The sequence below is a fragment of the Bidens hawaiensis genome, unplaced genomic scaffold, assembly GCF_021521415.1.
Source record: "Bidens hawaiensis isolate Kalapana, Puna unplaced genomic scaffold, B.hawaiensis_p1.1 tig00001236_1, whole genome shotgun sequence".
Taxonomy (NCBI): Eukaryota; Viridiplantae; Streptophyta; class Magnoliopsida; order Asterales; family Asteraceae; genus Bidens; species Bidens hawaiensis.
In genome coordinates this window covers 3,653,940-3,798,118 of record NW_027491070.1, presented here as the reverse complement: position 1 = coordinate 3,798,118, position 144,179 = coordinate 3,653,940, and the positions used below count along the sequence as shown (strand labels likewise).

Below are 144,179 nucleotides of genomic sequence, written 5' to 3'. Positions count from 1 at the left end.
GTATATTTAAAACCTAATCCATTCATATATTTTACATCAAGTATTATATAACACAAACAAAAATATTGTCGGTCAAAGTTAAACAAAAAAAACTTGAAAAATCAAACCATGACACTTATAATGGGACAGGGTGAGTAGTTAATAAAGAACATATTTTATGAAAAAAGTCGTTCTTTGTTACATATATATTTTATTGAAAATTCAAGAAATCCTACTTTGTTTGTGATCACTTAATTGTTAGTAATTGTTTTGCTCTTGCATATGTACTAGCTAGCTTGTTGCAACTTGCTAGTCCTTTTTATACAATATATTCCGTATTATTAATTTAAAATTGATACTTTTAAAATAAAAGAATAGCTATTTAATTTGAATTTAATAAAGGGAAAACAAAACCAAACAGTTGGTATAGCCGTCGCGTAGAGCTTTTGCTTTAGCGGTCAATGTTCTCAAACCAAACATCTTTCCGCTTATCATATCTACCTTATAAATCCTCTCTTCCTCTCTCTCTCTCTCTCTCTATATATATTATATATAATATAATATACATATAGATTAGATTATTAGAAACCCATATATTGCACACATAAAACAAATATAATGCTATAAAGTAATAAAAATGTTTAGATCAGTGTTTCATTAGATCCAGGACCCGTTGAGGGGATTGGATCAGTGTTGTGTTTCTTCAATGTTGTCATTAAAAAATTGGTGTGTTAAACGAGTTGAATAAACACATGTACAAATAGTTATCCGTAGTTATTTGCAGATTAAAAAAAGATTGTTAAATTGAGAGAGACCGGAAAATACAAGTTAAGTGAGTCTAGAACGGTGACAAGTGTCCCAAATTATTTTTATTTATTTGAACAAAGATACACTTACACATACACATACATATACATATACATTCATGTATATGTATATATATACATGTACACACAAGCAATTACGAAGAAGAGTGTTGAGTTCATATATGCTTAAAATAGGATAGAGTTAAAAGGTGGTGTTACATGTGTTTGTATATACATACACACACATATATACACAGTGTGTGTGAGAGAGAGCACTTTTCCTTTATCTCTCTGGACTTCAGTTAAAGTTTGAAGGAATTCTGGTGTTTTTTATGGTTTTCATACTCTCTCTCTCCTTCAATTAGTATATTTGTTACTAAGGATATTTTCACTATACAAGAATAAATCTCATTCAAGTACTCATCATGTGCTTTCTTTCTTCTTCATTCATCAAAAATTAAAAAAACACTTGTTGATTATATTCTTCATGTCTTTCCTTGAAATATTCTTGTGTTAATTAAATTTCTTGGTCCAGATCTTCATCAAAGTAACTGAGAGTTGATGATCATGATGATTACGGTTACTTATCGAGTATTCGATAACTAATAAATCCGATTGGTCAAAGAATAAGAACAAGAATCATGAATATAAGTAGCTCTAATCTCATTGATGCAAAGCTTGAAGAACATCAGTTATGTGGATCCAAACACTGTCCCGGATGCGGTCATAGACTCGAAGGAAAACCGGTACGCTTCATCGTACGAATCATTCTATTCTTATACGAGTTTGAAACATATTTTAGAATCAATTCAAAAGAATATATATAATATAAACTCATGCTAATTCTTGAATTTGTCTTTTTGTTAATTAACACCAAAAAAATCTATTTTCTTGATTATTTTTGGAACCTTTATTATACTAATAACATCTAGAGATTAATTCATTCATAGCAGGATTGGATGGGTCTACCAGCAGGAGTGAAATTTGATCCAACGGACCAAGAATTGATTGAACATCTTGAAGCCAAAGTCGAAGACAAGAAGTTTAAATCTCACCCGTTGATTGATGAATTCATCCCTACAATTGAAGGTGAAGATGGGATCTGTTATACTCATCCTGAAAAGCTTCCAGGTGATCAATTACTCTTTGTTGATATTAAATATTCTGGCTTCTCGTGCCACCAATATTCAAAAAATTATCTGGCCGTTGTTTTGTGTCGGTTATGTGCATGATTGCGAGAGCGGTCATGTTGTCATTTTTCAACAAAGTCTGGTTGGTATTTTGTATATATAGAAACAAGAACACAAACAAGAAAATATAACTTGTTTGTCACATAATTCAAGAGTTAGGTTTTACTATGAATGCACAATACTGTTTCTTGTCTAACAAAAAGTAAGATAATGGTGTTTTTCAAAGTTAGGGTTTCTTGTTTAATTTGTTACACCTATAAACCTACTTTTTATTTTCGAGTTTATTGAAAGGTAATGAGTTTCTTTTGATAATTGTATTTGTTACTTAAATACCAAAAAAGGAGTATGGAAATATGCCATACTACAATCTAGACAACTCTAGTGATTTTAATAGAAATATGCTCTTTTTATGTTGTATTTTAACAACTAATTAAAATGACTGAATCATTGTTAAATGACAAGTATGATGATTAAAAACCTATACAAACACACATGAAATCATTGAATTTTTTTATCTTAATAATGTTTTAGGAGTTACGAGAGACGGATTAAGTCGACACTTCTTTCATCGGCCATCAAAAGCTTACACCACGGGTACTAGAAAAAGAAGAAAGATCCAAACCGAATGTGATTTACAAGGTGGTGAGACGCGTTGGCACAAAACGGGCAAAACAAGACCGGTTATGGTTAATGGAAAGCAAAAAGGATGCAAGAAAATCTTGGTACTCTACACAAACTTCGGTAAAAACCGAAAACCTGAGAAGACTAATTGGGTAATGCATCAATACCACCTTGGGCAACATGAGGAGGAACGCGAGGGCGAGCTTGTGGTGTCAAAGATATTTTATCAGACTCAACCTCGTCAATGCAATTGGTCAGAAAGAGCTAGTAATAATGTGTTATCGAATATGATACCTATTGAGGGTTTAAATAATAATGAAATGAGCAGAAGAGAGAGCAGGAGCGGAAGTGGGAGTTGTTCTTCTAAGGAGATTAACATAACTACCACTACTGCTCATGCTCATAATAACATGGATGAACTCTCAGCGGTTAGTGTTGGTGCAGTCATGTCAAGTTACAATCCCATGGATCATATGCAACATCTAAAGGGTGTTGATCATTTTAGTTTTGCCCCATTTCGGAAAAGCTTTGACGAGGTACGTTTTGTTTGATTTGTTAGCCGTCATGGTATATCAAATTAAAAGTTCTATTTCCATCACTAATTATTTTCTTTGGAAAATCTTTAGTTCCATATAACCAAAATCATTCATGTAAAAATAATTTATACCAAAGTACTTTACTTTATATAATTTAGTAAATCCTGTTATGTATCAAATCAACAAGAAGACATTATGTAAGTATATCACTTGTTACTTTCTTTTCATGTTCTTTTTATTTTCATGTACTCATGATACAACAAAATTCCAATAAACATTATTTTTATGTATTACTTCAATAATTACAAGATAGCATGATAGAACTATAATGTCCATGAGCAAAACTAAAAAGCCTCGTCCTTGATATTAATAAGAAGTACTTTTTTTAAGTTTAATCCATCATATTTTCACTAAAGAGATAATATTTCCTCTAATTATTTTAGCTTATACAGAATTTGGCTTAATTATGGACATAAAATGATGTCCAGAGTTTTTAATATTAGTTAAGTGCAAGATTAAGTGATGACCTCAGAATGGATTGAAGGTTGCTTTTCTCATATGCTTTACTTGTGTTGTAAGCAAATCCAATATTTATTGATTATTATAAGTTTATAACCCCGTTGTACTTTGTGCATTAATTATTTTAATTATTGTACTTCCTAGAAACAAACCAAACACATTAGTCAAGTGTTATAAAGCTGTTTGAAGCAGGTGGGTACAACTGGAGTAGAAGCTTCAACCGGAAGGGATATGTTGGGAGGTGTCACGTGCGATGAGCCGCAGCATCACGTGACACAACACAATCCACATCAGCACCTGATGACAGCGGCTGCTTTCCAAGTCAGCAGGCCAAGTCATCCTATGTCCACTCTCATCTCGCCACCTCCGCTGCCACATCATATGCTTGATGAGGACTCGTTTCATGTCTCGAGAATCATGGACAACTTTCAGGTGATTTAGAATATTTCCGCTTCTGAACAAATAGGTATCACTAACGGATATTCACCAATGGATTGCTGATGAAGTAACCGCCGGTGATACTTGTTTGTTTTATGGTGTTATGTCAATCGAGTATTTATTTTTATCGGTAAAACCGTTAGTTTAAAAGACTAAAACTAGTGTTGCATGCAAGTCATAAGGTTGCTAGCTAGCCACATGAGTTGCAAACAACTAAAATATATGAACCCGGTCGGGTAGTTTTGTTGTAAGCAAAGAAAAGAACAATGTTATATAATATATTGTATTAGTAAAGAAAAGATATAAAATATTACTAATCTAATCCGATATATGCAACATTGGTGTTATAAAAATGGATTAAAAAGTTTGATAAGTTAGTGGAAAATCTTTTTATAACATTAATCAGTAATTTGTTCTATATGTTTAATAAGTTTGATATACATCTACTAATCAATTTATTGATCTATTGCTAAATAGTACGTTGATTTGTTTCATAATATTATTATTGTCATTGTCATGACTTTTATTTATTTTCCCCCTATTTTTTATTATAAAAACATAAGATTTATCAATTACCTAACATCATCTCTTCATACTACGTTAAAATTCAAATTGTTCAAATATAAAAACTATCTATTCATATTTAAATTTTCCTATAATTTTCACTTATAAAGTATACAGGTTTTAAGCTAGTAATCTATAATAACAATAAAGTTTCTTTCTTTTAATTAAATAAAAAAAATTAAAAAATAATTACAATGTAAAAGTAATAATGTGTTTGCATGCATGATTTCTAATAACAGCAGCAACATCATCATCATAAAATGGAAGGAGGGAGATCAACATCAGGATTGGAGGAACTGATAATGGGGTGCACTCCTTCATCATCAACTGATATTAAAGAAGTTAGTTTTTCACCACCTTTTTGACTCTGAATTTTATGTAATTATATCGATTTAATATTATATTAAAAAATGAATATATACTAGTTAAAACTTATATATATGCATAAATATAAACTATAATATTGTTTTTATTAAATAAAAGACAGGGATCAAGCATTTAATCTGTTCCTTTTCACTTTTCTCTTTTCATGGTTCTTAATATTCCTATTTCTTTTTACCTATTATATATTTAAAATTTACATATATTTATAATATTTTGTCTAAAAATAAGATACGTTTAAGAAAAAAAGAAGGATATATTCTTCTTGTTAGTTTGTTATTCCCCTTCCCTTTATAACCTTTGCTCTTTCTTCCTTTTGGTAACGTGTCTGATTATTGTGCATGTTCTTTATATATATTGTTTGTTTCTTACTATAGGAAATTAATGTCGATTGATATTTGCATCTTTGTTACTCGTGGGACCCACTAAGTCATTGAAATATCTTTCATTGATAGTAGAACCAAAAATGAAGGATTAACTAAATTGGTTAATTCTAGAAAAATGAATATGAATTTGGTCCATTCTTGGTGAACCAACACATGGTTCTAATGTTTTATTTTATTTTTTTTGTTGAAGAACAATATTGTTGAAAATAGTTTTAATTACATTAAAGAGGCAGGTAAGCGGGCAACAAGCTACGCCGACATCCCCTTTTGAATGGCAAAACCGATCCTACTGAAAACAAAGTTATCGTTCCTCGGCGTCGATGAGTTACTGTGCATGACCCGCTGAACTCTTTTTAGAAACGCAACAGCATCGGGGGCAAGAGACCCAAATGTGTCAAAAGCAAAAGGAATGAAGGCGTGTTGATTCTCCACACACGCCTTCTCGTGCTTAGCAATTTTTCATGCTTCTGCCTTTAGCACGGCATGCCTAGCAACAAACCTGGTGTCCCTAAGCCCGACAAGAGGGGACACCCTAGTAAGGTCCACACAAGCATGCTTCCCCCCGCCCATCCAAACACAAGAATGTCCGCTGGTCGGAGAGTAGACCTTCCTTCACGTGGATCCGACAAGAAATTCACAGGAGCCTCTTTTCTTGCCGAGATTCCCGCCCGTTTTAACACATCACAAAGGACATCTCTGACCAAATCATGTCTATATTTGAAACCAAGGAGTTCTTTGCAATGAATCGCGTGTTCACCAAAATTATCTAAACAAACCTTACGGCAGACCGGGCATGGCTCATCAACTAGGAACAGTGGGATCATTAAACGATATTTAAGAATGGCTCGGTACTCCACTGCTGACATGTGCTGGCCTAACCTTTCGATTGGGGTGACAGTCAAAAAGTCTTGAGCATGAGGAGCCTGAAGACATTCTAATACCGCTCTTTGACGAGAGGACATGCCAAACTTTTCTCCCAAACTTTGGACGGTTTTACTATAAAGGGCACTCGTCAAAGCATTTTGGGCTTTAGGGGGGCGGTGTCCTTATTAGCGAACCTGCCAAGATCAAAATCGGGAATAGAGTTGTGCAAATAATCCATCGCACACCCAAAATCGGAATCCAACCCATCACCACCACAATCACGCAAAATGTGGTCCTGTAACTTCCAAGATTGTGCTCTCGAGGCGACGAAAGCATAGGTGGAAACATCCTCAGCTGAATATAACCCTAAACCACCGAAATGGATAGGGAGAGAGGCTAGTCTCCATTGAAAATCCCCAAAAAAAGGACCCCCACATACCACAATATCCTCAATCGCCGCTCGAAGCCCTTTGTCAAAAACAGAGACAGCTTCCTTAACAAACATAGGCTGACATGTTCGGAGTCCAAACAACAATTTAGCCACCCCCATACATGAGCGAAGCAAGAGAAGCTCACATTGAGGGTCACGCAGATGAGTAAGACATCTCATTAGTTCCACGGCTCTTGAAGCTCTGGTAATGGCCAAACTACTGATAAACCCAGCATCCCGGCTAACCGCACCTCCAAGGAGTTTTACCCCTAACTCCGGTCTCCCAATCCCTATAGGAAATAAACCTACTTTTGCCTTTACCCCATTGCACGACGGCCAATATACTTCTGTCTTTTTAATATTAAGCTCAAGCCCTAAACTTGGCCCCTTAGATCTAATTATATCCAAGGCTTTAGCCACTTCAATGGTGTCTCCTATAATCGTGCCATCATCTAAGTACCATGCATGGAAAAGTAACTTGCAACCATCTCGTACTTGATGAATGAGGGGGTGTAAAGCTAAAGCAAAGAGAATGGGTCCTAAAGGATCGCCTTGTTGAACCCCAGTAGTTGACTGGATACAATCATTCCCTACATATAGCCTTGCCGGTTGCCCGTAAAGAAAATTAACCCACAGGGAAATAGATGGGCATCTGGCACGAACTTCCTGCAGGAGGGTGGTCCTATCCACCAGGTTGAAGGCATTAGAAAAATCTACTGTAAGCAAAGCCAACGACCCATCCGAGTGGAACATATTAAGAAATCTATTTGCGCTATGAAGCACCGCCTCCGCTCCACTCAGGACCCCCACCCCGAATTGAAAATCACCAAGGTATTTTGCCATCTCTTTCCCAACACTCCTCATAGCCACTTTGGATACAAGTCTTCTCCAAATCGCGCCAACGGCAATAGGCCTAACCCCATTGTCGGGCTTAAGTAGTGGCGTTAGAGGGGCCGAGGCCACAAACTCCGCCAAAGTAACAAGGCATCTCCCCCCTAACCACAAGTTAATCACCTCAGTGATAACCTTAAGCAACCCCACGGCAATCGCGGATCCTTCCCCACATAGGGCATCCAAAATATGTTGGGCCCTAAGCCCATCTCTACCACATGAAGTCCCTTTAGGAAACGATTTAATACACCCTAGGACACTTTCAACGTCCACAACCAAAGGGGCCACCGAGAGTAAGGCATCAGGCAAGGCGGACGGGGGCAAGACGGGATGCTTATCAAGCAACGCTTTCATAGTAGCGTCACCAAGAGGAGCAACACCCGAAGAGCACAAGACTTTAACTGCGGCCGTGAAGTGCCCATCGGCAACTTTCCGAATACATTGCTTAGCATTGAGGCCCTCCCTCGAATGATCACCCCCGAAGGAGCCCTCATCGGCTCTGGAGCCCATATCCATCGGTTGGTTAAAGAGCGATTGGATAAGATCAAAACATCCGCTTCCATCACCCCAACTTGCTAGGGCCTGCCGAATAGAATGACATTGTAAGGATTTCCTATTCCCCGACCTACGCTCCTGTCGGTTGGAAGGCTTGACAACTTGTAATGTGCAACGGGGTAATATCAAAAGTTTAACCCACGCTTCAATGGACTCTGGCCTAGACACCACCTTGCACAATGAAGCAGATAAGGCATGGGCAAATGCCATGCGACAGCTAGAAGGGACGCTTTTAACTGTCTTTACCGGAAGTGCGAAAATACGGTCAAGGAGGGTCGCGTCCAAAACTATCCTACCCAAAGGAGCTACATCTATCGCAAGTTGTGGCTTAGGGATCCCGACAATGAAGTCTTCCACCCCTCCCGTATCACCTTTGAACTTGATAACTTTGTCTACATGGTGACAATGCCGATTGAGGGCCTGTAAAGACATGCACTCACCGCACAACCATAGTTTGGCAACCTTTAGAGCATCTACCAACGCAACAAAAAGCTCACAATCCCCGGATACCGCATCCCGCATAGTGCATTTTTTGTCATCCGAATATAGGTGTAACCGCTTTATATGTGCCCTTAACCTTTGGATCCCCTTGGACCCAACCAATCCATCCGGGCAGCAATGGAATCCTCTAAACGGGCACGGCTAATAGCCAGTGCTCACCTCCCCCGATGGGGCTCCGTTGACAATCTGAGCCCTAGTCATAACCCCACAAGACGAAAGGCCAACAAACAAACTCGAGCTGAGTTTGGAAGTAAAAACCCGAACTAAGAGGCGAAAGGAGAGCAACCCACAGTTGCTCTCCCCTCCGTAAACCTAAAAAAACCGATTAACTCATTGAGACATTTTATCGAACACCTGGTGTTCTAATGTGTATATTATGGACGAATTTACTATATTATCCTTTTATTTAGAAAATGCAAATAACATAAATATAGTCTAAGCTAAATTTTAAAGTTTACTTAAATTATTAGATTTGTTTTGGGTCAAAAACTTGAATTTAATTGATATTAACAAATCCCTAACTGTTTTTTTTCACGGGTCTCTTGCATATATGTATTGATAAATTAATAAAACTCTTAATTAAATGTTTCATAGATATGTTAGCTTATAAAAACAATTAAACATAACCAAGATTCTTTATTTTTTGTTTAAATCATTTAACTAAAATGACATTTACAAAAAAGTTGATACGACTGAAAAAAATGTTGAAACTTGAGTGGTGTATAGTTAGAAAAAAATATGAATGATTCTCCTAGAAAAAAAATAAAGTTTGATTATTAATGTTTCATGTTTTACACACCTCATGTGTGTGTGTGTTTATATATTTTTCTCCAATTACAACGTACATATAATACTTTATTATTTCATCTTTTAGAGGAGGATAAAAAAACATGGCAAAAATAAGATCTAAATCATGGATGTTGGCATCCAACATATTCTTTTCCCTCTTTTTGAACAAGAAAAAAGTACGAAAGTACAAAGAAACTCAACCTTATACTCACACATGTCCCAAAGTAAATATTCTAAGAGACCTCTTTTTATTCTTTATTAAATTTTAAATAACCATAAAAATTTTTATATTTGGGCATATTGCGTTATAATTGTAGTGTATAAGTGTTTAATACGAACTCGTCATCTCATACAAACTTTCAATAACTTGAGTGATGGTACGAGCAATGCTTGATATATAAAGTGTGAGAACAAAACTAACGTGGCATTATGCCTTACGATATCGGTTCAAATGATGTCGTTTTCTTGTAGCTATAGCTTAAGTTTCATAATATAGCGTATGATATTTTAGTACAATAGGGCATAATTGTGCTTCTAAAACTTATCAAATAAAATGGTACCCTGCCAACCCTTTGGAGGAAAGTTTATTTGTATGATGTGGATAGATGATCTAAAGTTTCAAAATTCGGTTGCAACCAACTGATAATTTTGAATTAAAAGGCAAATTAAAGCTCTAAAAATGATGTAAGATGACCCAAAAACTTTTGTGATGAATGGCATCCTAGGACAAAGAGAAACACACGACCCTATGTGATTGAAGGCTAAAAGCACCATGAGATTTAGGTGTAACCTCCATATATATGACCAACTTTTTCTTTCTTTCTTTTAAAAATAGAAAGAAAACAAAGGTAACCCTTCTTGATTTAAGACATAGGAATACTATTTTATAATAAGATGGAGTTTCTAGTGTTTAGCAAAAAGTGATTAAGATTATGAGCTTTTTTATTATTTAATATCCAAATTATTAACAAGATATAAAAAGCTGTTAAAAGGGTAAAGAGATAATTTGTTTGATTGTAATTTAATAGTTATTTCCTCGATAATTATACTTTCTTCCCAGACCGTCATACTCGTATTCCCAGTGGTTAATTAAGGGTGTCTATACGCACGCACAATCGCACACCACTTTTTAGTAGTGTCATCGATCTGTATGCATACCTTTGGTCGTTTGTCACAAAAGTTGTTTTAAATTTTAATGCACATTAATTTAGTTTTTGGGCATTACAATTAAACCGTGCTATATCCATGTAGTTTCCATTTAAATGGCCATTGTAGCCATGAATCTATATTTTTTTTCTTGTTGAGATCTTTAACCCTAGAATCTAACTTGGATTTTGTTTTCTTGTTGTGATGAAAATGTAGGAGTCATCAATCACAAACCACCAAGAGGCAGATTGGTTGAAGTACTCCACCTTCTGGCCTGAACCTGACAGTCAAGATCATCATTGAAATCAGTAAATAAGAAAAGTAAAAAAAAAAAAAAGACAGCATCACTATCATGGTCATCATGATCACCACCCTACTTGAAGCTTAGTTCTTTTTCACCAACAAACAGACCCCATTTTCTCAAGTCTTTTTCTTTTTTTACTTTTGCATCTTTACCCTTGGCCTTAGATACATATACAGATCAAGCTTAAAACTTAACTAACTGTACAACAAAACCCATCCTGGTAAAGAAAAAAGAAGCATCCAAAAAGAAGAAAAAAGAATTCAATAAAAGGTTGCAACCAAGATAGATGAGATGAGCAAACCAAAAGAAAAAAGAAAAAAAGAACCTTCTTTACTGCATGAAAATCATCACCACCATGATTACATTTTATAATCTTATGGATTTTTTTTTATATTTTCTAGAATTATTTGTTTCTTTCTATTTAATTTCTTGTATTGTTTTTGTATACATAGATATACAAATAGAAGTTGTGAATAATACTATCTATTGGTTTTGCTTTTCGCTAGCTTGTTATTTTTTGATTGAATAGTTAATACTTCTTCCTTTGAGCGCTTAATTTGATTGTATTCTATTAAGAACATCATCAGTGTTATTCAATATATTAATGCCTAAATGCATGTCACATCAATCATCTAATAAAAAATACATCTATAACGTATAAACCATTTCTTACACGCATTGCATTGGGTTTTGTCTTAATTGAAAGCCCTAACAACACTAAACATCTACAAACGGACATATGAGTTTCATATCAAATTTTAAAGTTGTAAAGTCAGGAAGGTTCCTTAGGCACTGTTGTGGGTGCTCTAAATCAAGTGCAAATTAGTATTTACTCTACTTAATCCTCACAATCTTAAAACCAGACAAAATACTCTTTCTTCCCTAATCCCCTCACTCGTATAAGCATGTTTCAGGGTGTTCTTCCACAAAGAACACTATATTAATGACTATTCATATGTGTTTGTGAATGCGGTTAAATCTTCCATTTTTGGTGTTGATGAACAACGTTAATTAGGAATGAAGGTATGATTTATGAATGTTCATTTCAGATCACCAGCTCCACCTAAAGAAATTGTGAACTAAACTTGTTAGGTTGATACATAAATAGATCCCATTTTGATAGAAAAATAAGTCTAGATTCTCATGTGTGTGAGATCCATGAACCTCAATTTGGTTGCTTGAAATGTTTAAATCGTTTAGAAAATAATCATAGATACAGCCCTCCAAGTAAAATTCAGGATTTTACTATAATCATTTGACTAGTTAGATTATGAGTGGCTTTAGCAAAAGAATATAGTTTTTTTGTATAAAATATACAACTTATTCTTACAAAAACATAGTTTTTTTTTTTTTGGTCCATTTCACCGCTTGACCCGATAAAACAAAAATTGCAGTTTTTCTAATGAAACACAATATTATTGTTAAAATAGATTTTTACTGTTTCTCATGAGATTAAAAAGGATATTTATGAGTTATGACTACAAATAACACTCTTAATGGATCTTTGGAGCCCAATAGACCGAGTAGGCCTGAATCACACTCAAGTTTAACACCTAACATTTCTCTTAATAATGATGGGCTGAATGATAACATTGGGCCAATCACAGTGGATTCTAATCCAGTTGAAAATGAACATAAATGCTACCCTTATTATCGGTGCATTTGTTCTCAACATGTTCATTATGTGGGTGGTAAGCATTTCGAAGTTTCCACAATAATCAACTGCACTAAGACCATTTAAAAAAATGTGAAGAAGTGGTTCACGAGGCATTTTAAGGTGAGGATTCACGTGCTTCCTCAAGAAATATGAAACATTTAACCCGTAATAACTGAGTAGCGAGAGATCAATGATAATAAAAATCTCATTAGGTTAAGAAACTTAAAAGAGAATTCAATTTTTTTATATTACTTTACAGGAGAGTCAACCATCTTATCTTATACATTCAATTTTTTCCACTTGTGGATAACAACACATATGTACCATCAATGGTTAGTAAAATAATGTATATACGACTCTTATATAACCTTAAGACTTTCATACCAAACGCATTGTATAATTATAACCTACTCATTAGGAAGTAGGAACCTTCTTTTCCAAATGGTACACTTTTATAAACACACAAACAAGAACACCAAACAGACCTCCTCCACAAGTCGGAGGAGAGCCGCCAACCAGGGGCGGACCCACATAGTGTGGATCGGGGTCCCGGGACACCAATGTTTTTTAAAAATTTATTAGAAGCGGTATATTAAATTTTTTGAGGACCCCATAAGATTTAATACTTGGAACCCATACTATTAATGTTGATGTGGTCTGGTGAAAAGTCCCTTGTTTTATCTTTGAAAGGTCATGGGTTCAAGTCTTACAAAGCTCAGTTTTTGGTTTTTTGTGTTAATTTTTAGTGTTAATCAATCATTTGATTGCTAATGTTGCAATGATAACTTTGAAAACATTCAAACACCTCTAAAATACATATCATTGTTTTCAACTTTATGCATGGTTTTCTTTAGAAACATTCAAACACTTTAAAATATCAGTTTTATTTTTCACTAGTTTAAGTTAATGGTTTTCAACACATGCTTATGAAAGGGTGGATCTAGGTTCTATTTCAAAAATGTTTAAGAAAGGGAAAACAAAGTGTTTATGTGTCAACCCGACCCATTTTGACCCGTTCAGGTAGTGATGATTGAAAAGAAAGTTTTATTATGATATTGTTTTTTATTATGTTCTTCGCCTCGACCCGACCTGAACAACGACCGACCCGAAAAATTTGAACACCGAAAATATGGGACCCCATTGGCAAAAAATCCTGGGTCCGCCACTGCCGCCAACAAAACAACACGAAACCTACATGAAGCTAAAACTACACCAATTCAACCATCCAATCTTTTTATATTTGGATCTATGTTTATACCAAAGAAAGCCTAACAATTATATATATCCGATAATATCTTCAATCTTCACCTCTTTTCCTTCGAAGATTCTATCATTTCTCGTTTTCCACATTCTCCAACACGCAATAATAATTATCTCATGAAACAACTCCTTCTCCCGGTCTTCAAGCCCCGGGCTTTTATGCCACTTCAAAATATCACGAAACGAAAAACCAAAAATGGGAGTTACCTTACACCGGCTATAGATACTATCCCAAACCACACCACCAACCAAACCACAATAGGTACTTGATCCAATTTTCTTGTAATTTGTTATATTTTGAAAACGACTTTATTAATATTTTATTGTCTATTCTTGTAATTTTGGCTCTTAACTTTTGATTAGATTCATTAATTCAATATGTTAAGTTTTCATATAAATGGTATGGGAATTAAGAAAATTCAATATTAATTCTTGATGTTGTACTTGAGTGAGTGAGTATGTATGTATCAGGGCATAGGTATGGTGGACTAGTGGAGTGGACTTCCCTTTTGCTTTACGTTTACATCACTGCATGTAATAGAAAGAAGATAAAACAAAGAAAGAAAGAAAAAAAACATTTGTTATAATTTTCAATTTCTTGAATAATTAAAGAAACTTCTATGTTACTAGATAATTAGCTGGTGTTCCAATATTATGAATATTTTTCTAAATGTCTTAACATTCTTTTGAATAAAGTGGAAGTAATGGATCATATACTAATCATAGTTTTTTCTCTCTCTCTTTAAGAACGACGACTTTCTTTGTGTGTTATGTCATCACACTCTTCAATTTTGAAGAGTCCAGTTCTTCAACTCTGGTTAGACTATGTTGTCTTAACCGGACACACGATGGCTTCAGAGTTTGACATGAGTGTTCTCCGAGAAACCATATCGTTGGCTGCCACTTGACAATCGTTGTGCCACCACAACAACGAAACTCTCTGGCGTAACACGTATACAGTGGGACTAAAACCTGGGTGACTCTGGATTTGAACTGACAACCTCACGACGCATAGCAATCATAGTTAGTTCTTAGTTATTATCTTTTTTAAAATCAACATTACTATATGAGTTAGGAGGTAACTTTGAAGAAAAAAAATCATTAAAAATAGCCCGATTTCATGAATTGTTCATAAAACTGAAAAACAATAATCATTAAAATGTAACTAGGGTTTATATATATTTCATTAAGTCACTTATTTGTAACGTTTAAAAATAGTATTTTCATAATGGTTTTAGAAGAACATAAAAGAAACTAAACTCAGTACATCTGAAAATCGTAATTAGTACTCAATTTTTATGCTTACCATTTTTTTTTCCATACTTAGAGGGGAGGGGGCACTCATATTATTTCATTTATACCTTTAAGTACCCACAAACCATAAAACAACTGGAAACACATACCCATAAGTAACCTAAAACTTTTTTTGTTTAAATTTAAAAATAAATAAACAATTAAATGTAATTAAAATTAAAATTTCATTGAAATATTAATGGGTGTTTAATTTTTCAAAAACCTCCAACGGGTTTGCCATGTGGTAAACCTTTGCCACAAATTGTAATTTGGCAAACTACCCACATAGTTAGGGGTGGGTTTGCCATGTGGTGAATAACTCATAAACCTTACCCACACTAGTGCCTTTCCCCTCTTATATTTTGGTTTTCATAAAATTTTCTTCAATCTTATACTTTTTTAACACTATTTGGAACTAATGAACCATCCCTAATGCCCATGTGAGCCTTCTCGAGACAAAATGTTAACAGTCCACACTAAAACTTGTGATAAATATTAATCAAATTTAATACATGTCAAGGTCAATCGTACATTATGATACTCATGGACACGATCACACGAATTTGACTTAAATAAAAACGCAACACATACATTGAATAATTATAAGGTACAAGGTAGGTGGTAAAATGACCCGTCCCTTTTAACATTGTATCAGTAACGTTCTTATGCTTTAATAATTAAATCATCAACTTTAATAATAGAATAATAATAATAACGTTCTTATGATTGCTTTAAGGGTACAAGATTTTGAATTCACGTCCATCCGGTTAGAACCGAAGAAAAATGTTATCATGTCATTCTTTTAAACATATAAAACGTTTGATACGTTTCATACAAAGTAACCAAACACGATAAAGCGTGTCTTAACAACCAACACATGAATCGATAAAAACACTACTTTTTAATGCAACAATAATTTTATGGTTAGTTAAAAAAATCTATATGGAAAAAAAGAAGATTAAAAAACATGTCATTAATCCACCACTTGTGACCTACCGGTAGGAGACACACTTTCTCTGATAGAGACTCAAGTTCGATCCTCACTTGTGTCATTTTTATGGGTTATGGCAATGGAAGATTTGAGGTAGGCCTTTTACAAGGTTGTCGGTACGAATCCCGAGCCTACCCAGGTTTTCGTCACATCGTGTGTTACGCCAAGGAGTTTTGCTCTTGTGGCGCCACAACAACTGTCAAATGGCAGCCGACACTCCGACAGTATAGTTTAATGGGGGAACGTCCAAGCCAAAAACTCTGAAGTCAGCGTTGGCCCGGTTAAGACAAAATAGCCTAGCTAGAACGAGGCAACAGAGCTATACAAATTTAAGGAGTGCGGTAGCCTAAATAAAACAAAGTCGCCGTTAAAGATAAACAAAGATCATAAAACAATTATTGTTTGTTAGAAATGGTCCTAACCTAAGACCAGTTTGGGCCTGAAGAGTTCGTTATCTTAGACCCCAGGTCCCAGGACCAAGGTTTAAAAGGGACCAGGCCTGGTTGGTTAGCTGGGACTTTTGCGACCCCGTTGAAACCAATTAATGTGCGTCTAGTCTAGTTAGATGGATTATTATATAACTTTATATTGTTGTCCAGATTATTTCATTTTCACAAATTTCAGTGGCTTTTAAACTTACGAACAAAAATTAAATCAAATATTATTGGTTTCATTTTCTGTATATCACTAATTTTATTTGAATATCTTATAATTATATAACATGAATTGAAAAATATACCATATACGTGTATAAACAACACAAGAGTAATTAGTTTATGATTAGTTGATAATTCACATACATAAATAACATAAATATTATATAACATTAATAGAACTTTATTAACATACTAGCTTTTGAACCCGTGTATTACACGGGATTTTTCAAATGATAAAAATATACGGTTCGTTATTTGAAATACAACAAAAGTTAACCGTGTAAAAGAAATGAAATATATAGTAAAAACAATAATAAGTTTACAATCTTAAATTTACAAATTTGAGAAAATCTCTTTATACACAACATTTATAGTTTTATCATAAGTATTCTTTTCATTATCCAATATCACAAATTTAAGACCACATTTGCAATAACGCAACATATAGTTGTCTATAGGAAAAAAATATGACACCATAGGTACAAACCAACCCGGGAAAGAGATTGTCATCGGCTCTTGTTACTCGTCATAACAAAGCATACATAAAGCAAAATTTGTCTTCTATAAAATTTTGATTGGAAACTTTTTATCAAACAGAGTCAAAGTAACTCTGTGTATAGCATGACCTTTGCCATTGTCATTGCCTAATACCTACCTCTATATCCCGATTACCAAAAGACTTACTATAAACCTTATTCCGTTACATTATCCATTCTTCTTATCAATATTTAGTAGTAACATAACCGGGACACCAACCTTCGATATATGTTATTTTCAACTTGGCTAAGATGATATGTTAGCCAAGTAAACTATCCAAGTCAATGAAATATAATACAGTTAACCATTTTAAATATTGAAAAAAAAATCAGATTATATAATGTTATTTATTTTGTAAAATTGCTTTGGTTCGGAGCTTCAACACTATATAATTGTATTATATTATTTATAAAAATAAAAAGGTACAAATTCAGAAATTATATTTATTTTTTTGAATTGAATATGTGATCAATTATTAATTAAACCTTTTAAACAGAATGATAGGTTGTCAAATAAAGTGGATAATAACCCGGTTATAACTCATGGATATCAAACCATTTGACCCATAATCTATTTATAGTATGGATTAAGGAGAAGAGAGAATAGAAATTAGGAAAATGTAGTTAAGACACATCATCCTCATTATTTTTGTTTATTAGTATAGTAAGAAGTAAGATAAGATAAGATACATAAATGAATCACTCGAGTGAGGTTCTTTAAGATAAATTGGAAAAACTGTATTTTGTCGTAATCAAATTTATCAAGTGTACGTATATAATCCAAGTTAGTCGAACTTTTTTAAACATCTAAAGTTAATTATTCATTTTTATTATGTGTTCTATGCTTGTAAATTTTATGTATGTTAGTTTTCTATAAAAAAAAATAAGTGAACCGTTTATAACAAGTATGAATCCTGCTTACAATCTACTTAATTTTTAAATACCTTGAAATATGAAGAGTGAAAAAATGAAAATAATCGTCAAATAATAACCAACAAGTTTCATAATTAACCAATTTTAGTCAAGCTACATAACGTTTTATCATTATATAATTTTTTGGAACGACTAACTCATACATACATAACCTCTAAACATGTTCTTAAATATGTACTTAAATCTACATGGATGTTCATCGTGGAATTAGAACGCTCAACTTAAATGTAACACTTTTACTATACACCTTAATATCGTTGCGCTACAAACTCTTTAGTAATTAAACACTAGATAATAATAATAATAATAATAATCAAAGTTTATACATATTTCATTTAATTTATTTTTATAAAAGTATTCATAAAGTTTAAACAATTAATAAAAATAGAACATGAGGGATTAAAAAAAACAAATTTAACTGAATTTAGAAAGCTTCATTAGTATTATTGTATTAGTTATTCTTTAATTGGAATGGATTGTTTAAATCACTTTTCAACCGTAAACAGTCATTTACAAAAGGTAAGTAAGACGGTTTACATATCTACTATATTTACATAGAAATCTACTTAATCTAGAAAAATCATTTCCTTAATTAATGGTGTATGGTACTACACGTTTTGTTATTAAAAAGATATTAACTTTTCTTAATTTGCTAATCATTCTAGACTTCCAGGATTAGCCATATAATTAACCAAACAAAACAATCCTTCCTAAAAAGTCAATAATAATACTCGTAAAAGTCAATTGTACTTGTTATTATAATACAACAATATATACAAAATCCAACAAGAATAATGCAGCAGGAATCACACACACATACAATACATACAAATTCATTAAATTCAAGACCCACCTCCATCTTCTCCACACACACACAAACACATATATCTGTAAATACAAACAACTTTACTCCAACAACAACAACAAACAAATGGACCAAAACCACTTGATGTTTTTACTTTCCTTAACCTTTATAACTTTCATCTCGTCCAACGTTGTCAATGCTGCTTCATTCTCTGTCGGCGGCGGTGTCGGGTTCGGTGTCGGCGTCGGCGTAGGTGGCGGCGGTGGTGTTAGCTACAACCCAAATCCACCATATTCTTCAAATCTCAAAAATGCCTATATTGCCCTTCAAGCTTGGAAGTCAAACATTAAGTCCGACCCGCATGGGTTACTTAACTCATGGGTCGGGTCAAATGTGTGTGCTTACAAAGGTGTGTTTTGTGCAGATCCGGGTGATGAAACGGGTGATCCGGACCCGGATCCGACTGAACCGGTGGTTGCAGGTATAGATCTTAACCATGGGAACCTCGAGGGTATTTTGGTAAAAGAACTGTCTTTACTCACAGACTTATCACTTCTACATCTCAACAGTAATAGATTCACAGGCAGTATCCCAAACACGTTAAAAGACCTTTTTGCCCTCACTGAACTTGACCTTAGTAATAATCAGTTTACTGGATCATTTCCATTAGTAACCCTTCAAATCCCAAATCTTTTGTATTTAGACCTTAGGTTTAATTCATTTACAGGACCAATCCCTCAAGATTTGTTTAATAAAAATTTAGATGCAATTTTCTTGAATAATAATTTCTTTTCCGGTGAGATTCCGCAAAATTTAGCGAATTCGCCGGCTTCGGTTATTAATTTGGCGAATAATAAGCTTACGGGTAACCTCCCGGTTAGTTTAGGGTACTCGAGCCCGAAACTGAAGGAGATTTTGTTTATGAACAATCAGTTAACCGGGTGTATACCGCAAGGGATTGGGATGTGGTCGGATGTACAAGTGTTTGACGCGAGTTTTAACTCGTTGATGGGTCATTTGCCCGATACGATATCGTGTTTGGAGGATATTGAGGTGTTGAATGTCGCGCATAATAAGTTATCGGGTGAGTTACCCGATTTGGTTTGCGAGTTGCGAAGTTTGTTGAAGTTGAGTGTCGCGTATAATTTTATATCCGGGTTTAGTCCACAATGTGCTAAGTTGTATGGTAAAAATGTCGGGTTTGATATCGCGTTGAATTGTATACCCGGGTTGGCAATGCAACGACCCGAACCCGATTGTGACACGGTTCCGGGTGGTGGGTTGAGTTGTCTTAGAATTCCATCTATTAGGCCTCTTGCTTGTGGGACATTGCTACAATCTTTAAGTGTAAATTCATCAGACCCTTGAGTTATAGGTTGTTCAAGTAATCTTGATTGTTTAGATGATTTGGACGAAAAATACCCTTGGAAATGTTGAGGAGTAGAGGTTTTGTTGAGGGTAGTATGGGAAAAATTGTTACTTATTATGTAATTATTGTTTGTAGTTGTATGGATATTGGATAACACATGTTTTAAGAAAGATTTAGTGATTTGGTACAGTATTTAACCAGCATTATTTATGGAGGTTAACTATTTATTTATTTATTATAGCAAGTGTTCTAGTTTTATATTACATTTTTTATTTTGGTCACAAAGTTAAATAAATGACATATTAACATCAGCAATTCAGCATATCCATTATCCAGGTTAGATCATTGTCTACATATGTTTTATCTTCAAATGTCACAATTTAGCATGATGTAAACAGTAGAAAAAGCATGTGAGACCTGTTTGGTGGTATTCATAATTTGTTTATCTGCTTTTGACTTCATTAGTAGAACCAACAAGCATGTGAGACCTGTTTGGTGGTATTCATAATTTGTTTATCTGCTTTTGACTTCATTAGTAGAACCAACATTAGAGTCGAGCACACACTCGTTGACTCAATACTAACATTGTCGATCTATGTAAGTCTAGATTAGACAATAACAATTGCCAACGCCAACTAAGTTTGGTAACCTAGGTGGGTATAGCTGGCAGGATTGGTGACAGGTCAAATGATATGTGTCGTAACGTAGTTCAGGTCAATATGAGTTAAGGATAAAATGGTCCGTTTAAAAAAGTATCAATTTGCTGAGGTCAAAATAAGTTCTGACTAAAACGGAGTCACGTCAAAATGAGTCGTTTTGAAAATTTTAATTTTTGAAGAAAATATATATACATGATAAAATTAGTTTTAACTTAATAAAAATTATTGTGGTTAGTGGTGAGCGGTGACATCAAGGGTAGTTGTGCGACGATTATGTGGTGGTCTCGGGGTAGTGATGGTGGTGGAGGCGGTTATAATGTAGGCATGTCATATATTGATAGCATGAACAACAACAAAGGAGAGGCGGTAGTGGCAGTGGCGAAGCTTGGCCATAGTCACAGCAATGACCGAATTCGAGTCGGGTTATACAATATGAAATCTTAATATTTAATTTTGCTTTATTCGTTCAAAGTTCAAACGATTGTTCTTATAATAAAAAAAAACTAGATAATTTTGGTAAACTAGGCGTGTTGGTGACAGGCCAAACAACCTGTGTTGTGATGGTATCGGGTCAATATGAGGTTTAAGAAATATGAGTTAGGGTTAAAATGATTCGTTTAAAAAAAACTATTAATTTGGTTCAGGTCACTATAAGTTTTGACTAAAATGGAGTCACGTCAAAGTGAGTTGTTTTGAAAAAAAAAATATATCAAAATTGGTTTAACTTCTTAATAGTTTTATTGTACTTAGTGGTGACAGTGGGGGCAGTTATGTGACATTTGAGGCAATGATTATGCAGTGGTCTCGGTGTAGCGATGGTGGGTGGAGGCGGTGATGATGCGGGCATGTCATTGATAGCATGAACAACAACAATGGAGAAGCGGTAGGTTCTTAGGTGGCGATGGTTGTGCCACATGAGAGCGAGTAGATAGTCTAGAGAAAGTGATAAAACAATGGCCAGGGATGGTGCTAAACTGATTTGGATCCTTTTCAAGTTAAAAAGCCGATCTTTTTGACACATTTTCTAATTTTGGTTAATCCAAGGTCCCAAACTGGCATGTTGTCTTGTTTGAAATGATTTAAATAAACCCGCATACAAATTTTTTTTTTTGTGTCCAAATCAGTCATTACTTAACAAATGGGTTATGATTAGTTGATTACCTTCTATACCAACATATACCGGAAATCAAGGATGAAAATCCATTATAGCAAATTAGCAAGTTACCTTCAACTTAAACTCGACTCTAAAGCTTATGTGAACCCGCTAGCTTGATCCAAATCAGTCGAGCTAAATTAACAACTACGGACGACTAGACGAGTTGTTACCAAACAATTTACGAATGAATTTCGAGACACGAAACAATCATCCTGACACTAGTCACCACATATGCATATTATGTAAAACAATGTTTGGCAACTAGAGACAAACCAATGTTACATTCATGTGAGAAATATAAACAATGGATTATACTGACTTTTAGAGTATGTTTGTTGATAATTCAAAGTCACATGCTAGTTTGTTATGAGACAAATACTGACCTTTCAATAGAAGCTGTCAATAACTATTTCATAATTCAGAGTATTTAGAAATTTGAAGAGTGTCGATCACCAAAGTCACATGTCACATGTCATTGTGTCAATTTCACAATTTCTCACTTCTATAGTTCTATCTATTTAATAGGCTTGACCAATTAACTTTATTAGACCCCAGTCCCCACCCCTTCACGGTACATTTCTCTAATCATCGTGTCGAATCAAATTAACTAAAAACACGTATGAAAATATTAATTCATGGTAAGCAAACAAATACGGTACTATCAAAACCAGTAGCACAAAAAAAATCGTGTGTCCGTAGTTATTAAGAAGTCATCGTTTTTTTGCGGCCATACCTATTTTCAAGGCGAGACTGAATAAATACGCTTGTAGTTCCTAGGTGGGTGTTTAGGCATTGTCTAGTTCCTCTATCTAGGAAGAGAAGCAAAAAAAAAAGGAAACAATCTTCAATATCAATTATAACTAATCCTTATTTCAGCATTTTAAGGATCGAGGTTGAACAATTAAACTTATTCCACCAAACATCGAAGCCAGGAAATAGGGATGAAGCATCAAGGTTGTGCGGTTGCAGAAAAGACTCGCAAAGGGATGCGAAATCCAGGCGAGGCCTCTGCGCACGGAGTGTGGCTAACACATTTAATAACTACTATTTTCGATTATGTAACATTTTTTATTATGCAACATGTTCGATTATGTAACATTTTCGATTATGCAACATTTTCGATTATGTTACATTTTCGATTGTGTAACATTTTCAAAAATGTAACGTTTTCGATTATGTTACATATTCAATTATGTAACGTTTTCGATTATGTTACATAATCGATTATGTAAACTTTTTTATTATGTTACATTTTTAATTATGTAACGTTTTCAATTATGTTACGTATTCGATTATATTACGTATTCGATTATGTAACATCTTCGATTAAGTAACATAATCGAAAACGTTACATAATCGATTATGTTACATTTTCGATTATGTAATGTTTCCGATTATGTTACATAATCGATTATTACATTTTCGATAATGCTACATAATCGATTATGTTACATTTTACATTATGTTACATTTTCGATTATGTTACATAATCGATTATGTTACATAATCGATTATGTTACATTTTCGATTATGTTACATTTTCGATTATGTTACATTTTCGATTATGTTACATTTTCGATTATGTTACATAATCGATTAGGTTACATTTCCGATTATGTTACATTTTCGATTATGTTACATTTTCAATTCTGATAAAATTTCGATTATGTTACATTTTCGATTATGTTACATTTTACATTATGTTACATAACCGATTATGTTATATTTTCGATTATGTTACATAATCGATTATGTTACATAATTGATTATGTTATATTTTCGATTATGTTACATTTTCGATTATGTTACATAAACGATTATGTTACATTTTCGATTATGTTACATAATGGATTATGGTACATTTTCGATTGAAAATATTACATAATCGATTATGTTTCATTTTCGATTATGTTACATAATCGATTATGTTACACATTTTCGATTAAGTTACATAATCGATTATGTTACATTTTACATAATCGATTATGTTACATTTTACATTATGTTACATTTTCGATTATGTTACATTTTCGATAATGTTACATTTTCGATTATGTTACATAATCGATTATGTTACATTTTCGATCATGTTACATTATTGATCATGTTACATAATCGATTATGTTACATTTTTCGATTATGTTACATAATCGATTATTTTACATAATCGATTATGTTACATTTTCGATTATGTTACATAATCGATTATGTAACATTTTACATTATTTTACATAATCGATTATGTTACATTTTACATTATGTTACATTTTTGATAATGTTACATAATCGATTATGTTACATTTTCGATTATGTTACATAATCGATTATGTAACATAATTGATTATGTAACATCTTCGATTATGTAACATAATCGAAAACGTTACATAATCAATTATGTTACATTTTTTATTATATTACATTTTCGATTATGTTATATTTTCGATTATGTTACATTATTGATCATGTTACATAATCGATTATGTTACATTTTTGATTATGTTGAATAATCGATTATGATACATTTTCAATTATGTTACATAATCGATTATGTTACATTTTTGATTATGTTACATAAACGATTATGTTACATTTTCGATTATGTTACATAATCGGTTATGTTACATTTTCGATTATATTACATTTCCGATTATGTTACATTTTCGATTATGTTACATTTTCGATTATGTTACATAATTGATTATGTTACGTTTTCGATTATGCTACATATTCGATTATGTTACATTTTACATTATGTTACATAATCGATTATGTTACATTTTCGATTATGTTACATTTTTGATTATGTTGCATTTTCGATTATGTTACATAATCGATTATGTTACATTTTACATTATGTTACATAATCGATTATGTTACATTTTCGATTATGTTATATAATCGACTATGTTACATTTTCGATTATGTTACATAATCGATTATGTCACATTTTCTATTATGTTATATTGATCATGTTACATAATCGATTATGTTACATTTTCGATTATGTTGCATAATCGATTATGATACATTTTCGATTATGTTACATAATCGATTATGTTACATTTTCGATTATGTTACATAAACGATTATGTTACATTTTCGATTATGTTACAATTTCGATTGAAAATATTACATAATTGATTATGTTTCATTTTCGATTATGTTACACATTTTACATTATTTACATAATCGATTATGTTACAATTACATTATGTTACATTTTCGATTATGTTACATTATTGATCATGTTAAATAATTGATTATGTTACATTTTTCGATTATGTAACATAATCAATTATTTTACATAATCGATTGTGTTACATTTTCGATTATGTTACATAATCGATTATTTTAAACATTTTCGATTATGTTACATAATCGATTATATTACATTTTACATTATTTTACATAATCGATTATGTTACATTTTACATTATGTTACATTTTCGATTATGTTACATAATCGATTATGTTACATAATCGATTATGTTACATTTTCATTTTTGTTACATAATCGATTATGTAACATTTTCGATTATGTTACATTATTGATTATGTTACATAATCGATTATGTTACATTTTCGATTATGTTACATAATCGATTATGTTACATAATCGATTATGTTTCATTTTCGATTAAGTTACATTTCCGATTATGTTACATTTTCGATTATGTTACATAATCGATTATATCACATAATCGATTATGTTACATTTTCGATTATGTTACATTTTACGTTTTGTTATATAATCGATTATGTTACATTTTCTATTATTTTACATTTTACATTATGTTACATAATCGATTATGTTACATTTTCGATTATGTTACATAACCGATTATGTTACATTTTCGATTATGTTACATAACCGATTATGTTACATTTTCGATTATGTTACATAACCGATTATGTTACATTTTCGATTATGTTACATTATCGATTATGTTACATTTTCGATTATGTTACATTATTGATCATGTTACATTTTCGATTATGTTACATTATCGATCATGTTACATAATCGATTATGTTACATCATAATCGATTATGTTACATAATCAATTATGTTACATTTTCGATTATGTTGCATAATCGATTATGATACATTTTCGATTATGTTATATAATCGATTATGTTACATAATCGATTATGTTACATTTTCGATTATGTTACATTTTTTATTATGTTACATAATCGATTATGTTACATTTTCTATTATGTTACATTATCGATTATGTTACATTTTCGATTATGTTACATAATCGATTATTTTACATTTTACATTATGTTACATAATCGATTGTGTTACATTTTCTATTATGCTACATTTTCGATTATCTTACACAATCAATTATGTTACATAATCAATTATGTTACACTTTCGATTATGTTACATAATCGATTATGTTACATTTTCGATTATGTTACATAACCGATTATGTTACATTTTCGATTATGTTACATTTTCGATTATGTTGCATTTTCGATTATGTTACATAATCGATTATGTTACATAATCGATTATTTTACATTTTACATTATGTTACATAATCGATTATGTTACATTTTCTACTATGCTACATTTTCGATTATGTTACATAATCGATTATGTTACATTTTTTATTATATTACATAATCGATTTTGTTACATTTTCTATTATGTTACATAATCGATTATGTTACATTTTCGATTATGTAACATAATCGATTATTTTACATTTTACATTATGTTACATAATCGATTATGTTACATTTTCTATTATGCTACATTTTCGATTATGTTACATTTTCGATTATCTTACACAATCGATTATGTTACATAATCAATTATGTTATATTTTCGATTATGTTACATAATCGATTATGTTACATGATGGTGATGATAATGGTGTTGATGATGATGATGATGTTGATGATGATGATAATAATGAAAATGATGATGATGATGATATTGGAGATGGTGATGATGATACTAATGGTGATGGTGATGATGAGGATGATGATGATTATGTTACATTTTCGATTATTTTACATTTTACATTAGGTTACATTTTTGATTATGTTACATTTTCGATTATGTTACATAATCGATTATGTTACATTTAACATTATGTTACATTTTCAATTTTGTTACATAATCGATTATGTTACATTTTCGGTTATGTTACATAATCGATTATGTTACATAATCGATTATGTTACATTTTCGATTATGTTACATTTTCGATTATGTTACATAATCTGATTATGTTACATTTTCGATTATGTTACATTTTAGATTATGTCACATAATCGATTATGTTACATTTTCGATTATGTTACATAATCGATTATGTTACATTTTCGATTATGTAACATAATCGATGATGTTACATTTTCGATTATGTTACATAATCAACCATGTCACATTTTCTATTATGTTACATTATTGATCATGTTACATAATCGATTATATTATATTTTCGATTATGTTGCATAATCGATTATGTTACATAATCGATTATGTTACATTTTAAATTATGTTACATAAACGATTATGTTACATAATCGATTATGTTTCATTTTCGATTATGTTACATAATGGATTATGTTACATTTTCGATTATGTTACATAATCAGTTATTTTACATTTTACAATATGTTACATAATCGATTATGTTACATTTTTTGTTATGCTACATTTTCGATTAAGTTAAATTTTCGATTATTTTACATAATCGATTATGTTACACTTTCGATTATGTTACATAATCGATTATGTTACATTTGCGATTATGTTAAATTTGCGATTATATTACATAATCGATTAAGTTACATAATCGATTACGTTACATAATTGATAACTTTACATTTTCGATTATGTTATATAATCGATTAAGTTACATTTTCTATTATGTTACATTATTGATTATGTTACATAATCAATTATGTTACATTTTCGATTAGTTACATAATCGATTATGTTACATTTTCGATTATGTTACATTTACGATCATGTTACACAATCATTTATGTTATATTTTCGATTATGTTACATTTTCGATTATGTTACATAATTGATTATGTTACATTTTCGATTATGTAACATTTTCGATTATGTTACATAATCGATTATGTTACATTTTCAATTATGTTACATAATCTGATTTTGTTACATTTTCGATTATGTTAAATTTTCGATTATGTTACATAATCGATTATGTTACATTTCCGATTATGTTACATAATCGATTATGTTACATTTTCGATTATGTTACATTTTTGATTATACATAATCGATTATGTTACATTTTCGATTATGTTACATTATCGATTATGTTACATTTTCGATTATGTTGCATAATCGATTATGTTACATTTTCGATTATGTTACATAATCGATTATGTTACATTTTCGATTATGTTACATAAACGATTATGTTACATTTTTTATTATATTACATAATCGATTATGTTACATGTTCTATTATGTTACATAATTGATTATGTTACATTTTCGATTATGTTACATAATCGATTATTTTACATTTTACATTATGTTACATAATCGATTATGTTACATTTTCTATTATGCTACATGTTCGATTTTGTTACATTTTCGATTATCTTACACAATTGATTATGTTACATAATCAATTATGTTATATTTTCGATTATTTTACATTTTCAATTATGTTACTTTTCGATTATGTTACATAATCGATTATGTTACATTTTCGATTTTGTTACATTTTACATTATGTTACATAATCGATTATGTTACATTTTCGATTATGTTACATTTTACATTATGTTACATAATCGATTATGTTACATTTTCGATTATGTTATAGAATCGATTATGTTACATTTTCGATTATGTTAGACAATCGATTATGTTACATAATCGGAAATGTAACATAATCGATAATGTAACATAATCGAAAATGTAAATTATGTTACCATCATCATCATCATCATCATCACCATCACCATCACCAAGATCATCACCATCACCATCATCATCATCATCATCATCGTCATTATCACCATCATCACCTCCATCACCACCTTCACCTCCACCATCATCAATATCACCATCATCATCATTATCATCACCACCACCACCACCACCATCACCATCATCACCATCATTGTCATCATCATCACCATCATCATCACCATCACCATCCCCATCACCACCACCACCATCATCATCATCACCACCACCGCCACCATCATCATCATCATAATCAACATCAACATCATGATCATCAACATCATCATCGTCACTATCACCAACATTACCATCATTATCATCATCACCACCATCATCATCATCACCGTCACCATCACTAGCATCAACATCATCATCATCATCATCATCATCCTCATCATCACCATCACCATCACCATTAGTATCATCATCACCATCTCCATCATCATTATCATCATCATCATTTTCATTATTATCATCATCATCAACATCATCATCATCATCACCATCATTGTCATCATCATCACCATCACCATCCCCATCACCACCACCACCATCATCATCATCACCACCACCGCCACCATCATCATCATCATCATCATAATCAACATCAACATCAACATCACGATCATCAACATCACGATCATCAACATCATCATCGTCACCATCACCAACATCACCATCATCATCGTCATCATCATCACCACCATCATCATCATCACCGTCACCATCATCATCATCATCCTCATCATTGTAACACCCCGACCAAAGGCGGATTATACATCGGGGCGCCACATATTGCTTCATTACTCGCGACACTATTGGTGTCAATATTTATTAATACACATTTTATCGCGCACGCGCAGCGGGGAAAATAAAGAACATAAATCAAACATAAATCAATATATTATAAATTATAACATTCAAACAACATTAACTTGTCTTGATACATTTTAATTCTAGGTCCAAAAGTAAAAACGTCCTACGTGTCCACAAGCTCCAAAACAGCTACTGCAAACCTGAACATGTGTTAAAATAAACGTCAAACACTTGCGTGTTGGTGAGAAATCAAGTTTAATAGATAATCATAGATAATCACAGTAAATCTGCGCGCAGCACGTGTATGTCTAGAGTTTAACAAGGGTGTAATCAGATTGTGATCAAGCCTAAGATAGTTCATAGATCATAGTTCAATCCATGCTCCCAATTGAGCATAAAAACGAGAAAACATCTGTGCAAGTGTAAACAAAGAAAACCGTAAACGATAGGTCTCCCGTGTTCAACTAATGGTACCAACGGAACTGCGGAATAGGCCGAACAAAGCGGTTAATGATACACACATACAAATAAACAGCCAAGTAAACGTCCTCAACACATGGGATACTGCGCGACTAAAGCTCATAAACAAGTTTAAGACTCTAAGTTTGTATGAACACATGAACATCCCAAAACATTAAAAGCAAAAAGGGATTAGGTACGAGATTACTCACATGATAAACGATGCGGTGATAGATAAAGCAAGAACCAACTTTAAACAAGCACAAGTTAACCTATAAATAAGATTATTGTTTTAATGATTTGTTTTAAGTCTTGATTATAAGTTAGCATAATTAATAAGTAAATTATAATATATATTACCGGAAAAGCAGGAAGAACAAGGAGGAAGACGGAGGCAGAGAGGAAGACGGCAGAGAGAGCAAGGAGCAAGAGAACAGGAGAGATTAAGTGTTTTGTGTGTGATGTGTTATGAAATATTATTATTTATAGAGAAACCCTAGGAGACATAATCCCTAGAAAAGGGGAAAAGATCTCAAAAAGCAAAAGATATCAAAAAGCATAAGAATCCAAAAGCAAAAGATATCAAAAGATATGGCAGCTGCAGGGGGCAAGATAAAGCTGACAGGGAACAGTAACAGGCATGGGCGGTTCAGATAAAGGTACTGGTCAAGCATGGCAAAAGCAGATCTCAAAAGATAATGTCAGTCACTTTTTCTACCAACCAATGGGGGTTGGTACGCATGCTGCGCCGAAAGTAACTATTCAGACATTAGATAGGTTAGGTCAACAGCACAGAAGATAAGACAACACAAAAGCAAACGGCTAGATTTAAACAGAAGATACAAGGGTTAAGCGCGGGAAGGCTGAGTGCGCGAGCGCGAAGGCTGGCACAACAATCCTTAGCGCACTGCGGGAAGAATCACAAATCCTTAGCGTGCTGCGTGAAGAACAAGAATTCTAAGCGCATCGCGGGAAGAACATACATTCTTAGCGCATTGCGGGAAGAACATGCATTCTTAGTGCGCTGCGAGAAGAGTTCTCTTCACGCATCGCAGGAACAAGATGTCTTCACGCAGGCTTCCATGTAAGGAGTCTGGCGCGTGGAGCTGCAGACATCCTTAGGCGGGAAGAACCAAAGGACAAGCAAAGAGGAGGGAAACAAAGCGTAAGGGCGGGACGGCGACAAGAGGGAAAAGAAGGCGGAAAGAGAAAAGGAAGAGGGACGGGACGGCGGAAAGAAAGAGAGAGAGAGGCGGGAAGGAAAATATATATTATTATTAAAAGTAAAATATAAGTATAAATATTAAATAATAAAAGAGAGATCGGGTCAGAGAAACGGGTACCTGGGTCGGGTCGGATCGGGCAGATGTCACAGTCTCCCCTACTTTAAGAAATTTCGTCCCGAAATTTATCTCGAAGTAGGTTGCGCAGAGAACAGGTGCGGGTACTTGATCTTCATTTGATCTTCCCTTTCCCATGTAAACTTGGCTCCGCGCTTGGACTCCCAGCGAACTTTCACGATAGGGATACGACTGCGCTTGGTTTGCTTAACCTCGCGATCCATAATCTCAACAGGCTTCTCAATGAAATGCATGGATTCATCAACTTGAACTTCATCAAGTGGAATGTGAAGGTTCTCGTCAGCTAAACACTTCTTGAGATTGGAAACATGGAACGTTGGATGCACATTACTGAGCGCGAGCGGCAGGTCAAGTCTGTAGGCAACTTTTCCCACACGCGCGAGAATCTTGAATGGACCAACATATCGAGGAGCAAGCTTACCCTTCTTCCCAAAGCGGACAACACCTTTCCAAGGCGACACTTTGAGGAGAACAAGATCACCAACTTGAAATTCGAGAGGCTTTCGCCTACGATCTGCGTAACTCTTCTGTCGGCTTCTGGCAGTCAGCAAATGATCACGGATCTTGGCGATTTTATCGGTTGTCTCTTGAACAAGTTCGGGTCCTGTGATTTGAGTTTCACCCACTTCGCTCCAACAAATTGGGGAGCGGCATTTACGACCGTAAAGTGCTTCAAATGGGGCCATACCGATACTGGAATGATAGCTGTTGTTATAAGAAAACTCGATCAAAGGCAAGTGTGAATCCCAATTACCTCCAAAATCAAGAACACAAGATCGGAGCATATCCTCAAGAGTTTGAATAGTTCGCTCAGACTGACCGTCAGTCTGAGGATGATATGCCGTACTCATGTCCAAGCGAGTTCCTAGCGCAGATTGGAGAGATTTCCAAAAGCGAGATATAAAACGGCCATCGCGATCGGATATGATGCTCAAAGGAGTACCATGGCGGCAGACGATTTCCTTGACATAAAGCTGCGCGAGATGCTCAACACGGTAGTTTTCACGAATGGGCAGAAAGTGAGCAGATTTAGTCAATCGATCCACTATTACCCAAATGCTATCATGTTTGCTTGCTGTCAAAGGTAACTTGGTAATAAAGTCCATCGCTATACCTTCCCATTTCCACGTAGGAATTTCTGGTTGTTCGAGCAAACCAGATGGGCGTTGGTGTTCAGCTTTTACTTTAGAACAAGTCAGACATCTAGCTACGAACACAGCAATATCCTTTTTCATACCGGGCCACCAATAAGTTATGCGCAAATCCTTGTACATCTTATCAGCGCCAGGGTGAATAGAATATCGGGATTTGTGCGCTTCACTCAGGATATCAGCGCGAAGATCCTCATCACAAGGGATCCAGATGCGATTGAGATAGCAGAGAATTCCACTCAGATTAGGGACAAAGAGTGCTTCCGCGCCACACGCTAACTCGGCGCGAAGGTTACCATTACTGATGGATGCGCGCTGCGCGTCACGAATACGCGATTCAAGGTTGCTTTGAATCGGCGCGAAGTGAAGCTGGGTGCGCGGCAAGATACAGTTAAGTTGGCAGGGTTTTCGGCTGAGCGCATCGGCTACCACATTAGCCTTACCAGGATGATACCGGATCTCACAATCGTAATCGCTGATGAGTTCGTTCCATCGGCGTTGCCTCATGTTAAGTTCCTTTTGATCAAAGATATGCTGAAGGCTTTTATGGTCAGTGTAGAGGATACACTTAGTACCATAAAGGTAGTGTCTCCAGATCTTCAAGGCAAAAACAACTGCACCAAGCTCGAGGTCGTGAGTTGTATAATTCTTTTCATGAACCTTAAGTTGCCTTGATGCGTAAGCGATAACCTTGCCTCGTTGCATAAGAACACAACCGAGACCTTGGTTGGATGCATCGCAATACACGACAAAATCATCATTACCCTCAGGTAGCGCAAGAACATGAGCTTCACACAACAAACGCTTGAGCGTTAGAAAGGCTTCTTCTTGCTTCGAGCCCCAAATATACGGTTTACCTTTGTGCGTCAGAGCTGTTAAAGGCAAAGCGATCTTTGAGAAGTTCGAAATGAAACGCCGGTAATAACCAGCTAAGCCCAGAAAGGAACGGATCTCAGAAGGAGAGGATGGCGTAATCCAGTTCTTGATTGCTTCAATCTTGGATGGGTCGACATGAATACCCATCTTGTTTACAACATGACCAAGAAACTGTACTTCATCAGACCAAAATTCACACTTGGAAAGCTTAGCATAGAGTTGCTCGGCTCTAAGCTTTTGCAATACCAATCGGAGATGTTGCTCATGCTCGGCCTTGGTCTTAGAATACACCAGAACATCATCGATAAACACGATCACGAATTTATCCAAGAAAGGCCTACACACCCGATTCATAAGATCCATGAAAACGGCGGGTGCGTTGGTTAAACCGAAGGACATGACCAAGAATTCAAAATGGCCATAACGAGTACGAAAAGCAGTCTTCGGAACATCTTCATCGCGGATACGCAACTGGTGATAACCAGAACGGAGATCGATCTTCGAGAAACAGGAGGCACCTTGGAGTTGATCAAAGAGGTCGTCAATACGCGGTAAGGGATACCGGTTTTTAATGGTGAGTTTGTTCAACTCGCGGTAATCAATACACATGCGAAACGATCCATCTTTCTTTTTAACGAACAACACCGGAGCACCCCAGGGCGAAGAGCTAGGGCGAATGAATCCTTTAGCAGTCAACTCTTGAAGTTGGCTGGCCAATTCTTGCATCTCAGCGGGTGCAAGACGGTAAGGAGATTTAGCTACGGGGGAAGCACCAGGGACAAGATCAACACGAAACTCGACTTCACGAGCGGGAGGGATACCAGGAAGATCATCAGGAAAAACTTCAGGAAAATCACGCACAACAGGGATATCGCGAAGCTTCTTTCCTTCATCGGGTTTAACCACATGGGCTAGAAATGCAATACACTTCTTCCGCATGAGTCTTTGGGCTTCGGCGCAAGACATAAGTTTAAGACCACTGGAGGGTTTTTCGCCGTAGATATGAAGATCACCATTTCCTCGAGGTATGCGAATCAATTTCTTGGCGCAAATAACTTCGGCGCGATTCTTCGAGAGCCAGTCCATACCAATGATAACATCAAAGCTTCCAAGAGGCATAGGGATGAGGTCGATCAGAAAATCGTTTTCGTTAAGGTTAAGCGTACAATCTTTAATCACCGAGTTTATTAAAACAGTTTCGCCATTAGCCAATTCAACTGAAAAATCTTCTTTTAAGTTATCGCGCGGTCGCGCAAGCTTCCGCTCAAAGGCGCGAGAGATAAAACTTCTATCGGCGCCAGTATCAAAAAGCATAGATGCATAAAATCCATTAAGCAAAAATGTACCATTAACTACGTCGTTATTCGCTTGCGCTTGGTGCGCGGTTATGTTAAAAGCTCGGCCACGCGTCACTTGGTTCGAAATTTGGTTCACCGGATTCGCTTGAGTAATCTGAACTTGTAGCCTTGGGCACGCGTTCCGGAAATGACTTGGATCACCGCAGTTAAAGCACGATCTGGGTCGTGGGTTTTGGTAAGTTGGCTGTGGGTTCTGCGGGTAGGCTGGTGGTGTTGGCGCAATCGGATTGGAGGGAGGGGTTCTACAGTACTCAACGGAGTGACCTACGCGGCCACATCGGTTACATTGTCGACACGGGACTTGAGGTGGGTGATGAAGTCTACAGGTTGGGCAAAAGGGTTGGTTTCCTGTGTAAGGTTTCTTAGTTGGCGGGGCAGGAAGTGCTGGATTGGTTAAGGCATAGTTGTGGACTACAGGAGGTGCTGGGTAGGTTGACAGTGGGTTAGGCGCGTAAACTGGAGGTTGATAAATGGGTTGTTGGGTAATGGGCGGGTTGGTAAGCGCATAGGCTTGTCTGCGCCTACGTTTCTGGTTATGGTTTGAGGGTTCTGGTTTGGTTTCTGTTGGTTCAGGGACAGTCTTGGTGGGTTTGGTCTTCTCAGTTCCCCGCAGGAACAGGGTTCCTGCTCTGACATGGTTGTCGCTGAGCACAGCGGCCAATTCGATGGCGTCAGAGAGGGTTACTGGGTTTCTGGCCCATACAGAATCTTGAATTTCCATGGGGAGACCCCCAAGGAATTTCTCGATGGCTCGGCGGGAAGGGGTAACAAGGTGAGGGACCAGTAAGCTTAGCTCGTGGAAGCGCGTCGCGTACTCGCGCGCTTCACCGCTGTATTGCTTCAAGTTCCAGAATTCTTCCTCCAGGCGCTTAACTTCGTTGGGAGGGCAGAATTCTCGCGTAAGAATTTCCTTGAATTCCTCCCATGTCATGCTAGAAGCAGCCTCTGCGCCACGCGCATGAGCTACTCCATTCCACCATGTAAGCGCTCTGGATTCCAGGACACTGGAAGCATATAGGGTTCGTCTTTCCGAGGGGCATTGGGTATGGAGGAAAGCGTTTTCAATCTTTTCGAGCCATTGGAGCATCACGGTGGCTCCTTCAAGACCTGTGAACTTCGGAGGGTTACCCGCATTAAAGGACTTAATGTTATAACTGGAGGTATTAGCATTGTTTTGGCTCAAAGCTTGGGCTATTGCGGCGGCCATTTCCTGGGAACGTTGCTGTCTACGTATGCGCGAGGCTTCTCTTCTCTGAAATCGGCGAGATAGCGGAGGCATTCTATAAAAGTTTTAATTTTAGTTAATATCTTGGTTTTTATCGCAAAGTTTTAATCTTATAAAGCTTGGTTTCGCAGAGTTAGATACTATCAAAAGTTAAAGTAAAATAAATGATCCTAAATGCAGACTTAATAAAGGTAACAAATTCGAATCAAGAACCGACAATTCACGTATCACCGTGACTTTCCGAGTTCTCAATTTAAAATAGCTAGTAAACGAGTATTGGAGATTGACGATTCATGTATCACCATGACTTTCCAATCTTCAATATAAAATATACAAGAAAATGAGTATTGGAGGTTGACAATTCATGTATCACCATGACTTTTCAAGTCTCCAACCTCAGAACATAATCGTAAATGGAAATTGAAAATCAACTATTCATGTATCACCATGACTTTTCGGATCTTCAAATCCCAACAAACGAATATGTAAGTAAAATCAACAAAAATCGAAATTCAACAAAAATCGAAATATCGCGAAATAGAACATAAAATCATATACTGCGCAAGTGCGAGCATATTCATAAATAACGAGTAATTAACAATAAGCGCGCAAACATGAGATTTCTCTCATGCGCGAGAAGGGACTCTTAGGTATTCTAGGCCGTTACGTCTAACCACCTATCCTAAGTCAACGAGCTCTGATACCAATCTGTAACACCCCGACCAAAGGCGGATTATACATCGGGGCGCCACATATTGCTTCATTACTCGCGACACTATTGGTGTCAATATTTATTAATACACATTTTATCGCGCACGCGCAGCGGGGAAAATAAAGAACATAAATCAAACATAAATCAATATATTATAAATTATAACATTCAAACAACATTAACTTGTCTTGATACATTTTAATTCTAGGTCCAAAAGTAAAAACGTCCTACGTGTCCACAAGCTCCAAAACAGCTACTGCAAACCTGAACATGTGTTAAAATAAACGTCAAACACTTGCGTGTTGGTGAGAAATCAAGTTTAATAGATAATCATAGATAATCACAGTAAATCTGCGCGCAGCACGTGTATGTCTAGAGTTTAACAAGGGTGTAATCAGATTGTGATCAAGCCTAAGATAGTTCATAGATCATAGTTCAATCCATGCTCCCAATTGAGCATAAAAACGAGAAAACATCTGTGCAAGTGTAAACAAAGAAAACCGTAAACGATAGGTCTCCCGTGTTCAACTAATGGTACCAACGGAACTGCGGAATAGGCCGAACAAAGCGGTTAATGATACACACATACAAATAAACAGCCAAGTAAACGTCCTCAACACATGGGATACTGCGCGACTAAAGCTCATAAACAAGTTTAAGACTCTAAGTTTGTATGAACACATGAACATCCCAAAACATTAAAAGCAAAAAGGGATTAGGTACGAGATTACTCACATGATAAACGATGCGGTGAAAGATAAAGCAAGAACCAACTTTAAACAAGCACAAGTTAACCTATAAATAAGATTATTGTTTTAATGATTTGTTTTAAGTCTTGATTATAAGTTAGCATAATTAATAAGTAAATTATAATATATATTACCGGAAAAGCAGGAAGAACAAGGAGGAAGACGGAGGCAGAGAGGAAGACGGCAGAGAGAGCAAGGAGCAAGAGAACAGGAGAGATTAAGTGTTTTGTGTGTGATGTGTTATGAAATATTATTATTTATAGAGAAACCCTAGGAGACATAATCCCTAGAAAAGGGGAAAAGATCTCAAAAAGCAAAAGATATCAAAAAGCATAAGAATCCAAAAGCAAAAGATATCAAAAGATATGGCAGCTGCAGGGGGCAAGATAAAGCTGACAGGGAACAGTAACAGGCATGGGCGGTTCAGATAAAGGTACTGGTCAAGCATGGCAAAAGCAGATCTCAAAAGATAATGTCAGTCACTTTTTCTACCAACCAATGGGGGTTGGTACGCATGCTGCGCCGAAAGTAACTATTCAGACATTAGATAGGTTAGGTCAACAGCACAGAAGATAAGACAACACAAAAGCAAATGGCTAGATTTAAACAGAAGATACAAGGGTTAAGCGCGGGAAGGCTGAGTGCGCGAGCGCGAAGGCTGGCACAACAATCCTTAGCGCACTGCGGGAAGAATCACAAATCCTTAGCGTGCTGCGTGAAGAACAAGAATTCTAAGCGCATCGCGGGAAGAACATACATTCTTAGCGCATTGCGGGAAGAACATGCATTCTTAGCGCGCTGCGAGAAGAGTTCTCTTCACGCATCGCAGGAACAAGATGTCTTCACGCAGGCTTCCATGTAAGGAGTCTGGCGCGTGGAGCTGCAGACATCCTTAGGCGGGAAGAACCAAAGGACAAGCAAAGAGGAGGGAAACAAAGCGTAAGGGCGGGACGGCGACAAGAGGGAAAAGAAGGCGGAAAGAGAAAAGGAAGAGGGACGGGACGGCGGAAAGAAAGAGAGAGAGAGGCGGGAAGGAAAATATATATTATTATTAAAAGTAAAATATAAGTATAAATATTAAATAATAAAAGAGAGATCGGGTCAGAGAAACGGGTACCTGGGTCGGGTCGGATCGGGCAGATGTCACAATCATCACCATCACCATCACCATTAGTATCATCATCACCATCTCCATCATCATCATCATAATCATTTTCATTATTATCATCATCATCAACATCATCATCATCATCAACACCATCATCATCATCATCATCACCATCATCATCATCATTGCCATCTTCACATCACCATCATCATCATCATCATCATCATCACCACCACCACCACCACCATCATCATCATTATCACCATCACCATCACCAACATCACCGTCAACATCAACACCACCACCACCACCGCCACCGCCACCATCACCACCATCATCATCATCTCCATCACCATCATCATCATCATCACCATCACGATCACATCATCATTATCAACATCATCATAATCACCATCACCACCACCACCATCATCATTTTCATCACCACCACTATCATCAACATCATCATCATCACCATCACCATCATCATCGTCATCATCACTAACATCAGCATCATCATCATCATCATCATCACCATCACCATCATCATCGTCATCATCACTAACATCAGCATCATCATCATCACCATCACCATCACCATCATCATCATCATCATCATCATCATCATCCTCATCATCATCATCATCACCACCATCATCATCACCGTCACCATTATCAAATCCATCATCATAATCATCATCACCATCATCTCCATCACTATCATCATCACCATCACCATCACCATCACCTCCATCATCACCACCACTATCACCATCATCATCACCATCACTATCACCATCATCATCATCATCACCACCATCACCATCATCAACATCACCATCATCACCATCACCATCATAAACATCATCATCACCATCACCATCACCACCACCACCACCACCCTCACCATTATCATCATCATTACCATCACCATCATCATCATCATCACCACCATCACCATCACCATAACCATCATCATCACCATCACCATCACCATCACCATCAACACTATCTCCGCCATCATCATCATCACCATCATCACCATCACCATCACCATTATCATCATTAGCACCACCACCACCACCACCACCACCACCATCATCATCATCATCATCATCACCACCACCATCATCACCATCACCATCACCATCGATTATGTTACATTTTAGATTATGTAACATTTTCGATTATGTTATAAAATCGAATATGTTACATAATCGATTATGTTACATAATCGATTATGTTACGCTTTTTATTATGTTACGTTTTCGATTATGTTACGTGTTCGATTTTGTTACATAATCGATTATGTTCGTTTATCGGTTCATGAACTGTTTGCTGAAAGTTTAGTTCGTTTACGACCCAATTTGATATCATATTTTTTATGTTTTATGTAGGGCTGTCATTTTTAACCACAACCTGAAACACGACTCATATAACTATTCACGAACATGATCGGTTATGTAATATAATCGAAAATGTAACATAATCGATTATAATCGAGTATGTAACATAATAGAAAATGTAACATGATCGATTATGTAACATAACCGAAAATGTAACATAATCGATTATGTAACATAATCGAAAATGTAACATAATCGAAAATGTAACATGATTTATTATGTAACATAATAAAAAATTTAACATTATCGATTATGTAACATAACCGAAAATGTAAGATAATTGATTATGTAACATAATCGAAAAAGTAACATGATCGATTATGTAACATAACCGAAAATGTAACAAAATCGATTATGTAACATAATCGAAAATGTAACATAATTGATTATGTAACATAATCGGTTTTCGACTAACTATTCATGACTCATACAACTCAAATAATAACTAAGTAAACCCACTTCAAATTAAATTGTTTAAACCCAAAAAAATGTTCTTTTACTTTAGGCCCAAAAAAAATTTCGTGTTTGACCATTTTTTGTTGTTGTCATTTTGGAGCCGGCCCTGATTATTGAATCATATGTTTTTGGATTATTTTTGAGTTGAAGTTGTACTTTTATAGAATTATAGTCAAACCAGTTGAACCGTCCAGTACAATCGGTTGCACCATATATAAGCCCAACCTAGTTAGGCGAAAACCTATTTTTAAAAAGTAACAGATTTTATCGTATTTAGAAATTAGTTGTATCGGATATTGAAGTGGTGAATTTTTACTATAAATAAAATTAGAAATAATATTTCTAATAGTACCAAGATTACATTTGATTTATTTAATTATGTGTGTATGAATATACAAAGATTGTATTTAACGAAGTTTGTCGGTGAAATATTTGACATGAAGTTATTGACTACATTAAAGGAAACCAACTTTACAGAACAAGACGTGAATGAAGGTTGTTGTATAATAAGTTAAAACGGACCACTGGCTAAGAAGTTAAAACTCTAAGTGTAACTTTATGTATTCCATATATAAAGATTTTGTTTATATTTACGGTGTTATTTTGTCTCTATCATCAATAAACATGTGTATGAATATGAAAACTCTTTAGTGGGCCGTATTCTACACCAAAATTCAATCTAAACATGATAAGTTTAACTCTGTTTCACTTACTCGAGCAATGACACACATTTTTAATAAGCGAGTTATATGGCCCATGCTTATATCAATCAATCAAGCCCCGTATATCCCACCGCATAGCACGCTATCGGTAGGGTCAGGGGAGGGTGGGATGAAGGCAAGTCTTTCCTCTATCCTTGAGAATAGAGAGGCTGCTTCCAGAGAGACCCCCAGCTCATAAAGCTACATACATGTTATCAGAGTAAACATACATCTACAAGCAAAGACACTTAGAAATACATAGATAGCAAACTACCAAGAAAGCAAGGAATCTGTAAACCACTAAGAATAGGGCATACGAAACAAAAAGCAGCATCAAACAAAATATATTCATAAACAACAAGGAGCAAGGCTAGCCCACTAGACCCTAAATAGAAAGCTAAGCTAACTCCGTACCTTCACTTAGAAGTCGCTAACCTTAATCCTACGTCTCCACGAATCTCTATCCCGGACCATGTCCTCAGAGAGGTGCAACTCTGTCAAGTCATGTCTAATTCTCTCATCCTAAGTCAATTTAGGCCTGCCTCTACTCCTCTTTCCTTCCACAATGAAGGCTTCCACTACTCTAACTGGCGCTGTTGTCGGTCTCCTCTTCACATGCCCAAACCATCTCAATCTCCCTTCCTTTATTTTCTCTGATATGCTAACTACTCCTAACCTTTCCCTGAAGACCTCATTTCTAATCCTATCTAATCTAGTGTGTCCGCACATCCACCTCAACATCCTCATCTCTGTCACCTCCATCCTGCGCTCCTGTGTCTTCTTGATGGCCCAACAGTCTGTTCCATACAACATTGCAGGTCTAACTGCGACTCTATAAAATTTCCCCTTTAATTTCCCCATGCTTAACATGGTTAAATATAATTAGTTCAATAGCGGTGCAAACTATTTGAGCTGAGCTTGAGCCTTACACTACTAGAGCTTGGCTAGTTATGTTTTTCTGAAGTTCGAGCTCGGCTAGATTTGAGCCTATATTTTAGGGAACAAGCGTGGCTCGTATACATAAATTGAAGCTCGACTTGGCTCGAGCTAATTTGGCCAAAATCTTAGATGAGCCTAAGCACAGCTCGAGCTCGTGTGTGATCCTTTAAACTAGTCAATGTTCGACTCGAGCTCGATAATTAAACGAGCTCGGCTCAAGATAATTTGACCAAAACCTTAGGACGAGAAGCAAGGCTCAAGCTCAGACTCGATACTAAACGAGCTTTGTTTGAGGTTCGGCTTGAGCTCGATAAGGTTCGGCTCATTTCAAGTTTTTTATCAATCCGATCTCGAGTAGCCCGCGAGCGGCTCGGCTCGTTTGCATCTCTAAGCGTAAATGAGACACCAAAACACTTTTTAACACCATTAAATATAAGCAATTCAATAAAACAGATGACATGACATGTTTAACACAAGTCAATAAACATGATCTATAATAAACGATAAAACATAATTAATCCAAAAGTTATGAAATATGTAATTAAGTATTTATTAAATATGTAATGCATGCCATTTTGCTGAAGGGTCTTAAACATGGCTTGTCGACCCGACGAGGGTGTTCATTGTTTCAGTTTATTTGGTCGATGTCAGAATCAAATCAAATTAAACCGAATTATTGCAAAAACCAACATTAAATTTTGTTTAGTATAGGTTTTCGACCTAATAAACCAAATGATATTTTTGGTATTCTCTTTGTTTTAGAAAAATACCATTATTTTATTTTATTACTAAATTTGGTTAGCCTAATCAAGATTGGATTAGAGCGGAAATTAAATGGCTGAGTGACAAAACTTAAACATTCATTATTCGATTTATTAATACTTTATTTGGTTTGATCAGAACTCAAATTTCTGAAACCATCCTTTTCGGTTTCGGCCAAAATTCGTATGTAATTCGATTAAGTTGTAAATGATTTTGGTTTAACCGGTTTGAGACCGCATAATGAACACCCCTTATATACGCTTTTAATCATATAATTAACGTGTCGATTCAAAGAAACGATACTCAATATTAGCCGATATACAATCAAGTGACACCAATTATATACGAGCCATAAGTATCGAGTAATTACATAAAATCATCTATCTACATTGTTTAATAATAATAATAATAATAATAATAATAATAATAATAATAATATTGTTTTGTGTTATAATTACGAATGGAAGTCCATAATTACAGGTGACTGAATGGAGCCAAACATTTGGCAATAGCGAGAAGCCCGCTAATGATCAACATCATCTTGTCTCTTCAAATTAACCCATCAAATACAATTTTTTTTAACACTTGCAATATTTATCTAAACACAAATTTGTGTCAAAATGTCGTGGCAAACTTACGTGGACGAACATTTGATGTGTGACATTGAAGGTACTGGTCAACATCTCGCATCCGCCGCTATCTTTGGTACCGATGGCACCGTCTGGGCTAAGAGCGCTTCTTTCCCTCAGGTTAGTTCGTTAAGCTTTTAGCGGACAAACCAATGATTCACTAACGCCTAATGGAACGAAATTTATTGTTCGTGAATGGTTCATGGACACAAATAAACTAGCACAAACAATGCCAAGTTTTTTTTAGCATTTATATTCATAATCTAATGATACATATAAATTAATCACACATTAGTACAAAAGAGGCTATAAGATGCGGTCATTTTCGCTAAAAGATGCGGCCTATGACCGCACCAAATAGTATCGAACCTTTTGGTATATATAACCGCACCTTTTGCTTATTTGTTATAAAGAGGTGGGTTTGGGGACCGCACCTTTTGCCTCCATGCATACAAGAGCATCTTTTTGCCTGCATATATATTTATTTATTTTAAATTTTAGAAAACTAAATATATATTAAAATAAATCAAACCTAATAAATTCCATAAAACACAATGAAAAATATATAAAAGTATTCTAATATATAAAAAGGTTTCATTGTTTACAAATATACGTGTTTAAAATTAAACTATATGTGATAACTTCCCGAACCAACATCTTCATTCTTGCAATCCGAACCGACGTCCTCATTCTTGCAACCCGAACTAACAACTTAATTCTTGCAACCCAAACTGACAGCTTAATTCTTGCAACCATATATGTAGAAACCACCTAACAAAACATAATGTTGCATTAATAAAATGAAGCTAAAAATTATATGCAAGTGTGTCCGACAAGAAAATGTAGTGTTCATTGTTGTTATTAATATAAACGAACGGCTCCCAAACGTAAATGAATTAAACTTATGTTCACTTGGGTTGTATATAGTTAAGGCACTATATTATCTATTGAACAAATCAATGCACAATTACCAACACCATTAACCAAATTAAACATAACAAGTAAAGAGAACATGTGATATTAATGTGTTTAAATATGGACTCTGGTATGCAATTGCTAAGTTGAAAGTCCAATCTAATTAGGGGTAATATTTCAAACTCACCAATCTATTTGCAGAACCGTGCCAAGCTGTGAATTGTGTTAGTCAACAACTCTGCAATAAGAAGGATGTCGAAACAACAATAAGAGAGAAATAATCATAAGCTTAGTAAATAATTGAATCAAAATCAACCTAAACTACTATCAAAGAGTAATTAGTCATAATAAAATTGAACAAAATGGTAAAATATCATACCGATGCAGTTGTGCGAGTGTAATCCTTTCTTATGTTGTCTTATTTTTACCCAACTGCAGTCACCATTGATAAAGTAAACCTAACTGTAGAAAAATATGAACAAAAACCATCGATGTTATTAAGGTTATTATGAAAAGTATGCAAAGGATTTTAATTTAAAATTCTAAAAAGATGCTCAAGACACTGCATTTATTTTTGATGTTTTAGGCCAAATTTGGAGGATTTTAAGAATCTTAAAATTCTTAAGATTGTGGGGTTGGACCGCACCTTTCATTCGCATCTTTTGCTCACTTTTGTACTAGTGACATAACAATAATAATACTTATATAGAGTTTTGTTATATAGTTAACAATTTTGTTTAAATCTATATGATGAGATTAGAAAAGAATTGAATATTATATAAAAAAATTAATGAACAAACATAAACAAACAAATTTTAGCGAATATAAATGGGCGTTAGCGAACGTCTTGTTTAATGCTCATGAACACAATTGAGCGGATACAGCCTTTTTTCGTGTTCTTTCATTTAGAAAATCGAACGAAATTTCTTGTTCATGTTTATTCATTTATTAAACAAGCAAACATAAATGAACTTCTCGCCAAACAGTTTGCCGAAGGCTCGTTCGTTTACAACCCTAGTTGTATTCAATTAAGATTGTGGGCGCAACCTAGTTTGGTTGAGAAAACTGGCGCAATTTGTAAATGAGCCGAGCCTAAGTCAATGTAAGCTTCTCGTTTGTTTGACTCGTTACATTTAATCCAAAGTTTTAAATGTATAAATTATCCCAAATTTTAATATACTTACATTATGTTACGTTATATATATTAAATTTTGTTTCTATACATCTATAAAAGTTACAAGCCAAACTCGAGCTAAGAATCTCAGCTATATAAGCGAGTCTAGCTAGCTTGACTCGGTTTGTAAACGAGTCGAAGTCAAGCCAAACCTGGCTTGGCTCGATCCTTTACAACCCTATAAGCAATGTTTTTATAATGGGACGTTGATGGTTTAACCGATTTGAAAAACCAAATGATATGTATAATATAAAAGTTTAAAATAAAACATAAATCAATTTGAAATGTTAATATACATTCCTCAACTGGACCGGTTGTATAAGCAGTTCCCTTTCGACCAGTCTAATCAACTGGTCCGGTCCAATCTTAAGAACACGGGGTGTAAGAGAGTTTTTAGACCACATAGTCTGATAGTTACTATGGCTATCTTTATATTGCACATCAACTTCACATGCTATATACTTGCTTTCATGTATTATGTTGTGCAGTTTAAACCTGACGAGATTAATGCTATCATCAAAGAATTCGATGAACCAGGTACTCTTGCCCCTACTGGTCTATTCCTAGCGGGTGCAAAGTACATGGTGATTCAAGGTGAGCCTGGAGCTGTCATTCGTGGAAAAAAGGTAACATAAACATGATTTACAAAATATCAAAAAGAGCTATCTTGATGCCATAACCTTGATACAAAAAACAAGTCCATCATTTCATCATTTTAGCCTGAAATATGATAGCTTTCGAAGTTTTCTTTGGTAATCGTGAGAACTCTTTAGTGCAAAACTCACCGGACCCTATCAATACTCTGCTAACCAGTGAGATAGTCTTGTTTGTGTTTGGCCACTTAACTTTTTGTATCTTGTTTCTCTTTTGTACATAAAACAGTTGCCAAACTTGTTGCTCAATTAATGGGACATTTTGGTGGCGGCAATATGGACATGTGTGGTTAGATATCGGGACTAGATAGATTAGGGTTGTAAAAGTTTTTTCGGGGATGGATTTGATCGTGTTGACCTAAAAATCTAAAATACCTTTTGTCCAAAATTCTTAACTTTTCATAATAAATAATGTCTTAGACGTGATTACAAAAAATGTATTATTTGAGTAAGAACGTATATATATATATATTTTTTGTTAAAATAAATTAGGAAGCTTTATGAGTTAAGAATACCAGTTTTGCGAGGACATGCTAAATCAATCTTTTGTGTTATAACCAATTTGACTCTAGACTCTAGGGACCCATTGTCATCTCTAGCATTAGTTATATGCTCATTTCAGAGACCAAAAGGGTGATGGGTGAGTTAATAGCTGGGACAATATGAGTAATTTCTCAAAAGTTGGGATGAAATGTGAAATTTTGGCTTATCACAAAACCATCCATGTAATTTACTCTTATGCTTATCTTTATAGATGCTTAAATATGGACAAAATAACTATTTAAATTCACAGGGAGCTGGAGGAATCTGCATCAAGAAAACCGGTCAATCCATGTTGTTTGGCATCTATGAAGAGCCGGTGGCTCCTGGTCAATGCAACAAGGTCGTGGAAGGGTTGGGTGATTATCTTGTGGATCAAGGCATGTAATCCACAATATTATCATCACTGGAAGTACTTCTTATTTATAAGGGTACACATTTTGAATATAAATACGATTTAGGTTTTTACATTTTGGTGTGCTTTAGTCTTGAAAATGTGAACAAATACCGTTTTATCTATTGTTTCATTCGGAGATATGATCTTCGAGTCCTTGTTACATATAAGTTTATGTGTATCGTTATTAACGAATCTATAAGTTCAATAAGTTGGTCTATGTTTATGATCCCATTGTGTTTCATAATTTCATATATTTGTAGATTGCTTGAAATGGAATTTCTTTATTTATGTTCATTAGTTTGGTTACTTCTTCACAAACATTTATACAATTATAGCTTAAAAGTAACTAAACAAGTTGGCACAACAGAAAGAAAGAAAGAGATTGCAAAAAGAAAAAGGTGAAATATATGATGGTCCATCCACTATATCAATGGCTTTTGAAGAACACATGGCAATGGTAGCAAATGTGTCCATTTAATCTTTATAGCTTTTACATTATAGGTCTAGTGTTAAAGGATATAAATAATTGAGTTGTTAACTACAATAGTTCTAATATCACTAACGTAACGTAGGCGACTTGCAAAAACTACAAACTTTCACAAACGTTTCTAGTCACATATCATATCAGTAGTCCATCTTTTACAAAAGTCCTTTTATTTTCCACATAATCACACCACAAGTTACATTTAATTAGTGTAATCAAATTTTAAAGTTGCACAATTTGAATATTACAGAACTTGACAAAAACATCATTAAGTTTGCAAACTTTTAAACTTTGTAAAGTTTATAAAGGTTTACAATTTTTATAAGTTTATGATTTTCTTTTCATTTTATAAAATCTTATAAAATAAACATAATTCGTTCTAACCAAGTCTACACTAAACAATAAATGCAGGTATTATGCAAACAATAAAATAGGTTAACATAACTTACAAATTAACAACCTAATAATCATTGGTACAAACTAAAATAATAATAATCATTTTGCTATAAACCGTTGTACATTATGACCTTGATTTATCTTAGTTTGTCTGTTAAAATGTATTTTCTAAAAACATTGTGTCCGTTAGACTTCATTCTTCCTCATCAAATTATTTGTAAGAAGATTTTGTGGAGTAAATTTTGTTGAATGAATGAAATGAGCAATTGCGAGAACTCTGAAAACAAATTATTATAGTTTTTGTTTAGTCTTTTGTTGATAACACATAAAACAACTACTAAATAACTAAGTAAAAGAGTAAGCATAATACGAGAGTTCGTTTCAATTCATTCAATGCATATTACACACACTACACATATATAACCAATACCTATATATCATAAAGATATGATCATGTTAATAAGTTAAAAGATCTAATGTGTAATTACATGTGGCCTCTCATACCATTAATACCATCAGATAAGAGGTCACCCACATGGTACTATTTCTGGTAAGGGTGTGCATGGGTCGGTTTGGGGCGGTTTTAGATCAAACCCATAACCATAACTAATATGTCGGTTAATAGATAATCATAACCATAATCGATCCGTTATGGCGGATTCGGTTAATCGGTTTTGAAGGTTATAGAGAGTCGGTTATGGTTCGGTTAACCGTGACCAAACTAATGTATAATTGAGCCTAAAACTTTGGTACTAAAAAAATAAAAATGACATGACATAGTTCAACAAATTATATAATTCTTAATATTAATAATATATATTCAAATAAACAATTAATGGTTTAACTCTTTAGTAAAATTAAATCATATAGTATAAAAATGAGAGCGTTATTAGTTTATTACCTTATTTATTTTTCAATAAATTATCAACAGTGTGTCTAATCATACTCCATAAAGTTGAGAATCTTGCAAATGGGGCGGTTCGGTTTTGACGGGTTTGAAATTATCTTTAACCATAACCAACCCGTATTTGGCCGTTTTTAAAAATTCATTAAACCGACCCGCTGGTTATGTCGGTTATCGGTTAAAATTGGTTCGGTTATGTCAGTTATGGTTCGGTTAATGGTTATGGCGGTTAATTTGCACACCCCTAATTTCCGGTTAAGCATATTTCATTTTGAAGCTCTTCTCTTATGCACTATCATTAAGTCCTAAAAAGTCTCAGTGAAATTTGAGTCTCAGAATTCCTTAAGGCACAATATCTCCCTTGTGGCCGAAACTATACACAACCATGTGACGTTTGCCTAAGATGTTACATAATGAGTGTGTAATATTAACATGCAAAATAAGTATCCATCGATAATACTTTCACATCCATGTTAGCTACTTATTTATTTATAGACAAAATCTTGAAAATACTCATGAACATAAATTGTTGAATTCATATTGTTGCTTTATGCATATGTAAACCTAATTTGATGTCTTTTCATTTTATAAATTCTTAAAAAATAAACATAACTCGTTCTAACCAAGTCTACACTAAACAATAAATGCATGTATTATGCGAACAACAAAATAGGTTAACATAACATAAAATTAACAACCAATAAAATAATTAGTCTTTTGACATTGTTGGTACAAATTACAATCATAATAATCATTTTGCTATAAACCGTTGTACATTATGACCTTGATTTATCTTAGTTTGTTTGTTAAAATGTATTTTCTAAAAACATTCTATCCGTTAGACATCATTCTTCCTCATCAAATTATTTGTAAGAAGATTTTGTTGAATGAATGAAATGAGCAATTGTGAGAACTCGGATAGTTCAAACTTCATGAAAACATACTATTAGAGTTTTTGTTTAGTCTTTTGTTGATAACACAAAAAGCAACTACTAATTAACTAAGTAAAAGCGTAAGCATAATATGAGAGTTCATTTCAATTCATTCAGTGTATATTACACACATTACACATATATAACCAATACTTAAATGTACTATATCATAAAGATATGGTCATGTTTATAAGTTAAAGATCTAATGGTACTACTTCTGGTTAAGCATATTTCACTTTGGAGTTCTTCTCTTATGCACTGTCATTAAGTCCTAAAAGTGTCAGTGAAATTTGAGTCTAGGAATTCCTTAAGGCACAATATCTCCCTCTGTGGCCGAAACTATACATAATCATATGACGTTTACCTAAGATGTTACATACTGAGTGTGTAATATTAACATGCAAAATAAGTATCCAATGATAATACTTTCACATCCATGTTAGCTACTTATTTATTTATAGACAAAATCTTGAAAATAGTCGTGAATAGAAATTGTTAATTCATATTGTTGCTTTATGCATATGTACCCCTAATTTGATGTCTTTCTTTAAAAGAAACCCCCACCCCCACCATGGAGTGGTGAGCATTTGCAAAACAATGATGAGGAAAGGTATCATCCAATTCATAATATGTGGTGACATTTTTTTCGTCAACTATGTATGGGCAGAAAGCCTTTCATTATAAAAGAAATTAAATGAAACATATATATTTTTTTAAAAACTAAAAAGATATATATTATGGTTTTAATATTATCAATTTTTTTTATTTATCATGCTGATAAAAAAAATTTGCGGGGAATATTTTTGGTGTTGATTATGCCAGTCAAATAACTCAAATCCATCCTTTACAAAGTAACGGGACCTTAAATCCCCACTCTTGATTTATTGAAAAAAGAAAGAATGGTCAATTACAATCAACACAAAGTATATGTTATCATCAGTTTTTATCCACTGTATTACGGGGTTGTTTTATATTATTTGTTCTAATATTTATTTATTTTTTGAGTTTATATTTTTTTATTGTATGAAAGTTAATAATATACTTATGGTTTGGTGATAAATTGTTTCACAAATAAATGATATATTATAATTCGATTTAAAAGCTATATGATTTTGATGAGACCCAAACCCGTTTATTTATTTTACTATAAAATTGGCTTTTTAATTATAAATAATATTTATGAAAGTTAATAATATACTTATGGTTTGATGAGACCCAAGAATCGTTTATTTTTTTTACTGTAAAATTGGTTTTTTAATTTAAATTATATATATATATATTAAAATAAATAAGATACTAATTTTTAGTATATCCTATTTTATAGGATTTTTACATCAATAATTTGGTGAGGATAATTTTTTATTTAATGAGATGTTATAACCCGTTTAAGGAATATCTGGGTTTGGTAAGACCCATACCCATGAATTCGGGTCAAATGCATTAGAAGTCTCCATTTAAAAATCAAGCAAATCTGATGATTCCAAAAAAATGGGGAGCGACCACATCGCGACACATAAGATTTTTATGTTTTCATTTATATATTATATAGACAGTGACTCGTTTATATATAAAAAAGAATTTTACATATTATTGAATATTTTTCTCTAAAGATATTTCTATCAAGATATAACTTATAAAAGCTACAATTTAATAAAAAAAAGTCAATATGTAATATGTAATGTAACTTTAATAAAATTAGAACACTTGTCTTGACCAACAGTTATAAGTTATAACTTATAACAACTAAAATATATCGAGTTTTGGTATGAAAGATGCTCGATATTGATTTATACGAATTTTTAGCAAAAAGGCAAGAGCAGGTGTTTGATGTAGCCATTGAGATTTTTGGACAATATACAACTTACAAGTGAATTGAAAAGGGTGATAAAAATCATTTATTGAGCATTTGTCATTTATTTATGTTTACCAAAACTATGGATCAAATCTTTTAAGTTTTGGACTTTCACTCGTTGTGCTCTAAATGAAAATCTCCTTTTATTGTTCTCAATTACATTTAACTCCATTTGAATTCTCAGTTAGCATATGATCAATCAACATATTATATTATTTTAGAAACTATTTCTTTCATTTAAGTATTTATAGAAGGCAATAATCATGAAATTTAAAAGCACGTAAATTTCACCATATGGGTGTACCAAGAACATTTTAATTGATACATTAATCCAATTTAATAACCTTTTAAAGAGTAAATATGTGAATTTACAAATAAACATGTGTACTTTAGAGCTGAGGGTCTCTCTGAAAGCCACCTTTTTATCCCTTTGGATAGAGGTACAGTATGCCTACCTCCCACCCTCCCCAGACCCTACTTATAGCTTTGCTGTTGATGAGACTTCACTGGGTATGATTGATTGATTGATACAAATAAAATTTTCTAAACAATAATCACACTTTTCAAAACACAAAAAAATTTAGACTTCGAGTTTGATTCGTAAGTTGTTCTTTCAAACTCGACCTTGACTTGTTTTTATTTATTAAATTATATATAAATACTTTTAATTATTTTTATATCTTGAAAAAACATTAATGAGCCTAAGCTCAACTCGATCTCGTCTAGTACCTTAAACTCGTCAAAGCTTGGATCGATCTCTCAGCTATGCAGTGTGAAATTAATACATAGAAGTCCAAATTATGGCAGTGCACGGTTCGGTTCGGTTCGGTTTTTAGGCAAAACCAAAACCGAAGTCATCGGTTTTTGAATATACAAACCGTCCGGTTTTGGGTTTTTCAGTTATTTTTGATTTTGGTTTGGTTTTAGTCGGTTTATTTCAATTATGTGTAGACATTGCAAAAAATTTAAAAAATGAAGATGATAATTTTAAGTTCTAAGAGTGTATTGGAGTACCACATATATATTGGACACAAAACAAAATTAGACGCATGTTAAATGGAACTATACGAATACAAAGTTGTTAGAGTAATAAAGTTTAAAATTTAACAAAGCTCTAAACCAAAAAAACACTAAAAAGTTTAGTTCTAATCTTTATTCATCATCTTGTTCATCTTCAAAGTTTAATCCCAGTCTTCATAATCTTCATCACCATTAATCGGTTCGGTTTTTTTAAAAATGGAAAACCGAACCAAAACTGAAAATTCGGTTTTTCAAAAAAATAAATATATTAACCCTCGGTTAATGCTTCGGTTTGATATTTTCGGTTAATTCGGTTTTCTGCTCACTCCTAATCCAAATGATATTAAACAAAAAAAAACACAAAGCATATTAAGGGTCGACAAACTTAAAAAAGCTTGGTGTACAAGGCGTGAGCTTGAAGACGCTAGGGACAATTGTGACAATGTACATGGGGGCCATGACTACTACCAACTAGGACTAGCTAGCGAATAATTGAGACACCAACACGTCATACTGTTTGTTGTCTTCGTGGTTTCCACGCTATATATAATAATGATAATAATATTCACCCTCTCCTCTTTCAATTCATTCTCCAACTCAAAGCACACACGCAGAAACTAATTAATTAATTAATATTTGGAAGTAGAAGAAGAAGAAGATGTCGTGGCAAGCTTATGTTGATGACCACTTGCTGTGTGAGATCGAAGGCAATCATCTCTCTGCCGCCGCTATTATCGGTCACGACGGCACTGTTTGGGCACAGTCACCCACCTTCCCTCAGGTTCACTGGTTTTAATAATTTCATTTTTGTTTGTTTTGTATTTGTATTTGTTTAGATCTGACTTGAATCGGCGAATTGATTCGATTGATGTTAGTTGATTTGTTAGGGTGAAATTGTTCTTATGCTGCTGCATGCACTTGATTTTGATCTGGTGTTAGGGTTTAAGGATGCTGAGGTTTTGATTATTTTGAGTTTTGGTCTAATTTTTTTGGAATTATTTTGGTGGTAAATAGCGGCAACTAGGGAGATGTATGAAATGATGAATTCGAATCGGGCTCGAAGAATTTGAAATTCGATTTGAACTGAATTCAAAATCCACCGTTCGAATTTGGTTCGGTTTTATTTTAGCAATCGAATACGAATTTATGATTTCGATCTCAAGTATTGTATTTTATTATTTATTTTTGTTATATATAAATTATATACACAAATGTTTATTAAAAATATTTTAGAAGCTTTTTAAGTTCCAAATACTAGAAATTTAATGTTATTATGGTTTTTAAGTCATAATATTTTTGTCAATTTTTATGAATATATAATCGGATATGTTACCACTTTCAGTATTTAGAATGGTCTATTTTTTATAAACTTTTTTTTTTATTTTTTTGCAATAGCTTTTGAAATTAGAAGTAAACAATATTTTGGCTGAATTTGACTTGAATTAAAATTACAAACTCGAATTGAATTTTAAATTCTGATCCAACTTTAAATTTGAATAATTCGATTCGTTGAACACCCCTAAATGAGACGTTCATCAACGAAGCCCCTCCACCTCATCGCCACGTAGGAAACAGGGCTTCGAAGGCCTTCTCCATAACACCCCACTGTGGTTTAAAGCCTCCTTACCATGTTATATGCATGTGTGTGTATGTGTATGTGTTTGTGAGAGAGGGAGAGAGAGAAAAACACATGCCCCCCCTCCCATACCCCCGTTTTCACCATACCGCCCAACCCCTATACCGTCCCTCGGCGGTGTTTGCCGCCCATACCGCCCCTATGTCGCCCACAGCGGAAAGTTATATTAGGGAATTGATTACAACTCTACTTTGGGTTCTGTCTTGAAGTGCATTCTGAATAATGTGTCAGTTCACTCTTTCCGAATGCTTTTGAAGGTGGACTTTAATAAATGATTGCTAAATTAGTGAAATTGAAGTATGACTTTCATTACAATATGATCTATAACATATAGTAGATACTATTCAGTTTATATTCTCAATTTGTCTAGTCTGTGGATGGATTAAGCTACTTATTGTTTATAATGAAAAAAGAAACCTGTTGGATAAATTATCTTAACATTTTATTGAAGAAAGTTTAAAGGAAAGTTTTGTGTTATTGCTTCTTGACAATAGAAAATAACATTGATCTTTATTGGCTAACACTTCAGGTCAAGCCAGAGGAAATAACTGCTATCATGAATGATTTCAATGAACCTGGCTCACTTGCACCAACTGGTTTATACCTTGGGGGGACCAAGTACATGGTTATTCAAGGCGAGGCAGGGGCTGTGATTCGAGGGAAGAAGGTAACGAGTTCACATTTTTGTTGATTGGCTAACTTATAATATTATAAAGTACAAACAAGATGGTTTTAGGAGGTGTTTAGATGTTTTTCAATTATGTATACAAACAAAAAAACATTTTTATCAGTGTAGTAAGATTTTTTTTCTAATAATTGTAAATCAAATATTTAATATATTAAGTGAAAGATTTTATTGAGGCTCTGCTTCTGTTAACACATGGATCAATAGGCTTAGTTATTATTATGTACGGAAGTACTTGATATAACAAGGGTATATAAGTAATTTGCGGGACCCTTTGATAATCAATTTTCTTGCTGCTTATATCAAATTGATTTTTTGACTCATCAAATAATTAGATAATCATAAGCTCAAGTAGGATCATAAGTTTGAAATAGCAATTATAATAGATATGTTGTTTTAAGTTTGACATTTGCTTATATATTTTTAATCAATGATTTACTGGTTATGTACAGGGACCAGGAGGTGTTACTATTAAAAAGACAACAATGTCCTTGATCATTGGTATCTATGATGAACCAATGGCTCCTGGCCAATGCAACATGATTGTTGAAAGGCTTGGTGACTATCTCCTCGAACAGGGTTTCTAATTTACTCTTGTATGTAACCGTCCCTTTCAGTTATTTTTTTCCGTTTCATATTGACAATTGACAAAGATGGTAGTTTTGGCCTGTTAAGTTGTGTCCCTTTTGATCTGGGTCATAATGTGTCAAATTAAAATAGCTTAAACTAAAACGAGCGAGAATTGCCTAAAATTTGTTTTTAACGCAAACAACCTCTAGGATAAAAAACCATATTTCAACACACTAAATGGTTACAAGGTTTTTAATTTGCTTTTTTTACATCTTTGTCCCTTTCAATATCTTTTTTCTTTTATTTTTCTATCGATAAAAGTTCAAGTTTGCCCCATTTATTTATGAAAAGGGTTAATAGGGGCTTTATGTTGTCTTTGATACATATAAACTCTTAAATTATTGTTTTTACAGAAATTGCATTCTAATTAATTTATTGCAATTATATAGCTTTTTCTAAACTCAACCTAACTTAGAGTACATCTCTATATACTTGGGGGTGTTTGGGTTTGCTTATTAAACTTTGCATTTAAGTGAATATCTGTTTCAAAACACAATAAGTAGATAACAATCTCAAAAAGCAGTCCAATTCCCAAACCCCTTTTATTTGTTGGGTTTAGATTATATACAAATTAACTTAATGTGCTAACTGTACGAATCAAGTAGTGTAATATATGTTACGGAATAACACGTTAATTTAATTTGTACGTTAACTTAACCTTTATTTGTTATCATGATTAACTGAAAAGTGGGAATGATTTGCAGGCAAGTAATACTGTACTAGATATTAAAGCTGCTGGAGTTGTAATCCAAGTGGTTGATGCTTGATGAACAATATTTGAATTGGTCAAACTTGCCCATGTATTCATGACCAAGTGTGATGGAAGTGGGATACATGTTTAGTTACTTTTTGTGTTGTCTATGGAGTGGTATTTTAATTAATATTTTCAATGTTTTGGGTTATCTCATATTAATATAACACCTTTGCTTGTGTAACCTTTTTGTTTCATGTTTTGGTTTCCATATGGTCAAATTACAACAATTGGGTTGGTACCTCTCCTCTAAACGAGTACCGAGGGGAAGGTTAGATGATCCGTCATGTCGGTAACTTCTTGGTGTCCCATCTTTTATTATTATTGGTTGCAAATAAGGGTGTAAATGAGACGAGTCTAATAACTAAGTTTAGTTGAGCTCGATAACTAAGCTTGAACTCGGACTTGAGCTCGTTTATACTAGCCTTTGTTTGAGCTTTCAATGAGCTAATTACAAGTAGTTCATACAAGTAACTTGGCTTGTTTGTACTCTTGCAAACATTTAGGTGGAAACTTATATTATCTTCGTGTCTAGTTGACATGCTAAACAAATCAAATCATTGCGATGGACCATTATATGAAGCTATTGGATCATTTCTTGTTTATCTCTTTTGTTCATGTTAATAAGTCTACAACGTTTTTATCATTCAAAAAAAACATGAAACTCATTATCCTTTTATTAAAATATAAATTCAACATAGAAATAAAAGTATTTTCACCTTAATAAGAGTATTGTCAATGTGCACCGGAACCCAAGGTCTGAATGATGTGATGTATGTATGGCTGTACAAGAGAAGACTTGCGTTGTGGAGCAAAAGTCCTTGAGCTTGGTTTGGGGCTGTAGACTATGAGCGCAAGGAAGGGTGGACCACCACTCTCACAAACAAATAGATAGATATACACTATATATACAACTTCAATATGTTTTAAATTGGATTTGCGGAGATTTAGGACATGGTTGAAATCTGACATGCAATGTTGAGCTGGAGGCTTGTAGAAGATTCTAACACAATCATAAATATAGTTTTTTCTATTTGCTATACCCTTTTTCCTTTTCCCTATTTCTTGAAATGAAGATGGCACTAGATGTAAACAAATTAATAATTATTTGATTTTTCAAGTAATGTATCATTGTTGAACCGAATCAAAACAATCAAAACCATCAGTGACGAAGCTTGGATGAAAATGCCACAACTCAACACGTATTAAACTTATATAAATAGGGGGTCTAGCTCAAAATTTTCAGACAAAAACAGGTAAACTTACACCATGTTTAAAAATTTCCATACAAAAACATATAAATTTACACCACCAAACAAAGAACGTGATGGATCCGACAATACAAACTTCGCCCTTGGAAACCATATAACCAAACCGAATAACCGTCCTCCACCAATCAGCTAAGAAACTTCAATAACCAAGCATGTCAATTCCAGTCAAAGCTCAAAACCGAACCAAACCGAATCGTGTTCACAAAAGTCAAAATGCAACGGCTCAAGTAGCTACGAGTACTACAACTGTATAGCACATATGAGTTTTGGCGGTCCGTTTTATTCAAACTTTGTTTATATTATTATTATTATTATTATTACACGCTCCAATCTCCATTCTCTCACCGTTTCACAAACACTGTGCTAACAAAACCCTAACGAATCAATCTGCAACGATGAAAGGCATGAAGCCATTGAAGCAGCTCAAGCTAGCCGTACCTGCTCAAAAAGCCCCAATTACCAGCTTCTTGTACGTTCACACACAATCTTTTTTTTTTAAATAGTTTTCGTTAATCTCTAATTAGTGAGCTTCGTATCTAAATTATGTTAATATTGTTACGTATCTGTTATCAAGTAGTTTATTATTATAAGATCTGGATTATTTGTAGCTAGGGGTGAGCAAGATAAGGGTCGGACCCTTGAAACCCGGTTACCCGACTCTTAAAACCCTTAATTAGACCCGAATAAATAATATGGGTCGGGTAAAGGGTATTTAAATTTCACCTTAAAGGGTAAAAGGGTTTCAAGGGTCCGACCCTTGTTCAAACCCTCGACCCATTTACTAGATAGATATACATCAGATTCACGATTAATCTGAAGTTGATGAGAGGTTTGTATTTCATATATGATTCATCAGAAATTTTCCAACTACTAAGAAAAATAAAATTAAAGGGCCATACTACTGAATGAAAACATATATATGGAAATCACTGAATTGTCCTCTACATGTAATTTGTGAATGTAAATATTGTTTACATCAGTTCAAATGGTTGATAAACTTTCGAAGTTAGAGTTTACTATGTTATTAAATGAAAGTATAACTGTTTTAGGATTCATATATTAAAGTCATATATGATATATGTAACTAATAAATGCAAAAAAGAAGATGTAATTAATGTCTTAAATGTTAAAGGGTTGGACCCTTGAAACCCTTATTTATACCCGACCCTTTTATTGTTTAGAGGGTAGGGTCTCGGGTCCACATTTCTTCATAAAAGGGTAAAGGGTCCGGGTAGGGTATTAGGTAAAAGGGTAGGGTCTTACCCTTTGAATCAGTCACCATAGACTGCAAATTAGGGCAAAATTTAATGTAGCTCTAATTGAAGAAATTTTGCCCTAATTTGCAGTCTATGGTGACTGATTATTCGATTTAATCTTATAGATGGTTATGTTGTTGGTTTAGTTCGTAATTGTGCGGTTTGGATTATGTGAATTTGAGCTTATTTTGTGTGAATGTAGTTATGTGAAACCCTAATTGAAGAGATTTTGCTCTAATTTACAGTATGTGGTATCTCATTTATTGGTTTAACCTTATAGACGGCTGTGTTGGCGATTTGATTCGTAATTGTGCTGTTCGGATAATGTGAAATTGTTATTGGTGTGAATTTGAGCTTATTTTGTGTGAATGTAGTTATTTGAACCCCTAATTGAAGAGATTTTGCCTAATATACAGTCTCTGGTATCGCTTATTGCGATTTAACCTAATAGACTGTTTAGTTTATGATCGTGCGGTTTGGATCATATGAAGTTGTTATTGGTGTGAATTTGAGCTTATTTTGTGTGAATGTGGTTATGTCAAACTTTAACTTTAATTGAAGAGATTTTGCTCTAATTCACAGTCTCTGCCTCTCTGGTATCTCGATTATTGATTTAACTTAAGTGACAATTATGTTGTCGGTTGAGTTCCCAAATGTGCTGTTCAGATCATGTGAAATTATTAATTTGTTATTGGTGTGAATTTGAGCTTATTTGTAGAATTTTTTTAGTTCAATACATCTGTATATCGGTTCGGATATCGGATATTCGGTTTGGAATCAGTAATTCGGATTTGAAAATGTCTTTATCCGTAACCGAAATCTGAACCAATGTCTAATTGAACTGAATATATATCGTTTCGTGTCGGTTAAAACCAGAAAAATAACCGAATTTTTGTAGTATATGAAGATTATTGTGGATTTGCAGGACAGCAAGTGGAACATTTCATGATGGTGATTTGCTTTTAAATCTGAAAGGATTAAGACTCGCATCGGAGGATAAGGAGAATAGTGTAGGTTTCCTTCAGTTCTTATAGAGGATTGAAAATTTTGGTGTGATCTGCTAGTAAACCAGATCACATATTTTATTTGTGAATTTTGATCTGCTTCAATTTGTATTTTGAATATGGCTTATTTGTGTTTGCTACTTGATCAGCCATCTGATTCCAAGGACATTGATCTGCAATTTTCTTTGGAAGATCTTGAGACCATTAAAGTTATTGGAAAAGGAAGTGGAGGTGTTGTTCAACTGGTCAGACATAAATGGATTGGGAGATTGTTTGCTTTGAAGGTCAGGATAAATCTGAACTACTAAATATCAGTCTATCACTAGTTTTAAGTGCCATATTATCTAACTTTGAAAAAGCACACCAAAACATTCCCTATTTCACAAACAACCACAACACACCAATTACTAGGATAAAGAATATGCAATAAAGTAACTTGGTCAGTTTGACGGTAACGTTAATGTTTGACATATTAACTCTTTCCGAGTATAATGAACCACATTACTTCTTTCACACTTGTATGTTTAATGTTATTGACTTAGTTTGACTAATAGGATGTAAATGCATCTATATACTCAACATATATATTTCTGATGTAATTACAAAAATGAGGTGAAATTTAAAAGAGAGAAGAATATAAGCAACACATGTACACAAGGTAACACATTGTTTAGGTGATATGATAAGGAGAGGAAGGTAGATAAATCTTAAATAATGAAAGTTAGAAGCTCATCAAAAGCAAATTATCAATCATATAATTGTCTGCTCCTGTTTTTTTATATAACACTAGTACAGTACATTGTTTTACAAAAAAAACGTATTCTTATTTTATAACTTGTATGCTATTGTGAATAATGATTCTTGGCATTTAATATCAATATCAAGTATCAACTATTCTATACTTGACATTCAACTGATGTCAATATATAAGTTTTCAGTGTAACAATGAATATACAGTAAAAAACTCATAATCATATTGATTGTGATCACAGGTAATCCAGATGAATATACAAGAGGAAATCCGTAAGCAAATTGTGCAAGAACTAAAAATAAATCAAGCTTCTCAATGCCCTAATATTGTTGTTTGTTACCATTCTTTCTACCACAACGGAGCAATCTCTCTGGTTTTTGAATATATGGACCGCGGATCTTTGGCAGACGTGATTAGACAACTCACAACAATTCTTGAACCATATCTTGCAGTTGTCTGCAAACAGGTTTGTCCATTATATACAACATGTTTATTGGTTTCTTCTCTCACTTAAAAGAGATTGGTATATGATCATCATAACCATAGGTGCAAAGTATGCCATAGCTAATAATAATGTTTATCACAGGTATTGCAAGGTCTTGTGTATTTGCACCATGACAGACATGTAATTCACAGGGACATAAAGCCATCTAACTTGCTTGTAAACCAAAAGGGGGAAATAAAGATTACAGATTTTGGTGTAAGTGCAATGCTTGCAAGCTCTATGGGTCAACGAGATACATTTGTTGGAACATATAATTATATGTCGGTAAGTAGACACATTTTTTTGTTGTTTTTCTTTTGAAGTGCTAGATAAAGCTGTTTAAATACTGCTTCTAAATCCTGTTATGATAATATAAGAACAATCAAGAATATTATCAATGGGGCTTGATCTTTTTTCTTGTCACTTTTTAAGCCTGAAAGAATCAGTGGAAAGACTTATGATTATAAAAGTGATATATGGAGTTTGGGCCTGGTGATTCTTGAGTGTGCTATTGGACGATTTCCGTTTATACAATCTGAAGATCAACAAAGTTGGCCAACTTTTTATGAGCTCTTAGATGCGATTGTCTCAAAGCCACCACCAACTGCACCACCAGATCAATTTTCACCTGAATTCTGCTCATTTGTGTCTGCATGGTAAGTTTAAACACCATTCTACAGATTATGATTTTGTTATTAAAACAACATTCTTAGCTGGCCAATTAATACCGAAGAACTGATTGGTTGGATACGGTGCAAACTTGTTTGCACTGGGTTTTACGCATTCTTTGAATTTTGTAAATAGTTTATGGTGTGCATGATCACACTATTTTCTAAAATTATTATATTTTTATTTGGGGTAAATTATTTTGGAGGCAGTGAATATTTGGTTACCCAAATTATTTGGTTTGTTGTCGATATGCATGTTCTTACAATCTTATGTGTGTGTATACATGTAGCATACAAAAAGATCCTAAAGACAGGGCATCGGCTCTAGATCTTCTGGTTCGTACTATAATCACTTATTACAACTTTTTGTTACTGACGTTTTATTTTTCTTTTTACAACTAACCCAAGTTCTTACTTTTGATCGTATTTGTAGAGTCATCCGTTCATCAAGAAATTCGAGGACAAAGATATTGATCTTAGAATTCTGGTAAGTTGCTTGGAACCCCCTATAAATTATTCTAAATGAATAATTTTGTAATGATATTCGTATTATTATGCGTCCCCTATATATGTATTTTTAGCCTTTTCTTGTTCTATAAAGTACACACTTGTAGTATTTCACTTTAGTTACACCTATGTGTGCAAAATTTTCGAATGACAATTTTACGTGTTTGATTTCCATGCTTATTTTATTTGTTTACTTTGTTGTGAACATTTGTTAATTATGAAGTGTTTATTTCAAATCCGAAAAAAACTCAAACACGTACGCCTAACACTAACTATCTATGTCGTCAACTTCGTTGATAACCAAGCCACCATGTTTTTTTCTAGAATTTATAGCATAAAATTGTCATTTTACATATATATACTAAAGTTAATGAGAAGGATAGTTGATGAAACATGTTGATGTAACATTAGTGTAATCAACTCCATACGTTACTTTATTGAAGTTGAAACTTGAAAGCATCCAATGGACCTATTTATTTAACGAACATTAATCATCGTTGAAAAACGCTGACTAGGCAGCCACAAGGATGGATCCGTGACCACTATAAAATATTAATTATTTTTAATAAGTTGTTTAATCATCCATTTCTAATGTGTGGTTCCAATTGGTTCCTATGTAATTAAATTATAATATGTAATAAGTCTGCCTATTGGCATCAACATTGTTTCTTATTTTCACTTTTGTATTGTTTATTAACTACAGTGGTTAAAACAAAATTAAATTATAAACTCACAAAGAAATTCAATATTAAGAGCATACGGGGCTAAGAGCTTTCATAGACGACAATAATTAAAAGAAATCCAATATTAAAGAAGAAACATGAATAATTATAATCTTGAATTATCGAAAATAAAGTGAAATACATAAAATGTATTATTGTAAATGCATACACAAGTAACACAATCGTCAATTTACATATGTCGTGACTAGGCATGTTCAAAACGGTTTGGGACTAGGAACCGGAACCGGTTCCTAACCGGTTCCTATATTCAAAACCCTCAATTAAACCGGTTCCAGGCTCGAACCGGTTAGATAACTGAACCGGTTCTCCCACCCTCGGACCCCTAACCTATCTAACCGGTTCTTACCGGTTCCTAAACCGGTTCCTGTACCGTAACCGGTTCCAACCGGTTACAGTGTAAAAATTTTTTTTTTTTTTCGTTTTTCGTTTGCGATTTGGATTCTAAACTACGATTTGTATTTGTATAACATGAAAAATAAAAAAAACAATTAACATAAAAATAAACAATTAACTGATGAAGAAAAAACAACTACTGAAGATGTTTGCCACTGAAGACAACTACTGAAGGTTGCCACTGAAGACAACTACTGAAGGTTGCCACTAATGACAACTACTGAAGGTTGCCACTGATGAGGAATACTCATCAGTGGGAACATTCATCAGTTGCAGAGTTTGTTGTCACTGATGCAAAATATGAATCAGTGACACATTAGTTGCAGAGTTTCATCAGTTGGAACATCATCAGTTAAATATGTAACCATTGTACAATGTAAACTTGTTCATTGGATTTGCAATACAAGTGCATTTAGTTTTTTTTTTCGTTTTTCGTTTGCGATTTGGATTCTAAACTACGATTCGTATTTGTATAGCATGAAAAATAAACAAAACAATTAATATAAAATTCATTTTATTTACTTTAAGAAGTTCAAAAAAAAGGCTACATGTTTTAAAATCTTCAAAAACAAATTAACAAAACATTAAACTTATAAATATAAAGTTGTGACATATAATTTCTAGAAAAGCCTTCTTGTTCGTCGTAATTATTGAGCGGCGACTTCTTCCTCGGAATTACTTGTAGAAATGCCTTCTTGTTCGTCGTGCACTCGAACATCAAGTGGTGTTTCATCTTCGAGAGTGGTTACGTGTTGAATACGATCGATTGAGTCCAAGTGATCCTTTAAGCAAATGCACATCTCCACCGACTCCGAATTTAGTCTTGTTCTTCTCACCGATATTACCCTGCCACTAAGAGAAAAAGCGGATTCCGAAGCTACCGTAGAAGCTTGGACGGTTAGTAAATCAAGGGCCATGGTGGCAAGAATCGGAAACTCGGTTTCCTTTACCTTCCACCAAGCCAAAACATCAAAAGTGCCATATTCCTCTTCGGATAAACCGGTAGAGTAATCATTTACACTATACCTTCCTAGTTCGCTTGAAGGGGTGTTACCCCTTTGTTTTTTAGCCGTTACGTTGCGAACGGTGTTCATAAGGCAATCATGGGATCTCGTACTCTAGTAGCACTTGAACTTGATGAAGACCCCCCGGCATAGGCATGTGTATGTTTGACCCATATTTATTTAAATAAAAGTCATACATAAATTTAAAATTCAAGTTAAAATCATTTTTGCCTCTGTTGAAAAGTTTGGGTCAACTTCATGCATATCTAAGGCTGAAAAAATTTCGTCTATCACACATTCAACCCCCGTAACATTTAACATTGGGTTTAAAGCGGTGGCGCAAGTAAAAACCGGTGGCAATTCAAGAAAGTATTTTTTTAATTTAAACTTCATTGGTAATATGATGTTTGAAAACATTGGACTTTTATTTTCAAATTCTTTAAGATTGTTAACGATTAAAAATAACTCCGAAAGAACCAAGGGACTTGTCGGATAATACGTTCCCGATAGTTTCGTAGTTGATGTTTTAAAAACTTCAAGAAAAGTCGATAAGTCATTGATAATTTCCCATTTCTCATTTGAAAAGGGGATTGCCAAATCATTCTCGGCAAGACTAGAATGAAACATTTGTAAAGTTTCTCTTTGTTTCAAAGCACTTTGAAACATTATGCAAGTGGAATTTCATCGATGAGATACATCCCAATTAGCTCCCAAAGCTTTTCTTCCCGTATCTTTACAAAATTTTCTATATTCCATTTGTCTTTTTTTACTTTTCTTAAAAACTTCATGTATCATTAGTCTAAAATCGTTTATAACCGATGTAACCTCATCCGAAGCAAGTCCGTCTTGCACGATTAAATTAATGATATGTGCAACACACCTTGAGTGAAAAAATACACCATTGCAAATCGGCGTATATTTTAATTTTAATTTATCAACCGCCGATGTATTATTCGACGCGTTATCAAATGCCATTAAAAATATTTTATTTTCTAGTTTATAAGTTTTTATAACATAATCTAAAATTTCAAACAAATTATCTCCCATATGTGGATACTCAAAGAGTTCGAAAGCAATGGTGCGTTTCATCATTTCCCACGATGACGGGTCTACCCAACGAGCGGTGACACAAAGATAAGATTCGGGTAGACCATGTGGAGCCGACCAAACATCACTAGTTAAGTTTATTCCCGTATTTATATTTTCAAAATATGCAATTAGTACCTCTTTGGCCTTCTTCCACAATTTTAAACAATAACGTTTAAGAGTATGACGACTTACGTGAGTGTATTGTGGTTGAAGCGTATCTCGAATCATGGCGGTTAAGCGAGGGTTGTCGAAGTGGCTAAACGGCAAAGCTTCTTGAATCACAAACTTCGCCATACGATCTTGAACTCGATCAATTTGGTATGTAAATATTCCGCCTTCACTATCCATTTGCGTTTGTTGCGAATCGACGTTCTTTTTCAACGCCTTGCAATACGGTTTTTCGATGTGTTTCTTCAAATTTGAATTCGAAAGTGGGTTTAAATAAATCCCACAAAACTTGCACCGAGCCTTCAATGAATGGTCACTCAATTCAACCAAATCCCAATTGCACCAAATCTCTTGATTACGATTATGAGGTACAATACGAACGAAACTTGGTTCGGCGTTGGAACCTTGACCAACCGATGATTGTGAGGTAGCCATAACAACAAATATGAATATAGAAGAAGAGAAAACAAGAGATTAGAGAACTCAAAACGTTGTAATAGCGTTTTTTTGTATTTTTTTGCGTTCGGGTTTGCGTTTTGAGTGTTGTGATGAACCCATGACACCAAATACCTATTTATACTAGTAGTGGGGTGCTTGGGGGAGCCAAAAAACGGCTATTTTTGACCCCAACGGTCAAAAAACGGCCAAAAAACGATTTCCAACGGCTATATTCGATCCAACGGCTAGAACCGGTTAGGAACCGGTTCCGGATGGTTCGGTTCCAGAACCGGTTCCGGTTCCTACCCGCCCCCACTCAGAAATGCAAGAACCGGTCACGGATTATCGGTTGAATCAGATAGGGTCCGGTTCCTACAAAAAACGGGTAGGAACCGGTTCGGGTCCGGTTCGGGTCCACCGGTTCGGTTCCAGGAACCGGTTTTGTTGATCATCACTAGTCGTGACTATACCATATAGGTAAATCATCCTTAGTTATTTATTATACTATCTAAATGAAGAAATGTAAAACAGATGAAAAATGTGTATGTGTATGTGTATGTGTATGTGTATGTGTATGTGTATGTGTATGTGTATGTGTATGTGTATGTGTATGTGTATGTGTATGTGTATGTGTATGTGTACGTGTATACATATATAAAATATTATCTATAGTAATTTGTGATTTTGTGTCCTTGCTTGGGAACAATGTTGTTGAGATGAATGATATTGAGATCCAAAACTAGAATGTTTGATGACTCGGATATGGATGTATTCAAAGAATTACATGGACCTTATCCTTCCCAACACCACACACACCAACCCACACACAATAATATGTACATGTATATATATATCCACGTCCCCAATAACCTTTACAAGATCATAACACCTACGTCACCAAACATACATTAACTCATTTCTTCTTGATCATCATATAACAAATCCATGGCTATGTTTCATGTTAAAACTGTTGTTACCGATGAATATGACTCGGATTTTGTCGAAGAATCATCGGTTGATTCTTTAGATACATTGTGTTCCTCTGATATGATCGATGATGCCACGTCATCTATGTGTTCCTCGTCTTCTTCGATGTCCAGTCCGTTGTATGAGTTATCTGAACTCATGGCTCAGCTTCCTCTCAAGTAAGATATTGTTTGATAATGGTAGTGTTTTCATAATAGCCTAATAGGACTTGATTGGTCGGTTGGACCGGGAACCGGATACATAATTGGTCTAGTTGTGTGTTTGAACTGCTTTCATTTAAACCACCCGGACTAGATATAAAAGAAAAAAAATACTTCCTTTTAAAATATCATATTTTTTTTTATCTATATACTACTTCATACTAGGTATTTTATTTGTTTTAAGGTTTCAAACTTTTATTAATATTGTAATCCATACAAAAAATAAGGTATTGTTAGATCTTACTTTAAGTTAATTATATATCGCATAATTCGGTATTCAAATCCGATTCTACCAGTGAACCAGTAAGACAGCCGGTTCGACGACCGGTCCGGTTATGAAAACAATGGTTAAAGGTTTTAGTAATGCAATTTGTATAAAATATTAAAATGCACAAGTTGTAATAAGTTACTTGTTACTTATGTAGGAGGGGTTTGTCAAACTTCTATCAAGGAAAGTCAGAGTCATTTGGATCACTTGCAAATTTGAACAACATTCAAGATCTTGCAAAGAAGAGTCATAGATCAAGAAGGTCAAAGTGCAAAAGTCAAAATCGAACATTAAGTCCCAAGAGCACAATAGTCAAAAGCAAGAAGAGTTGTTCATCTTCTCTAGCTAAGAGTAGTTTAGTTTCTTCCCTTGGAGAAATGAGTTCAATCTTGGAAACAATTGTTGCGCAAAAGCGGTTTTAATCGAGTTTACATTTGCTTACATCAAATTCCGTTTTCACTTTTGTACTTAATCTTAAATTTATATATGTTTAAAATGTCTATTAGTTTAAGTAACACATATTAATATTACCAGTTAAGTCAACCAAATATGAAGAATGTACAAGTTGTAAAGTCTAAAACTCCACCAATTTAAAAGAAAAAAAACAATAGTTCACTTGATAATTCTGCTTCAATATTGATTGCCCAAAAGTACATTTGCACACCTTGCACTGTAAGAGAATTTGTACTCCGGTAAGGAGACCCTGTCGAACCAGCAGTAAACAGGTGGCCGATTGCTTTGATGCGATTAAAAAATGGCACTTTCCATCAAAGTCCAAAAAACAACACGAAATAAAATTTAGGGGGTGTTTGGGATTACTTATTTTAAGCAACTTATCACTTATATGTTTGGAATTTTGAGTTATTGTGAGAGGATAAGTTAATAAGTTACAGAGTTGTAACTTATTAACTTATTAAAAAAGTTACAATGAGGTAAAATAAGGAATCCCAAACACCCCGTTAATATTATGTTTTTTTTTTCGTCTCAATAAGAGTCGTTTTTGGTATGTTACAGTATTTTTTCATTACTGGTACCGAAGGGGTAACACACAACCTTATGTTTGTAACTTTTATTTGTTTAGACATGATTTTGTCCACATATCTAATTCCCCTGTGCACCAAATTCTCGCCACAACACGCGGGGGGATCCCCCTAGTTTTTATAAATTAAACATTATGTGCAGCCGTGCTGGGAACACAGGATAAGACCTAATGGGCAGGCTCTACTTAAACACGAGGCCGATCATAATGTCTAATCCAACTCACGTCATACACATCATAGTTCATATCACTTCATACTATTATGTTGTACTTGAGCATGTTAATTATCAATGTTTCGAAACTAGAACCGTTCTTGTGGCATTGTTTTGTAGGCTAACTAGTCCGAATGGTTAGATCGATCTTAAAACATAGACGATGTTAATAGATAAATAATACCAATAAATGTTGATTTCGTCATTGTAAAGTTGGGCTTCGGGCCTACCACATAGCGCATCCTTTTACAAGCAAAAACAAGTCAGCCCATTATTTTTTGACTTAGAGTTGGTATACCAAAATTTTGAGTTTTAACCAGCCCATATTTTTTAAGAATTGGACTTCGTTATATAAAATGAAATTAAACCAATTAGATTTATAGGGTGAGGTTACTGTAAAATAATTGCTTAACGTACGATAGGTACGTGACACGCTTAAAGGCAAAAAACAAAAACTCTCAAAGGCAAAAATACTAAAACGCTCAGCCAAAAACCTAAGACTATTCCCATTGGCAATCTCATAATGAGATTGGTGTGTCCAAAGTTAAAATAGAAATTGAAAAAAGAAAATAATGCAATCTAGATTGGCAATCTAGGTTGGTGGAGCAAACCTAGATTGCAATCCAAACTACCCCCCGATAACTTAATTATTTAATTAACTTTTAATATTCTAACTAAAAAAATAATTAAATAAACGATATTTCTTAAAAAAAATTATGAACATTCCGATACAAATTTTATTAAAAACGGACTTCGTTAAAAAAATATTTTTTTTAAGTTGGGATGGGTTGTGAATGTGTATAAAAGATTGGGATGAGTTAAATTATGTAGATTGGAGAGAGAGAAATTAATTTTATAATGTAAGATTGAGATTGCCAGTGGGAGTAGTCTAAAACGCTCAAAAACGGTTTTCTTGAAGAAAAGTAAAAAAAATTGATCGATCAACGATCCAAAACTGGTTATTTAGGTGAACCAGTGATTAATTGGATATGTATTGACGATTTCGAGATTTTGTGATGTGATTTCGAGATCTTGGATATGTATTCTTGTACCTAATGTACTTTAAGCAATTATTGTATTCTATTTTTTCTCTAAATTTATAATTGTAACTTATTAACTTATCAAAAGAATATGAAATTTAAAGAAATCGAAATATCTCATAATTAATTCAAATTTGTAATGCATGTTGGTTCAAAACAAACACAAAGAAAGTGAAATCTATCATCGCGGCCACACCCACCCGTTAATATTTATTTTTCTTAAACATACATATATTATAAAATTATAAATTTATGTATATGTTTTTTGAACAACAAATATTTCCAACTAAAATCACCTAACCTTGCACTTACAAATATTTAAACTCGTATCTTCACTTTTGGAGGGGTAAACAACAAGCACCATACCATTAAAATTATATATCTGTGATTCTTCTTAAAAACAAAGACCCTTAAGATAAGAAAATACTTAAATCAAATTTAACAACCCATTAACATTTGTTTAATGAAAGAACCGAAAGGGTGCATAATATTAAATTCGTTGATTAACAAATGATTAGAAATGCATGAATATATAACACAATTATCCGGTTGTTTTAATTTATAATAGATTGGTGATCTACAATTGCCACCTTTATTCTGGTTTTGGCCTCATTTGCACTTCAAGACGAGTGTGTTTGGTGATATAATTTGTTATTTCTCAATTTTTATAAAGTATGTTTTTAGAATCTTTGCATTTAAAGTTTTCCAGAAAATACCGAGTCATCTATCAAGTGCCTTCTTTTGTCATATGTTGCACTATAAGATCAATGCACCAAACAAATTGATTAAAAAAACGTTTAATACATAATTAATTTTAAGTGCATATATACAACAAAATGTAATAATCATTCATATATAATGTTGATCAGTTATAGTGAAATAGAGAAAAATAGATGATATGATTACACAATTGTCTTATGTATTATTTTTGTAACTATATATACATGTTTTTTATGTGGTTTCTATAGTTCGTTTCTTAAAATTGGTTTTGTATTAGATCATGTACTAGTATGTATAGTTACGTCGTTATATTTTATTTATATAAAATCAAAGTTATAGCATATTGTTAGATTTCGTGTTCTTAATTTCATATATATATATATATATATATATATATATATATATATATATATATATATATTATACTTAGTTAAGGGTTGTGATTATTGATGTGTACTTTTATAACACGGTGTTAAGTTTGATGAGTTACAACTAAATAAAAGATACAATCAGAATTGATTTATATATTATTCACAACCTTGATATATATAAGGACACAGTTTGACATAGTCTATGATACGTATATAATAATAAGGGTGTGCACAGTGTATTGACATAACTCCCCAATTTGCTCATGGTCTGAAGAGGAGCTAGATTGCGTCGCAATCTGATGTACGTAATCTTATCCTAAACTTTGTATGGGAGGCTATTTCCCACGGCTTGAACCCTGACCTCAAGGTTACAAAGAAGCAACCATACCAGTTGTTTTAAGGCTCACCCTCATGATATGTGTAGAATCATAACTGAAATACAATTGATTTACAAGATATATATCATAAATATATTCCCGTGCGGTCGAAGGCATCTTGAGGAACATGAAGAACCTGATGTTGACCATGACCCATGTTTTTCCGAATAAGTATAAAATGTATATCAATTTCAATATGTTTGGTTCGTTAAAGTTATTGTCAGTCAGATAAATAACATTAACACAGTAACAATAACAAAGATATGAATGATTTAAGATCATGTGTAATGTACATGAACGACATGAGTTGTTTCCTTACCTAAACCGTAGATGAAGCTCTTAATCAGAATAGATCTGTGCGAACTAATTGTAAATCATATGTGAACAATGATGATGCATAAGTAATTACTTTACATATTAGTCGTTCACTATTTTTTCCTAAAATAATATATATTGGTTTCAAAAAAACTTTGTTCTATATATAGAATCATAGAAATTACAGATTAAATTTAGTAAAAACTATTTCTAGCCTCTAATTTCAAATAACACCAAATTTGAATACAAAGGCGCACCTGTACATCTTAATTAATGAGTTGTGAGGAATAATTTTCTTTACTAAATGTTTAGTTATATATACTAGGACTATCCCATATATGTATATACAAATAACATAAAAACATGCACATTTAATTACGGATTTAAGATAGAAAAAGACAAACTTTAAAGTGCAATCAGTTAATGAACGTGTCACTTGTTTTATGATTTATGCTTTGGAAATTTCTTCTTGTTTTGTTTGGTCATCACATGTGAAGGTTTGTTCATATGATTCCAAAGAGAGATTGTCTTTTGTGTGTTGGAATGTGATTTAAGAGGTAAATGATACAAGTCTTTTAGAAAAGAAAAGATTGATGCAATACATCGTTTTTATAGATGTCTTAATATTCTAATATTTACACAAATTTGAACTCATATATCAAACTACTAAATCGGTTGTAATTTGCATATGCACACACTCATAAAATTTGGCAACATTTAACTAGATTCGCACTTGTGACAAATAGCTTATGAAAACAAATTAGAATGAGACGATGAACCTCACATGTTGGCTTGATGTTGATGTTTCGCTCGTGTACAATGATACATGCTACCACATAAAGAGTTACCAACCAGACAACTACGGCTGATAACTACAATTCAATTTCATCAATCTATCGTTTTTCTGAATATAAAATAAGTCGGTTGCCGCAAAAGTACACAACAGTTATATATATGTTACAAATACACTCTATCAAGTACACAACAATTATATATATGTTACAGATACACTCTATCATAATACATACGAGAAAACAAAAAATAATTTTACATAAGTTTTTAAATTAAGTTATTACAACGTTTAAATTAACGAAAATACCATTTTAAACATGTTGACTTTTAACACCCCCACCCCTTCCTCGGGTTAATATTTTTTTTCAAAAAAATAAGAAACACCATATAAAAACGAATATTTAATTCTCTTTAATTTAAGTATGATATTTTCATATAATATTATTTATATGAAAAGTGTCTATGTTCTCTGTCGCATCGCACGGACACCCAACCTCTGACGGTATCATGCTAACATAACATATCAAATCCATCATGTTTTATTTTTATAATATCATAAAATTATATACCCAAGGATTACACAAAGTTCCTAATATAGATGTTACTTAAAAACTTATAATAAAAATAATTGCCTTTTCTTTTAGTGATATATGATCACATGATTTTGAAAGAATATATTCTTCAAGAACACAAAAAGGGGGAGTTCACGTGCAGTAGCATGAAGGAAGTTAATAGGGAAAAAGTGCATAATGAATATGTGTACTAGTGGCCTCAAATTCACCCCTGTGATTGCATAAATGTCAGTGGTAGTAACACCCGTGATTCTGCATTCTCTTCTCTTAACTTTAATCACCCATTAGCAACTTATTAAAACAATTTAACATTACAAAATTAGAAAAATCATGATTAAATTTGGCTTTTTCAGTGCACGTATATTTATTAATTAATACATAAAGTTATATTTATGATCATGTTTCTGATTTCCTATATGTTACACATATAAAGACACACTCCGGGTATACATATATGTAATGAATTATCATATAAGAAAACCTTTTCATATGAAAATGAGTAAAACGTGTTTAATCATTATTTGCACCAAATTCATGGTTATAAAGGGTTTCACTAGGCTTTATTAATCTCAAATATATTATGTAAATCCATATTTTCATGCTCTTTAGCTTTTATATAGGTCTAGCAATACTATTTTTTTTAAAGCAAGGTTTGGTGGCGAAAGTGTGTCCACTTCATATAATTTGTTGGTATAATAAGTTTTGATACTCATGTAATTGTAATAGCAGTGTGTCTACCTCAATACAATCATGTGTCTACATCCCAGGCTTTAATTCATTGTGATAATAAGTTTTTATATATACACATGTATAAAAATTATGTGTCTAATTCATTAACACAATGCACTCGCCTTCCATGTTTGATTCTTTTTCGTGGTGACTTTTAGTGTACATTTATAAAACAAGGTGTTTAAACTTTTACATTTTACAGTGATGCGTCCACTTTTATTTTATTTGTAATTGTAACAAGTTTTGATGTACATGTATATAAGGATGTTTAACTCATTTTAATAGTGCACCGACTTTCTGGAGTTGATTCATTATTGTAATTGGTATCGATACACATTTGTGTACCGGTGCTCCTAACCCATTCTAATCTGTGTGTATATATATATATAGATTTATAATTTTGACGACATGCTTATACCTTTTTGGGATTATAATATTACATCCATAGTTCAATAAATACACACATAAACCCTCACCACAAACCCAAACCAAATTCCATTTGTATTGTACCCCTAACACATTCTTCTCTACTCTCTTTGTTTATTCCACTTGCATTTTCATTTCATGGCCAAATTTTTACACATTTGCTCTCTTTTCATTCTTTTACTTGTTCTTGATGCCACCACACAAACACTTTGTCATACCAAAGGCTTGAAACCAAAAAGAAACACATGGAAGCAATTAGGTGTAAATTTGACACAAACCCAATATTCAGAACAACAATTCATGAAATGGGTCAATTTTGTTGGAACTTTAAAGCATTCCCTATTTTCCACTGCCAAGAACAAGCTCTTTCCATCTTATACACTCACCGTTGACCGGAATCCAGCTACCGGAGACTTTACTAGCATTCAACAAGCTATTGATTCTCTACCCTTTGTGAATCTTGTTAGAGTTGTCATTAAAGTCCATGCAGGAGTTTACAAGTAAGTTTGTTTATTTATTTATTTGTTTTCATGATGTTTTTGTTTAATTTAGGTTTGTGAGACTTGTGATCAGAATTCAAAGAAGCTAGATAGGATAACCTTAACATTGTGTGGTTGAATGCTTATTTTTCTTGGACAATTTTGATCAAGAATTTAATGAGTTTTTTTTAACCTTAATATCTACTGAAACCTTGATTAGTTACAAAATTTTTATTAATAAATATATGGCAAGAGTTTCATTAATAGCATTATAAAGATTTGATGAATATTGAGCAACACACAAACATGAAAGATGGTATTTTTTTTTCTTTTTTTTTTTATCATGGGAATTTTGTAATTCATGCAGAAGTTCTATGAAGAATGAAGACAAAATAACATTATTATATACAAATAAAAAGGTTTTAAATCTTTATTTTAAATCCGTATATAATTTTACCACACACACTTTTAGATCACGACAGGCATATATTGTTAACACGTACTTTTTTACTTGGATTATGCAACTTTTTTTTTATCATCATTCATCTTCCAGATTTTGAATAATTTAAATGATTGATGAAAATTATAATGTGTCACGTGTATATATTTTACTAAATATGCTTTAGTTAAGTAATTAGCAATATAATATATTATGTAAATATGTAAAACTAACACTCCCACTTCTTATACCGAACATTTAGATTACTTTATGTAACTTAGAAGTAAAGTTTATATATGTCGTTATTCTAGAAGAAAATATTTGCTATAAACTCGAGACGAGACGAAAAGAGAGATGTGATCTTTACGACACCATTTTACCTTTTACTTTTACTTACAATAGTTTATACAAATATATACCTTAATCGCTACATATCAAATTAATCATTAGAACTTTTAAGACCCAAAAAAAGTTGTCATTCACTTTTATTATGTTTAAAAGTTTTTATTGAACATGTGGTATTTTTCTTAAGAAAAAAAAAAGATTAATTTCTCTGACTTTCAATATACTTTTTACAATTAGAAAAACTTATTCTTCGGTCTCTAAACCAACTTATATATTTTGTACTTTTGTAAGAGAATATTTGCATACCTAGAAACCGGTTACAAAACATTTAGTCAAACATTCTTCATGTACTTTTTCTTATATTTTAAATATATTTAAGATGTAAAGTTTTTGGGTTATCTTTAAACAAATAATATATTAACTTTAGTTAATATTTAATTATTATATATTTAATTAACTTTTTGTTCGTATATAGGGAAAAGGTAAATATACCTCCATTGAAGTCTTTCATAACCATAGAAGGTGCAGGTGCTGATAAAACAATTGTGCAATGGGGTGACACGGCTCAAACCGTTGGTGCCAAAGGTCAACCCATTGGTACATATGGGTCAGCCACTTTTGCAGTCAATTCACCCTATTTTATTGCCAAAAATATCACATTTCAGGTAAAAAAAATATGTGCATGCATTGAAAACTTGTACATCATACTATACTAACTAATAAAGATGACTAGTTTAATGTACAAGTATGTGATGCATGCAGAACACGACACCGGTGCCAGCACCAGGGGCCGTAGGGAAGCAGGCGGTGGCGTTTAGGATATCAGCAGACACTGCAGCATTTGTCGGGTGTCGATTTTTGGGCGCACAAGACACGCTTTATGATCAATTGGGTAGGCATTATTACAAGGAGTGTTACATTGAAGGGTCAGTTGACTTCATTTTTGGCAACGGTCTCTCTCTTTTTGAGGTTTGTTTTATATTTATCCGTCTTTTTTAAATATTAACTTATAAAATGTACACAATGCATTGCCAAAAAAAACACGTTAAAATAATCCCAACGCCCCAGAAAGAAAATGTTCATTTCACACTTACATTACAACATTTTAGGCTTACATGTGCTTATAAGTTATAAGTTACTCATAAGCCCGAGTCAAATAACTCTTAAGCGCGAGTCAAATTCAGGTTTAACTTGTTTATTATTTATTAATTATCTTATTTATATACATACATAACTATTATTTTTATACTTATACTTATATTTATAATATAAGTTATATAGCATGATTTATATTACTTTTGTCTTAGAGTTTGTGAGTTAACACTTCTCCAATGTATTAAGATGGCAAAACATTTTAGAAGTCTTAATGCACAATACTTCTTGATTTGGTTTAAAGCTGAAATTATTGGTTTTCACTTTTGAGTGTTTAGCTAATTAAAGTCATTGTCAACTAGATAAATTATTGTTAAGAGAACTCTTTATTTCTATAAATGAAAAATTACCCAACCATCCCTTGCTTTAAGGAACTGATGACTATGATTTTTCATGTCCCAAAAATTGTACAAGAATATATCTCCCCTTTTTAAATAGTACACTGTCGAACCCGAACAATACTGATATAATTGATACTATTTTTTCATAAATTCGGTATCAATTTTTCTTACTGGTATGGTACCGATACCCTAAAATACCGAATTTTTGTAACGAGTAATGACAACACTTAATATGTAATCATATATATTTGTTATATTAAATAAAAATCACTATAGCTATATAAATAAAAATTTTGGCTAGCCCGGTGGATACCGATACCTTTATAACGAGTTGATTTCAACTGGTTCAGGGGTGTCAAGTGCATGCAATAGCACCAGTAATAGGTGCATTAACCGCACAAGGACGAAGTAGTCTATTGGAGGACACAGGGTTCTCTTTCTTAAGATGTAAGGTCACGGGGTCCGGTGCATTGTACCTCGGATGAGCGTGGGGCCCGTTTTCTCGGGTAGTGTTTGCTTACACATACATGGATAATATTAATATCCCTAAAGGATGGTACAATTGGGGTGACCCTAATCGTGAAATGTAAGTTTCCATCTCTAACCATTAATATTATTTTGTTATAAAAAGCAGTGTTTTAAAAACCGGTTGAATCGGTAATATCGAGTTCCACATATCAGACTGGTATTTTGAGCTTGTATTTCTAGGTGGTTTGCTAGAAAATCGAACCAACGGAGTTTTTTTCCCCCCTAAAATACCGGTTTAAACCGGCAAACTAGTTTTAAGCCAAAGATTTTTGATATTTTGCGGCCCATATATTTTAGAAATTACTTTAAACCTAGTGATTAACATCGAAACAAATAAACTTTTGGATTATTTTTTGAAAATCAAGTGCTTTTGCATTGTTTTTGGATTAAGAACTAACTTTTAGATTATACTTTATTATGAAATCATATACTTTTGAGTTTAAGTTGCAGTTATATAAAATTACAAGGTAAACAATTCAACTTGGTGGTACTATTTTTTAGTCAAATCCAATACGAATAAAAAATTTGTTTTTAAAACATTGATAAAAAGTGATAATTGGAATGCACCCTATAAGGTTAGACCAGTTATAGTGGTTGCTTTTTTATCAGAGTTTGTGGTTGTGTGTGTGTGTATTGGGTTGGGTGGTGATTGCGTGATGGAAGGGGCGGTGAGTGTGTTTGTTTGTTTGCTTGCTTTTTTTGTGTATGCGTTCTATGTGGTGGCCGAAAGTCCAAACGGTGGCTTTTGTATTTTTTTGTCTTGTTTTTTTTTAATATTTTTTTTATAGGTTGTGATTTAGGTATGTGGCACTACTGAAATAAATATGTAAAGGGTGTTTGCTAGAGGTTATAGACTTATAGGCCACAACTAGGGTTGGTGTAACATGTCTCATATGATATGACATGATAAGATACGGTTATGTGTGATGCTAGACATGAACACGACATAATAACCAAGTAATGGTGTCATTTTTTCCAAACACGGACCTAAACCTGTTTAAAAACATGTTACATGACACGACCTGTTTAGGGACATGATAAATAACACAGAATCCTTAACATATGTGAATTAAAAATCCAAGATTGAGGCGTAAGATAGTAAGGCATATGCGATATATTTTATGTATATAAAAATCAAAATGAAAACAGGTTTAAATAGGTCATTAACAGGTGTTAGCTTGCTTGGGCACAAATTTAACAGGTGTGTTAAATGCGTCGACATGTTTAAGACATGGCATAAGTTAAGCTCAAACCCATACTTGTTTAACTGCGTGTCATTTTGTGTTGTGTTAACAGGTTTGTGTTATAATTTGTCAGCCCTAGTTATAGCTCATATAAAACTTTTTTTATTGTCTATATATTTTTCATTTAAATATGATTTTTAAAAACTAATAACTTTATGATAACAATAACTGCAGGACTGTGTATTATGGGCAATACAAATGTAGTGGGCCAGGGGCAACATTTGCAGGAAGAGTGTCATGGTCAAGAGAACTTACTGATGAGGAAGCTAAGCCTTTTCTTTCACTTAGCTTCATTGATGGTTCTGAATGGATCAAGCTATAACAGTTTTATCATCATTGCCGAAAAATTTAGATGTGTATATTTAGCCAATAATAACATCAAATCTACCAATACTTATGTGGATTATGATGTTAGATCTTCTAGCTTCTAACATATCTAAAGTTCATCCAAAAGGGTTTGGATGATGCGCATACCCTCCAACGTTGGATTTATGACCAGTTGAGGGAGGACTACGGAGATAGAGCGTGTGAGCGAGTGCGTTGATATGTATAGGTTATTTGGAGTGCTGTTTTTGTTTGGAAATTGAAACATGACATATTATGATCATGTGTTGTTATATTGTAATCAATTGTTTTTTTGAAAAAAATATGACTTGTTTGTGAAGAAAAATGTGTTTCTTGAACATAGTAAGTTGAATCAAACTATCATTTGATGGAAATTTGATTGATTCTACATTTGATAGCAATAAACCTATGAACTTGTGGTATGAAGATATTGGTTATAATTGACATATGAAAACATGAACTTAAGAACTTCAATTCCAATTTATATCATTCCCTCTAATTATATGCTAAGCCCCTTTAGATCATAGTCCTAATTCCTAAATTTATACAGGAAATCATAAGCTAAATTTGGTTATAGTTGACATGAAAACATGAGCTTATGATTGATAATAACTGATGAAAGCTTGAAAGTTCAAAATCTTTAGCCACTTGTTGCTAGGGTGTGCATGGGCATGTTTTATGCCAAAAACATAACCGAGATGCCAAGTAATAGATAATTATAACCGTAACCGATTGGTTGTGTCGGTTTCGGTTAATATAAGTGGGTCGGTTATGGGTTGTTAACTGTGAATTTGGGTTTAGCTAGAAATAGCTCAAAACAATATAAGTAGACATCATTTAGGTCTGAAATTTTGGGCTCGAAATTTTTTTATCATGTAATAAATTTTAATACACATTTGTATATATTAGTATATATGTTACATAGCATTAAAAGAGTACACATAAATTATAATATTAAAAAATGCATATTATTGGTTCGGTTTAAGCAGGTATGGAAACCTTGTTAACCATAACAACTCACTATTGTCCGTTTTCAAAAAATCATTAAACCGACCCATGGTTTGTGGTACAATTTGGTTGTATTAGTTCGGTTTCATTGCTTAATTTGGCTATGGGACTAGTTATTTCGGTTTTCTGGACACCCCTACTTGTTGCTATGTTTTAACCCGACCATTCTTATTCTAACCTTTTTTATATTATTGTAACAAAATGATTAATGGCCTAAGTCCAAACATAAGCCCAAAACAGGGAGCCTGTGTTAAAGAACCTACTGGGCCAGTGGGCCCAACTAACAATGCCGAAGATTCATTTCATCGTCCAAAATTTTATTCCTTATTTGGTTATAAAATATTAAAAAAATTACCATAAATGCATCAAATTTGATCGATTCTTTCGATGAAATTAATTATTAAACTCATAGAATTGTAAACAACTACCATAAATGCATCAAAATTTATGTATATTTTATTTTTGAACGACACCTACTTCATTTCCATGAAATGCTCCCTAAAATCACCAAACTTGCACTTGTCTCAAATACCATCAAATTTGTACGCCGTGGGATTCGAACCTTTATTTATATGAATAACCCCAAATACCACCAAACTTGCAAATTGTCTCAAATACCATCAAAAATGCACATTAATAGCATCCACAACACTCTTGTTTGGTTCTAGGTGGCAACACACGACACATAGCCATCCACTCTCACAACCACATTGTATATGTGTAAAGTTTTAATATTTTTAATAAGGTTTGGTTCTATAAAAGAAAGTGATCGTTTATTGAGAAACGTTTGAAATCTGATGTGGCGATTTGTAGACGTCTAGCGTTATGGATGCTCTTAAGGATTTAAACCCATTAACCTTTTGGTCTGGGGAATACGTCATTACTACCAGGATATCCTCATATGGACTTATGTATGTTTAATCAATGTTTATTTCATCTTATAGTTTTATATAGATAACAATTTAGAATTTGTAAAAACTGTATTGATTTGAATTGTGTGTGGAATAATAAATTTACCAATTTGTGGTTGTATAGATGGCGACTAGAATCCTAGATAAGATGGAATTGATGGAGATGATGGTTTGCTCGGTGACAACATATTATGGATCGATTTGTCTATAAATTAAAGAAAAGAGTGTTATTTTCATAATAAATATTATACCTACTTCAGAACAATATAAAATGAGACATTATTTTCATATTATTCTAACGAAAAATGTAAACATAGAATGTTACCTAATTTAGAAAACAAAGCATCGAACGTTATCCTAAAAGCAACTAACCCTATTTTTATCTATGTATATATATCTTGTTAGTCACTTTTGTCAAGCATTGTCAAGCAATTTACTCTTTTGGATGTTTTTAATTATTCGGGGTGTTTGGACTTCAGATATTAAACCATTGCTTTTGAATTTCAAGAATTATCTTTTGATTTGATGTGTAGTAGTAACATTTCAACCACCTTCACATGTTGTCACGCCATTTGTCCAAACTACAAGATGTGAGCATGGGTAGATATCTATGTAAAAAACACAAATGTGGTGAGAATTGGGTAATTATGTGGAACTGAGATAACACTATGTGATATGGTGTTTGCCTGTCATAAAAGTGACTAGTGATGCATGTTAAAATCTTTGTCAATACAAGATTAGATGGATTTTAGGTATAAAAGAAAATTGCAGATAAAAAAACAATGAATAATATTCAAGAATCTTTAAGTTCCTAAAATTGTTTTCTATTGTTTATTTGTAGACGTGTTTACGGATTTCACTATTTAATTCCCGGGATTTATTGTAGCAAGCTAGTTGGGATTGGCCAAACATATTTACATTCATTTTAAATTTAACATATTTCGTAGCATGGCCGGCTCCGATATTGAAAAAAAAATTTGGGCCGAAGGCGAAAAATATTTTAGGCCTAAAGTAAATAAGAGTATTTTGTTGGGTTTAAACAATTTAATTTTAAATTGGCTTCCTTAGTTATAATTTGGATTGTTTAAAAAACTAATGTATAAATATAGGCTAAAACATGTTTCAAATGATGCTAGAAAACACAACCTTTTGGTTGGGAGTCATACCACTTTGCCACTAGTCCAATATGTTGTTTTGTAATTGTTAAAACATTAAGTATAGATATAGTTTTTCATCAAAATACATATAATTTTTTTTAAAAAAAATCCGGGCCTAGCGGGTAGTCGGGCCTATGCCCGTCGACTACCCTGTCATATGCCACAGCCGGCCTTGTTTCGCAGATAAATCATAAATTGAAATATATAAACAATAAATTTCTTTTTTTAAAGCGTGATTGCATGTTTTATTTTGTATTTTGTTTAAATATCTTCTTAATATTTGTCAAGATATTAAAAAGATTTTATCTAACAAATCAAACTATATTTATCCATTATTATTACTATAATTATTAAAAGTATACTATTATAGTTATTTTTATTTAACACAAATCTCTGCTTATTAGTCATTTGTAAACTTCTATTCCTATTAAAAAAAAGACATAGTAAATAAAAGAATTTTAAATCTAATAGTATCCTCACGCTTTTTGTTAATAGTATAAACGCAAGTGATTACACAACTACAACCTTCAACTTCAATGTCAACACCATCTCATTAATTGTAACTCGCACTCTTCATATCTCTTCATGTATCTCGATTTTCAATTTCGCTGAAGCCAATAAAATAATTACTAACGTGTTAACTTTTCTACCATAGGTTCAACACGTTATATATTTGTCGTTCCATGTGATCATCTACAATGCATCTTTTCTTATTGACACGATATACAAGATTCAGAAGAATGCAAGGTATTAAATTCATTTTAAACCGTGATTTTTTTATTTTTATTATTGTTATCAATGGTTAGTCAATTGTTTTTGTTAAGTTTTCCCATTTGATTTTGGATAAAATTAAGATATTTTAACATCGAATTTATATCCATAAAATCACAAAACCTTAATGAAGAAAGAACCTTAACTTTCGGAAAACGAAAAAGATAAAAACTCAATTTATAATAATAATAATAATAATAATAATAATAATAATATTTAACTTAAACTGTCCTATAAAAACACATCCTGTTCACTTCCTTTGAGTTGTGTACTTTCATCCTCTATAATATCACTGTCTCTGTTACCTTAAATAAATCTTCATCAACTTCAAATTAATAATTAACTCAAAACAGATCCGTGTGGCTTTAACTTTTAATATTAATAATAATAATATTACAATTATGGGTAAGGTAGCAGTGGCTGCGACAGTGGTGTTTGCCGCCGCCGTGTCAGCGGCGGTTGTGGTGGCGGTGCGTCGCCGGATGCGGAGGTCCGGCAAGTGGGCAAAAGCAGTGGATATATTAAAGGAGTTTGAAGACAAGTGTGGAACTCCGGTGTCTAAACTCCGGCAAGTTGCCGATGCTATGATGGTTGAGATGCATGCCGGACTTGCCTCCGACGGTGGTAGCAAACTCAAGATGTTAATTAGCTACGTTGACAACCTTCCCACTGGGTATATATATAATAATATTATTATCATTATTATTATTTATACATAATTTATATTGTTTTTTTTCTATTTATAGGTTTTGATTGTTGTTGGTTATTGAATATTCGTTAGTTGATATGAACTGGTTTTAATTTATTTTTTTATATATATAATTTGAAAATATTGATTTATATTATTTTTTCTATTTATAGATTTTGATTATTGTTGATGATTGAATATTCATTAGGTACTCTGAACTGGTTTTAATTTATTTTTTGTATATAATTTGAAAATATTGATTTTATGTTATAAAAACCAGTGTTGTAAAAATCCGGACGGTAATTGGATTTTAAAGACTAGTGATTAATGGGTGAAAGTTATCTGATAAATGGAATGTCGGGACTGTGTGTAAACATTTCCTGAGTTGGGATTATTATTATTATTATTATTGATTATTATTATTATTATTATTGATTATTGAATACTCATCAGTTAATCTGAACTAGTTTTAATTTATTTTTTATATATAATTTTAATTGGAAATCGGAGGGTAATTGGATTTTAAAGAATAGTGAATAATAGGTCAAAATCTTTGAAGCATTTGAAAAAGGGTAATTGGATTTTAATAGTTACAACTTTCACTTAGTGGTCGGGATTAATCCCAACTCATGAAATGTTTACAAACAGTCCCAACTTTGAACATATTTCCATTGTTGGAGGAGAATTCGTTCAAAGTTGGGACTGTCTGTAACATTTCCTGAGTAGGGATTAATCCTGGCCAATAGGTGAAAGTTTGTACTATTAAAATCCATTGATCCTTTGAAAAGTTACATATAAAATTCCAATCTGATTAATCGTTAGTCAGTACACTAATGCTAAACTAGTGCCTGGTGAGTTTTACAACACTATATAAAATACCAAGATTTTGGTATTGCATTCAGTTCAGTTTCATTAGATATTTTTTTGACAAGAATTAATGTTAAGTTTGACTAATTTCCTTTGACTTTGAATTTTGGCTTAATGTTTGTAAGACGAAACTTTGTTAATGTATTAGTATGTATGGGAGAATGTTTTAGAAGTGTTAATGTGCATATACTTCTTGATTCAGATTAAAGCCGAAATTATTAGTTTAGAGTGTTTAGGTAAACTCTTTATCAATTAGATAAGTGTAGCCGTAAAAGACCTCTTTATTTCTGATAAGTTTTAAAATTACCTAACCATAGTTTGCTTTAAGGAAATCATGCCCCAATAATAATTTCTAAAAAGCAAGATTATACCAGTTTTTAGTTTATAAAGGGCTATGCAATGCATATTGTTAGTTCTGGACTTACTTTATATGATTCTAATGGTTGATTGCAAATAGTTGTGTAAAGGGTTGGTATTTATTGAGTGGTTCTTCTTGACTTGTTTTTTATGCAATTTTTTAATGTTTAAAAAAGCTGTTTTTTTAAAGAATAAATGAATAACCTCACACTTGTATTACTAATTTTGTTCTTGATAATATCCCCTTTGTTTGTTGTTCAATTAGGAAAACCGAAAAGTAATGGAGAGCATTTTGTGTTGATATATGAGTCATTTAAATATATTTTATGGGAAATGTATCTTATTTACATACTTCTCCAAATATGATTATTTTTCCATAAATGTGTTAAGTAATATTATATAATCATGATCATTTGTCCAAGAAATGTAATGACTCAGTTTTTTCTTTTTATAGGGACGAAACGGGAATTTTCTATGCTCTTGATCTTGGTGGTACCAATTTCCGTGTTCTTCGTGTTAAATTGGGTGGAGTTGATAATGTTAAAAAAGAATTTCAAGAAGTTTCAATCCCTCCGAATCTCATGATCGGGAAATGTGAAGTGAGTACTCACACGCATACACACATATGTTTTTGTATATGCATATATATGTTTCCATTAACAAACAAGTATAAAAGATTTAGTGTGAATTAAATGGATTTTTTTTTTTTTGGTTCATTAGGATCTATTTGATTTTATTGCTGGAGAACTTGCAAAATTTGTCGCTACGGAAGGCGAAGATATGCATGTTCCAGCTGGCACGCAACGGGAGTTAGGGTTTACCTTTTCATTTCCTGTCAAGCAATCATCAATTGCAGGAGGGACTCTTGTTAGATGGACTAAAGGCTTCAATATTGAAGATGCAGTAAGTGTTGAATACTTATGTTCTATAGTATAAACCACAGAAAAATGAAACCGAAACAGAGAAAATTTTCTGAAAATGGCAAAAGTGATACAATTTTGCAAATCAAAGATAGTGTTAAAGTATGTTTCTTGTCGTTGTGACCATTAGAGAATACATATGATATTGCTTTTGTTCGCATGATTAGTAAAGGGTATAATTGACATATTACAGAATATCTTTTTCTCAAACTAAAAAGTTAGACATTTTGCTAAAGAGGGATATTTTTTGTAATGATGCATATATATATACTCGTTGCCAATGACAATGGTACTGTTTTTTTTACCACAATATTTATAAGGTGATAAGGGAATCATATACATTTTATGCACACAGAATCTTTTGGTAAATTGGAAAGTGAGAATTTTGTTAATGAAGATATATTTTTGTGTGACAATTTTCTTAAGGGCATATATATACAGGATTTATAAGGGTATAATAGTCATTTTACAATACTTAAAAGTTAAAACAATGGTTTCTGTTTGTGCAGTTTTATTAATTTGTTTTTGTAACAGGTTGGGCAGGATATTGTAGAAGAGTTGTCTAAAGCAATGGAAAGGGTTGGCCTTGATATGCGCGTTTCGGCTTTGGTAATGTTTGTTCTTAAATTTAATTTATAAAATGACCAAAATGCTTAATATTTATAATTTCTTGAAATACAGGTCAATGATACAGTTGGAACCTTAGCAGGAGGACGATATAGTGATCCCGATGTAATTGCTGCTGTAATATTAGGTACCGGAACTAATGCAGCATATGTTGAACGCGCAAATGCAATACCTAAATGGCAAGGTCTACTTCCTAAATCAGGGGAAATGGTTAGTAGTATTCTTTTTCTTGATACAAAGAAGTCCATGGACTCGTGAGCGATTTCAGCAGAAGTCTGTAGTTATTTGGACAAAGTTTTCCTACCCAACTTGTACAAAGTGTTCTTGCCTATTTTGTCGGTTAAAGTTAATTTATTTAATATGGATGCATAACAAACTATTTATGTTTTAAGGTTATAAACATGGAATGGGGTAACTTTCGGTCATCACATCTTCCTTTGACCGAGTATGATGAAAATCTTGATAATGATAGTTTGAATCCGGGAGAGCAGGTAAAGATTTTCGACCTTTTAATTTTTTTTGGTTATTTATTGCTTATATTTTATGGGCTCCGCTTGAAATCGAATGGAAATGCATGCATGCATGCTTAGGGTAATTTGTTTAGTTCGTAGCATCACTTACAATTGCGGACCGGTTAATAACTATATGTTTGGTTCAATGAGACATTCGAATTATAAAATGTATGTGTGCTTGTAAAATCAATACATAATTAATTGTAATTTTTTAAACAGATATATGAGAAGATGATTTCCGGAATGTATTTAGGAGAAGTCGTGAGACGAGTGTTGTTAAAGATGGCCGAAGAAGCAGAGTATTTTGGTGATACCGTGCCATCCAAACTTGAAAAGCCCTTCATATTAAGGTACAATGTTATCTTGCATAATCATAAGGTACAATTATCTACACTTGTAATTTTTTTCAATATTGTTTGATATGTATTTAGGACGCCTGATATGTCTGCAATGCATCATGATTCGACTCCCGACCTCAAAGTGGTTGCAACCAAGTTAAAAGACATACTCGAGGTACAAACATATTGTTGTTCTTTGACCTCTAGTTTTACAATTTGCCCGTTAATGATGTATACGGTCTGATTTTAGATATCCAACACTTCACTAAAAATGAGAAAAGTGATTGTGGAGCTATGTGACATCGTGGCAACGCGTGGGGCTCGTATTTCAGCTGCGGGAATATTAGGAATTCTCAAAAAAATAGGACGTGATACCGTCAAGGAAGGAGAAGATCAGAAATCAGTAATAGCAATGGACGGCGGGTTGTTTGAGCACTACACCAAATTCAGAATCGCAATGCAAAGCACGATGAACGAGTTATTAGGCGAAGAAGTTTCTAAAAATGTCATAATAAAGCTATCCAATGACGGGTCTGGCCTTGGGGCTGCCCTTCTTGCAGCATCGCATTCGCAGTATCGCGAATACACCGAGGCTACGTAGACTTGTATTGTATTTTGTATACTTGATTCGGCCTTTCAGTTTTGAGAAATTTTTGTTTTCGGATACGTGTTTTAAAAAGTCCCCGTTAAGGGTTGTACTACGCAATATGCCGATATATATATTATGAGTTTCGAATAAAGCAAAAATGTTATGAACATTTGGAAGGTTAATGAAACAAACATTTGTTATTATTTTACAAAGTTTATGCACAAGTTAAACGAGATGGCTCAGCTTGAAGTTAAATTGCACAAGCCAATTTTAACTTGGGCTCACCCTCAAAGTTAAATGAGAGTTGGCTACGTTCGTTTATCCAAGCTCAGCTCGTAAAAAGCTCGACCTAGCTTGTGGTCATTGAGCTAGTTTGTGGCTTTTCGAGCCAACGTTACAAGTTAATTTAACTCAAAAGTCAAAACCAAAGTAAATTAGCCATTAGGCAAAATAAGGCAAAACCGATCCGGCTATTCATGTTACAGCCTTCATCCATATACATAACAGATACGTACAACATTTTGCACCAATTTTACACTTCGCCAAAAAAGTGAAGGGGTATCGTATGGCAGATCCACTTATGCATATCCGACCAACGGTTTGTTATTACAACACAAACCATAATCAAGCAATACCATAACATTTAATTATCAAATACCACCAAATTTGATCACATATTTTTAAACAAAACACTAAAACATATTTTATTGAAGATCATGCAAACACACAACACATAACTTATTAAAAACTTCAAAGTTGATACTACACAAGACTCAAATTATTAAGTCTTTCAAGTGACAAAACAAGAGCTTGAGTGCCTAAATCACCTTCACCATGAGCCTTAAGTGAAACATAAAGCTGTTGAGCAAGCGCTAACCCAGGTAAAGCAATACCCATATTTTGACACTCCCTTAAACAAATCCCTAAATCTTTAACAAAATGGTTCACAAAAAACCCGGCTTCGAAATCCCTTTTTAGTATCCGTTGACCATACAAATCTAGGGACTTTGACCCGGCTGCACCGGTTGAAATTGCATCTAAGTAAAGGGCTAAATCAAGCCCGGCTTTGTGTGCATAGATCAAACCCTCGATTAAGCCCACCATCGTTGAAGCAATCGTGATTTGGTTCGCTAATTTTGCGAACTGGCCTTTACCTGTAGATGTGGGTAAAAAAATTAGTTAACCAAACCGAGCCTATGATCCAAATCAGTTTGGAACCGGTGGTTTACGAAACGATGTTTAGGAACCGGTTTGGAATTTGATGTATGTATTTTTGTATGTGATATGTTTTATATGTATACCTGTAAATATTATGTGTGTTATGTATGCAGCCATGTAGGTATGCATATTATGTATACATGTATTTACGTCTGTTTTCTAATAAAAAAAACTCTTTTATAGAAAACCAGTTCCTAAACCGGTTTCTACACGAATCAGTCCCAAAGACCCAAACCGAACTTAACCGGTTCCATAGGTTCCGGTTTTTAGCCTCCCAAAACCAGTTTCACCTATAGACCCGGTTTTGACCACAAACCGGTTCTGTTTCAACCCAAACGATTTATGTCAAGCTACTCGAGCTCAGATCAATAAAAAGCTCGAAACAAGCTAAGCCCGAGCCTGAAATTAAGCTCGTTTAGTTATCGAACCTGAGCTCGATCATTGTATGGGAAACTTGTTCAGGCTCGTTGGAACCTTACCGAGCCATGTGTATTTTTAATTTTGACCTCTTTTAAACTTCTATGAACAAATTTCACACTCCTTAGTCAAGCATGAGGCGAGCTCTGTCTTGTTTAAGGTACTACATGAGCTCGATCCGAGCCTAGGCTCGTTTAAAGTTTCTCTTAAAATATATAAAAATTACTCAATTACTCAAATGTATATAAATTAGTTTTTAATAATAAACGAGCCTAGCCCGAGCTTGGCACAAGCTTGAAAAAACAACTCACTAGCTGAGCTTTCGTAAGTTAAAGCAAACAAGGCTCGTTTACACCAAGATTAATAAATGAGCACATGTATTTATACCCCCCCCCCCCCCACCCAAAAAAAAAAAAAAAAAAAACCCCCACCCACAATGTGATTTAACTTTCCCCAAAAGCATAAAAACCGGGGCTAATTCCTCCACGACGGTGATGTCACCTCGGCGAAAATCGACAGTGTGGCGTTACGCACACTGCGGTCGCCCGGAGCATCAAATAAAGCTCGATTAGTTATCGAGCTCGAGCCTTTTATGAAAAACTCGTTTAGAATCTTTGAGCCTCAACGAGCCTTGTGCATTTTTAACTTTTACTTATTTTGGACATCTATATATCAATTTCACACTACGTAGTTGAGCTCGAGCTGAGCTTTGACTAGTTACTACATGAGCTCGAGACAAACTTAGGCTCCTTTAAGGTTTCCATTAAAACGACGCCGAACTCAAGCTCAAGCTCTCATACGTTAAAATGAACCAAGCTTGGGTTCCGCTCGTCTACACCCATAAGATTTGTGCAGCTCTTTTGGATTTCTATGCATTACTTTCACACTCCAAAGTCGAGCTAGAGCCAAGCTTTGACTCGTTTAAGTTACTACAGGTTTCTCTTAACATATATAAAAACCATATTAATTAGTTAATAAATAATAAACGAGCCGAGTGTAAGCTTTAACCCAGAAAGATTTGTGCACCTCATGTTATTTATTTACCTGGGGCCCCCATGTGATTAACTTTCCCCAAAAGCTTAAACACCGGTGCTAATCTCTCCACAACACCAACCTCACCACCAGCGAATATCGAGAGCGTGGCGTTACGCGCCCCACGGTCACCACCAGACACCGGCGCGTCAACGGCAAAGCACTTTTTCTGAGCAGCAGCCTCCGATATCTCAACAGCAAGCGACGGGTCAGAAGTCGTCATGTCAACTATTATTCCGTTAGGGTTAAGGCCGGACAAGACGCCGGAGGTGGGGTGGAGGATGACGTGGCGGACGTCGGAAGGGTAGCCGACGATGGAGAAAACGACGTCGGATTGGGATGCCACGTGGTGAGGAGATGGGGCCCAGTGGGCGCCTAGGGTGAGGAGTGGCTGGGCTTTGGATTGGGTGCGGGTGAAGATGGTGAGAGTGTAGCCGGCTTTCAGGAGGTGTGAGCACATGGAGTGGCCCATTACGCCGGTGCCGATCCAGCCCAGGCGGGTGGTTGATGGGCTTATGGCCTCGGTGGTGGTGGTGGTGGTGGTGGACATGGTGTGGCGGAAACGGCTGGGGAGGATTTGGGAGTGGAGTTGGATGTTGTAGAGTGAACGGAAGAGTGACTGGGTTCTCATTGTATTATTATCCGATGATTCCGATTTATTTATCTTATTTTATCTTATTGTGGTTGAGTTTGAAGTGGGCTACTGACTAAATTCATCACATCGGGATATGTTCGTCTTTTTAATCCCGTTGAAACTCTCACCTAAGGTCAACGTCCGTGAACACTCGCACGAAGGCATGGTGTTGCAATGAGATGAAATCCGTTCAGTTTAAGGATTCAACTAGTGAACACCTCCTACTCGTCTAATCTTCCATCATCACCCAGTGTCACTAAAACTAAATGATAGAGGTAGGAATCAAACCTGAGTTACATAAAACACCAAGTTTTTATTTACCACTTCACCAGTAGCTCATTAACTAGTTAAATCCATTTCCCTCTTTTTACATCATAAATTATTTTCTTACTTTAGATTAATATATAAAAATATATACTGGAGTGGCTATATGTACGAGCTCAGGCAAGCGCAGGAGGATATAAGTTCTTGTGGGAGTGTCTTCTGACTTTTATCGGTAGGCATCCGTGAGTTCATGAATTGGATGCTCGATGAATAGTACGTACTCGTTTACATTTGTTTATATAATAAGCAAATAAACATATACAAACGAAGTTGTTCAATTAACTATACGAGCAAACATAAACATGTGTTCCATTCATTATTTAATGAAAACGTTCGTTTGTATATACTTATTTACATACATTTTATGTGTGTGTATTTATATTTTCATGTACACACTCATTTAAATATACTTATTGGTGCATACATGAAAATATAAATAGATGATGTATCAAAGCCATAACTCATTAATCCAATCGAAATTTAGAACCAAGCCTAATGTTATACACTAACAAATGAACAACACGCTCATTGTCTTTGTTTATGTTTGTTTAGAATATTAACAAACAAACATAACACGTTCATTTTGTTAATGAACCAAGGAAATCGTCATTTAAGTGTTCATAGTCGTTCGTTTGTTCAGATAAAGTTAAACAAAATGTAAGCCCACCATATTCACTTTTAGGCTTATAATCTAGAACAAGCCCAACTCTTACTAAATTTAGTAAACTTGGAATCATTTGTTAAACAAGCTTGATTCCATTCCACTAGAGGTGTAAACAAGCCAAGCTACTCGAATTCGAATTCATAAAAAACACAAAACGATCCGAGCCCGAGTCTCATACAAACTCGTTTAGTTATCAAACCTGACCTCAAGCCTTACATGAGAAGATCATTTAACCTTGTCGAGCCACAACAAACCTAATGTATTTGTCAATTTAACCCTTTTGAGACTCTCCCTATTAGTTTCATGCTACACAACCGAGCACAAACCAAATTTCGACTCGTTTATGATAAGTGGTAACGCACCCGAGTTCGGCCCAAGCTTAAGAAAGTTTTTCTTAAAAAAATATAAATAAAAATCTAACAGTTCGTTTTGAGGACCAGTTTATAAACCCTAATACATAACTTAATCATCAACATTTCGAAGGTCCAACAATGGCGGATTGATATCGAATCTACACAATTAATCAGGTTAATATCATCTTTTATAATCAACCCATTAACCGTTAGCATAGGTCTTCGTGGGAAGAATCGGTTTGTGGGAAATGGTGTTGAAGGTAAAGAAAGAGGTAGTGATTATCGAGAAAGAAGTAAGGTTTCGGAAGATGAGTTGACTCCGAGAAAAGTCAACCGGTCTTCGTGGGAAGAATCGGTTCGTGAAAAACGGTGTTTAGGAAAAGAAAGAGGTAGGCGGTTTGAGTGATTATCGAGAAAGAAATAAGGTTTCGGAAGATGAGTTGAGTTCAAGAAGAGCTTCTTGGAATGGTGGTTATAGAGAAAGAAGAGACGTATCAGACGATGAGTCTGATATAGAAACTGATAACCCCAAGTGGTATAAGGTTCAAGATCGTTTCGATAGGATTGCGGGTAATGACCGATTTAACAGGCAAGATAGTTGGGGCAAGAAAGTATGGAAAGAAGCCAGTGAATCTAATATACCGAAAATGATTGGCGAATGCGTGTAAGGAGTCGGGCCGGTTTTAGCTGCGTTATCAGCAAACCGAAGAGAGTTTTATGTTTTATACGTTCAAGAAGGTATTGATTTAAGCGGGAATAATAAAAAGAAAAAAGACAAAAAAGGGTTTGAAAAAGTTTTGAAATTTGCTGAAAATTAGGGTTAACAAAGAAAGAAGTATCGAAACATGATCTTAATATGATTGCTGATAACCGACCGCATCAAGGTTTGGTTCTTGATGCTTCGCCTTTAGAAATGGTGAATATAAAAGAGTTGGATCGTGTGGTGGAAAATGAAGGAACCGGGCTTTGGTTGGCTTTAGACGAAGTTATGGACCCGCAAAACTTGTGTGCTATAATCCGATCGGCGTACTTTTTCGGTGCAGCAGGAGTTGTACTTTGTGCAAAGAATTCTGCACCGCTTAGTGGGGTTGTGAGTAAAGCGAGCACGGGTTCACTTGAGCTGACCGAGCTTCGGTCGTGTAAAAACATGATGCAGTTTTTGGTTTCTTCAGCTGAAAATGGGTGGCGGGTTCTTGGTGGTTTGGTGTCTTCACGAGCCGTGGCTATAAATGAGGTGACCACTGATGAGCCCACGATTCTCATGTTGGGGAGTGAGGGTACGGGTTTGAGACCGTTAGTCGAGAGATCTTGTACTCAATTGGTTAAAATTCCTGGGAATATGCCGGTGCATTTGAGTGCAGGGTTAGAAGATGTGGAGATGCAATCGTTTGTTGCGGTGGAAAGTTTGAATGTTAGTGTTGCAGCTGGTGTGCTGCTTCATCATTTGGCTGGAAGTAAGACTGCAGTTAATGTTGAGTAACTATTTTTGAGTATTATGTTTGTGTTATCTTGATTTTATATTTATTGATGTATTTGGTAATTAATGTTTTTGATATTGCTCCATATATTTTTAGTGTTTTTCTAGATGCACTTTTATGATCCTTGTTACTTTATTAATAGATTTATTCAGAAATTTACATTATCAGAAGAAAAATATTGTTTTTACTGGTCAAGCCAACTTGACACTATGGTGAGTCTTTCTTTAACTTTGTATGTATGTAACAGATGCTTTATCTCTAACTGGATCAAACGGGTCGGTCTAATGGATAAAAGTAGGGCTATAAACGAAATGAATCGAACTGAACAAAGCCTTGTTTATGTTTGCCCGTTAAGCTTTTATCGGACAAACGAACGGTTCATGAACACCTAATTGAACGAAATTTATTGATCATGTCCTTTCATAAAGGGAATGAACTTGTTTGTGAATGGTTCATGAACACAAAGAACACATATAACGCTTTATATGATTTGGTATTTTGGTTAACCAAGAATGTTCAGTGTCATTGGTTCGGTTTGGCTACAAAGTTTGCGTTAGACGTTTTTTTTGACATTCATCTTCATATGTTTTGCATTATATTTTTTGTTTTATATTTGCTTAATTCTATATAATTGAGTTTAGAAAAGTTTTTAATAATAGAAAAAACCTTTAGTGAACAAACATAAACAAACAAACATTAGCGGACATAAACGGACGTTAACAAACACGTCATCGAACATTCACGAACACCTTATCGAATGTTCAGGCAGGGCCGGCTATAAGGGAGGGCCGGGTGGTCGACGGACCCCGGCCCGACACCCCGATAGGCCCGGGTTTTTAAAAAAAAAATTATATATATATATTTTTATGAAAAACAATTTGTATATATAATGTTTAAACTTAATTACACAACCACTAGCTTGTTTTAGTGGTAAAGGGTATGACTTTTAAACAAAAGGTTGTGAGTTCTAATCTCACTTAAGACATTTTAACCATATTTTTATAAAAAAAAAATGTTTTCACACAACCAAATCTTAAGACTCAAAAAATTAAGGCTCATTTAAAAATTAAATTGTTACCCAACAAGATACCCCTCTTTGTTAAGGCCTAAAAAAAATTTCGCCTTCGACCCAAAATTTTTTGACTGTTCTTGGAGTCGGGCCTGTGTTCAGGAGCACGTTTCATGGTCTCTGTTTATGTTCGTTTATTTATTAAACAAATGAACACAAATAAAATATTATCAAACGTTCACGAACACAACGTTCGTTCTGTTTATAACCTAAGATAACATATTAAAAACGAGTATTTTTGGTAACAAGAAACACTTTTTGCCCATAGTTTTAAACTTGTATATAAATAAATAGTTAGTGTCAGATATATGATTAAAAACTTTCAATGCATCACTAATAATCTAGCCCCGCTTGCGGTGCGCACATATGATGTATATATGTGTGAACCCTCGGGTGGGCAAAAGTGAAATTGCACTAATTTTGACGTTATTTTACTAATCGCGTGAAAATAACGTTAAAAGTGACGGACGGTTAATCAGGCATCATGTAGTGGCGTTGATAGCCGAAAGACAAGGGTACATGCACCGATCAGCCGGTGTCCCGATGATTGAGTGCTATGTGCCTTATGTCCAAGGCTTGATGCAAAACTACTATCGAGCCGGGGGTCTCACCGGAAGCAGCCTCTCTATCCTTATGGGGTAGAGGTAAGGCTGTCTACATCTTACCCTCCTCAGACCCTACTATAGCTTTGCTATTGGTAGGATATACTGAATACGATGATGATGATGATGATGATGATGATGATGATGATGATAATGATGAGAGATTATATGTGTTAAAAATACATTTTGAGGACTCTTGAAAAAGCATGATATGTGCTTTAAAAAGTAATAATATAGTAAGTGAATTTTTGTCTTTTCATCGGCGACTACCAGAAAAACAAAATACATAGTTCATAGTTGTTAAATCACATCTTATGTTAAATGTATTTTAATATGATTTACAATTATAATATATTAAAATGTTAATATGATACTCGTGTTATATGACTTATATCCCCTATGGTTTCAAACATGAACAATAAGTTTTGTTAATGTTCAAAAACTTGAAACAATTAAAAGAAAATATTTGTTTAACCTTTTATTTGAAAAAAATGAGATAATATTTTTTGCCATTCAAAATGGGATGGCCGGTGGCGGCGCAACTTGTTACCCGCTTACCTGACTCTCTATTGTAATTAGATTATTTTTATTATAATATGAATTAATTTGTCATTATAAAAATAGTTTTGCGATTTTTTTCTAAAAAGACGACAGTCTCAAAATGCACGTAAATACCTTCATTCGGGTTTGAACACTCATCACTATGCTAAGGGAAATTTATCAAATGCCACTCTAAAGAAAGAGCTCATATTTATCTAAGACTAGTAGACGGTAATCTCTCTTGATTTGTAAAGGTAACAATTTAATTTTCTATATTTATAAACAATATAAGGAGTTGGAAAAAATTATTACAATATCAATTTTTTAACAGTTTATAAGTTCTTTAGTGGTTTATTCATTAGCAAGTTGCCTAGTTTGACGGCCTCATGCTCATGCCCATGCCCCTCATGGCTTTTAATTAATTATCACTTGAAAATACAAATAATTATAATAATCACAACTACAATAATGAAATAAAATAGTTTAATTAACAATTCCAAACACCCACGTAATAGTTTGAAGAGTCTAGATTATAAGTTATTTAATAAATACTCATACAACCGAGTTGTAATTTATAAAACAAATGACAACCTGTTAACTCAACCGTATTAATATGAGTCTTTAATCTTCTAGTAAAAGATTACGGATTCAAGTCTCATAATTAGAGTAAACGATTTCCGACTTTCTTCTTTTCGCATCAAGCTTTTCCGCTCTTCGGTTCTGAAACAATAGGGTAAAGCTATAATAAAGATCGTAAACACTTATATTTAATTATTTATAAAACTATAAAAGTAACAAAATTTATTTAACAACATTAATAACTCTTTAATAACTTTAGGTTCGAGTTGTTTAGAAAGTCGTTACTCATTAGGTAGTTTAGATGTTGTTTGATGACCTAATGAGCTCTTAATTAATTATCCCTTGAAAAACACAAATAATAGCCGTAATAATATAAAACTACCAATTCCAAACACCCACGTAATAGTTTGAAGTTTGAACTGGAGTCTAGAATAGAAATTACTTAGGGTGCAACCGTAAACGAGCTAAGTCGCTCATAAGCTACTCGAGATCCATTAATAAAAATCTCGAAACAAGCAAGCTTTATTGAGCATGAGACTCAAATAAAACTACTTTAGCAATCATGCCCGAGCTAGAGCTTTGTATGAGAAGATCATTTAGACTCGTCAAGCCTTAACAAAAGGCGAGCTCCAACCAAGCTAAGGCTCGTTCGGGTTTTCCCAAATTGTATTAAATAAATAATTAAAGTATGTAGAAGTTATATAATAAATAATAAACAATCCGAGTTTAAGCCTAAATAAATGACTTATGAGCTTATGAGCTGAGCTCGAACTCTCATAAGTCAAAAGCCAAAACGAGACGAGCTTGAGCTCGGCCTCCGCTTTTTCACCCCTAAAGTTACTTAAATACAATAATAATAATATTATTAGTATATTACCATGTAAATCACATTGACTTTTAGTCAACCTTCTTAACCGGAGGAGTCGCCGGAGCTTTTTCCTGGTGATCCGGCACCTTAAACCGGCAAATCGGGCACGAATTACGAACTGAAAGCCACTGTGTGATACAATCCGCATGATACAAATGCCCACATGGAGCTTGCTTACATGATGAGACGTACAAGCTTTCCATGCACACGGTACAAACACCTAATGAGGGGCCCACCGTTGGCATGCCGGAAACTTTGTCACGTGCAAGTTCCTCCGGTGATGATTGTTTGGAGTTAACGGTAACGGTAACGGTGACGGTGTTGGTGATTAGATCGTCTAAGGATAAAGCTTGGTCGAGAACGAATGAATCAGACATGTTTGTTTGTTTGATGATCGTTTGTTGTTGTTGTTAAGGTTTTTGTTTTTGTGTTGGATATGAAATGTGTTTTGAAAGAGAGAGAGAGAAGATATGTTTTTTTATAAATAGAATGAAGAGATGATGAGAGTTATATAAACAAGGTCAATGGATCTTGTTTTCATCACTTATTTAAATTGGAGATTTACATTTGGCAATTTAAATATGACTAGTGGCACAAACGCGGGATATTTAATGGGCATCTCATTTATTAGTTACGGTACGGGAATGGTAACTGCATACGCTATCGTAATGGTGAAAAAACCGTAAAACTTAAAGTTGTAATATGACCATATGGTCCATATATATAGACCGTGTTCGTTCGTTCGTTGGTTGCGGTGACGGATCTGTAATTTGATATATAATTGTAAGAGTAATAACATATATTAAAAATGAAAAGGAAAAAAAAAAGAAATTGACATGAACACAAGGCACCTATATTTTCTTGGATAAACAAGGGTTTTTACCCCGGGGGCGATTGATTTTTTAGTCAGTTATAAGGAACAAATGGTAAAGGCAAAGCTATGTATAAATTCCAAGTTCATCATCATTCTCAATCAGAAGCCGTCTTGCTGTACAACGTCATTATAGGCTATACAAAACCACCCACTACATCCATCGCTGACCAAGGGTTCTGAATCAACGACGATGGGCAATCGGAGAAGAGAGAGAGAGATAAATACGATCATGCTTCAGTGAACCACCACCAACGACGGCGGTCCTCTCCGAGCTGTAAACCACCGCCATGGGTTCCCAAATATATAGATTCCGGCCATAGTAAAGATGTCCACCAAGTAACCGGTTAACACAGCTGAATTGAAAGAGAGATTGATAATAATAATAATTACTTCAATAAAGAACCTGATGATGGTGATAATAACTGTAGAGCGAGAGAAATGTGATAAAAAGTCAATAACAATGCATTAGGAGAAGGTGGGCCATACATACAACACGTGTTTGGTTCAGAAGATACAATTTCATGAATAGTAGAAATGTGACTGACAATATTTTCCTTTTTAATATATATATATATATATATAATACAAAACATTATACACTACCTAAGTATTAATTCGATTACCAAAGGGGCATTTTGTCTAATGACATATTTGTGACTTATAAGGTGGTCAGTTCCATAGAAATCAAGGGTTTGAATCTCGTGATGAACATTGGTGTAATATTATTGTTGTTAAAAAGTATTAACTCGATTTTATTTACTACACTTCCATATAGCAATTTATCAAATAACCAAGGATTAATCAACCCCAAGTTGGAGTGCAAACCAAACGTCATTTTATAAACAAGTTTGAGCTCGAGATTCACGCACCAAATTCGACGAGGGTTGCAATCATAAACATATATAATAACTTTTATTTTTATGTAAGTACATAATAGTTTTATAAAAATAGTTAAACAGACATTTAATAACTAATAAACGATTAGAAGTTGAGGCTGAAATTTAAACATAGATTTAGGACGAGCCTAATAACTAATAAACGATTAGAATTTGAAGCTGAAAGTTATTAAGGTGTCACACACTAATTTAATCAGTTTAAGTGGTCTATGAGTCTATGACTTAGCTTGTTTACCCCTCTCCCATGAAAGTACCGGCCAAAATTCAAATAAGGAGGTTAGGATTTAAATTTTATATGTTGTAAGAAAACATAATGTACGTATAAAGTATAAACGTCACCAAGATTTTAAAAGGTTATAATATTAAATATCACTGTCAATTTAATTTAATATATATTTATTTAGTTATAGATAACAGCATCAAGATGCCCTTTTGACTATTTGAGTTTCGAGGATATGTATTGTCAAATTGGCACAAAGTATGTGACATGCCACTTGAGGATGTTATATTACAAGTTGTTTTAGTTTTATTATAAGTCAAATAAGTATTTCAAATTTTAAAAATTTAATTAAAATTGGTGCAAATGGTAAGAAACTAAGAAGGTGGAGAACGGGAAACCCGTCCCTTAAGGGCATCTGGGAACAATGACGAAAACGAGATGACTCTCTATCCGTAAAACAAAGAAAACGTATAATAATATTAACTTATCAACAAACTCTTAGTACACGGTACATCTTAAACACTGGAACACCCTACAAACTACATGTTAGTGAGTAGTGACCATTAACGAACTCATTTGGAACTTTTAAAGATTGACTCAAAACCATGAGCATTTGCTTGTGACACACTCCCGCCACCAATTCACTTGTACTCCATGCATGACTCTCGTTCTTCAAGGGCAACACTGTCGAATGGTGTGGTTAAGCTTTTGCTTCCTAGCTAAAGGAATGCTTGACAAACACATATCATGACATGACGTGCAGTGAACACCATCCCCGTTAACAGTCATTAATTTTCACGTATTTGGCTTGACAAACGTCTTGTGATATTTTATACTAACAAAGACTAGTCTATCATCCCACATACAATTTAGGTTCATTAGTTTCACCCTGTCTCTAATCATAAAAATAACCCTAACACGCAAAGAATGTCTGCTCAAGTGAGTATACATTCCTAAGGCCATCTGTTGTGAATTGTATGGTGTGGTGTGATGACCTGCCACATTTGTACAATGGGGCGGAACACTGTCACACGTAGGGCTATATGAGGCATAATCAGAGGGATTACAAAGAGTTTTAGCGCTTGATGCAAGATATGTTTTTTTATTATTATTTATTTAATATATAACCATATATTTATCTCCACCTCGACCAACTATTACATTTCACCTCTTCATAACACATGTGACATGTCGATTAATATGCAAGTGAGACACCTCCTAGCTCCTGCAAGGGTGGTGCACTTACATTTCACATCCACCATAATGGATAGCCTAATATAAATATATAATATATATTATACTTTTTAAAATTAACACACTCCAATAATCATAAACGCACATATGTAACACCTTTCTAGAAGGACTCTTACCTTGAAATTTTGGCTCGTGACAATTATAGGTACCAACTAGCATTGACAATTAACCGAAAGAACTCGTGTTGGCAAATATAGGTACTAACTAGCGTTGGCAAGTATAGCGACAAGATATAGACATGATGAGCCAACATATTTATCTACTTTTGTTTTGTAAAAACAGTCAAATTATATTATAGGATATTTAATGTATTTTTCACAACATAAACTGATCAATGAACTCCACGACAAAGATGACACGCATTTTTCTAATTTAGTTAAACTTCCATATGTTACGTGTAGACAAAATTTTGGTAAAGCTATTACCTTGGACAAGGATAGGAATGGTAACCTAATTTAACTTTTATGGCAAAATCATAGTCTACATGTCATGCCTTTTAACGATTAGTAAAATACTTCAATATGTCAAATTGCATGGAAATTATTTTCTTAATTGATCATTAAAGTCGCATTTGGAGTTTGCATGCTGGTCTAATAACATGAGGGTAATGGTTAAGGCTTGAGATCTTAAGGTCTCAGGTTTGAAACATTATTCAATGGGTTTTTTTCACGGTGATGGGTTTTTTCCTTGATGGTGTTCCTGAGCGAGTCAGGCTTAGAGTGTCAGGATCAGTCTAGATATTTGACACCTTTTTCTCAAAAAGGCTCACTCATGTATTGAACTTAGTTCAAAACGCTGTTGAAATAATGTTTCATATACAGTTGTTTTCTAGACTTTGTTAACTTCTTTTGTAAGCAGTGTTGTGTTTTATTTAATAAAATGTATTTGTGTTTCAACAACTTGAATTTTAACTTTATTGTCTATTATATCTAACGTTGTGTTACCGTCTTTAATAAATGAAATAAAAGAAGGCAAATAGAATTGAAAAGATATGGAAGGGAATAATATAATGTAATTTCGTGTTCTAAAGGTCGAAAGAAAGAAAATAAATTAAAGATAAAAGAAAATTTACAACTTTGCAAAGGCATTTAACTATTTTATTTACGTTAAGTAGAAGAATAAAATCCGTAAATGATAAATCTTGTTTTGGATTTACATAATATCGGTCCATTCTAAAAGGAAAGTGAGGAGGAAAGATTTGTACTTATATACTCTTCTTTCTATTCCATTGTATTAAAAAATCTAAAAACACAAACATTTTTGTAGTCTTGTTTTCCCTTTCTTGTACCTGTCTCTTTTAAAAAATGGTTTGGGAACACATCGTAAGTTCCAAACGTTTGGACTTAGTCATACAAACAAATAAAAGGATCATAGCTTGTTAAAAATAAAATTCACATATTCACATAGGATCATAGCCAAACTTATGGTGACTACTATGGAGAGCAAAAACCAAAAGATAACCGAAAACCAAACAGTTAACCAAAATTAATCACAAAACAAACAAAATCGACGGTTATGGTTAGGTACATATGATTAACCAACATTCTGTTATGGTTGTGACTAACATGTCTCCTTTAACTGACTTTAAATGAACCAAACCTTGTATTTTTTATGTTTTTCTTTTCGAATTTTATACCTCTATTTAAATCTTTTATACCTCTTTATACAACTTTGAACATTTATGTTGCAACTATCTAGAAAATAACTTGAAACACCATAACCAAGCTTGACGACGACATATTTCAGCTTCGAAACTTTATAATTGAGCTTGGAACATCATGGCTGAACTAATTTTAATCAAACAGTTTATTCAATCCTAAAAGTGATTCAGTTATTTTTTTTAATATAACACAGCAATCTGGTAATCACTCATACATATTACATCAAATGCAATCCTATAGATACGACAACATGGCTACCTACGACTCAAACGTTACAACTTACAACAAATCCTTAAAACTCATATAATACATGCTGGCGTGGCTATTCTGAATCGAAATTAACATGGATAATACAGTTGATTTGAAAGGAAATGACCTTCCAGGGGTTTTACTCTCGTGAAACGAGCATAAAGCCTCACCAGCTACCTTCCATGCAAACCCGCACTTTCTAAGATCTGTGAACTTAATAGCATAGTCATAACTTACATGATAGATGGCAAGGGCTTCGTTGTAAATATCCTCGAGTTTCCTAGTACTCGTTGCAAAATTTTCAGCCTCATATAACATCTGCATTATTGATTTACAAACGATTATTAAATTGTTTTCTAACTAGACAAGTCGGTCGTGTGGCTAAAATAAAATTTTAGAAGAACCGAGACCTTTTTATATTTATTCATCACGATATTTGCCGAGTCGTTTTTTGATTCATCTCCAGACTGCATGGCTTTAGACATGTCCTGCCTGTATGACTCGTACCTCATCTTCCATAAATTTAAAACGGGGCCTGGTATCTCGACGTTAAAACACGGTAGTTTCCAGATTTCTACATACCACAAAAATATTAACTACAATACCTCATAAGGTAAACATAAATGCAGAACTGACACGGCTCACCACGTATCAACGCATAATCAGGTTGATAATTCTTTGCTCTATCATAAATTTCTCCTAAAATAGAAGAAGAATTATATGATTTGTTGGCGTACTTCTCCAGATAATTGGGATATTTATCCGGCAATAAACCTCTAGGGATATCAACCTATTTCAGAAACACAAGAGAAATGAAGTGAGTCGTGCTTATAGATATAAAACCTTTACTATAGGAAAGATGAGAACAGAAATCTAACTGTTTTCCCGCTTTTTGGTGCATCGAGTGCATCATAGTACAAATCAACTAACTGCAACAGCTTTTCTTTAATCCGACGCTTTTCATTAACATCATTTTCTCCCAAAGTAAGATATTGATCTATATATGCCTGCCAGCTATCAGCTGCTGTACCAGCTTCCTTACTGAAAGAGTAAACGCTACTAATTGGTGCAGTAGTTTGTTTTAAAACTCGATCAGATTAGGCTCTTTTTTTTTCATTTTATATACTAGAGGTGGAAATTTCGACCCATTCCTTATGAATGGATCAATCGGTTACGTTTTATCTAACAGTCAAATAACTAAAAAAATTAATATTGCTGACAAAATGGGTCAACAGTTGGGCAACATGTGCTTCTCATGACTAAATCGTCCTATCTCCAATGGGTCAAGTAATTCAAAACAGCGAAGGAAACGGGTCAAAAGTCACCCAAACCGTGTTCTTATTAAATAAAATATTACAAAGTCCTTTGTTCAAATTATGTAATTATTAAAAATATAAAAAATAATTGTAATCGTATGTCGAAAATAAGAAATCGTTGATAGAAATTATTTTTTTTCTTGAAAGCCAAACCAACCGACCCACACTGATGGCCCATTTTGACCCGAACCTACCCAAACCACTTGACACATCCATTTTGCCAGCTCTAAAAGTACATATACCGATCTTGTGTTAAGAGAAAGGATTATGTAGGCTATGTAGCAATGGAAATTGCAAAAATCAACAGAAATATAAAAAGTATAAAGTGAGGAAACATACCCATGTTTTTGGGATGCAAAAAGTAGGGCTAAAATCTCATTCTCTCTTTCCTCGTCTGAAAGCTCCCTAGGTTTCTTGCGAGGTGCACTTGGGGTCGAGTACTTCCTTTTCCATGGTTCACTTGGTTTGAAGTAATGTAATAACTGAAATTTGTCAACAAAAAGACAGATAACTTTTTAAGCTTTTTTTTTTTTATCCAATATAACATAACCCGAAAAATTCATGCATACCTGTGGGTTTCTACAGACCCAATATGTATCTCCATCAAAATCACCATTGGCAATTTCGGTTCCCACTGATCTCTCGCCCTTTGTGGAGAAGAAAATACCATATTTAGCATTTCCAACAAATTCTTCCAATTTCTCAACATATTTTGCATTCATAATGTGTACATCTCCGAAGTCAAGGCCTGGATTTCTATAAACCAGAACCTTTCCTGATATTTGACCGTTCTCGCTGCATAATACACAAAGAATGATAGGTATCAAACTAACTCCTAAAATCTAACTGAATACAATGAGAATAACTTATGAAATGAAGTAGAAACTAACACTTACAGAATGACACAAACTTCATCACTGTTTAAGGTTCCAGTAGGGTCCGCTGTCCCTATTAAATAATAACTTTCGTTAACTGGAATCCTTCCAGCACGAAGCCCTTTTCGTTCTTCATTTGCTAAAATGGACAACCGGTATTGAAGATATGGTTCATCAAGTGGAATCCCGGAACCAATCATTGATACTGAAGTTGCAGAATCATCCATTTGCGCATAGTTTAGACCCACTGCACAAAGAAGCACATCAGATCAATCTGACTTAAAAAGGTTTTGACATGTTTATATACAAGCGGGTCAATTTGAATTCATTAGACTAAAAGTACCTCTTACTGCTGCACGCATGCTTGAGGATACTTTTTGGGCATCTTGCAATGCAATTTCCAGTAGTTCCAAAAAGTAACTTTTAGGAACACCTCCTACGGCTAAAAGTGCTATCAAGTTCTTTGACAGGGCAGCTTTTCTTGGCTTACGACTGAAAATTTAAGAAAAAAAATGCACATTAACATTTTCCCATTAGTTATCTAAGCTGTATAAAAATATGGCCTTTATGGAAGTTTAATCGTTCATCGAGAAGTTCATGTATGTTCAATTATTTAATAAACGAACGAACATGAACATGTCTTGTTCGCTCATTTATGTCTGTGAATGTTCGTTCATTTAAGTTCATTTATGTTTTTTCATTACTTCATTTACGATTTCTCGATTATGTTCATTTATGTATGTTAGTTGACATTTATTTAAGTTTGTTTGATCGCGTTTGCCATTATATTCATTTTTAACTTTTTTTGGCCCAATACTAACTTAGTCTAGTACTAATACCTTTTTAGGCCTAACAAATTGTTCTTCACATTACCTTTAACTAGTTTTAGATCAGTTATGTATGTTCATATGTGTTCAGTTACGTTCGCCTATTTTTGTTTATGAACCATTCACTTATATTATACGAGCATGTTCAGTTTCTTAACGAACGAGCACAGACAAGAAAACCCCCGCTCGTTTAATTGTTTGTGTTAAATGAACGAACACGGGCATGCACCAGCCATGTTCTTTCGGTTCATTTAGAAGCCTATCGATAAACACAGCTTGGTATAATAAATAACTATCCAGATTATAGGATGGTAAATAACCTAACTATTTGCATGCATTAGGGTACACCTAAAATCAACGAATTGGTATTAAAAGTGAAAGAATTACTTATTAAACAATAATCACAATATTATTAAAGTAGTCTAATAAAGTACCTTACGGAAACTATCTCCAACGAACTGAATGAAGTTAAATCTGAAAGTTTAGGATCTTTCTCAACCTTTATCATTGAGGGTCTGACTTGAATTGTTCCATTTTTAAGCTTAATAAAATATCAAGAAAATAAACATAACTAGTTGTTCTTTCAGGTATATCGGTTTATAAGAAGCTTAAGCAAGAACATTTTACCTTTTTGTTTACAAGAAGAGTTCCTTTGACGGCATAACCGTCTTTGAACAAGCGGCACTGGACAAGCAAAGGCTAATACAAATGTAGAAACAAATGTTATGATCTAGAAGATTCTAGAAACAACGAAGCATTAAAAATTACCGGTTCTCTAATGCAAGATTCTTTGCCTATAATCCCAAGTGATTCTCCCTCACGCTTGAGAAGATCCACAAACTAGTAATTTGAGAAATAAAGAATGGCAATCATAAGTTGAGACTACTTTACATTAATCAACCACTTAACAAGTCAACTAAAAAGTCATAATTTGAGAAATAAAGAATGACAGTGATAAGTTGAGACTAGTTTTACATAATTAATAACTTAACTTAAAAAGACAACTAAAATGTCATAATTTGAGAAATAAAGAATGAAATCATACGTAGAGACTAGTCAACAAAAGTAATCTCTTAACTTAAAAAGTCAACAAACTTGATTTTTAACATATATGTCCAATTTTACATGATTACGCCCCGAAACTTATAAAATCCCAGAAAATGCATATATGCCCTTCTTGTTTGCATGATTAAGTTACTAAACTTCATATGAGTGACTTTTTGTTGACTTTCTAAAAGTACAGGAACATAAGCAGAAAAATACAAGTCCATGGACTTTTGTGTGAATTCAACAAAAGTCCATAGGTTTTCAGGGCATGTGCCCATTTATATATGATCAGTAGAAGCCTAGAAGTGTATAAATATAAGAGAAAAACAATACTTCATAACCGTCATCCTTTAAGCCATCAGCTTCAAAGAAATCTCTAGCACACAAAATTGCTAAATCTTCTGAAATAAACCCTGTCCCATCTGTATGAATCAACGGTTTCCCATCTTCATCACAAACAAAAAAGCCAAATTCATCCTGTAATCCATAATAACATGGGATAAAATATATATTGTAGAAAAGTAGAGGAAAAAATAAGACATTAAGATGAACAAAGATGGGGTATACACGACAACGTATGTCTTCGATTCTTTCAACATTCACTGAAGCGAGATCAACACGAAGCTTTATTGAATTTGATAGGGCAAGTGCACATCTGCAACGAAATATAAATGTTCAAGTTCAACCGGTTTAACCCATTCTGACCCGTTACTCAACCTCAACAAACGGAAAATTTGCACACTAACCTAGAGACGTATTTGGCCATGCTGGAGACCATATGCACATGCATGAACAGACACCTTGCCTCATGATTTGTTTTTTTCAACAAAATGCAATTGTCTTTCTCAACCCACGGTGCATGAGATTCTTTTCTAATAAAAAAACATTTTATTGATGACCGTGGTTTCTTCGTATTGTCATCTTTAGTTTTTTTCCTATCGCCTTCTTTGAATGCTGAAAACATATCACAAGCTTAAATATGATTTACAAATCACCATACCAGATGAAAAAAAAAATAATCAAAAAGGAAACTAATAAGCTCACCAAAAAGACGATACTGACGCAAACCGACTGAAATCCCACCAGAAAGCCTTCGATAAATAGCAATAGGGCTACTATGATTGGATGGCATGTCATATTTTTGATCATCTACAAATTGGATGATTAACACGTTGTCGTCTCCAAGTTCCCTTTGTAAGTGAGTTCTTCTTGTATTAAGATACGGTCCCTGAAACGTTATTACAAGAAGTAGCACCACATAATTACATCAAAGATATATTAAATCAAGATTTGAGATCCTAGGCGGCTAAAAAAATGAAGAGCAACAAACTACAAACCTTGAACTGTTGAGCTCCATCTGTATCCACATAGCAATGATAAATATGTGTCTTGCCAGAATCCCAATCAAGATGCTGCAATATAAAAGATGAAATAGCGGTTGTGAAACCGAAATTCAAATTAAATTACCAATACTAAAATGTGAATACTTGCATAGCCAAAATGCAATTGATGTAAATTGTCCTTTGGTTGTATTATTTCTATTACCGGAAACCATCTGAAAAATGGACCTTTGTTGATGTCTACATTGTAACTAATAATACAATGACATAATCCAAAACAAATTGATATCGAGGTGACGCTTAACGTTGTTTTGACTTTTTTATGTTGTGTAGCCTTAATGCAACCTTTAAATACTTGGGTGACCCAATGTATAACTTATCATTGAGATTTATAACTAAATCATGAACAAGTATTGCATTATTACATACCATTGCCCTATCACATCGTTCAATAAATCTGCTTCCATACTTTGCCCATATTTTTTCTTCAAAATCAAACATTGTCATTGTTTTCATTCTATGTATTTCAATGGCATCTTCATCAGATACCACATCTTCAAGCGTATTCCTGTTCACAAATTCGACTAAATTTCAGTAAGCGGATATAAAAGCACCCTACATAAACATTAAAGGCTGGATATTTACTAACCTCCCTACATAACTATATACCAAAAACGTTTTCCTAAATTCGAGTTCAGAAAGGAGTAACGACTGGTGACTAATTGCAAGACTGTTTGTGGGGCCACCGATACTCTCACACTGTGTTAAACTACGCTGATGTGGAATTAGAGAACCGTTGTGCATGGCACTTGAAGTATCAAAGAAGTGGCTAGGGTTTGTACCCTTTAAACTTGAGCATGGTGAGAGTATCTGTTTCTCTTTGCAAGACGGTTTACTAACTGCAAGACTGTTTGTGGGGCCACCAATACTCTCACACTGTGTTAAACTACGCTGATGTGGAATTAGAGAACCGTTGTGCATTGCACTTGAAGTATCATAGAAGTGGCTAGGATTTGTAACCTTTGAACTCGAGCATGGTGAGAGTATCTGTTTCTCTTTGATCACAGATAACTGATGTCTAGTATTTGAAGAGTCAAACCAGTTTCGACTCACATTACTACAATTTGTGTCATCTAGATCACAACCTGGTAAGAATATTAGTTGTTTTTGAACCCGGTTTGTAGCATTTGAAGATTCGGCAAAGTGATAAGTAGAGTTATTCGGAACTGCATCCTCGAAACCCGAAAATGGCACGGGTGTAATTTTCTTTGAATTTGGAGAACCAGAGCCATCATTTGGAGATCCAGAATAGTAGTCAAGAATGGTTCTAGTGTTTGAACTAGAACCAGGTGAATGTACTGACTGCTTGGAATTCGGAGAAATGAAGTGTGCAGATTCTGCACCCCAAACAAGAACACAATTTAGCAATTATTATTATACCAGACTTCTTGACTGTTAATTTGTTTCTTTATACAGCAAACGGTTAAACTTAAATGTTAAGGTAAGGCTCATATAAGTAAACTAACAATCAGTATCATAGATACAAACTCAGATCAACGTACAGCAATAAGTATCATTATTCATTATTCTATAAGTAGTTAGAAATCGCGCCTAGGCACCGATAACTGGAAATAGGCCCTCAATCGATTCGATTTTGGCTAATCGGACCTATTATTTGGAAATCAATCAAAGCAGTCAAAACTTGTCAAAAATGGTCAAAACTTGTCAAAATTGGTCAGATTTCGGTCAAAACTGACAAGTCATATATAAAATTTCATGTGTATACATATATTTGAAAATTTACAAATAAAATTCCAATCCCATTAACCTCTAGTCGGTACCCCCACCGCCCAACTAGCGCCTAGTGAATCCCACAACATATAGCTAAGAACAATTCTACAATAAGTATATCATTATTCTATATGTAGTTAAATTCTACACATTTAATAGGCCTCTTTCAAGTTTCAATCACAGTTATGAGTGATTCACATGTATATGATGAAAACACCAAATTAGATGCATAAACCCTTAATGGCTAAATCACATTAAAAAAAAACAAAAAAGGTAAGTAAAACTCTCACAATGTGATATACAGGTGTGGGATCGGTACAAATGAAATTAACCTGCTAACGTGCAAATAGTTCTATACTTACGATTTTTAACTAGAGTAATTACACTAAGAAAATGAAACAGAGTAATAACTACTCCAATTCAAAAATGTAGAGTAATAAAAGTTAATCTACTGTTAGCTTAACTATAATTGCGCTATCATAATTAGGAGTGCAGACGAGCCAAGCTGTTCGCGAGCTACTCGAGCCCGAATCGACAAAATCTCAAAACGAGCCAAGCTTTATTAAGCTCAAGCCAAGCCTCAAATGAGCGCAAGCTCGAGCCTTGTATGGAAGCTCGTTTAGGCTAGTCGGGCCTTAACGAGCCTTGTGTATTTATAAGTTTTACCTGTTTTGTACTTCTATGTATTAATTTCACACTTCACAGCCGAAAACACGAGCTCGAGCCAAGTTCTCAAGATACATAAAAATAATTTAAAATATATATAAATTAATTATATATAATAAACGAGCCGAGCCGAGCCGAGCTCGAGCTTTATAAAAAGAGCTCAAAACGAGCTTGGCCTGTTTACACCCATTCATAATTACTAGGGGTGCAAAACAAGCCGAGCCAATCGAGCTGCTCGAGATCGGCTCGTTTAAAAGCTTGATCGAGACGAGCTTAATTGAGCCCAAGCCTAAAAGTAAGCTAGCTTAATCCTTTATATAATCTTTTAAATATATAATTAATAATTATTAATTAATATATGTAATGTTATGAAAAATTAATTAAACATAACTAAATAATATAATATTATTTAATACTAAAATTATAATTGAAAAAAAAATCATAAAAAGAGTTATAAATATATAAATATTAATTAATAAATAGTTAACTCGCCAAGCTCGAGCTTGAATATCTACTCACGAGCTCAAGCTCGAGCTCCGTGTAAGTTAAACGCGGTTCAATTGCACTCCTAATAATTACGACCTAAAATTAATAATAATAACAGTAACTAACTAACAACAACGCAATAAGCATTACTGGAATTGCTCAGAGGACTTCCATCAGTAACCGAAACCGCCGGCGATCGCTTCTGAGGCAACACACGATCCTCCTTTGGTGACGTGGCAGTTTCCTTGTAGGCCATAAAACAAATGAAACGCGAAAACTCACGGATTTCTTTCGAATTACCGATTTTAGTCAAAATTTCGATCGCCTTTGCTTCGGTGAGCTTCGATAATGACCGGCGAGCGGCAATATCTGGCGGTGGTACGGTTCTCGTGGTGCAGATTTTGGTGATCAGTTGTTCAATTGAAGGTTGTAGAGGAATAATAACTTCAGTTGAAGAATCAGTCATTTTTATTGTATAAATAATAATAATAATAATAATAATAATAATAATGTGAGAGTGAGTATACTATACACCGGCTGAGTGAGTGAGTGAGTGTGTTTATTGATCGCCGGTGGTGACGTGGCGGTTAAGGGTTTGGTGAAGTGGTGATGGTGATTGTGGTTTTATTTAAGTAACGGATGGATTTATAGGAAGAGTAAATTATTGAATTATTTTACTATTTGAATTTGGAATTTTATTGTTTGTTTTATTTATATTCTTGGAGGTTAAGGAAACAAGATGGGACCCACGTGAACAGTAGCAAAAAGCTTATCTCGGTCCCACGTTAACAGTAGCAAAATTAACGCTGAGTACTTCGTGCGCGACTCCCATTGGCTAAAGGTAGCCCGAACCGGCCACGAGTCCGGATGAACGAAACCCCTAGCGGTCCACCTATTGAGGGATTTCCAGGATAAAACCCGACCCCCACGCCCGTCAAACCGCATGACAGCGAGGAGCCGGTAAAATCGGGTGATATCATGACTCGAACCCTAACAAGTCATGGTCATCCCTCAGTACTGTAATTGGGAAAATAAATTCGGTAAAAACCAATTACATAAAAAAAACAATATCTACTCACGAATCGAGCTCGAATTCCGTGTAAGTTAAACGAGTTGGCTCGTTTGTACTCCTAATAATTACTACCTAGAAATAATAATAATAATAATAACAACTAGCAACAAAAACATTACTCGAATTGCTTAGAGGACTTCCATAAGTAACCGAAACGGGAGGTGATCGCTTATGCAGCAACACACGATCCTCCTTGGATGACTTAACAGATAGTTGGCGCTCCACCGCAACATTGTGATATAATTTGAGAATGAATGTTTAGGCTAACAATGACAAAATTCAAGAATGAATGTTTAAGGTCGTGATGAATCGCATATATAAATACTTGATATGCTCGATATTAACCAATATAAAACATATATGGGGAAAAAACAGACTTGATTTTTGAGACTCACCCACTATCCATCTGAATATTTGATATTGAGTCAAGTACAAGGTAAGAGATCTTTCTCTCATACAGGGAGACAAGGAGAGCCTAATATGCTCCATATTAGACAATGTAAAGCATGTAAGAGAGACTTGATTGCGGAAGCACCCATTATACACTTGATTATGAAATACGTACGGGTAAGATACTTTTGTATCACATTATAAAATGAGGAGAGCTTAACTTGTTTCATAACAATATGGAGCATATTAACCATGTCAAAATAGAAAAAGAGCGTGCCAATATCGCGACCTCTATTAAATCTCACCATTTTTTTTTATTTTTTTTTTGTGTTGGCTAGTGAAGGACTGAAAGCTTCAGGAGGAAGATTCAAACGGGAAGTTTTTTTGTGGTGGCTAGTAAATGTAGAGCATGTAGGGAACTATAGCATACACAAACCTATAGGAGAATCTTAGCAGATAAATGGTGTGTACGAAAAAAAAAATCAAACAGGTAACTAGAAAACAAAAGTCAAATCAATATCTTTTGATAATATATCATAAGATACGATTGTCACTTAAAAGAATTAGGTTATGAAAAAGTTTTGGTCAAAACTTAATTAGACTAAGGGGTGTGAGGGCTTCGGTGGGGGCTCCAGCAGAGCCAAGAACCAATAATATTATTACGTGTGTCAGAGAGAGAAACTGGATAAGGGGGGTGTTGGAGCCCCTGGTGGAGCCCTTGGCCCCTGGTGTGGAGGGGCTCCAGCGAATTTTTTTTTTTAATTTTTTTTATAAATATATTCAAACAACATAATATTAAAAAAACACATAAATTATTAAAAAAACACATTAATATCTAAAATTCAAATTACAAAAAAAACATACTAAAAATTAACCCATAAACGTGTTCAATGAATCGTCGTCAAGATAATCTGAATCAAGGTTTGGGAACCAATTTCCAGCCATTTTTTTAAAAAAAAGTTGAGAAGATGAATTGATTTTGGGTGATGGTGTGAAGTTTTTGTATAAAAATGGGTGAAATGGAGTATAGTTTATATAGAAAATATTTTTTTTTTGTTTTTTTCGGCTGGTCAAACACCCCAACGAGTGAAAAACCCTCAAAAATTGTGCCCTCCTCTATCTTCTCCCGCTACCATGCTCACGGCTATCCAAAGCGCCTCTCTAGCGCCCCTGTTGGTGTGGTATTAGCGCCTGGGGGCGCGAGCGGAGGGGCTCTAGCGCCCCCTTTGAAGCCCCCACACCCTCAGTCTTAGCTAACTTGACTTCAGTCAAAAAGTTTGGGTTCAAAATATGTTTGACATCTATATTTCACGCATAAAGTCGTTATTTCCGAGTCAGGCTTCTTTTTTCTTTTTTTTCTTCTTTTTCTATAGACCCACTTGAGTACGTTGATACGTTTATTTATTTTTATGTGAATATAAAGTTGGGGTTGTGAAGAAACACTAGATGACCCCGACAGATTAAGGATAATCTTAGGGTTAAGTAGATGTTTCCCACGAGGGTTAGGTCCGGCAAAGATGGCTATTCTTCTCAACCTGCAAAACAGACACCGTAAGCTCGTCACTGAGAGGGGGGGTTCCTCCTTGTGACCACCCTCCGGCGTGAGAATCAGACTAGGTTGCTCTGAATATAAGTGTATATAGAGAGAAATAGCTAGAGAGAAGATGATGATACCGTTCCAGGGTGTTGGAGTATTTATAGCCGAAGGTAGGTTTCCAAGCAGGTACGGCCAGCTGTATATAATATTCCTTTTCCACCAACTATGGGATACGTTCGCGCCATGATGAGAGTTGGTGGGTAGGCAGCGGCTGATAGTGACATTTTGTACTGGAGTGTGTTCCTCCTCGTACTATTGTCAGTGAGTTGTCACCCTGTGATTGGTTCATGGGTTGCTTTTGTCATATCTTGTCTATTTGTCCATACCTTGGTAGGTATAGTACAAAAGATCTTCTAGAAGCGTACGGACTGGCTCTTTTGGGCGGGAATATTCCCGCCCTGCTCATTCCTTATTCAGGTGACATTACTGAAGTATTAAGAGTTAGTGCCTTATACGTGTAGCCTTACTGTTAGTGCGGGTAGCCTTCCTTCTTGGCTTGTACCCACAGCTGCGGGGACAGGCAGGGTACTGTACCAAGGGAGGCTTTCCTGCGGGGACAACTGGCTTACTGCGTGTAAGGTCTTGATCTCTCTGAGCATGGTGGGTCCTGCGGATCCAGTTGGTCTTTGCGTAGACGTACCTCTTCAAGGTGAGTCTTGTGGGTCCAACTGAGCTTTGCGGGAACCTACCTCTTCAAGTCCCCCCAGTCAATTGTTCTTCTCATGAATTGTTAATAAGTGATGGGAACTTTTGGATTTTAAGCAAGGGGCTTTAAAAAGGGGTTTTCATTTTATAAGGTTCTCCGTGGGGATTCTTCCCGCAGTTTTCCTAATGTCACTTGCAGAAAATTCCCGACTTTTCTGCCTGATCTTTGGGTATGATGCGGGTAGGTGTGTAACCTCTTCGCAAGTCGGGAGCGTTGAGTTTCACTTGTGTAGATTCTCCACGAGGTTTTGGTAGTTTTAGACATAGTGATCAGTTATGTTAAACAACCAATTCCACCTTGAAGCTTCAAACAATCTAGTTCTCAACGTTTCCGCCATGCGGGGGTGTTATTTCTCTTTCCGCAAGCATGGCCCATAAGATCGATCTTCTTGGCTTCAATTCCCTGCAAGTGCTAAGTATGTGAAGGGTTTCGCCTTGACACTGTACCCGCACTTGTCTTATGGTTTCTTGCTTTCCAAGGTAAGGGGATATATTCCCTTTTATTTTTGAATCTTTTTGAAATTCGGAGGGTTGGTGAAAGGATAAGGACAGTCCAAACGGTTGAAAGGACGTTGGCGTCTTCTGACGGTTTCAGGATGTGCAGGAAGTTGTGACGACGTGACATCATGTGGTCAATCTGAACGCTTTTTCAGGCGCGTGGGCGCGAGTTTCATGGCACGCGCTGTTGGTGCATAATGTCAGTAGTTCATAGTCTAGTGTCTGTAATCGAGTCTGTAATGTTAATTATGTTTTATATATGTCTTAAGCGAAGTTGTTAACAAGTTCGCCTAGGCGAACTTGTTAGTCAAGCGAAGTTATGGACAACTTCGCCTGAACATGCCAGGCGAAGTTGTCGTGTATAAATAGTCCTAGGTTACGGCTGTTTGGTGGAATCAATTGTTTTAGTGTTCGTTGTTCATCGAGTTCATTGTAACGTGAGGACGAGAGTCTGTAACAGTGATATTACATCACGTGTTTGAGTTATAATACATAACGTGTGTTCGTTTATTCGTGTGTTTGTTTGATTCGTTTTCTAAGCTCGTAACGATCTACGCAGGGATTCCGCACCTGAGTAGATCGAGATATCTCGTGCGATCCATCCAGGGAACCTACAATTGGTATCAGAGCTTTTGCTCGATTGTTTGGTTAGGGATATTCACGCGGGTGTAGAAATCGTCCCGTTTCGACTATTCGCGGGACGTGTTTTCTGTGTTTTTGAGTCAATCTTACCTCCTACCATCGTATTCAAGCCTTTGCACCGTCAAAAACCTCGTAAAATCCAGATTTCAGATCTGCAAAAACGTCCGTGTTCATCAGGCGAAGTTGCCGTCAGGATACGTAGGGTTTCGGCGAAGATATAAGGTTAAGCGAAGTTATCCACAGCTTCGCCTACCTTCTCAAGTTCGCCTAACTCAGCGAAGTTCTCCACAACTCCGCCTACCTCCTAAGTTCGCTTACCTTAAGCGAAGTTAATCATCTGCGAAGTTCTTCAGCGAAGTTAATCAGCGGCGATGTTAAGGCTTAAGCGAAGTTATCCGTAACTTCGCCTACAGTACTTTTCAGAAAATTTTTTGATTTTTTTTCGGGTTTCTTTGTTTTCGAGAAAGATGTCGTCAATTAACATCTCTGAGTTAGTAAAGATGGAAGTAGAAGCAGGGTCAGCTACTAAGGCCCCAAGGTTGCTGAAGGGAACCGATTTCGTTGCATGGAAGGATCGGTTCATACAATATGTCAAGTACCAGGATGCGAAGATGTGGGTGTGCATCCAGGATGGTTATATTCCACCAGTTATGGAGTATGAAGGTCGTGATCAAATCAAAAAGTATAGCAAAATGGAAGAAGAAGAGAAAAAGATGTATGAGGCCGAGAGCAAGGCTCATGCTGCTATTACTATGGCTCTTCCACAAGAGATCCTTCATACGTTTAGAAAGTATACGTCAGCAAGATAGCTTTGGGAAGCTCTTGAGAACAGATTTGAAGGGAATGTAGGAATCCGTGCTTCAAAGATAAAATTGCTCAAAACCCAGTTCTCAGTCTTCAAGTATTTGAAGAATGAATCTTTAGATGATATTATCACTCGATATTACCATCTGATGACTGAATTGAGCAACTATTCAATTTCCTACCGAGAAGAAGAAATAGTTGAGAAGCTTCTAGATGCTCTCCCACCAAAATGGGAGATGTACACTGTGCTGATGAGGGAAGACAAAGACTTTCCCACATATGATCTAGAAACGGCAGTCAACAAGCTCAGAACCTTTGAGCTTAACATGGTCAGAAAAGAGACACCTATGGATCAGGTTCAAGATCCAGGTATGTATGGAGCTAAAGTCAACACTAGCTCAGGATCGAAGACTGAATCTGCTGCCTACTACTCGAAGGGAGAGTCGGGCGCAAATTCATCACATGAGGGGCATGTGTCAGTCAACACAAATGGTGATGTTTGCTATGTAGCAGGTGGATCGAGTGGTTCTCAACCCCAGGTAAGCAAGAGTAGTTGCTCTCCAAGTATTCCCAGCAACAGCTACTCCAAGATGCCTATGAGTGTCAAGTCTGCTGAAGAGCAGTTTGGTCTATATGCTTCTTTTATTGCTTCCTATGAGAACTACATTTAGGGGAAGATTGTTGATCCAGCTATGTTGGATGAAGATTATGACCAGATTGATGCTGATGATCTGGAAGAAATGGATCTACAATGGCAGATGGCCATGATCGTGAGAAGAGTGAGGCGGTTTATGAGAAAGACCGGAAGGAAGTTTGTCGGTGGAAGGCCAGGGTTTGACAAGACGAAGGTAAGATGCTACAATTGTCAGCAAAATGGTCACTTTGCAAAGGAATGCAGGAATGAGCGTATGGAACGAAGTCAGGGCAGGTCTACACAGCAAAGTGGGGGTTCTAAAGATTATAGTGCAATGATTTCCAGATGAGATGGTGAATACAACTGGAACTTGCATTCTGAAGAAACTTTCGAACAGGCCAATTTGGCGAAGGTTGAAACTGAAGGAAATGAGAAGGTTCAGAGAAGAAAAAGCTTTTATGGCAGATGTTAAAGACCAGCTCTCCGAGGTATGTTCTAAACCTACTTGTTCTAAATGCGAAAACTTGTCTGAGCAATTAGCTACTATAACTGATCAGTATGTTAGTTTGGATGCTGAGTTTAAAACTTTAAAAGAAGATCATCACTATACTAAAACAAGAGAAAATAGTTATAAAGTAAAGATAAAAGCTTGTGAAAAAGATATTAAAAATCTAAAAGCAAAACTTGCTGAAAAAATTGAAGTGATTGATCTAAGCTATGAAGTTTTGGAAGAAAAAACCAAACTAATCGCTGATAGAGAAAAACAGATTGCTGATCACCAGGTGAAAGTGGTGGAATTGAATAGAAAACTTGAGCAGTTCAGAAATTCCTCTGCTATTCTTGATCACCTTGTTAGTGATCAATGTTCCTCTGCTAAGAGAGGAGGAATCGGTTATCATGAGGTTCCACCACCTTATAATCACAATTACACTTTTAACCCTAGTGTTCAGAAATCTGTTGACTTTGAGGTTGCTCAGACAGTACCAGTTAAAGTAACTTGTAAAGAACCAAATGTTAGTGGAGGCGAAACAAGTTCGCCTGTTTCAAGTGTTCAAATTTCTGATCCAAGTCCAGTCTCATCGGATTCGGATAAGTCATCCGAGTCTGGTAAGGCAAAAGAGGAGGTGGTATTACCCAATGGTGGAGAGAAAGATAAGACGAATAAAAAGAGTACTCCACTAAACCCGTACGTCCCACCATATGTGAGACGAACGGGCGGTAATAAAGCCTCGACATCTAAAACACCGGTTGATAAAAAAGTTGAGCATAGGTGTTGTTTTAGGTGTAATCAATTAGGACATCTTGTTGCAGATTGCCCTCTGAAGCAGCGATTCAGAGGTGTGAGGCCTACTAAAACTGAGAATAAGCCTAATAGTAATTATCATACTGCTAAAAATGAAAACCATTCAAAATTCAAAAATGTGACTAATTCAGGTTTTCATAGAAACAAATCTCAGTTTTACACTGCTAATAACCAAACCACAAGCTATAATTCTTTCAATTCACAAAGGTTTGGAAGGCCTCACAATCAATCTACAAGGAGGTATCCTAATAGGACTTACAGGAATTATCCAGATACTAACTTTGGAAAGCCAAAGTTTGGGATGTATAGATCCAAGACCAATTGGTCTTGGGTCCCTAGATTCTAATCTTTTGCTTTATCGTGCAGGAACAGTTGAACAGGGCTGCCAAGAATCTTTGGGTTATGGATAGCGGCTGTTCCCGGCACATGACGGGTAACAAAAACTTGTTACACGATTTGAAACCTGTTCAAGGAGGGAGAGTGAGCTTTGCAGGTTAAAGTGGAGGAAAGATTACAGGAATGGGAACGGTGTCTAACGGGAAGATGACATTAGAAAAAGTAAACTTTGTCGAAGAATTGAAGCACAATCTGCTGAGTGTGTCGCAGATTTGTGATAAGGAGTACACCGTACACTTCACAAAGAATGAAGCAATTGTGTTACATCCTGGTTTTCAGATACCAGAGGAGTGGATTGTGATGAAGGCTCCACGTGAGAGGAATACGTACATTATGGATATGAGGTCGACTGAAATGGCCACGGAAGAATCATGCCTTATGACAAAAGCGAGCGAATCGGAGTCCGAATTGTGGCATAGGAGAATGGGGCACATTCATCTTCGGAAGATGAACCACATTGTCAAGAATGGACTTGTGCTGGGCGTTCCCTTGAAAAGTTTCAATTTTGAAGACAAATGTCTACCGTGCAAGAAGGGAAAGCAGCACAAGAAATCCCATCTCACCAAGAAAGTCAATTCAATTGCCAGTACCCTAGAATTGCTTCACATGGATCTCTTCGGTCCCGTGAATGCAAAAAGTCTGGGAGGTACTTCTTATTGCTTGGTGATCACTGATGATTACTCACGATATTCGTGGGTATATTTCCTGAAATCAAAAGATGAAACGGCTCAGATGGTGAAGAATTTGATTACCAAAGTTGAGAACGTTATGGATAAAAGGGTTAAGTTCATCAGGAGTGACAATGGAACGGAGTTCAAGAATTTTGAGATGGAGATCTTCTGCCTTCAGAAAGGGATCGAACACCAATACAGCGCTCCGTATACACCGCAACAGAATGGAGTGGCTGAAAGGAAGAATAGAATATTAATTGAAGGAGCCAAAACTATGCTGGCTGATTCAAAGCTTCCTGTGGTGTTCTGGGCTGAAGCTGTTGCTACAGCCTGCTATATCCTCAATAGAGTCTTGACGGTTAAACGACTTAATAAAACGTGTTATGAGCTTATGCATGGGAGGAAGCCCAACTTGAGTGGTCTTGAACCATTCGGGTCCCCTTGTTCGATTTTAAAGACAAATTCTAAATTTGGTGAAGTAGCCGATGAAGGAATCTTAGTCGGTTATGTTGTTGGGACACCCAACAGACGTGTCTTTAATACATCGACCAGCAAGGTTGAGGTGGTGTGTAACACCGATATCACAAGTTACCAACCGCCAAAACCAAGCAACGGACCTGCTGAGTTTTTCGACTATGTTAAACTTTTTAAGTCTTTTAACATACCGTATTTGGATATTGCTGAAGAAGAAGAGAGAGTTGCTACGAAGATGATCCTTGATGAGGAAGAAAATCTATTGCAAAGACAGCTGATCGATAAATGTCAACCTTCCTCATCAAATGCTATCGATACCCTTGCTGCCTCGACTGAAGAAGAATTTTTCAATCTGTTTCACTCTCAGCAAGAAACAATCATTGACGAGCTCTCTTCTAACTTGGAAGACAATCTGCATGTCGGTTCTGTTCCGACCACGAGAATTCATAAAGATCACCCTTTGGAGAATGTGATTGGTGATGTGTCCTCCGGTGTACAAACAAGACGTAGCTTGAATGAGCACACCTGTGTTTACACAAGCATTAAGGAGACAGGCATAATCAACGAATGCTTGTACACCTGCTTTATCAGCCAGATTGAACCGAAGAATTATCAAATGGCTCTCAAGGACAGCTCGTGGGTCGAAGCCATGCAAGAAGAGTTGGCTCAGTTCAAGAAAATGGAAGTTTGGACTTTGGTTGAAAAACCAAAGAATATGCATGCGATAGGCACAAAATGGGTGTTTAAGTGCAAGAGAGATGAGAAAGGGATTATTATAAGAAACAAGGCGAGGCTAGTCGTTAAAGGTTTTAATCAACAAGAGGGGATTGATTATAATGAAGTGTTCGCTCCTGTGGCAAGATTGGAAGCCATTAGATTGTTTTTGGCATTTTCTGCTTATAAAAAGATGAAGGTTTTTCAGTTGGACGTAAAGAGTGCATTCCTAAATGAGAAAGTTGATGAGGTTGTGTATGTTGAGCAACCTCCGGGTTTTCCTGACCCAGACTTTCCAGACCATGTGTACAAATTAAGCAAGGCGTTGTATGGACTACATCAGGCACCTCGTGCCTGGTACTCAACTTTATCAGATTACTTGCTTGAAAATGGGTTTGAAAGAGGTCAGATTGATAGCACACTGTTTGTGAAGAGACAAGGAAGCGACTTCCTGCTAGTGCAAGTCTACGTGGATGACATTATTTTTGCTGCATCAAAAGTCTCCATGTGTCAAGATTTTGAGGCCGTCATGAAGAAAAGGTTTGAAATGAGTGCTATGGGTGAACTAACTTTCTTTTTAGGATTGCAGGTTGATCAGAAGAAGGAAGGGATGTTCATTCATCAGACCAAGTATGTCCATGATGTGCTCAAACGCTTCAAGATGGAGGACAGCACTCCATTCGATACTCCAATCTGCGTCAACCATAAATTGGGTGCTGATTCTGACAATGACGCAGATGTGGACCCAACTCAGTATCGGGCTATTATAGGTTCTTTAATGTACTTAACTGCTTCTAGGCCTGATATTATGTTTGCAGTTTGTCTTTGTGCTCGTTTTCAGGCAAACCCAAAGGAATCTCACATGAAGGGTGTGAAGAGGAACTTGCGGTATCTCAAAGGCAAACCTAAGCTGGGGTTGTGGTACGCAAAAGGAGGAGACATGGAGTTGGTCGCTTACACAGATTCTGATTATGGAGGGTGCAATCAGAGTCGGAAGTCAACAACTGGAGGATGTCAGTTTCTTGGTGGCAGATTGGTGTCGTGGCAATGCAAGAAGCAGACTTCAGTCGCAATTTCAACCTGTGAAGCAGAATACATGGCAGCATCCAACTGCTGCTCCCAGGTTCTTTGGATTCAACAACAGTTGCGCGACTATGGTCTGAATTTCTTACTTACTCCTATTTGCATTGATAACACAGCTGCTATCTCAGTAACTAACAATCCCGTGAAGCACAGTAAAACTAAACATATTGACATACGTCATCATTTTATACGGGATTGTGCTGAGAAGAAACTGATTGTGCTTGAAAAGGTGGATACGCTTGATAATTTCGCTATTTATATACTAAAGCGTTTGACAAAACAAGATTTCAAAACCTTATTGAGCTGAATGGGATGATCAATCCCGAGTAACCATGCTTTTTATGTTCGTTTAAAAAAAAAAAAAAAAATCGTCACTATCGCTTAGAATTATGTCGGTTGCCTCAGTTTGAAGGACATGTCTTAGGACATGTTTGGTCCTCATTTCTACTTGTAGAATATGAGGATAGCCATTAACCAGATGACTGAAAGTGACCGGGGCGGTTTATGATGAGTTTTCATTCTTTCGCTTAAAAATAGTCGATCATACTTAGTTAGAAGGACACATACTACTATGTGGTCGGTCCAGCTGATCCATTGGATCTTCGGGATAGCCGTTTACCTGAAGACTTTGTTTTGGTCGGGGCGATTGATGTTAAAATTTTTTAAGGGAAATGAAATTATTTTTCAAGTCTACTACTTCGTAAGAAGTTCTATTTGCTATGTTTTAACAGAAAATTGATCCAACCTTGGAAAATGATACATATACTGATTCTGTGTGCTTAACTAGTGGAGTTATTAGGCTTAAAAGGCTTTAGAACAGTCATTGTATGTCATGGTAACTTTTTATGGTGCGTAAAAGTAGATGTGATACAAACTAAATCTACTCGATTTTACGTGGAAACTCCTTAAGAGTTTTGCTTGTCTTCATATATATCTTTCCGAATGATAGGCAGAAAAGCGATTACCCAGTCATACACGAGCCCGTGAGTGTTCTGATTCCCGTGAAGATAGCGTTTCAAGAAACTGCAGTGATCCAGATTCGGGACTTGCAGTTGTTTACTACTCTGAAGTCTATGTAAATGTTTATCGTTAAAAAAAAAAGAAAAAAAAGAAAAATACCTTATGAGTTATTGAAACATTTTAGAGCTAACAATGTCAAGACTTCTCAATCATGAAGTACGAAAGAGAGCGGGAAGCAGATGAAGAGTACTTACAAACTTAATCAGACACTATGGGTCGAGGTCAATTCGGGGTGACTTGGGGAAAGCCAAATACGCTTTGAGAATAGATAGGAGGCATCATAATCTCTGAGTTGTTGCCCACTTAAATTTTGAGGCATAATTGAACCTAACTCGTATCACAGAAACGATGAAAACCATCTTAAGTTATTTACCTGCCTACAACCTGTTTCTTTATGTCATAATACAGCTAAACACGGATCTATGTGACACTCACGTAATTAGTATGATTCCTGTTCGGATCTTTTCTAAAACGTAGTAGTCCCTTGTAAAGACTGAAATTTGATCCCTTAAACTTTAATTGTTAAAAGTTTTCTTTGTATATAGTTGTATGCTTTTATATCTGGTTACTTGGACTTGATCGTGTCATTTAATTCTCAAAGGGAAGTTTTAAAAGTTAATTGAAAAATGTTCAAATTATAAGGTTTGATTTTGTAAATATAGGCGAAGTTGTTAAACAGGCGAACTTGTGAATAACTTCGCCTAGGCGAAGTTAACCGTAACTTCGCCTGTATAACAACGCCCCTATATAAGGATTTTCAAAGGTCATTCGTTCATTATTCTCAAATATCAGCGAACTTATACTCTCCGATTTACCAGCGAACTTAGCGATCTTACCTGTCGATTCATCTTTGTTATCTTTCTTCGATTTCAATCAGTATTCAAGGTGTGTTTGGGTTCTTATATCTGATAATCGATGTTCATGGGAAAATTATAGATGCTATGAAGGAGTTCTTGGCATCTCAGGGGGAGATGAGCTGTAAAGGCGACGAGCTCAGGACAAAGAAGAGGAATGACAGAGACGATGATCCCAATGCATCGAAAGGTGCAGGTGGTGAGTTGCCAAGAACTACTCAAACTCTTGGGACTTCCACAGCTCAGGGGGAGTCTGCAAGCGCAACTGGCGGTTCTGGTGGTGATGAGGTGGTGATGGTTGATGACGAGGAGATGGGAGATGATGTGATCGATGCCTTGAAGGAATTAGATGATGATATGTTGGATGATGAGTTTATGTGTGAAGATGATATTCTACCAATTGAGGAGATTGAAAAGATTGGTGCTGAAATAGTGATTGAAGATGATGTTGAAGAGGGTGAAATAGTTGAGGAGAATGTTGAACACGAGATCCCTGAAGTTGAAAAGTCAGATGTATGTCAAGAAACAGCAGGTGATGATACAGAATGGGAGGAGCAGCCTAGATGGAAGGAAGGCTATGCTCATTGGTTTATCAAAACTAAGAAGCCTGCTGTTCCAACCATGTTCAAGAAAAGTTATAATATCAAAGGCCATGCTGAATCAAAGAAAGGAATTATCTGTTGGCTATATGATGAACAGTTAAAAGTGTTCGTGGTGAAAAGATATGATGGGATCCAATACTTTAAGAGGACGTTGAGATCTCTCAATACATTGCCTGAATGTGAGGTGAAGGATTTGGCTAGATTGGGGTTGATTAATAGAAGTGACGACAACATGGCCAGAGTTATTGGGAAGATCGTGTGGAAAGAAAGTATTAAAGAAAAGAAGTTTGAGTTATTAAAGCCACAGAAGGGAAAGCTAGTGGAAGATAAAGAAAGGGGAATGAGAGCAGATGGCAAGCCTTGGATGGTAATGAAGTACAAACCGATTCGGTGTCTTAAAGATGTGCCGATGAAGACAATGCCCAAGGATGTGTTGAAGAACCTTAAATGGTGGTATGTTGATTGCCAAACTGCTGAAGCCGTGATGGAAGACGAAGACGAACAAGAAGTGCTAAGAGTGTATGATCCGATGCATCTTGTTAATTTATCGAAAGCTGATCTGCAGGTGTTAAATGAAAAGAAGATATTTTATATTCCTGCTTGGAAAGACGAAGCGAGGAAATATCAGCGAGTAGTCACGGTATGTGTGAAAGAAGGAGTACATGCATGAAGACAAAGAGATTGAAGGTTACAAGACACGTGCTTGAAGATCAAGACATGAAGCTACTGCCAAGGGGGAGTCTGTTGGTGCATAATGTCAGTAGTTCATAGTCTAGTGTCTGTAATCGAGTCTGTAATGTTAATTATGTTTTATATATGTCTTAAGTGAAGTTGTTAACAAGTTCGCCTAGGTCAAGCGAAGTTATGGACAACTTCGCCTGAACATGCCAGGCGAAGTTGTCGTGTATAAATAGTCCTAGGTTACGGCTGTTTGGTGGAATCAATTGTTTTAGTGTTCGTTGTTCATCGAGTTCATTGTAACGTGAGGACGAGAGTCTGTAACAGTGATATTACATCACGTGTTTGAGTTATAATACATAACGTGTGTTCGTTTATTCGTGTGTTTGTTTGATTCGTTTTCTACGCTCGTAACGATCTACGCAGGGATTCCGCACCTGAGTAGATCGAGATATCTCGTGCGATCCATCCAGGGAACCTACACGCGCCATTCTGACATCTGTTGCCAGCTTGCTTTATCCACACGTGTCGCCGTGTCATTGCTCCTGTGCTTTCTCTCTCATTCGCATTAAATTCATCGCATTCATTGCGATGAGTATATAAGGTGGAGAGGGTGTATTTCGTCCATTATCTTCACTTCACTCTTCTTTTTCTTTTAAGCGATTTCCGGCGAATTCTCATCTTTTCCGGCGAGCATTCTCCTGAAACCGCTTTCTTTCATCCTTAACATTAAAAAATGTCTTCTTCTTCTCATGACCCAGAGGTTAACGTCGAAGAGTCCGACGTTTTCCCCGAGAACCCGACGTCAACGTCCGATAAGGACGATAAGAGTACTGCTGGCGAGTGTCAGTATACTCTTTCTCTCGATGTATACAATTACATCGTCAAGAAATTAATGCTGGAGCCCTATGAGCCGGAGTTGCCGGAGACCAACCAGACGGTATACGACGCCCCTAAGGGCAAGATAGGGTTTTACGCTTCGTTCTTCATATATGGGAATCTAAGATTCCCATTAACGAAGTTCGTATACCGTGTTTTGGAGAAACACGGTGTTCATTTGACAGAGGTGCACCCAATGGCAATTGCTAAAGTTCGCCATTTCGAATGGGTGTGCCGTATTTTGAATATCGAGCCTCGAGTCGACCGCCTGATGACCTTCTATACTTGGAGGTGCATCCAGGGTTGGTATACCCTTGTCACTCGGATCAAGGGTTTGAAGATCTGTACTACTGAGCGTAGTCTTCGTTCTTGGAAGCGTGAATTTTTCTATATTTCCGCTCGTGTCGTTCCCATTGCGATGGCGTTCAAGAATGGGAGGGCACTTCCTAATCTTCCGGCTTCCAATTACCAGGAGACGGAGTGGTTCACCAAGATTTCCCAGATTCAGACTCCTGTTTATCGCTTCTCGGAATCTGGGATGGTCATGCTTGGGATGAGTCGCGTGTGGAAGGACACCGGGTCTGGGACGCCGCAAATACCCATCGTTCTTGAATACGGTTTGAACTATATTCCTTATGGTACGCCCCGTCTTTTGTGTTGGTTTAGGGTTTTCCTTCTAACATTGTTATCATTTTTATTTCAGAAGGGAACGACTTACAGTCGCTTTTGCACCCGCGGGAGACTGGAGGTCCAACGCGGTTGGGTACTCGTGATCTTGATGAGAACGAGTTGCCCGTTTTGGAGAAAACTGCAGATAGGTTCGTAGAGGTCTACCCGCCAGGCCATGAGATTTTAAGCGCCACTCGGCCAGGTAATAAGTTCTTTAATCCTCGTCCTCTTCATGCTCACACTTCTGCTGGAATTCCTCTGATCTTGTCATCTTCTGATGAGAGATCTGCAGATGGGCCTTTTGTTGTAAGGAAAAAGAAGGTGGCTAGCGTGAAGGGCAAAACGCAGGTTGCTTCCTTCGTTGACTTGGGGGATCAGTCTGATTCCGAGACTGAGAGTGAGGAGGCGGCGAGGAACCTTGGTGGTGGTGACGAGACCATTGTCTCAGAGGTTGAGACAACGACTGTCACTTCCGAGCCGCTAAGCATTGCGAAGGTAACTGGCGTGAAGAGACCATTTTCATCGGGTCCATCTCCGCCTAACAGGGCTTTCAAGATCAAGAAAACCAGTAAGTGTACTTTTTGTGTACCTTTTCCGCATCTCCTTCCGCCTTCGTTTTTGATATCTTAAGGTTTTTCTTTATGCAGAAGTAGACTTATCTGTTTTTTAGGAGAGTGGTGCGGGAGGAGTTGGTTCAGGACCCACGACGATAGGTTTGGTCAACCTATCCGAGGCGATGACCCAGGCGGCTGCGTCTGTTTCTGGTACTGGATCTGTTGCTTTTACTGTTGAAGCAACTGTTCCGGTTATGACGTCGTCTGTCATGGCTGTTGTGTCGACGATGGCGTCCACTTTCGTTGTTGCGTTGAGCAGTTTAACTTCTTCGCCAGCCGTCAGTGCCATATTTACCACGTCATTCACCGGACCCGCGGCGACTTTTTCCATGAGCTCATCTGCAATGAGCTCATCTGCAGCGACTGCAATGGTTACGAGTTCATCTCAAATGAGTTCATCTCCAATGGTCTCTACCTCTGTGACTTCTACGGTGTCACATTCGGCGTCAACGACTACTTCGTCCTTGGCCAGTTCTTTAGGTATGTTTAGAGTTGGAACCTCTAGACTTACCTCTGTTGATGAGGGGGTCCGATCTTTGCCTCCTTCCCATCTCCTTGACCTCTTGGATGGATATCCTTTAGGTTCGGGTGATGGGTTTAGCGGCTATCGGCCTGTTATCGACCCTACAGGTGCGTGGGGTTACTTTGGCATGTTATCCATCCTTAGTCATTTTTTCTTGACTGTTTTTTGTTGTTGCAGTTTCGGATTCCAATGAGGTTTATGCCCCAAGGTGGAATATCCGCAGATGAACAACTCTCAGGACGGCTGCAGACTGCGTCGATTGGACGCGCCATGCCACTCCAAGTGGTGCATTGGGGGAGGCAATGGTTAGTTACCAGGAAGGCAGGTTGTCCACCGAGCTCCGAATTCTACTCGCCCGGATGCAGCCGCGTGTCGAATTACTTTGTCGTGAAAACGATAAGTTAAGAACTGCGCGTAGCTTGGAGGGGTCTCAGGTGCGATCGCTGAGGGAAGAAAACAAGAAGCTTGCCGCCACCGCTACTGAGAGAGAAAAGGCCTTCAAGGATCTTGAGGCCGAAATGCAAGCTAGGCATGAGGCCCGTTCCAAGGCTTCTCAAGTTGTTAATGAACAGCTTAGGTTGGCTAAGGAAACTGCGCGTAATGCGACTGAAAGGGCCACAAAAGCTGAAGCTGTTGCTGAGCCTCTACGCACTGAGAATGAAGAACTGAAAGCTAAATTGGAGAAGCTTCAGCAGGCTCATGAGGCTTTGGCTTTGGAGGACGCCAAGAAGCTACAAAAGCTCTTGGATCAGAGGGGTGTGCTTGATCGCACTGAGCGCAAGCTTAAAGGTGTTGAGGAGGCTACTGCCAAGGAAGTGTTGCTTGCCAACCTAAATAAGAATGAGGCCGAACGCGCACGCGATCAAGCTCAAGCTACCCTTCAAGAGGCTCTGTCCAATAAGGATTGGCTCAACGGTTCTCATGAGGATGGGGAGAAAGTTGGTTTCTTACTTGGCCTAGGATTTGCAGAGAAAGGTATCTCGCCTTCCAGATTTCCTCTACACGATGTTGATACTGAGGCTGCCTATGACCAAGCTGTGAACCAGTATGCTGCTTTCTCTCATCCGGTCGTGGAAAAGGTGAATGAAGTTGCTGCTGCTGATGACGGGCTAGCTGCTCTCAAAGCTTTCCTTGAACAGCCGCAGCCAACTGATGGTGCGGGTTCAAGTGGGTTTGGAGGGAGTGGTCCCGAAGCCTGAATCTTAAGATTCCTCCAAGCCGTTAGGATAGATTTGCACTTTTTGTAGGCGGGTAGATACCTAGCCATTTTGTAATGTTTGAACAGCTTTTATCGTGAATATAAATGTTTTGTTAATGCCTTGCCTTATAAACATTATATGATTTGCTCATGCATATTTTAGTTTATCTTAGCAATTTTCTAAGTGTTTTGAATAAGTTAACCTTTCGACGCGTGTCAGATAATAAGTTAACGTTCTGTTTCCTCTATCATGATTGTGCGGGTAGGACCGTCACTTTCACTTAGTAGGATGACCAAACTTCGCGTGAAGGTTTTTCTCATCTTTTCCTTAGAAATTTTACTGTTTATTTGTGTTTATGCGGGTTGTGTAGCTTTCCACACGCAACGACTTACTTCCTACCTCACTTATTTATGCGGTGAATACCGGCATATCAGTGTGGTCAGATCATAAGTATAAAGGTAAGGCTATCAGCATCAATGTGATAAGGAGAATCATTTACATTAGAAGTGGTTGTAGGCCTGTTCGTTACAAGTTTGGAATTGATCTACATGTAGCATCTGCGTAATTGAGCTCCATTCCATGTTCTTGGGATGGGGGTGCCATCGAGCCTTTCGAGCCGGTATGCGCCCTTTCCCAGAACTTCTTTAATAATGTATGGCCCTTCCCAGACCGGGGCCAGCTTTCCTGGGCGCTCCTGGTTCGAAACCTCGTTGTTACGCAGTATGTAGTCTCCGACATTGAAGTTGCAGAGTTTCACCCGCGTGTTGTAGTGCTTTTGCATTTGTTGCTTGTAGTTCTCTTCACGCGCTTCGGCTAAGTCTCTGCGCTCTTCGGTTAGCATAAGGTCTAACCGTCTTTCCACATCATTATCTTCTGGTTGAGTTATGACTCTTGGTGAGGGTAGACCGATCTCGATTGGAACCATGGCTTCAGTGCCATAGGTGAGGCTGAATGGGGTTTCGCCCGTGCTTGCTTTTTTCAGCGTTCTGTTTGCCCAAAGGACATGTGGAACTTCGTCCACCCAGCTGGATCTATGCTCCAAGAGTCTTTTCTTTATGCCGTCGACGATGCTCTTGTTTGCTCTTTCCACCTCACCATTACCCTGCGGGTGTGCCACTGAGGTAAAGGTGTGGGTGATTTGAAGCTCTTTCAGCCACTTTTGTAGCTTCTGGTCAGCAAAGTTGGTGCCGTTATCGCTCACCAAAATCTGTGGAAGTCCAAAACGACAAATAATAAATTCCCAAATAAATTTTTTGATATGTTTTGCGGTTGTTTGGGCTAGGGGTTTTGCTTCTATCCACTTGGTGAAGTAGTCGATGGCTACCACCAGGAATTGAACGTTCCCTGCTGCTGTGGGAAATGGGCCTGTAACATCGATGGCCCACTTCTGGAATGGCCATGAAGAGGTGACTGGAACAAGTTCGTTCTTCGGGCGATGCGTGTTGGGTGCGTAGAGCAGGCAGGACCTACATTTTCTGATGTAGGCCAGCGCATCCGTGTGCATCCCCTGCCAAAAGTATCCCGCGTTGTTTAGCTTAGCTACAACTACGCGTGGACCTGCGTGTACTCCACAGATGCCTTCGTGTACTTCCCTTATGAGGTAGTCGGCATCTTGGTCGTCAACGCATCTGAGGAGTGGGCCAAGGAAATTACGCCTGTAAAGTATGTCATCAACAAGTTGATAGTTCAGTGATTTACAGCGTATCTTTCTTGCCTGTGTCTTTGACTCTGGTAGTACACCCGTCGCAAGGTAATTTATGATTGGCGTCATCCATGTTTCCGTGCCGGTTTAGATGACACAAATTTCCTTGTGCGGGACTGATGGTGCTCCAAGAAGTTCAACGCGGATGTCCTTTCCCAAGTAGGTGAAGGCTAACGATGCAAGCTTGCTTAGCGTATCCGCAGATTTGTTTTTGCTTCGCTTGATGTGCACAACTTTGCAATCGTTGAAATCGCGCATAAGGGTTTTTACTTGTGCGAGGTATAGGGCCATTGTTTCGTTCACGGCCGTGTACGTCCCGTTTATTTGGTTGGCTACTAGCATGGAATCCACGTGGGCTTCCAAGTTTTTTACCCCCATATTACGCGCAATTCTTAATCCGGCCAAGAATGCTTCGTACTCCGCTTCGTTATTCGTACTTGGGAAATCCAGCCGAATAGCGTAAGTGTATTCTTGGCCTGTTGGGTTAGTTAGTTTCAACCCTGCGCCTGAACCTTCGTTGTTGGCTGCTCCATTAGTATAGAGTCGCCAGACATCGTTAATGTCTTGTGCTGGAGAGGGTTGAGCCTCTTTCTGGCACTCTTTTTCCCGCGAAGCGGGGACTTCTACAATAAAGTCGGCCAAGACCTGGCCTTTTATGGTTGGTCTTGGCTTGTACTTTATCGCGTATTCTCCCAACTCAATTGCCCATTTGGCTAGGCGCCCTGACAACTCGGGTTTGCCTAGAACGTTTGCAAGTTTGAAGTTGGTGAGAATGGTGATTGGGTGGCCTTGGAAATATCGTCTTAGCCTGCGTTAAGCCTGTACAAGCGCTAAGACTAATTTTTCCAGGGTGGAGTACCGGGTTTCCACGTCTGTTAAGACGCGACTTACATAGTAGATGGGCATCTGGATGCCCTTTCGTTCTACTAGTAAGACTGCCCCAGTTGCTCTGTCTGTGGTGGAGAGGTAGAGAATTAATTCCTCCCCCACTTCTGGTGCTGTGAGTGTTGGGAGTTCGATCAAGCGTGACCGAATCTCTTGAAAGGCTGCTTCTGCTTCTGGTGTCCAGCGGAAGTGCGTTTTCTTCAAACAATTTCTCAATGTTGACACGAATGGGAACGACCTTTCCGCATGGTTTCCCAAAAAGCGGTTAAGTGCTACTAGTCGTCCATTCAGTGCCCTTGTACCGATTGTCTTTCCTCCCACCGTTCTTGATTGACGCCACGAGGTGTGTGAGTTTCCCATATTTGACGAATGTTTCGACGACATCCTTCAAGGATGTGCATTCCTCCGTGGTGTGGCCTTTTGTCCCGTGGAAGTCACAGGATTTGCTCTGATCAGCGTTTTGACGCTGTCGGATAATTGGAGCCTTTGGCCATGGGAGCTTCTCGGTGGCGAATATCTCAGTGACGCTTTTGGTGAGTGGCGTCCATCTGGGATTCCGGTTCGACGACTGCATGTTGTCCCTTCCGCCTAAGAAAGGGCGAGAGCTGGATGAGGTGTCAAAGTTTACCCTTGACTGCCAAATACCAAGCTTCCTCTTTTTGTTTTGTCGGGCGGTACGGACGTTATTTTCTCTTGTTCTCTGGGTGTAGAGGTTTGTGCTCTGGGGAAGATTTCTACCCAGTTGCTTATCCGTTTAGGCAAAGCGTTTAGCTGCCGTAATGATGGCATCCCACGTGGGTGGCATGCCGTCTTTACCTGTCAATGTGCGGATGAGCTCTGGGTACTCAGCGCCCTGGATGAAAGCGGCGCGAACAAGATCTTCGCTAATAGTGCCCATACTTAGCTTCTTTGAGTTGAAGCGAGTGATGAAGTCTAGCAAAGATTCGTCTTCTTCTCGGATGCAGTTGAGGATCGTTCATTGTTCTTCAGTATATTTTCTTTGTTGACTGAAGTGCTGGCTGAATTTGTGCTGGAAGTCAGCCCAATCGTAGATGTGGTGGACCGGTAGACGATCAAACCACGCTCTGGCTGCCCCGACGAGCGTCATTTGGAACATGTAACACCATGTGGGTTCCGTCCATTTACTGACGGTTGCCCCCGCTATAAATCTGTTCATGTGATAGTCCGGGTCAGATATGCCATCGTAAGCGCCTATGTTGGACATCTGTTTGGCACTCTTTGGAGCGATTGCTTCCGCAATGTCCCTTGCAAATTTGGACGTTCCCGCATTCGCAACAGTTGGTCTGTAAGTTTTGGAGAAGTCACGTGGGTTTCCCCCCCATGTTCTTTGGTTTGAAAGTTTCTTCGAAATTTCTTCTCGAGTGGAAGTCTGCTTCATTACGCTTCCCTTTCGCCTTATGACGTGGGTTTGCGTCGCTGTCAGATTCTTCCCAATCTTCATCATCCACATACTCGCAATCATTGCTCATGTTGAGCTGTTGTCGAGTGCTTCCGAATTTTTCATTGGCCTATTGGAGTGAACGTAAACGTTCGTCCAACTCGGCTTGGAATTCTTTCTGACGTGCTTCCGCCCAAGCTTTAACTTGTTCTGGTGTTTTTCGGGGAAGTCTCGTCTGTTGTTTCCCCAACTGGGTATCAATGAATCCCAGGAGAGGATTGTTTACTGCACTTGCCCCGGCTTGGGTAACCGGGGTAGTGTTCGTAACAATCGTGTATTCACCGGTGTTCCCCCCAGTAGTTGGGGTTGTGGTTACCGGAGTTTGTTGGTTACCCGGTGGCTTTGGCATCGGAGTAACCTTAACCATCTTTCCAGAAATTTGAAAAAACTGAGAAAAAGAAGAGTAAGTTCTAGCTTAATGCACGGATGGCGCCAATGAATAAACACTAGATGACCCTGACAGATTAAGGATAATCTTAGGGTTAAGTAGATGTTTCCCACGAGGGTTAGGTCCGGCAAAGATGGCTATTCTTCTCAACCTGCAAAACCGACACCGTAAGCTCGTCACTGAGAAGGGGGGGTTCCTCCTTGTGACCACCCTCCGACGTGAGAATCAGACTAGGTTGCTCTGAATATAAGTGTATAAAGAGAGAAATAGCTAAAGAGAAGATGATGATACCGTTTCAGGGTGTTGGAGTATTTATAGCCGAAGGTAGGTTTCCAAGCAGGTACGGCCAGCTGTATATAATATTCCTTTTCCACCAACTATGGGCTACGTTCGTGCCATGATGGGAGTTGGTGGGTAGGCAGCGGCTGATAGTGACATTTTATACTGGAGCGTGCTCCTCCTCGTACTATTGTCAGTGGGCTGTCACCCTGTGATTGGTTCATGGGTTGCTTTTGTCAGATCTTGTCTATTTGTCCATACCTTGGTAGGTATAGTACAAAAGATCTTCTAGAAGCGTACGGACTGGCTCTTTTGGGCGGGAATATTCCCGCCCTGCTCATTCCTTCTTCAGGTGACACCTGTAACATCCCGAAATTTCCAAGTAATATTAATTATATTACTTAATATTAGGGAGAAAGTTTACCCGGGTTATTAGGATATAAATAATAGAATATGAGTTGGAATGGGTCGGGCTAGTGTTGGATAATGGATGTGGGTTGTGGACGTGGATTAATTGAGATGGGTTAAATAAGAATGGGATTTCAGGGATATAAATACCCCCAAAATCCCAAAAATATCTTCATTTACATCTATTTCTTCACACTCAAAACACACACATTCTAACCGATCAAGATTAGAAGCCGAGACCCGAGATTTTGTTGATAGATCTGAGTTGGTAAGGTAAGAACAAATCCAACAAAGCTAATATTACTGAAAATGGTTAGGATTGGATGGGTTAACCGGACCCGAAACCCAAACTGCCCAAATCGGACCCCTAAAACGTCGATTTTAGGCCGATTTGATGGTTGGGATTTGTAGGCGCCGATCATACGATTCCGTGGGTACCAAAATCGAGTTATTTGGCTAAGAAACGAAGGAGTTATGGGCAAACAGATCTGCAGCGCGATAACTTCGCCTGCAAGATTAAGTTCGCCTGATGAACTTCGCCTTCAAGCGTAACTTCGCCTTCAAGCGTAACTTCGCCTAAGGATAACTTCGCCTACGGCCAAGTTCGCCTAAGGATAACTTCGCCTGAAGCCAAGTTCGCCTAAGGATAACTTCGCCTGAAGCTAAGTTCGCCTAAGGTTTAACTTCGCCTGAAGCCAAGTTCGCCTAAGGTTTAACTTCGCCTGAAGCCAAGTTCGCCTAAGGTTTAACTTCGCCTGAAGCCAAGTTCGCCTAAGGTTTAACTTCGCCTGAAGCCAAGTTCGCCTAAGGTTTAACTTCGCCTGAAGCCAAGTTCGCCCGAGGGTTAACTTCGCCTAAAGCCATGTTTGATTAGAAAATAAATTAAAAGCGATAAGTTAAAGTAAGCTAATACTAGACCACCAGATTAGGTCAGGCGAGTATTGATACGTGTAATTTGTACAGTTAGCCGAGCTCAGTTAAAGAAGGGATTTACAGCTACCAGAGGAAGAAGCAGAGTCCAGGTGAGTTTCTAGCCCCATTCTTTGTTATGTTTTCGGGGCTGTGTGCATACTCGATGTGAAGTGTGAATACACTTACCTTAAGTGGTAAGTGTATGCTATAGATGTTATATGAGGTATATATTTTATAATGCTTGCCGGTACGTGAACGATCTTCGGATATTGCACGTATCGCCAAGGATAGTAAATTCCAAGTGGTTGATAGTGTGTATGAATGTTATGATGTGACTTGTTTATTACGTAAATACCGAACTGATATGAAGTGTGATATAGGCAGGTAGAGGTAGAGTGTGTTAAAAGTGGCAAGAGTCTAGTAAGGGTGTTAGTGGCATAACGTGAGCGCGTGATAGGGAAAGCCTGTACGTGCCATCGTTATTATGTGTGTATGATTGTTGATGTGACTTGCTTATTATGTAAATGATATGAAGCGTGTTGTAGACAAGTAGAGGTAGAGCGTGTTAGAAGTGGCAAGAGTCTAGTAAGGGTGTTAGTGGCATAACGATAGTACGTGGTAGGGTAAGCCTATACGTGCCTTCGTTATTAAAGTGGCAAAGTGGCATAACGTTTTACGTTATTAAAGTGGCAAAGTGGCATAACGTTATACGTTATTAAAGTGGCAAAGTGGCATAACGATAGTACGTGGTAGGGTAAGCCTATACGTGCCTTCGTTATTAAAGTGGCAAAGTGGCAAAGTGGCATAACGATAGTACGTGGTAGGGTAAGCCTATACGTGCCTTCGTTATTAAAGTGGCAAAGTGGCATAACGTTTTACGTTATTAAAGTGACAAAGTGGCAAGGTGGTAGGTGTAAATAAGAGGCTAAGTGGTAAGTTAAGCAGGTTAGATGCGAAAGTGTGAATACACTTACCTTAAGTGGTAAGTGTATAAATGTTATACAAGTAGCTATTATGTAATGCTTGTCGGTACGTGAACGATCTTCGGATATTGCACGTATCGTCAAGGAGAGTGATTGTCAAGTGGTTGTTAGGGAGTATGTATTCTATGATGCGACTTGCTTATTATGTAAATATTGTATTGGTATAAAGAGTGCTGTAGACAAGTAGAGGTAGAGCGTGATAGAAGTGGCAGAGTCTAGTAAGAGTGTTAGTGGCATGACGATAGTACGTGGTAGGGTAAGCCTATACGTGACTTCGTTATTAAGGTGGCATCAAGTGGCATAAAGTGGCATAAAGTGGCATAAGTGGCTAAGCTGTAGGGGTAATTAAGAGGCTAAGCTATAGGGGTAATTAAGTGGTTAAACAGTGGCATGTTAGACAGTGGACTATGTGTCTTCGGATACGTATATATTGTATGAAGTGGTTGTATGATAAGTTGCTTGATTAACTAGAACTCACTCAGCGTAGCTGACTTTTAGTATGCACGCAGGTGAGCTGATTATAGAGTTAGCATGAGGATGACACACGGCATGGATTGAACGGCTGGCATCTGAAGGAAGAAGTAAAGATGTTTTAAATATAAAGTTTTGTGTCATGGTATCAAAGAAAAGATTTAATGTTTTGTAACAAATGGTTGATGTTTTATATTCCGCGAAAAGTTTTAATAAACTCTGATTTGAAGGACTGTGTTTATGAGTAAATCTGACGCTAAAGTAGGGCTACCGGGGTCGGGGCCTTACAAGTTGGTATCAGAGCATAAGTTCGAGAGATTTAAGCATCCTACATGCTTAGACTCGAACAGAGAATGGGATTTAAGTAAGAAAAGAAAGAAGATGCCAGTTCAAGAATGCCATGTGTCGCTCGAGCAAAAAAATCAGTAAAGGTAAGGTGTATGATTAAATGATATATGTTAATGAGAAAGAAAAGATATGTGAACGATAGGGATAGGAGTAATTGATTGTTGATTTGACTAACTGCTTAAGTAGAACCAGCACAAATAGACTCATAAAGGGAAGTGTATAGGACACGGAAAGCAATGTGATCAGCTAGTCACAGCTGGCCACTGTTATTACCTGTTAGCCTTGCTATCCTTGTACTAGATAATTCCTTGAGTGATGATGTTTGTGTTGTCCCTTTAAGTTAGGTTTCGGGGACGAAACCTCTTTAAGGAGGGAAGACTTGTAACATCCCGAAATTTCCAAGTAATATTAATTATATTACTTAATATTAGGGTGAAAGTTTACCCGGGTTATTAGGATATAAATAATAGAATATGAGTTTGAATGGGTCGGGCTAGTGTTGGGTAATGGATGTGGGTTGTGGACGTGGATTAATTGAGATGGGTTAAATAAGAATGGGATTTCAGGGATATAAATACCCCCAAAATCCCAAAAATATCTTCATTTACATCTATTTCTTCACACTCAAAACACACACATTCTAACCGATCAAGATTAGAAGCCGAGACCCGAGATTTTGTTGATAGATCTGAGTTGGTAAGGTAAGAACAAATCCAACAAAGCTAATATTACTGAAAATGGTTAGGATTGGATGGGTTAACCGGACCCGAAACCCAAACTGCCCAAATCGGACCCCTAAAACGTCGATTTTAGGCCGATTTGATGGTTGGGATTTGTAGGCGCCGATCATACGATTCCGTGGGTACCAAAATCGAGTTATTTGGCTAAGAAACGAAGGAGTTATGGGCAAACAGATCTGCAGCGCGATAACTTCGCCTGCAAGATTAAGTTCGCCTGATGAACTTCGCCTTCAAGCGTAACTTCGCCTTCAAGCGTAACTTCGCCTAAGGATAACTTCGCCTACGGCCAAGTTCGCCTAAGGATAACTTCGCCTGAAGCCAAGTTCGCCTAAGGATAACTTCGCCTGAAGCCAAGTTCGCCTAAGGTTTAACTTCGCCTGAAGCCAAGTTCGCCTAAGGTTTAACTTCGCCTGAAGCCAAGTTCGCCTAAGGTTTAACTTCGCCTGAAGCCAAGTTCGCCTAAGGTTTAACTTCGCCTGAAGCCAAGTTCGCCCGAGGTTTAACTTCGCCTAAAGCCAAGTTTGATTAGAAAATAAATTAAAAGCGATAAGTTAAAGTAAGCTAATACTATACCACCAGATTAGGTCAGGCGAGTATTGATACGTGTAACTTGTACAGTTAGCCGAGCTCAGTTAAAGAAGAGATTTACAACTACCAGAGGAAGAAGCAGAGTCCAGGTGAGTTTCTAGCCCCATTCTTTGTTATGTTTTCGGGGCTGTGTGCATACTCGATGTGAAGTGTGAATACACTTACCTTAAGTGGTAAGTGTATGCTATAGATGTTATATGAGGTATATATTTTATAATGCTTGCCGGTACGTGAACGATCTTAGGATATTGCACATATCGCCAAGGATAGTAAATTCCAAGTGGTTGATAGTGTGTATGAATGTTATGATGTGACTTGTTTATTACGTAAATACCGAACTGATATGAAGTGTGATATAGGCAGGTAGAGGTAGAGTGTGTTAAAAGTGGCAAGAGTCTAGTAAGGGTGTTAGTGGCATAACGTGAGCGCGTGATAGGGAAAGCCTGTACGTGCCATCGTTATTATGTGTGTATGATTGTTGATGTGACTTGCTTATTATGTAAATGATATGAAGCGTGTTGTAGACAAGTAGAGGTAGAGCGTGTTAGAAGTGGCAAGAGTCTAGTAAGGGTGTTAGTGGCATAACGATAGTACGTGGTAGGGTAAGCCTATACGTGCCTTCGTTATTAAAGTGGCATAACGTTTTACGTTATTAAAGTGGCAAAGTGGCATAACGTTATACGTTATTAAAGTGGCAAAGTGGCATAACGATAGTACGTGGTAGGGTAAGCCTATACGTGCCTTCGTTATTAAAGTGGCAAAGTGGCAAAGTGGCATAACGATAGTACGTGGTAGGGTAAGCCTATACGTGCCTTCGTTATTAAAGTGGCAAAGTGGCATAACGTTTTACGTTATTAAAGTGGCAAAGTGGCAAGGTGGTAGGTGTAAATAAGAGGCTAAGTGGTAAGTTAAGCAGGTTAGATGCGAAAGTGTGAATACACTTACCTTAAGTGGTAAGTGTATAAATGTTATACAAGTAGCTATTATGTAATGCTTGTCGGTACGTGAACGATCTTCGGATATTGCACGTATCGTCAAGGAGAGTGATTGTCAAGTGGTTGTTAGGGAGTATGTATTCTATGATGCGACTTGCTTATTATGTAAATATTGTATTGGTATAAAGAGTGCTGTAGACAAGTAGAGGTAGAGCGTGATAGAAGTGGCAGAGTCTAGTAAGAGTGTTAGTGGCATGACGATAGTACGTGGTAGGGTAAGCCTATACGTGACTTCGTTATTAAGGTGGCATCAAGTGGCATAAAGTGGCATAAGTGACTAAGCTGTAGGGGTAATTAAGAGGCTAAGCTATAGGGGTAATTAAGTGGTTAAACAGTGGCATGTTAGACAGTGGACTATGTGTCTTCGGATACGTATATATTGTATGAAGTGGTTGTATGATAAGTTGCTTGATTAACTAGAACTCACTCAGCGTAGCTGACTTTTAGTATGCACGCAGGTGAGCTGATTATAGAGTTAGCATGAGGATGACACACGGCATGGATTGAACGGCTGGCATCTGAAGGAAGAAGTAAAGATGTTTTAAATATAAAGTTTTGTGTCATGGTATCAAAGAAAAGCTTTAATGTTTTGTAACAAATGGTTGATGTTTTATATTCCGCGAAAAGTTTTAATAAACTCTGATTTGAAGGATTGTGTTTATGAGTAAATCCGACGCTAAAGTATGGCTACCGGGTTCGGGGCCTTACAGGTGACATTACTGAAGTATTAAGAGTTAGTGCCTTATACGTGTAGCCTTACTGTTAGTGCGGGTAGCCTTCCTTCTTGGCTTGTACCCACAGCTGCGGGGACAGGCAGGGTACTGTACCAAGGGAGGCTTTCCTGCGGGGACAGCTGGCTTACTGCGTGTAAGGTCTTCATCTCTCTGAGCATGGTGGGTCCTGCGGATCCAGTTGGTCTTTGCGTAGACGTACCTCTTCAAGGTGAGTCTTGTGGGTCCAACTGGGCTTTGCGGGAGCCCCTGGCCCCTGGTGTGGAGGGGCTCCAGTGAATTTTTTTTTTAATTTTTTTTATAAATATATTCAAACAACATAATATTAAAAAAACACATAAATTATTAAAAAAACACATTAATATCTAAAATTCAAATTACAAAAAAAACATACTAAAAATTAACCCATAAACGTGTTCAATGAATCGTCGTCAAGATAATCTGAATCAAGGTTTGGGAACCAATTTCCAGCCATTTTTTTAAAAAAAATTGAGAAGATGAATTGATTTTGGGTGATGGTGTGAAGTTTTGGTATAAAAATGGGTGAAATTGAGTATAGTTTATATAGAAAATATTTTTTTGTTTGTTTGTTTCGGCTGGTCAAACACCCCAACGGGTGAAAAACCCTCAAAAATTGTGCCCTCCTCTCTCTCTTCTCCCGCTACAATGCTCAGGTCTATCCAAAGCGCCTCTCTAGCGCCCCTGTTGGTGTGGTATTAGCGCCTGGGGGCGCGAGCGGAGGGGCTCTAGCGCCCCCTTTGAAGCCCCCACACCCCTCAGTCTTAGCTAACTTGACTTCAGTCAAAAAGTTTGGGTTCAAAATATGTTTGATATCTATATTTCACGCATAAAGTCGTTATTTCCGAGTCAGGCTTCTTTTTTCTTTTTTCTTTTTTTTTCTTCTTTTTCTATAGGCCCACTTGAGTAAAGTTTGGGTTCAAAATATGTTTGATATCTATATTTCACGCATAAAGTCGTTATTTCCGAATCAGGCTTCTTTTTTCTTTTTTTTTCTTCTTTTTCTATAGGCCCACTTGAGTACGTTGATACGTTTATTTTTTTTTATGTGAATATAAAGCTGGGGTTGCAACTTCATTTCATTATGTATACTATATATAATCTATAAACTTTGATGAATGGTTCTATTATGTGACTGGTGTAGATGAGGTTGAACAATAGGTTGATGTTAGAGCATTTTCATTCAACTTTTAGGGGTGTTTTTATAATTTAGAAAGTGATTCAGAGTGTTATGAGTGAAAAGTTTGTAATACTTTAAAAAACACAGTGATTTTTCGTTATATTTGAAAAACTATTGTTCACCGCATATAATTTTTTAATATATTTTAAAAGTGGTTGTGAGTGGAGAAAAAGAGAAATAGTAATGATAAATGTATAAAAAATATAATTTAATTGAAAAGAAGAGATAAAATGTATTGTGTTTTAGTGTAATTTTGAATTTAGGAATAGAGAATTGTATGAGAATGCTATGCCATTCACTAAGTTATATTTATGTTGTTATTTCCGCTAGTGTTATCATACATATATAGATGAGTATTGGAAAGTTAAAACAACAATAGACATGGTGTGATGGAAAGTATAGTGACTGTTTGGGGTGGTAGTGGGGGGGGGGGGGGGGGGGGCGACTTCAGGCCTGATCATCGCGGTAGGCCTAAATTTTTTAAAAAAATTATATATTTTTTAACAAAAAATATGTACCCTTAGTGTTTAAACCCAACAACCCAAATCATTTAAGCCCATTATTTATAAATAAAAAGTTTGTACAACCCAAACCATAATCCAATAAGGCAAATTAAAACCTTAATTATTTAAACCCACTAAAAAAACCATTTTACTTAAAGCCTAAATTTTTTCTTGCCTACGGTCCAAAAAGTTTTAACGATTCTCGGGGACGGCACTAGGGAAGTATGCGGCGATGCAATCCATGATCCAGATACATGGCATCCACCAAGTTAATTTTTTTCCTTCGGTGTCTTTATACATATAATTCGTAATGGAAAGTTAAAACAAGAAAGACATATGGTATGAAGAAAACTATATAGCATGCTCGCATGGAATTCCTGGGACTTAGGTTCGACTTTTGGGGTTTGCGGATTCTAATGTTTAATGTTTAACAAAATAAGACATGTTTCAATCAAAACTTTAATCCACTTTGCACCGCCGCCCCTAACGTTAACAAAGTTACTCTATGGTCTACCTGTATCAAATCGATGTTAATTAGGTGGGTTTAGATTAAACGATAGATAATTTGTAAGTTGTAACTTCAGTTTAAGTATAATACCATTTTTCGTCTCTCTTAATTATTGTACTTATTCAAAAGTTATATATGATATTACTTCATTTTAAATTGTGTTTGACAAGCAATTTGGGCTTGACAACTTAACACAGACTATAGAGTATAGACAGAGCTAACCTGGGCCACCTGGCCCTTCAAAATTGGGCTTTATATAAATTAATTGCACCCTACTTGTTTCACACAAGTTGAAACAACTTTAACCGCAAACATTGTTCACTGGCCCAATGTAAAAAGAATTAACGGCCCATTTTTATTTTTATTCAATAACAAGTTAACAAATAACAACCTTTTAAAAGTTTCCCATTTTTCTGATGTCAGTCTGTCACAAATTACAATTTATCTTGAACCCGATTTACACATAGCATTTGTTATACATAACATAATTGATATAAGTGTTTACATTAATTTTTAAATGAAGATATGAATTAAATTGCGATTGAGACGCAACTAGGACTGCATAATAAAAACTAGGATTAGGTGAATCATATACCTGAAATCAATTTCCAACCATATAGTTCTCCAAAAGAAGTGGTACTTTTCCAAAATTAATTCAGACAGGTAGATCATAATCTAAAACAAGTAATATATTATACATGTGCTATTTTTGATTGAACATATCACGATCATGGAGATGACATTTCATAACTTAAAAAAAACATAACAAAATTCGCATGTTTAAAAAAATACATACTTATGGTGCATGTGTATAAAACAAAATACATATAACAATCAAATAAACGGGTTTGGTTACGTGAAGTGTACGAAGTCATGCACCATTATTATTTATGTATACAATTGCACAATTTTTTTAGCTATTTTTGAAAATAAGATGTTATGTTTTTTTTTTCTCATTTGTGTTGAAATTAGCGGGCGCGTCTTGGATAATCATATACGAATTTGTATTCAGGGTCTTGTTGGTTTGTTCCTCATAAACACTATTGACATTTAGCTATTCTGGTCTATATACTTGTCTATTGATACATGCTTGTTTGTGTCGTTGGATAATAGAATTTCATGCTGACTCTCATTTTCTTAAGTCGTAAAAAGAACTAACGGAATATTTTGGGAAGACTGGTTTACGGTTATACCAATGAAATGGGGGTGGAGGAGGCCGAGAGGCGGCCTTCTCGCTATCCCGCCTACTGATCTCCTCTAACGCCCTTGCCAACTTTTTTCTCCCGCTCAGCAGGGCCGGCTCAATAAATGTGGGGGGCCTAAATTTAAACAAGATTTTGGGGCCTTTTCATAACAATTGTAAAGAAAAAAAATCGATTATTACAAGTATTGAACTCATAATTTATACTTTAGTAACAACCAAGCCTACCATCACACCAATACATTAATTTGAGTTTACTATAC

The 144,179-nt window shown here is 35.7% G+C and overlaps 8 protein-coding genes and 3 pseudogenes across 9 annotated transcripts; 9 read left to right on the top strand and 2 right to left on the bottom strand.

The window, feature by feature from the left end:
• Window positions 1–1,323: 1,323 nt before the first annotated feature.
• Window positions 1,324–11,012, top strand: LOC143569488 (NAC domain-containing protein 75-like). The gene is made up of 6 exons (XM_077055383.1): window positions 1,324–1,531; window positions 1,739–1,916; window positions 2,507–3,132; window positions 3,844–4,083; window positions 4,893–4,994; window positions 10,813–11,012. Exons 1-6 carry the CDS (start codon window positions 1,427–1,429, stop codon window positions 10,897–10,899), a joined length of 1,338 nt encoding a protein of 445 aa, XP_076911498.1. The 5' UTR covers window positions 1,324–1,426; the 3' UTR covers window positions 10,900–11,012.
• A 7,879-nt stretch (window positions 11,013–18,891) lies between these two features.
• On the top strand, window positions 18,892–20,749 carry LOC143569479 (leucine-rich repeat extensin-like protein 2 pseudogene; annotated as a pseudogene).
• A 25,551-nt stretch (window positions 20,750–46,300) lies between these two features.
• Window positions 46,301–47,575, top strand: LOC143566738 (profilin-like). Its single transcript, XM_077053356.1, has 2 exons — window positions 46,301–46,620; window positions 47,441–47,575. Exons 1-2 carry the CDS (start codon window positions 46,414–46,416, stop codon window positions 47,573–47,575), a joined length of 342 nt encoding a protein of 113 aa, XP_076909471.1. The 5' UTR covers window positions 46,301–46,413.
• A 6,176-nt stretch (window positions 47,576–53,751) lies between these two features.
• Window positions 53,752–56,120, top strand: LOC143569470 (profilin-2). The gene is made up of 3 exons (XM_077055366.1): window positions 53,752–53,953; window positions 55,338–55,475; window positions 55,946–56,120. Exons 1-3 carry the CDS (start codon window positions 53,831–53,833, stop codon window positions 56,078–56,080), a joined length of 396 nt encoding a protein of 131 aa, XP_076911481.1. The 5' UTR covers window positions 53,752–53,830; the 3' UTR covers window positions 56,081–56,120.
• A 2,350-nt stretch (window positions 56,121–58,470) lies between these two features.
• LOC143569460 (mitogen-activated protein kinase kinase 6-like) lies at window positions 58,471–62,913 on the top strand. Its single transcript, XM_077055363.1, has 8 exons — window positions 58,471–58,614; window positions 60,327–60,411; window positions 60,555–60,689; window positions 61,398–61,622; window positions 61,743–61,925; window positions 62,073–62,296; window positions 62,599–62,644; window positions 62,742–62,913. The coding sequence occupies exons 1-8, from the start codon at window positions 58,541–58,543 to the stop codon at window positions 62,832–62,834; spliced, it is 1,065 nt and encodes a 354-aa protein (XP_076911478.1). The 5' UTR covers window positions 58,471–58,540; the 3' UTR covers window positions 62,835–62,913.
• A 4,563-nt stretch (window positions 62,914–67,476) lies between these two features.
• LOC143567909 (uncharacterized) lies at window positions 67,477–68,555 on the top strand. Its single transcript, XM_077054191.1, has 2 exons — window positions 67,477–67,795; window positions 68,263–68,555. The coding sequence occupies exons 1-2, from the start codon at window positions 67,596–67,598 to the stop codon at window positions 68,525–68,527; spliced, it is 465 nt and encodes a 154-aa protein (XP_076910306.1). The 5' UTR covers window positions 67,477–67,595; the 3' UTR covers window positions 68,528–68,555.
• Window positions 68,556–74,697: 6,142 nt separating this feature from the next.
• Window positions 74,698–80,271, top strand: LOC143567902 (putative pectinesterase 53; annotated as a pseudogene). The gene is made up of 5 exons (XR_013141485.1): window positions 74,698–75,198; window positions 76,437–76,626; window positions 76,724–76,930; window positions 77,805–78,040; window positions 79,401–80,271. The product of XR_013141485.1 is annotated as a putative pectinesterase 53 (transcript).
• Window positions 80,272–83,668: 3,397 nt separating this feature from the next.
• Window positions 83,669–88,456, top strand: LOC143569450 (hexokinase-2-like). The gene is made up of 9 exons (XM_077055358.1): window positions 83,669–84,091; window positions 85,785–85,929; window positions 86,051–86,233; window positions 86,785–86,859; window positions 86,932–87,087; window positions 87,270–87,368; window positions 87,609–87,739; window positions 87,821–87,902; window positions 87,978–88,456. Exons 1-9 carry the CDS (start codon window positions 83,820–83,822, stop codon window positions 88,326–88,328), a joined length of 1,494 nt encoding a protein of 497 aa, XP_076911473.1. The 5' UTR covers window positions 83,669–83,819; the 3' UTR covers window positions 88,329–88,456.
• Window positions 88,457–89,015: 559 nt separating this feature from the next.
• LOC143569438 (putative 3-hydroxyisobutyrate dehydrogenase-like 1, mitochondrial) lies at window positions 89,016–91,649 on the bottom strand. The gene is made up of 2 exons (XM_077055353.1): window positions 90,996–91,649; window positions 89,016–89,470 (listed from the first exon to the last, which is right to left on the bottom strand). The coding sequence occupies exons 1-2, from the start codon at window positions 91,612–91,614 to the stop codon at window positions 89,079–89,081; spliced, it is 1,011 nt and encodes a 336-aa protein (XP_076911468.1). The 5' UTR covers window positions 91,615–91,649; the 3' UTR covers window positions 89,016–89,078.
• Window positions 91,650–93,206: 1,557 nt separating this feature from the next.
• Window positions 93,207–94,484, top strand: LOC143566725 (uncharacterized; annotated as a pseudogene).
• Window positions 94,485–103,278: 8,794 nt separating this feature from the next.
• LOC143566717 (putative RNA-dependent RNA polymerase 5) lies at window positions 103,279–112,261 on the bottom strand. The gene is made up of 19 exons (XM_077053343.1): window positions 111,747–112,261; window positions 109,303–110,050; window positions 109,083–109,221; window positions 108,651–108,725; window positions 108,358–108,541; window positions 108,060–108,267; window positions 107,881–107,968; window positions 107,647–107,790; window positions 107,035–107,106; window positions 106,894–106,965; window positions 106,701–106,807; window positions 105,783–105,931; window positions 105,461–105,686; window positions 105,134–105,359; window positions 104,904–105,046; window positions 104,127–104,289; window positions 103,894–104,038; window positions 103,659–103,822; window positions 103,279–103,566 (listed from the first exon to the last, which is right to left on the bottom strand). Exons 1-19 carry the CDS (start codon window positions 112,060–112,062, stop codon window positions 103,279–103,281), a joined length of 3,657 nt encoding a protein of 1,218 aa, XP_076909458.1. The 5' UTR covers window positions 112,063–112,261.
• Window positions 112,262–144,179: the final 31,918 nt, after the last annotated feature.

Bases quoted from the DNA above. Each gene is read 5' to 3' on its own strand.
- LOC143566738 (XM_077053356.1), top strand. From the start codon at position 46,414: ATGGCTATCTTTATATTGCACATCAACTTCACATGCTATATACTTGCT. The intron at 46,621-47,440 runs GTAACATAAACA...TTAAATTCACAG, and splicing joins CTGTCATTCGTGGAAAAAAG to GGAGCTGGAGGAATCTGCAT.
- LOC143569460 (XM_077055363.1), top strand. From the start codon at position 58,541: ATGAAAGGCATGAAGCCATTGAAGCAGCTCAAGCTAGCCGTACCTGCT. The intron at 60,690-61,397 runs GTCAGGATAAAT...TTGTGATCACAG, and splicing joins GGAGATTGTTTGCTTTGAAG to GTAATCCAGATGAATATACA. The intron at 61,926-62,072 runs GTAAGTAGACAC...TCACTTTTTAAG, and splicing joins GAACATATAATTATATGTCG to CCTGAAAGAATCAGTGGAAA.
- LOC143569488 (XM_077055383.1), top strand. From the start codon at position 1,427: ATGAATATAAGTAGCTCTAATCTCATTGATGCAAAGCTTGAAGAACAT. The intron at 1,532-1,738 runs GTACGCTTCATC...CATTCATAGCAG, and splicing joins ATAGACTCGAAGGAAAACCG to GATTGGATGGGTCTACCAGC. The intron at 1,917-2,506 runs GTGATCAATTAC...ATAATGTTTTAG, and splicing joins TCATCCTGAAAAGCTTCCAG to GAGTTACGAGAGACGGATTA.
- LOC143566717 (XM_077053343.1), bottom strand. From the start codon at position 112,062: ATGACTGATTCTTCAACTGAAGTTATTATTCCTCTACAACCTTCAATT. The intron at 107,107-107,646 runs GTATTGTTTTTC...TCAAATTACTAG, and splicing joins TAAAGGATGACGGTTATGAA to TTTGTGGATCTTCTCAAGCG. The intron at 103,823-103,893 runs GTGAGCCGTGTC...TGTGGTATGTAG, and splicing joins TGATTATGCGTTGATACGTG to AAATCTGGAAACTACCGTGT.
- LOC143569438 (XM_077055353.1), bottom strand. From the start codon at position 91,614: ATGAGAACCCAGTCACTCTTCCGTTCACTCTACAACATCCAACTCCAC. The intron at 89,471-90,995 runs GTAAATAAATAA...CCACATCTACAG, and splicing joins TAATCACATGGGGGCCCCAG to GTAAAGGCCAGTTCGCAAAA.
- LOC143567909 (XM_077054191.1), top strand. From the start codon at position 67,596: ATGGCTATGTTTCATGTTAAAACTGTTGTTACCGATGAATATGACTCG. The intron at 67,796-68,262 runs GTAAGATATTGT...TTACTTATGTAG, and splicing joins ATGGCTCAGCTTCCTCTCAA to GAGGGGTTTGTCAAACTTCT.
- LOC143569450 (XM_077055358.1), top strand. From the start codon at position 83,820: ATGGGTAAGGTAGCAGTGGCTGCGACAGTGGTGTTTGCCGCCGCCGTG. The intron at 86,860-86,931 runs GTAATGTTTGTT...CTTGAAATACAG, and splicing joins ATATGCGCGTTTCGGCTTTG to GTCAATGATACAGTTGGAAC. The intron at 87,740-87,820 runs GTACAATGTTAT...ATATGTATTTAG, and splicing joins GAAAAGCCCTTCATATTAAG to GACGCCTGATATGTCTGCAA.
- LOC143569470 (XM_077055366.1), top strand. From the start codon at position 53,831: ATGTCGTGGCAAGCTTATGTTGATGACCACTTGCTGTGTGAGATCGAA. The intron at 53,954-55,337 runs GTTCACTGGTTT...CTAACACTTCAG, and splicing joins AGTCACCCACCTTCCCTCAG to GTCAAGCCAGAGGAAATAAC. The intron at 55,476-55,945 runs GTAACGAGTTCA...GGTTATGTACAG, and splicing joins CTGTGATTCGAGGGAAGAAG to GGACCAGGAGGTGTTACTAT.